Source organism: Solea senegalensis, linkage group LG21 (assembly GCF_019176455.1).
Source record: "Solea senegalensis isolate Sse05_10M linkage group LG21, IFAPA_SoseM_1, whole genome shotgun sequence".
NCBI lineage: Eukaryota > Metazoa > Chordata > Actinopteri > Pleuronectiformes > Soleidae > Solea > Solea senegalensis.
Window position 1 is genome coordinate 13086543 of NC_058040.1, and position 144179 is coordinate 13230721.

At 40.4% G+C, this 144179-nt stretch overlaps 1 protein-coding gene across 1 annotated transcript; it reads left to right on the top strand.

Moving 5' to 3' along the window:
• The first annotated feature begins 12497 nt into the window (after window positions 1-12497).
• Window positions 12498-75307, top strand: trabd2a (TraB domain containing 2A). The gene is made up of 7 exons (XM_044053571.1): window positions 12498-12837; window positions 14301-14861; window positions 42656-42802; window positions 43543-43717; window positions 65387-65477; window positions 68989-69255; window positions 73702-75307. The coding sequence occupies exons 1-7, from the start codon at window positions 12733-12735 to the stop codon at window positions 73904-73906; spliced, it is 1551 nt and encodes a 516-aa protein (XP_043909506.1). The 5' UTR covers window positions 12498-12732; the 3' UTR covers window positions 73907-75307.
• The last annotated feature ends 68872 nt before the right edge of the window (window positions 75308-144179 follow it).

Sequence of the window (144179 nt, forward strand, 5' to 3'; positions counted from 1 at the left end):
CCCTTTTTCATAATATTACTTAAGTGAAAGTCTAAACACACATGTACATGACATTTACTGTATCAAAAGTAATTTTCTGATATAAAATGTACTTGTCAGGAGTGAGGAGTTAGGTATTGAGCCATGGTGGCTCAGGTAGGGAGAGTTGTCTTTCAACTGGATAGTTGTGGGTTCAATTCCTGGCTCTGCTAGTTTATATGTGTCCTTGTGCATGGCACTTAACCCCGTGTTGCAGTGTGTGAATGGGTGAATGGCAAAGCTATGGTGTAAAGCAGCTCATCAAGACTAGAAAAGCTCTATATAATTAGTATATTGATAGTTAGAAGAAATGTAGAGGAGTAATAGTTGCCAGAAATATAAATGACAAAGTTAAGAACAGATACCTTCATTTTGTACTTAAGTACAGTAGCAAAGTATTTGTTTGATAGATGTGTGGCAAAACTGCAGTGTAAAGCAGCTCTGAGAGTGTGTGTGTGTGTGTGTTTTATTCCCCGAACACAAATGTGTGTTAAATCTCCTTTAATTGACTTTTATTTATCTCAGGGTTTGTCAATCCTCACTGCCCCTGCATGTTTCTCTCACTGTGAACACACCTGATTTAAATGAACGGCTCGTTATCAGGCTCTTGCACAGCTTGATGACGAGCTGAACATTTGAATCAGGTGTGTTGGAGCGGGGGGGCATCTAAAACTGCACAGGCAGTGGATTGAGAAACCCTACATCATCTGTACACCACTAAATATCCTTGGAGGTTTCATGGGGAGGTGAAATATATATTGTGTATAGGTTTTCTGGTTGCAATCCACACTCCCATTGTGAAACCTCAGTGCGATTTGGTTTTGAAACTGGAAATTCACAGATGTAACCAGACCCCAACCGTCAGCCACACTGGTGTCCACTCACTCACTTGTGTCTATTTCCCTCTAAATGGAAATATGATTCACAAACTTAACTTGTTCTACTGATTAAGACCTAAAATTAGCAAGTGAGACCATTAGTTTCCTCAGGAAAAGTAGCACAGCCAACATTATATTAATTTATTAGTTAACAAATGCAGATTTATGCGTCATATCAACACAAACCATATGAAAATTATTTCATTTTAACCCACTGCACCTAATGTATGTCCAGTACATCTTAGGTTATTATTTTCTAATTTTATTCTGTTTAAATGCACCAAAACACGATGTCATATTCCTTGTATGTGTAAATGCACTTGGCAATAAATACTGATTCTGAAGAAGGATTTTTCTCCTCCTGGTGCCTAACTGCTACTATTCTACATCAGATCCCATTTTATGTACAAAACATGGTCATTTTTGAGTGTTCACAATATTCCAACGATCAGCAGGTCTCAGACACAACCCAAGATATGTGACTGGTTTTCCAGGGCTCAAGGATGCACAGTAGGGCTTAGTAAGTCTTTAAAGTCATGTGGTTTTTGATTGCAAATGTTTTATCATTGCATTGAAAACATCCTGGCTTTTACCACAATGTTTTCACCACAGAAGCCAGTGCTTTTTTCTTGTCAAATTGTTTTTTTCTTTGTCTTTGTAAAGTTGAAAAGTGTAGCACATCATCAGCTTAGTGCTTTTCAGTGAAAACAGAGGAATGAGAATCCTCCCATAGCCATAGGGCTCTCAAGTCATTTGTCTTGAGCAGATGCTTTACAATGAAAAAGAGCACGTATGAAATGGAAAACTTGGAGATACAGAGTCATAGATCAGAGCACTTTTGTCTTAATGGGGATTAATGTATTGGCTGTTACTGAGTCTTTCGTTTTCATAGGATTCTAAGTGGTTCATTTAAGCTATATGAATATGTGCATGTCCAGGTGCAGCCGACACTGTACACATTTAGACTTCAGACTCATAGATACTCACACAAAGGCCGACAGAGAGGGGGGGAAAAAAATCCACTGGAGCGGAGGGATGAACGTCTGAGTGATTGCAACGGTATTTGAGCCAGAGTGAGTCACACTGGGTGACCACTAAATCAAAGAGCTGTTTGAACAGCTGCATTCCTTCACACTCCTTCATCCTCTCTGTCTTGCTGTGCAGTAATACCAACTTTACTGTTTTTTGCTGCTGATCCAAGCCCTCCCCCCCCCAGCTCCTGTTCTGGTGTGATGGAGACCGAGCTTCATGGAAAAAATGAGCAAAAGTGGGGTTAAGTCATCCTTTGACTGTGGACAGGTGTCTATTATAGAGTCAAACAAAAAGATGAGACTCGGAGACTTCACAGCAGCAACTGTAGCTGATTTATGGGAATTGTGACAGCCCGACTGAGTCATTATGTAGCTTTCATTTGTTTGCTCGCATGCAGCTGCACCGCACTCTGGAGTTATTTACTCATTTATTGATCTGTAATTAGTTTCTAGTGTCAGGTGGGATAATTGCACTTGTACAGACAGACATACTTATTTCTGATTTATTTCTTTTGATTTGCCATTACTTCTACCTTTCCAAACAGGTTGAGTCTGTGGATTTGAATAGACAGGATGTGGATGAGTGAGTATCTAGTTTGGTCAGTGGGGGGCCAGTCAAGTGAAGAAAAGTCCAAGTTTTTGAGAAAACAACAGTGAAATAATAATATTCATCATAATATCATCATAATGTCATATGATTTCAAAATAAAAGTGTCTGTGTTGATATGGAAAGATAAATAGTTCACAATATGAATGTATTTATGATGCAAAATGAATCCTTTATTGAAATTATGATCAACAACTTTAAAGGTCCAGTATGTAAAAATAAGTGGCATTAAATAGTGAGACTACGGATTGTAACACACACACACACTCTTTCACAACTCTCTCTCCACTTTTCCGCTTTTGTAGTTTATGCATCAGGTTTATGTGGGTGGAGCCATTGGTCTTTTTGTGACACCACAAATGTATGGTCACAATTGTCGTTGTCATCATTGTCTTCCACTTATCCGGGTCCAGGTTGTGGGGGCAGACAGCCCTGTCCCCAGCTCCTCCCAAGGATCCCAAGGTGTTTTCGAGGCCAGCCAAGAGCTATAATTCCTGCAGCATGTCAGCCACCTCAGGTCGACACCATCAATTGTATTATATATGTTTTTATGTTGAGTCAGTCCAAAGGGCCATTTCATGTTAATTCTGTTTTTTTATAGCTCTTAAACAATGTTTAATAGCTATATTGTTTTTTTGATGTAGTTGCTATGCCACGCCACAAGGGGGGGTTCGCCCAGGTGAGCGGTGCTGTGAGTGGAAGACCTGTGTAAGGACCGCTCGCTCAGCCTGCAGACCAATCAACGTCATCTGTCACTACTCCTTTCCTGCATTTAACAGGTTAGTGGTGTGTTTTTAATCCATCACAACACTCCCCAAGGATGTTTTTAAAACGTATTCATGTTAACACAACAATGTAAGTGTAGAAAACAGGATAGTTTGTCGAAATAAGAGACTCTTGATTAGCACATGCACAGCCAAGCAGTTAGCTACCATGCTAGGTCCGGTGTGTTTTTCCTTTTCCTGGCTCCTTGACATAAACTTCCTTATTTACTAACATTTCTTTGTGTCACACGAGGAAAAGTATATTTCATGGTACATTTTAGATATGGTTAACAACAAAAATATTTTGCTGCATTGTTTGAAAATGGTTTTAAAAGAGGTAAAGCACAAAGATGTGTAAATACACAAAGAGATTTATGATGCCAAATAGAAAATATTTAAGTTTAGGTTAATGTCAGTCATTTCTACATATACTGGGAAATGTATAACTCCAGAATGTCTATATGTAGACATAATACAAGAGATTTAAGAATTATAGATTGTGTAAATGTGAAGACTTAATGTCAATTTGATTTAGTCAATTTATGTGTTATTTAAAAACAAAAAAAACCCTCATAGCATACATCCATTTAAGATGCAGTAGAAACATGTCGGCATAAATATTTCAGCCTTAAGTGCGCATAAAATTATTCTGCCAATAAAACCTCCGATATGTAACACACAGGACCTAATGAACATCAAAATTTCTTTGTTTTCTATTGTTTTTTTTTCACTCTCTTGCACTGTATCTGTAATCTGCTCTGCGATGGCTCTTCAAAACCAAGTTTGAACACTTTTACTTGCCGACAGCTATGAACTCAACACTTCACAGCTAAAATTGCCTGTTTAACATTGTCAGAATTCAGTCAAGTGAAAACAGCTTGTTGGGAATCCAAATTCAGAGACTTTGCCTTAGCAATGGATAATTTAACTTAATTACCTCTCTCAAATTATTACGTCAGCACAGATTGAAAGATTATTGGGTTAAATGAATGTATGTTGGAACGTGTGAATGGAGTACCTAATTTAATATAAGCAATTTATACAGTTTAGCTGCATGTTTCCTGCTGCTTTTTGCATTACATGAGACATGATTACAGTATTTGTTTGTCTATTTCTCCTGGAAAGTGTCAAATTCACCCGACTGTCACGGAAATTGATCTACTGTTTCATCTACTATTTTATGTGGTTTTCTTTTTTATTGTAGACAAAAATGAATTGCTGTCATGGGATGTGTTTTTTTTTCTGTATGTCTGACTGGTGGTTTTGTATTTATGAAGTGTCTCAAGGTCCTTATTTGGCCCAGAGGTAGGTGGTTCTCCAGCCCTGATCTATGTTCTTGATGACAGTCTAACTAAAGCTTCACTTTTCACATTGAATCAACAACCATTTCTGTGTTTTCCTTGGCAAACATGCACAGTTAAATCCTTGAAAAGAAATGAAGCATGGCAGTGTCTCCATTAAAAAGTCATCATCTGACTTATGTTTGATTGTGACGCCATTTACTCCTGTAACTGTGACCTTTAACAGCCCGGACCAGAAACCGATGAGCATGGTTTCTTTTCCAGGGAAGGATGAGCTTCAAATGAATGAAGACATTTCAGTAAATTCCACACAGTTTGGAATTACAAAACGGGCAGAAATGAGCCAATTCTGAGTGGGTCATCATGAATATCTGATTCTATAATCCCTGGAGAAGTTGTGGGAATATTGAGATGTTGCTCTGGATCTGGTCATGTGAAAGAATTTACTTTGAACCAGAGGAAAAACACTGCTGGAGCAGTAATACTGAACAGATGAGGTCCTTCAACTATCACCTTCAATACTGCACTCCAACAACTGATTTTTAAAGTAATACAAAGAAGAAAAACCATGGGAATAGTCTTCTTTTTGGAAAAAGGGCAAACATATTTTGACATTGTATAAATAAAAGCAAACACATATGCAGCAGTAAAGTTAAACCTCAACTTTTACATTCAAGCCTCTGGCAGTGACAGCTAAGTGAGACGTCAGCTGAAGCATGTCTTCATGAAAACTAATGATCTGAGTACACTTGCACAATGCACATCAGAAAGGAAAGGGAGTCTCCTTGGAGTGGGGTGGAAGTTCAGGGTGGACTTGGAATGATAATAATAGGGAAGATAATTATTATTTTCTTTACCTAATTCAAACTTGGAGCAATAAACAACTCATAATCAAACTTTTGACCTCGAGCGGAGACGAGCGATGGGCCGGATTTCATATTTTTACTGGATAAATAAACAACGTGAAAATGTCCTACAAATAAACCAAGTAATCTATAACTCATTTTGATGAATAACACGGGGAGGTATGTTAAACCATAACATCAAGTATTCACGTTCACAATCTGAAACTTAGTAGAGAATTCAAAATAACAATTGAGGTGTGAACTTTATTAAACTATATTGTTGAATGATAAAACACGATACGATACTGAAAGCTGAGCTTAAATCTTAAGCCTTGTTTTTTTCTTCTGCCTTGAAATTAAAGTTATAAAAACATAGTGTAGAGAAATCAATCTTTTCTGCTCCTCCACACCTATATGAGAACATGTAAACAGTGACATTGAAAGCAAACAGTGGCTGCCTTTGCTTTAATTTTGTTATCATTTTAAACCTTATATGGATTGTTATAATATTAAAAAAAAAAAACATGAAGGGAGATGAGTTATTGGCCTATTACCTAATAAATAGTGATGAGTTCCAATTTTAATATGTCCATTAATGTAAATACTTGTGGCCAATCCTTTATGCCAAGTTAGAAACATCAACATTTGGAACAATTTGCAACTTTAGTTCTTTTAAAATCTGAATTGGAAATTGACTGATTCGGGAAATCCAGCCCTAATAATTAACAGCATCTCACAATATGAATGCTGGTTGCATCAAAAATAAACTTGATTTAAAATATTATTGTTTAATTAAGAGTAGTTTCATTAAGCATAGAATGTCCTCCGTAGTGGAATTGTTTTTATGACATAATTTATTTGTTAATGGTGAGACATGAATGCGTACGCAACATGTTGCTATTTCAGCTGGCCAAGGTGGTTTGAGGCTTAACTACTTTGTACAGTTTGATAGTCTCAACCGTGGTAATTGAGAACATGAGCCGAGATCAGACAGTTGGATCTTGTGCATTTGGTATGTGAGTCTGCCCACAGAGCCGTCAGGACACGGTAGATTCCAGTAAGTGCTTTATACCATGAACACCATGTTTGCTTTGATGCTGTGACTAACGGCTCCGTCATACAACCACTTCCATCACGGCTAACTGTGCAGTCATGCTTATTCTGGGCCTCGGTGTCGTTCGCCATTAATGTCATGTTTATGTATGAAACGAGAAACTGTAGTTGTTTACGAGAACCAGAAAATTAAACGCGTTGAGGACATCGGAAACTCCCAATCATGTGGTTTGTGTCCCTGCAGAGGGTCAGTGAATAGAACTCAGTGAAGTTATCTCCCCCAGTTATCTGGAAGGTTTGTTTGCTTGTGTCGGGAAGTAAAAGATTAGAGCTGATGGCATTACTGTAAGCGGCACACAAAAACATAATAAAGGGAAACTTTAATTTCAAACATATAAAGGTGTACAGTATGTGGTTTGCACTCCACCTGACAAGTAGATGTTTTTTTAATTAGTAAAATGTTCCACTGAGTAGTGCATGAAATGATCAGAGCAGTCAATTTAAGAAAATTAAGGTATTTTACTGATAATTTTTCAGTGGTTCTGAATGCTGGTTGCACACATCAGGAATATAAGGACATTTTTTGTAATGCTTCTTTGTGACAGCGGACATTATCTGTTCCCCAGGTGAGCCTGCAGAGCTTTCTAATGGTGCTTTTCCACTATCTAGCACTACTTGGCACGGCATGGCTCAGCTCTACACGGTTTGGTATCAAGCACAGTCACTGACCTAAAATAGGGTAGAACTGGTTGTGATTTGGCTCATGATCACTGGCTTTCAGCAGTGCTGTTGCTAACTACACCAGATTCTTTTATTAAATATTAAGATTTTAGAAATGTCCTTGCTAAATGTTGGAGATTAACGCACGTATTCAGTATATTGTTACGTCTTTTTAACTGATCTACAGTTCGGCATTGTTTGATTCTTGTGCCAGACGTCGCGCTCATGATTCTCCCAGTGACGACACTCTCGGGTGTATATTTAAAATACAAACTCAAGCTTTAACCTGATCAGAATTTTATAACTATAATGAGTCCTCAATCCAATCATATACTGTTAACTCTAGTTAAATAGACATAGATATTTTTTGTGAGAGATAAAAAGGAAAACTAACTAAAACTTGTCCTGATACAGGTTTTTCATTAAGAGATAGTCAGTATTTATTTGGAGGCTGTTTTAAGAGATAAGGGCAACGTCATTTGGCTAAAAGTCAGCGTCGAAGCAGCTTTCTCTCTTCAGTTTTAGTGCTACCTTTCAAAACGTTGGCCATCCTCCGTGTCTGTTCCTGCCTTGTATTTACAAGAGGAGTGAAATGGAGCCGGTCCTTGTATCTGACCTCGACGTTGATGAAAATCTGGTTGGACACCTGACAGCAATCAGTGTCTGCTGCTGCTGCTTATGTGTCAATAGAAGCCATTTTGGTGATTCTGCTATAGTTACCAATTTACATTTATACTTATATACTGAAAGACTTTGACAGACGCTCTATAGCAGTGGAACCAAACTGAACTTGTATGAAATAATATCATACGTTACATGGCTGTTTTTAACATGTCATCATGAGAGTATGAATATACATTGAGGTGTTGATCTAAGGGATTTTAATAATACCATAATAATTTGTATTTGTTAGTGTGTGTTGTCTCCTTGCTGTCTGGCCTTGTTAAGGATTTAAAGACAATAGTTAACTTTATGTAACCAGATAATAACCGCATTTCTCTTCGATGAATGCTCTGACATTTTCTAGTTGTCTCCATTTGCAGTAGTCGATACCTTCTGATGAAGTAAACGGTTGAATAATCAAACTAATTACATTTATGTGAAATATCAGTTCACAATTCTAATCTGGAATCTGTATGAACATTCATTGCAAATAGAAGTATTTTATCATTATTTGGTGGTGAAAGCCTCTATACAACAACAATAATGATAATAACACTATGCTGTATGGGCCAGCTGCTAGGATCAAATACGTCGACCTCCTAGTCTTTATGTCGTCATTTCATATGCGAAGTCCTTTTGAACATTTCCATTAAAGAGACAGAATCAGATGTTTGCTCAGAAAAAAAACAACTCCTCCTTCTCTTTGATCTTGTCAAACGGAGCCACTTTAAAGTGGAAATGTACAGATGTGCAGTAGTAGCAGCTCTGACAACAGAGAGGTCACTGAAGTCCATAACAGGCTTCAAACAAAATCCCCTCTTTTATAAAACAACCAAAAAAAATGGTGGAGGGGCAACAAGTTATGTAATGCTTTCTTTTTTTACTTTAAACTTTCAATTAACTCTCAGAAACCCCGCATGAAAATACATTTCTTCTACTCATCAACACCATATGTGCGTCATGTGGTTTTAGGGCCCAGGACATATTTGATCTGATAAGTGACAGTGTGATGTGAATGCCTGATCCCCAAGACCTGACCTCTGTACTTCCATCCTGACCCCAGTGTCTCATTTTAGTGAAAACTAAAATATGTGTGGTTTCAATTTGCTGTGAGGTGCAGATGATGATGATGATGATGATGATGATGATGATGATGATGATGTGAAACAACAGCAGGTAACAGACACATGTGACAGAGCTGGGGAGGATGATGTATGTCGGATCAGTATTCATATGAAACAGCCTCCGCGTGCTAAATAGTGGGACATGGAAATAAAAAACAGGTGGGTGTGTGTGTCGTCTTGTATTTGTTGCCTTTTTAGGACCTTTTCTGGCATAATCGCTGACCTTGTCAGGACCATGTAAGGCAGTACCTCATTTCTGAGGAACTAGTTAAGTAAAGGGACAAGATTTATTTGTGGTTAGGTTAAAGTTAGGCTTAATGGTTTACCCTTACCGTTAGGCTGCCTAAATGAATGGATGTAGAGGGTAGAGATGTTTTGTCAATGTAGAGCCCTTAAAAGGATGCCTGCTCAAGCATGTGTGTGTGTGCTGTTTGTTTGGGCCTTTATATAAAGGTAAAAGGAACACCTGCAGCTGCTTCCTCTTTAATGTTTGAAAAGGCTGAAAAACACTCACACTGACAATAACATGATGAAAGAACGTATCATTGCCATATAGTGATCACGGTTGTTTTCACACTGTTTCTGTAAACTGAACCTTTCAAAAACGTTCATCTTAACAGCAAACCGAATCTTGCATTTAAATTACAGAGTAATTATGAGTAATGAGGGTTTGCGGAGACACGTATTCACCGCATGATGATTATATTATTTATTTGTGCCATGAGTGTCAACAAACAAGTGGGCTCTGAATGACACTTTCTCCCACTAGTGTGGCTCATGCAGGTTGAGGGAGTAAACAGCAGTGAGTCATGTGAAGACTATGATAAATGGATGAGGCGAGTAAGAGAGACAGACAGTGAGAGCATACAGAGCTAGTAAAAAAAGTGTCCACTAGGAGGACACTAAGTGATCTTGTTCAAATTTTACAGTGCAATAACCCTGGTTCCAGATTCCACATTAAGTTTTTTTTTGTTTGTTTGTTTTTTAAATATACATTTGATTTGACTTTTTGTTTTTAATTAGTTTTTGCATGTACAAAAATAGAAGAAATAAATTAAAAAATCAAGAGGAAATAGCACTTGGACTTGTGAGCAAACTGTGAGCAATCACTGCAATGTACTTTTAATGTCTTATGCACTTAATGGCCTTATGTTGTGTGTGAGTGATGAAAGTATCTCTGAGAGAGCTGTTTTAAATTCCCTTGTATTGCTTTCAATGCAATGACAATAAAGGCATAATATTCTATTATATTCTAAATGTGATGGAGTGATACATAGGCTTGTTCAGTGCATTATCCAGGGCACTCAAATCAAAATATGTAATATCATAATAATACAGAAATACAACAGTAATTAGGATTGAAAAAAATGTATAGATAGATATTAATAAGCTGTACAAAAACAAACAAAATACAAATCATTAAGTCATTAAAGAATAATAATTATAAGAGTTATACTATACACAAGAATACATTGACTAAGGAATAACAGAATTGAAAAGAGTGGGCATTCATAATCCTACCAATTTGTTTGCAGTGTTATGAAGGTGCATTAATGTCCAGAAGAGCAGATGTGTTTAAAATGTGCTTTAAGGTCTTATTTGGCAGGAAATAACAAAGTGTGAATCTATATTATTTATTGATATACTTGTATAGGTGTATAGGCCTATACACACAGTATATATCATTGCACATTTTCTATTTTACTTTGAATTCCAAACTGTATGTTCCTCCCATTGCAGAAATGCATTAAAGCCCATTTCATCTCGTTTCCACAGCTGATAATGACTCTCTCCCGCTGGGACGTCGTCTTGGAGTGAACCCCACTTATCATCGTCATAATTTCTCCAATCTGCTTTGTCTGCAAACAGCAAACTGCAAAAATTAGGCCTCCGTGTCAACAAGCGGCTCTGTATTTACTCAGACGTCTGTGAAGCAAGCAGCAGGCACTCGTCGTATATAATATATATAGAGCCACAGCACATAGATCAGCCTCCGGGGGCAGCAGCAAAATAAAATCCTCCAACTGCATCATCGGTGAGTAAAAAAAAACTGCAACAAGCCCTTTGGTGTTTTAACACAAATTAATTAAATAGCAAAGAGCAAAAATAATCATTTTAATGTCCATTTACTATTGCATACATCAACTTTTATAGGCTGCAAACGAGTGCCATCCTATAACAGGCGGTTTTGCAGCGCTTGTTACTTTTAATGCCAGTGTGATTAAGCATCGAGCCATTATAAATATATGAGGACACAATTACTGCGTCGTCAAAGTACATTTGGTGAACACATGGTGAGTGAGTGAGTGACTGTGGCATGAAAGTCTGCAGGTTCCCCCGTTTATAAATAAATAAAACACGTAAATAAATAAATGAGGTTTCTAGTTCTGTGGCTTGCGCGTCTGTGCTCAGATGTGTGACACAGATTAGGCGCTGTTATTGCGGGTTTTTTCTCATGGTAATTCCTCCCGTTTGTAAGGCATTAACTGGCCGCCGTATGATAATCTACCTACGGGATCTTCACTGGCACCCACGGTTGTCTGTGGCCTCCCATAGGGTGACAACAAGAGAGCTCACCGGTGTGAAAGTAAGGGGGGGAAAAAAGTGTGATATTTATAAAATAAAAGCAGGACTACAGACTACTATTACTTTTTGGCAGTTAATCTGGGATCAAAGTTTTATTCTTCAAACATTCAGATTAATTAAATGGAGACTCGAAGTGTGGGGGTTTGTGTGTGTTCTTGTTTTTGGTGCCTCCTGAGGACCATCTTCTGCGGAGAACACTGAACTTGTCAGGACCAGTAGCGCCCTCATGGAGACTAAAAACCTGGTCCCAGTGAGATAGAACCTCATTTCTGATTAACTGGTTTAAACGGAGGATCAAATGTAATGTTTGTGTGTGTGTGTGTGTGTGTGTGTGTGTGTGTGTGTGTGTGAGAGAGAGCGTATTCAAGAAAACAAATATAGTAAACAAACAAACAGAAAAAGTGCTTCTCTTCCATGTTGTCCTCAGGTGCGTTATTGGCGCAGCTGCAGCAGCAGCATGGACCTGTTGATTTTGGTTTGACGCAGTGACACGCGTGGATAAACTTGTGCAAACTTTGCAAAAACTCACTTGGAAAGTGTGTGTGTGTGTGTACCTGGTTTTCCTTATGTTGTGGGGACCTACATCTGTTTTCACAGTCACATTATGGGGACACAAAAAGTCCCCATAAAGTAAATGACGACATTTTAAGGTGAATACATGTTGTACAGTTTGTTTAAGGTTAGGATTAGGGTTAGATTAGGATTAAGCCAGTAGTAAAAATGGTTATTGGTTAGAGTAAATTGATGCAATGTCTTCTGGTGTGTGTGTGTGTGTGAGAGAGAGAGAGAGAGAGAGAGAGAGCGAGCAGTGTGACATCACAATCTGACCCTGTGTAAACTCCAATGACCACCTCTCTCTCTCTCCCTCTTGCACTCACACACACGTGAAGCAGCAGCAGCAGCAGCAGTAGTCGTACGTGTATGGAAGTGAGTGTGTGTGTGTGTCCAGGCTGCAGCATGTCTCTGTCCGGCGGTTTGTCGGATACTTGTCAGCTCGTTTCGCGTGACCGCATGGAGCCCGAGCCGCGGTGGGAATAACAGCCGCCTCCGTCCATGCGTCCACACTCTCCGCGGATCCGCCGCCGCTGCGACACGTTGTTGTGAAGCTGCTACCGTGCAGACTTTGGAGGGACAGCGCTAACATGCGGGTCACTTTGGGCGCTTTCATTCAGTCCAGTCTGTTGCTGCTGGTCCGTGCAGACCAGTGGAGGCTGAAAGACTCCACCAACTGCGAGTTAAACAAGAAAGTAAGTTTGTTATCAATAAAGTTTGCAAGTTTGTGGGCACTCCAGAGCAGCAGCATCACTTTCCTTTATTTAGGATGTGTGTGTGTGTGCTGTGAGTGCTGAAGCTCTTCCCTGCCATTTACACTCTTCTTTCACTCTGACACGATATTATTCATCTGATTTAACAGCAGGGAGCAACGTCTCCACGCTGAGCTGCATCTACTCAAAGGCTGCTACTTGTTGAATGATTAAACCTGGATCTCCAAGTGTTTTCAGTGTTAATATATTGGAAAAAGTTCGGATTGTCTGAAAGAAATCCCCCTGTAATGTTATGTGTAAGTTAATGCTTCTTTGTGACATTGATTATTTTTTCCTATTAAAGGGAAAAAAAAGAAAAAAGATAAACAATCCCAAAGCCAAATCAATTCAAACCAACCTAACAATTTGATACAAGGGAATGAATGTGATGATTTATGTTATATACATATACTATATTTTATGATCTTTCTGTTCATTTTCAATAGACTAAATTCTTAATAGTTAACTGGAAGGGTGTAAGCTGAAGCTAAAATCTTATTTTTTTTTACAAAAACACAGTTATGGCAACAACACAACTTGAGTTATGTGAACATTATTTGCAGTACCTTACAGTTTATTAGTGTATTGCAAAGTTCTATTCTTAAGCGAGTCTTAATTAGTTATTTGTTGAGCAATCATCAATCACAAACCGACTGCTTGTCTCTGCTGTAGGTTTGTGTATTGGATTTACACAGCACACAGGTGTGTTTACAACAGAGTTCTATAAACACTATGTGATTTATTAACCTCCATTTTATTGATCGCCTGCGTGTCTTTCTTTTTCACTTATGTTCTTTATTTCAATCACTGGCTTGATACGACAGAAACAGTTTGTGGGGGAAAAAAAAGTCTGACAGTCACTGACGTGTGTATTGTTTGTTTGGCACTTGGGTCCTAAGTGGCCTGTTAATAAGTCATTAACAGTCTGTTAGTCAGTCTGTCTACTAAAGTCTCACTGTTGGTGTCAGACAGGTCAGCTACATGAAGAAACTAGTTCAAACTTCTCGCATGTGATTATTTTGTACTGTTTCATTTAATTTTAATAGAAGATGTTTGGATCCTAAAACTGATGGTGAGACAAAACAAAATTCTGAATACTAAGGATGGGACGATACCAATTTGTTGTGTCCGATACCGATATCACAAACTGGAGTATCTACCGATGCTGATATTAGCCCAGTTTTAGACCATTTATGAACTATGAAGCTGTTAATAACACATTTGTGCCAGAGGCAATTCAAAGACCCAATTCTCCAACTGTGTAACAAATATTGATCTCACAAGAAGAAGAACTAAACAGCCTAAACATGACTCAGCTAAAATGCTTTTGCTGATTTTTATTTGCATTTGAACATACATATTTTACATGATGGAAATAATCCCAACATTTTCATCCTGTCCTCCAGCAAACGGATTTAAACTCCTTCCTGTGGACGATCAAACGGGATCCTCCCTCATATTTCTACGGAACCATTCATGTTCCCTACACACGCGTTTGGGACTTCATCCCAGAGAACTCCAAGCAGGCCTTCCAGGAGAGCAACATCGTCTACTTTGAGCTGGACCTGACGGACCCTTACACCATCTCGGCCCTGACCAGCTGTCAGCTGCTTCCTCAGGGTGAGAACCTACAGGACGTCCTACCCAGAGACATCTATCGGAGACTCAAAAGGCACCTCGAGTATGTGAAGCTCATGATGCCGTCATGGATGACGCCAGATCAGCGAGGGAAGGGACTGTACGCTGACTACCTGTTCAACGCCATCGCTGGGAACTGGGAGAGGAAGAGACCGGTTTGGGTGATGCTGATGGTGAACTCTTTAACGGAGGCGGACATTAAGACGCGCGGGGTGCCAGTGTTGGACCTTTACCTCGCTCAGGAGGCAGAGAGGATGAGGAAGAGGACCGGGGCTGTGGAGAAGGTGGAGGAACAGTGTCATCCACTCAATGGCCTCAACTTTTCCCAGGTGAGTTGGAAACTTTCATGCTCAGAAAGGCTTTTTTTTGTTGCACACCTTAAGCGATTGTGGAACTGCACAGTAACATACCAGCGTAAAAATCAGAAATGCAGAGACGGGAATTCTTCATTCTACCATTACATATAATCATCTAAAAGTCATGACTGTTTTTTTGGATATAATTGAATCTTACCAAAGGACCTTGATGTGTCATTGTTCTCCATATTGAAAGATTTGTATGAAACCACAGCTACATGTCAATTTAAAGTGGCAACCGGTCGTGACGTCACCAGTTTTCACATTTGCGGTTTATCCAGGGCCATTTTGTCCTCTGCAAACACGTTCCTACCATACGCTGTCACTCACACTGGGGTCCACTCACATGTGCCATATCTAATCATTTGTTTTCTTCTAAATGGGAACATCATTTACAAAATTGACATCATGCGCTGTTGAAGAAGATACAGAACTAGTGATTGAGGATGTTTGCTGATGTTCCGTATCAAGTGAAAAGTAGGCACATTTTCCTATAGACTTTCTTTCAAAAAAAATGTTTTCACAACTTTTGGAGTTGCCCCCTGGTGGCTGTTTACTATATATTTACTTCTTTTGGCCTCAGTAGGAAATCGTAAGAGTTCGCCAATTTTATTTGGTTAACTTACACGTCTTGATCACTAGGGATGATATTCAGTCCTCTACTCCACACATCCCATCTACCAAGTAAAGGTACCGTACTGTACCGTACCAAGCCGGACAGGTTTTGGCATCAACTAAAGCTTTGTTATGTGGTGCAGCTGTTGGGTTTGACCCCTCGGATTTGTTAGGCTTGTCTCAATAACAACGGAAACACGTCTCGGCTCTTCTGAAGAGGCCCGTTTTTTCCTCAAAGATTGTAGCACAAGAGACTCAAGATGTGTATTACTAATGACGCTAAGTCAGATTTGTATTTTCTTGACAACAGCAGCGTGCACTTCTCTCTTTTCCCACAGCTCAGCCGAGCGGAGAAAGGTGTGGTGTTAATCAGCTGTGCAAACATTCAGCCGTGCTCCACCACGTCCTTTGTTATTAAAGAAAAATGGATCCTAATGACTCAAGTCTGAAATTGCCAGAAAAAAAAAGGGGGAACCCTGTTCCTCAAACCAGCGCACTTAAGTCCCCTTGTCCGCCTGCCTGTCTGTCTGTCTGTGCTCCCGGTGACCTTTCTCCAGCACTATAAACATCGCCCAGGAGCAGCCATCACTGTGAAATCATGTCGAGTATTATTGAGGAATTTCTGCTAATGTTGGGGGGGAGCTAAGGGGATTACACTTGACCGTTTACCCTAACACCCAGAAGCTTTAAAATATTGTTATTTTAAAGTGGGCCTTGTTGGCCCCTCAGACAAGCCTGCGCCTAAACCACTGAGCAGCAATTTTATCAGGATTATCTCCAGTTGTCGCAGGGGGATTAAAACAATTACAGCATAGTGTGTAACGTGTAATTAATCAAATTTAAAACTACATGACATCTTGTTTGCGTAGAACGGAAATCAGTCTTAATGTAATCACAGGGACAATGGGTAAAAATGAACAATTGCTTGGAGCATAGAATTTTCTTCCCATAGTTGAAATGATAGTAATGCTAAAGTCAATTTCACCTTCTCATTCTCGGACCTGAATTCGTAACTTTTAATTTAAATCAAATTTCTTTGGAAAGTGCCCTCTTATGGTACTCGTGAGAGATTAATTCCGACTATGAATGATTCCAGTTCAAGATATCATTGATTCTCATATTATAATCTAAAATTTGAATTATAGGAACCCATAATTTAGTTGCAGATATCTTCATTTTGCATTGTGGATACTGTGTATCTATAATGGAATTAAAGGTAATCCCATGTGCATGAATGGAAAAAGTTAGCTCTAGGAAGAATGAAGGTGTAGATATGATCTAAATCTCTAAAAAAGATTATCTTTTGTATTGGACGTGTTGTGATGCACAGTCTAACAGAGAAGAAAGTGGGACTTGTCAACATACCTTTTAAAAGACTGAAAACAGTGCTTATCGTTACAACTCTCTGTGAACTCGGTCCACAGTATGTCAAGGTGGGCTCAACAATGAATCCTAGTGTCCCAGGAACAACCTCTATACCCCGACACGGCACCGGCAAGCACACAACTTGGCACTCCAGTATTTCCACACTCAGTTTCAATCTAATCAGCAGCAGCTTGATGGACGCCCTCACCCTGCTGGCTGGAAGCAGGCAGCCCATTCAGTAAACATTGTTTTTTTTTTTTTTCGTACTCACTTTTTGCTTTGGCATAACTGAAAAGGGCAACTCCATTTATAACCTTTTAGCTCAACTCGACTGTAAGAATGTGTTGAGTGAGATACGCTCTCGGTGAAACAATGCTGTCGCCTCAGCCGCCATTCTTGACTGAAAATGCTGTTGAATCAGGCTACAACCAGAACACAGTATTTGTGGTCTGTAATAGTCTCTGCAATGTTTTCTCTGGCAATTTGTATATTTGGCATGAGACGGACCGTAAAAGAAAGGGGAAGGAAAATGGAAAATAAAGTATAGGTGTTTTGGAGTTGTGACAAGTGCTGTCCCCGTGCTCTGGTTTAAGGGGAAACCAATATTCTAGGTTAATTATAATCATTCAATTAACTCTTCACTTACAAAGACTTATTTTCCCACTAATCTTCAAACCCTTTATTGAACCATTGTGTCATAAAAATACTCATTTCTATTAAGAAAGTGCCAAGAATCAAACGTCATCTCTCAGTAATTCAAATGTCTATAAGTCCATCATAAATTCAGCCACTTTAAATTTTGTCAAATGTGATTTTTAAGACACCACACTTCATAAAAATGCAGCGTTGTCTCCCAGACACTGGGAACCGACTGACAAAACCCACTTTAAGAGTCCAAATACTTACACTGCTGTCTCTGTATTTGAGGTCAGAAAGCCTCAGGATGTTTTTCTTTGAGATGCTTGTGCCGTTGTTCTGCTGTGGTAGAACATTTCATTTTAACACAGCCTGCAAAATAAAAATTTAAGTAGGGTCTCATTTTAAAGAATTATCATTCTTGTGATGATTGGATACAGACTGTTTTGGAGGAAAGTGCTATTTTTAGCCCCCCGGGAGCAGGAGGAACGTAAACAGTGTAACACACTTCATGCAAATCTACATGTACGCCAATTTCCGTTGCTATATTGATTGCTTGCTTACTTCACGCTGTTCTGTTCCATTACTGTGGCAAAATTCCGTCATCCGTTGCAGTGTTTCCCTGAACACACACACACACACAGCACTTTGCCAATCAAGTGGACGTCACCCAACCCAATTGATATCTAGATATAATACAAACTGGTTTTCAGTCCGAGTTGATGCAGATGTTACCTCTTTCAGAGAATCATCAACACAAACCCTGATTGTATGAAAGCACTGGTCTGTTTCTGGACTTTCTTTCTTTCTTTCTTTTTTTATACTGGAAAATCATGGTGGCCCTTTTGGTTTAATACTAAAAATGTAGATCAGAAGTCTGAGGTAAGAGTCAGTCTTGCAATATCCTTGGCCAGGATATTCTAAACCACCCCACATATTTAAGTGGATGGTCCATCCACCAGCTGTCAGGCTCAGTTCATTCACAGTGGATGGTTTGTTAACTCCGAAATCTTAGACTACATCTATACTACTGCCATTTTTACGACAAAATGTATACATTCTTGTCCGGATGCGTCTGTCTACTACTTAAGCATTTTAAAGTCCCAAAAAAACGGTGTAAAACACAAAACTCTGCGTCTGCATTTCAGTATATACCGAGAGAACTTAGGAAACAATGACACAGTTACTCGCATTCATCTCGACTGGTTCTTAGCAGCCACGACACGCCTATGGGATCTGAATGAAACGCTCAATTTAAACACTTTAAACACAGTTCTAGCACAACTGGGCTTTTTCTTTTCCATTAGGGATAGTACGTGGTACCTGGTGCTTTTTTGTACCTGCTCTGGCGAGGTTCCACTCGAGCTGAGGCGATACTAAAATGTGAATGTCAACTTATTGGTCAGAGAGTTTCGATAATGGAACCGAACTGTAGAGCAGACTTAAAAATCCTGAAAACATGCATTAATCTTCAACGTTTAGCAAAGGAAATGTATAAAATCTCAATATTTAACAGAGGAGTCCAAAAGCCTGTACCTGTTCAGCCGTATTTCAGTTCAGAGATTGTGTCAGACGGAGTCTGCGCTCCGGTCATGCAGGGAAGCACTGAACTAATCTTTTTAATGAACTGATTCTAATGATTCAGTTACACTAGTTTGTGTTTGTGTCGCTAGAAAACAACGTCACGGCAGTTTCATGCAGTCATGCTATGACCACTCCACCCATGTTGAGGAGGTACTATAGTAATGGAAAATGAGAAAGGAGAATGTGTTGATATTATGGATGAAGGCGTGCACCACCTGCTTTGTTGTTTTTAATGCCTGTCAAATCCTTTTGCTCTTGGAACGATGTGACTAAAAGTTGGCCTTATACCTTAGCAATGAGTTGAACTCATACAACATGCATACGTGTTTCCCGTGGTTTCGGCCTTAGACTTTTGCCCAGTACTGTACACTTGAAATGGAGCTAAAATGCTTGTTTGGACACTGATTGTTGTTGAATGAATACATAGTAGGCGTAGATTTAGCCTTAGCATGGTGAGAATGGTTGTTCTTGGCTTTAAAGGTCAGCGTATGGACACTTGTCTTTCTTAAGAGCCGCCTCAGCGTTGCCCTCACTAAGTGAGCCTGTTGAGGACAACAATGGCTGTATGAAGGCCACCGTTCTCTGTCACTGTTGTCGGAAACTGGCGGGACATTCCACACCTCAGTGGAGCAGACCTGCTGATGAAAATGTTGTTTCTTTTCCTCTCATCACTGGGAGTAATGGTGCATGGAGACGTGATGAATGCAGGTCTCAGTGCACGTCTATGAGAACAGTGGAGGAATTTTGGAAGCCCCATTTGGTTCATTCATGACCAGGAGGGACTGAAATGAGGAGAGTTGAGACGCAGACTGTAGTAGAGGAGAGGAGCCATTAAGGAGGGACGGCGCGGCTCGGCCTCCATTAAAGGTACCGTGACGTTACCTGTGTTTGACAACCTTGTGACTTCACTTGTGGTATTTTCTTTTCATTTGAACTTGATGGGCTGCAGGGCTCAGAGTTTCACCAGCCGCTGCCTGACGAAGACGAAATCCCCCCCAAAATAAAACGTACTCCTATGCAAAGTTGTCAACTGAAACTAAGGTTTGTTTTCTCGTTTCATGGAACACTTCAGTTCTTGTTAATTCTCATCTCGCTTTTCTCTTTTTTTCATCTCCCGAAAAGAGGCATAAAATATGAGGACATTATTTCACTAATCAAAACCATGTATTAACTTCCCAATAGGAAACTGAGCATGAATCAGGCTCAAGAGCACTGGTGATTTTAACGCAATTATCATATCTTCCTGCCTGACTGTAATTTAGATGTTTCCATACTCAATTTCAGAAAAATGCTCTTCCGTGGTTTCAACAAGCATATCAGGCTCACATCCAAAAACTCTTGTGTCCTGCTTACATCTCCTTATATAACACCTGTAGAATTGAGGAGTGCAGTGTTCAGTTTCATTTCTTTTTTTTTTTTCAACGGAGCATCTTGATCCCCGGGTCAAGAAATATTATTTCATGGAGTGCGATCTGTTCTCAATTACAACAAAAAAAGGTTTGTTTTTTGATTCAGCAGATCTGTGGGAAAGCGTCCACTTTCAGGATTCAGATCTAAGAGGTCACGTGCAAACAGATGTCCTCATTCTGTATTCAAACTCACTGTACAGGAAGGACAGACACTGAGACAGAGTGTGAGTGTGTTATCTTGTTAAGTGCGATGGTTTTGTAAAAGTACTCCAAAGCAGTGAAGCTTCACGTTGCAGACAGTACAGCGGCTCTCCTTATTTTCCAGCCCCGGCTTTGGGCAGCGCTTTGGGCAAACTGATCTGCGAAACCTACCCACAAAGGAAAAATCTGTCTCAACCCCCACAATAATCTGATTAGATGGCAAGATGAGAATGATGATGAGGATGTGTGCGTGCAAAATGTTCTTTTGTTGTTGGCGGTCACTTCGTAAAGGAATGTCAAGGTTGAACCGTGCGTTGTACAGACTTAACCCTGTCGGCTCCTATAAAACAAGAAGTTATTATAAAGTCTGAAAAGGCAAATTATTTGCAAACAAATAAAGAAAGCAGCTGAAATTACAGAGCTCCAATTAGCAGCTCAGCACATGGTTGGGTACAGGTGGAAATTGCATGACTATACCTGTATCTTTGGAGCCTACACTTTACACTCCTGTGTATCCGATTTATATGAACAAACAGTACAGCATATAAGCATTACATGTCCAGTGTGTAAGAATGAGTGACATCTAATAATTATCTAAATATTATATTTCACAATTAGATTCTAATTGTGAAACTACATATAGTAACAATATATGCTGGCCTTTACTTGTTAGAAAGATGGTGTGTCTTTATTAAAATACATAGAAAAATGCTTTTTTGCTGGGTTAGGGTTATGGTAACTTCATACTTCAACTTTGAAGCAAATATACACGTATACAAACTTTACAAACCAAGTTTACAAAGCATGGAGTGCTGTCCCAAGTTTTTAAAAGCAAGGATTGCTACAAATATTAACGCTAAATGGGAGGAAGATGGATGCATGCATGGTGCATCTCCGGCAAAAAATATAATAGATGAAGAAGATACGAGCAGGTTCACTTGTGTCTTACGTTCCCAGAGCCAAAGCCGATAAAAGCCGATCTCGTCATTTGGAGTGATTGCTGATTTCCACTGTTCAAAAACATGTTTAAACCTGGGATTAAGTGGGTTTTTTGACCAGTAAGAAAAGGATATAGGGTCATAAAGTTTGTGGGTGTGAGTAAAAGATAGAAAAAAAAAGAAAAAGAAGAACATATGCTGGCATTATGACAGTAATACACAGTGACACACAGGCAGCGCAACAAATGAAATCTCATTTGTCCTAAAGTGGAAGGAACCACAACTACCTGGCACTGATTCAGTGATACAATGATCATTTAAGCAGAATAGCCTGCAGTGATGTTACACATGTACACATGTACTCACACCGGTAGACACCACAAAAAAGAAAAAAAGAGACATGAACAGCTATAAATCTTAACCTGCACAGAGATTTATTAAGCTCATTATAGCTTTAATGCTCTGCCAGATGATCGCCTCAGCTCCATTTGTCATTTGGAGAGATGATGGATGATCTGGACACTTTTGAGAAATGGATGAAACGTTTGTTCCAAGTAAATGTCGTTGTGTGAGATATTAACAGGAAACCGTATAATTTCTTTCACCAGAACAATTTGATGTTTGTGGCCGGACAGACTGAAGAGAAATATTAAACAAAACCTCAAACATTCACCTGTTAACCAGCAAAGTGATTTTTCATTTGATTCATGAGCTGTTGATTTGAAATTCACCTGAGGTAGTTTTGTAATTTTACCCCATTCTACTGTGATCAAAGGGAGTCAGTGTTGCTTGTTTAAAGGTTATCAATGTAAAATATGCACAACAGTGCAGCAGCGCCAGAAGTAAGAAGCTGCACATATATGCAGCATTACGCCGTATTCATGCTCACACACACACACACGTAACGGTCACTTCGTCTGTCTTGTTTTCATAATTACTGAACCTATTTGGCTGATGTTAGCACCTCGGCAACAAGCGGAGTTTGAAAGTGAGAGTACATCAAATTACATTATATTACATGTCATTTAGCAGACACTTTTGTCCAAAGGGACTTACAATAAGTGCATTTCAACATTTGGGTACAAACAAGAGGTAGATGTAAGTAAATATACTATATACTAATATACTATCTACATTCAATCTCACCAACAAAGTGTAAGAGAGCAAGCAAGTCTTCAATACAATACAAGACAATAAATCTGTTTTTTTTAATGTCAGTAAACATGTTAGTTCGACTAAAATCGAGCTAGCCTTAGTCAGACTGACATACATGGATAATGCGATTCATATTCCGATTACTCCTGCATGTATAAGCATAGTCGGACTGGTGTCTGACTTGGCTTTCTGCGCATACTCCAAAATTTCCTCCCTGGTCTTTGACCCGGAAGTAGAAGGAGACGAGGTATAAACTTCATTACTGTAGCACAGACATACGACGGCGGCGTCATTTTTCTGACAACACAGCAACCACTAGAGCCATGCTCCATCTAATTTGTATCACGATGAACATGTACAGCAGGTACGCAACATGCATAAACCACAGCACAATCCATCTCACCGTCCATCTTGCTGTTTGTTTTTCTGTGATGTAAAAGCTTGATTAAACTGTGCATGTAAATGTACAGACTGTTTTACCTCCCTGTTCTGGAGAAAAACATCCCTATTGGCATGTTCTCATCTTGTTCTTTGCCATCAGCAGTCTATATTTGAAGGCATCTCCACCACAGACCCTTGTTTTTCTTCGTTGAGATGTTTTTCAGAGGTGTACCAAGACTTTTTTTGGGGTTTGGCATCGTTGAGTATTTCTGCTCTCTGCTTGCTCTTCTGGTGGCATCCCATGTGTTAAACCGCTACTAGCTTAATTACTGAATGGCAGTGGATGGTGCCGCCGGCCAAAACACCAAACCAAAAACATAAACACAGTTTGCAGCCCACAAATTAAAATGTATTTATTTATTCACCATTGAAGCCAGTATTTCATTTTAACATGTGTATAATTTCTGATGACACATCACAGTCATTTTATGTCTTAATATAATCCATTTTTTGTGCAGAAATTCATATTTGTGCATGTATAACATCCCGTGAATTGAATTTCCTACGTGTCTTCACAGTGTCCTCGGTCTCATGTGGCACGGAGGTGCTTGATTTCCTCCCCACTGTTGACCAAACAGTTCCGTATTAGATGTCTGGCATTTCCTCACACACTATCTGTCCATCTCTGTGGTTACGTGGCACCGCAGACAAAGTTGCAGAGCTCCTCTCACTTTAAAAAATAACAAAACCTTCCTCCAAAAGCTTTATAGACGGAAATTGAACTCTGTCAGCCAGTTAATATAAAGAAAAGGTTTCTGAACAAAGAATTTTGTTTGCCCTGCCGATAATTGATCACTGAAAGCTGTGCATCACTGCCGATTCGTGCTGCTTCTTTGTGAAAAATAAGGCAGAGGTTGGATTGAAACACGCAAGTAAATAAGAATCTGATGATGTGGTCGTCCACCAGAACAAGTGACAAAACACTTGCAGGTTTGCATTTGGTCTTTGACTCTTTTTTTAAAAAAAATACTACAAAGTTTCCAATAATAGCTTCAAGCACTCGATTTTCCATTGCTGTGCAAATCCACTCATTTGTATGATTTTTGTTTTTCAAGCTTGTTTCATTGAAATTGGATCAGATGGCGCTGGTGCCAGCTGTGTGCCAAGAAAACGCGCTCAGATCCCTGAAAGCGTGTACAGTAATACACTGGAGTGGAGGAGAGTCAGACCTCTGTAGACTGCCCTAGGCTTTTCCTGGTTGTGTAATACAGGCTTCTGGAGCTCATAGGGATTTAATAGCTTGTCTCCCTTGACTTAACACCGGGTCAAGAATACTTATGCAGATCACTGCTCTGTACTTACACTTTGGTGTTTGGTGCTGATAAAGAATCTGTGTGAGCTGATGCAGTAATTCTTGTTGCAAAGAAATGTATCTGCCCTTTTCAAATGGACATAAAAATCCTATTTTGAGGCCTTTACAGCCACTCGGCGGTAAATAAAATACTTTGCTGATTTTGGCGTCTTTACAGTTCAGTGAAGTGCCCTCGGGGGATCGTTACAATTTATACACAATCGCGTTTAACTCAGTGTTTTATTGTTATTTTTAAATAGACCAGAGAAATGCATGTGCAGTCGATATTTTACGTCCTCTGTGGAATTATTTTTAAGATGTCGGCGCGTAAAAATACATCGGTGCTGATTACACAGACCAGAGCTCGCCGCGACGCCTCACTTGGCCAAATGGGTCCGAGGTAACAGACATTTTCATGACAGATAATTAATCAGTGATGCGATCTTAATATAAAACAACTGGAGTGAGACGAATGAAAGTAACTCTAATTACAGATAAAAATAACACTTATCTACTAACAGTGCTTTTTTTTTTTTAGTTTTCCATTTCTTATCCCAAACCATGAAACCATGCTGAGGACAAACAGCAGTTGTGTTTCCGCTGTCTTGCAGCGTGCTTACACTTTTATTGGCGTTACAAAAGCGCGGCATCCACATCCAAACGCACTTAGCACTCACTTAAGAGCGCCGTTCCCGTCCCTTAAGGCTAATGAAAGTTGGACTTAAAGGCAATTAGAGCCATTATAATACCAATTTCAATTTGTTTGGTGCCCATCATCCCCTCTATTGTTGTGCATGCGCCGGTTTCTGCAGGCGAGGTTGTTGTTATTGCTAAGCTACGACCAATCAGCACCGAATTAGCACGTGAGTGATACGAAATTAAGGAATGCCACACATGCTGCTTTGGGGGAAGACATTAATTAATTACAGTTCTTATTGTGTATTGAAAATAAATAAAATAAAGCTTGAGTTTGCAGGAATAATAAACAGATTAGAGTTAGAGATACAGTAGCTGATAAGGAAACAGCAGTAGTCTTATTGTGCAGGTTGGCAGATGTCTTGTGTTACATAAAAGAGATTTAAGTTAACGTTTTCATTCAAAACACTCGTAAATCACCTCGCGTCTGGGGATTTATTGTTTCAAAAACATAACTCAGAGGTTCACAGCTCACAGTGACTCTTTTGTTGGCTGCAGTAAAATTACTCCTATGTATGTATAGGGTTTTTTTTATTGTGGGATAGATTAATAATGCATAACTTTCTTAAGGTTAAAACTGTGACTGGGTAATTCAAGTTATTAGAAAAGATGTGACCTGATTGACTGCATTGTTTGTGTAGAGATGCAGGAAATGGATGGATTTGCATAATGCAACATTGAATTCAGCCGAAAGAGGAAATCACAAAACACGGAGCACTTTGACTTATAACACTTGTGTCTAGGGATGGGACGATGCCACTCTTTTGTTTTCGATACCGATATCACAAACTTGTGTATCTACCGTAACCGATATCAGTCTGATACAGTCATTGTACCACATTTATGAATGTATGAAGCTGTGAGCAACACATTTGTGCTGAGTCATTTCAAAGACATAAGTCTCCAACTACTGTAACAAATATTGTTCTCAAAAAAGAAGAAATAAACAGCACAAAAATGTTTTTTGCTGATTTCTATTGAAATTTTACAGTCACATGACTGTAAGGTGAAGCATGAGATATAAAAGATTTTTGGATTGTATCAGATTTTACATTTTTATCTGCCCAATATCCGACCCAGTGATTCTGACCAGTATCGGACAGATACCGACAGATACCGATATGCCTACTTGTATTTTCCCTTAGTTGCAAATTTGACTTTAAAGCTTGAGCTTTGATATTAGGTTTTGCCTGTGTGTGAAAAGAACCGAGAAGAAGAAAAAAAAAACACATTAAAAATTCATCCTCAAATAGAATTTGAGTTTCTAAATGAACATTAGCCTCTCACAATTCCACATGAGTCTTTCAAATTGCTCCCAGTAGCTCATACTTTTCTCTGCACCGGCCAGGTCTGTGGATGGTCTGGATTAAGTCCAGCATCTCCACCGCCCGCAGGCACGAGCCAAACCTGACTGGACGTCAGCCGAGCATCACAAGGCCAAAGCTGTCCACAAGCTCCAGCACACAGGATGATTAGTGTCACCTGGAGCTGGTGGAAGCTTTTGTACGGCAGCCACTTTGCCATTAGAAATTAAATTGATTTAATAATTGTGACTGCAAAAGTGAGAGCGGATTAATCTTTGCTTTGAGGTAACCGCGCAAATGCACAAAAAAAGAAAAGCAAGTATTTGGGCATGTGCTCGGTTTCCCAAGTCCCAAGGCTCTTGGAATAGCATGACGCTATGTCATAATGACTGCAAATTGCAAAGCAAATCATATTTAAACTATCACAAGTTGTACACAATTAGTATTCACCACAAAAACAAGGGGTATTTTACATGATACTTTCCAAAACTCTTTTTATTTTTTTGGCGACTTTAGTGGAATTTCACAGGTGTACGGCACACGGGAAGGATTTGTAAGCCTTTGCTGTTTTCCACGTATGTTTTGACCTCAGACGTATCTTCACATGTGACCAGGAGTGTAAGGTAAAGAATTTCTTCCAGCCAGGTGACGTTTTCATGTCACACTGCAAAGTTGCTCTTTGACATTTGTGTCGAGTTACTGTCTCGATAACTCCAGGTTGTTTTGCTTAAGACATGGTCAAGTGTGATTTAGAGGTGGATGTATGGCTATGGAAACACCAGACATAAAGTTTTACTTTGAGAATTTGGATCTTAAGGAGATGTGGCGCCAAATATTATAATATATTATTTGTTGTGTTTTACACTTCACATTTAAATGACCTCTTCTACTGGAATGAATACTCAAAGGAGTCAGTAGTACAAAGAATTCTTACACGTTCATATTTGTGATCATATGGTGCTTTTCCATTGTACAGTTCTAACACGGCTTGGCTTGGCTTCTACTTGTTTTTTTTGTTTTTTTTGCTTTTCCAGTAGTGGTAGAACCTCGGACCTGATACTTTTTTTTTTAGTACCATCCACTGATTGGTCAGAGAGTGTCGTCAGTGGAAGAGTCACGAGCCACGTGACTCAGTCACGACGTCTGACACAAGAATCGAACCGAACATTAACGAACTGTAGATCAGTTAAAAAGACGTTAAAAATCCTGGAAACTTGCGTTAATCTCCAACATTTACCAGGGGAAATGTCTCAACCCGTTCAGCTGTATTTGAGTTCAGGTCATGCAGGAAGCACTGAACTAATCTTTTTAATGAACTGATTCTAATGATTCAGTAAGTACACCGAAAACAACGGCTTTCCTCTTCATTAGTTGGTGTTTTGTGTCAATATCATGGCAGTTTTGGGCAGCCGTGCTATGACAACCTTGCCCATGTGGAGGAGGAACTATGGAGTAATGGAAAACTAAGTGCCTGGTACCCAAACCGCGCTGAGCCGCCAAGTTGTGCTAGAACTGGATAGTTTACATTAGTCAACACTCGATTTTCAACCTGATTTTCCAGTTTCTGGTAAGTTTTACCAAGCCAAAAGCCCCAAACATTGCTTGAAATTACTTTGTGTGAACTCTTGTGTTTAGAGATCTCACTGATGTGTAGCAGGCCCCCGATCAGATTTACAACAGAATTGACATCGGGAATTACTCTCATTTTGTTGCTCCTTCTTCTCGTCATTAGTATCGCTAGAAGTGTCCTTTATTCCCGTTCCAGATTTCTTCAGTGACAGCTCTTTTTTTTCTTTTTTTTGTCAAACAAGGTTTTGTTCATAATCAAATCCAGTTAAGCGACACACTGCCGCAGTAATTCAACATGTACTTTGAAAGGTCCGTTGCCTTGTTTCCTTCCCCAAAGAGAGTGTAAACCTGTTTGAACTTTTCTGTGTCCTGACTCAGAAGAGTCGAATGTTGGATTGTGTTTCTCGTGGTCTACACATTTTCCCTACAGCATGTTCAAAAAAAAAAGAAGAAAAAAATGAAAAGGGGGTGAAGACAGCGATGCCAGCTCTAACAGCCTGTCATTGTAGCTTTTAGATAAGATCTTTTCAGGGGGAAGACATTTCATTTTGATTAATAGCTGTTGCTTCTTGGATGACTGACAGATATTGGTCTGAACACAACTGGAAATGTGATGGTCCACTGCTCTGACTTGTTATGCATCTGTAAAGGAGAGAACGGGAGAGGAAGAAGTGTTGTATAAACCTGTGGTGTGTGGTTGTGTTCTCGTGTGTGGTGCACACTCTGTGTCTATTTAAGGAAATATGACATTTTTCTTTTCTTCTGTCCTTGTCTTTACAAACACAAGCGCTTTACAATGATGCCATGTCAGTGAAATTGCAAGAAAAAAAGGTCAAAAACAAATCCACCAGCTTATCGTACGCCTGATTATGTCCTGACAATCTAATATGTGTGACACAATTTGTGGATATGCAAATATGTGATAACACTAAATCTGCAGTGATAATAGTAATATAGCTAACACCTAAATGTGTATATATGCAGATATCTGCTCATGGCTAGGATTACATGGATAACACCTAAATATTGCTGCCTCGTGCTGTGTTCATCAATGTTATTTGTGCATGTTTCCTGTCGTTGTTTGTTGTTTTTGTTAATGTAGTTGTCAAACTGTACGAAACAAGGGACTGAGAGGCCTCTATTTGTTCAAATTCAAGCGTAGTTACACAAATGTACACTGGCACCTTATTAGGAAAAACCAAATGATTGTTCGAGTTCGTCTACGGCCAGAATTTTAAAATACGCGCCCAACTGATACTAAGTTCAATTGAGTTTCTCCATGTAAGACTAAGACATACAAAGTGTTTGTGATTGAGCGGGAGTTAAATTACTATTGCGTAAATCTGGCCTTGGCGCTCTGCACATGCTCCACTGATCCCACCCTCTCTCTCTCCGGCTTTGAGCTGGAAATAATAGAAGAAGCCGGAAAATAGCGAGGAAAACTTGGCTGCTGTTGTATAGACTGTGGAGACCATTTTAATTTAATTTTATGTTATTTTATTTTATTTTATTGAATCGGCTCTCAAGTATCATGATACAATCAAACTGTGTCAAAAGCATATCGTCCCAGCCCTTGAATTTATGCTGCATTAAATATTTTGAAGTTGATGGATTGTAAAATACTAATATTCTCATACTAAAGTCGTGCGGAACGGTTCGGTTTGGTACGATATGTATTTTTTTTCATTTCCATTAGGAATAGTACCCCGACCTTTCAATTTTTGGAACCTGCCCCTTGGGATACCAGAGTAATGGCACGGTATAGTATGGGTGGAGCTAGACCCACGACAGTAAGCTGATTGGGTGACAGAAAAATAACTGTTTTTTTCGTCAACGCCCGCGGTCTAATGTCACAGCCACAAAGCGAGCAGAAAAAAAAGAGCAGCTGGATTTTCTCCTTTGTTGTCCGTTCGCACCACACAACGGGTGTGCACAACGCACACCCGCCTACCAAGTAACGGTACATATTCAAGCCTGACCAAACCCTGTCAAACTGAACCCTACTATGGCAGAAACACGGCTTAACAGGCTCAAAGGTGGACAAACTTCATCCAATAAATGGATTCCCGTTTACGAGACAAGGGCAGAAGTCCAATCAATGATACATGAGTACACACTCAAGAGCCCACTGATGTGTGTGTGTGTGTAACCTATTATATGCGCACATGCTTTTGCGTATTTTTGCAAGTGTCCACACACTCGTCAGACCAACACATGCGTAAACATGCATGTCAGATTCCTCCCGCCATGCAGACACAGCCCCTCACACTTCAAGGTTCTGCACCTATAAAGACTGTTTGTGTATTGGGGGCCGTGTGTGTGTGTGTGTGTGTGTGTGTGTGTGTGTGTGTGTGTGTGTGTGTGTGTGTGTGTGTGTGTGTGTGTGTGTGTGTGTGTGTGTGTGTGCCTGCAGTAGCTGAGATCATAAAACCTCTGTGAGTTTAACAGCAACGCCACTGTTTGGACTCCCACCTCATTTCAACACGGTGTTTCCCCCTCAAACTGTGTGTTTGTTCTCTCTTTGTTCTTCTCCCTTTTGTAAAAGTTAACAACTTCAGTGTTACGTTTATAGTTCTGGAGGACGTTTTCGGTGTAATAATATATGAAGTGAATTGCATAATGGCCACACACATAAAGTGAGTTAATTGAGAACTGTTGAGAATGTAATGTTGAAAACCAATTCTCAACGGTTCAGTTTTCTAACTTATGATTTCATATTGAGCTGCTCTCTGTCCCTTTTATTCACGAGCAATTCTTCCCCATAGCTTGACTTGGTCTTGGAGTTGTTTTTTGTGATTTGTATCATTTGAGTAGATTCGACAGTTGTTATTTTGGTCGTAACCTCACAACACACGAATGTGTTTATGTGTGCAGCATCTTCCGAATGCAAGGAGACACTTTTCTGAAAACAGAACGCCCAACACATTTAGGTTGTTTGAATTTTTGACATATTTTGTTGGCTGTTTAGAAGTTTGTGGTCGTGAGGCTGTGGGTCGAGGCAGACGGCTGCATAAAAACATCTGTCTATCCATCTATTTGTGCCTGTTTATTACTTGTATCTGGGTTTTTTTTTTCCTGTTGGCACAGCTCTGTCTTTCCATCCACTGACCTTCTCTACATATTGCTTTTGATGTCTATCTCTCTCGTCTCCTTCTCCGTTGATTAGTCTTCAGATACGTCTCGCAGATGGTGTGTGATGTGTGCATGGTCGTTTGCCAGAGGTGCTTACTTTGGTTCTGACTCTGAGCCAGAGGTTTTGAGGGATTCGCAAGATTCTCATGAAAACTGCTGTGTGGGATTTTTGCTGCCTGTTGAGTCCTTGTCAGACTTCTACAAAGTCAAATGTGAGAGACTTGTGTCTGGCGCTGTTGTCTGCTGTTTTTGTTTTCCAGTGCCAAGAACATGTTGCCTGAACAAAGTTGTACCCGTCATCCTTTGCAGTGGGGGGTATTCGGGTCTGTTTTTTTTTTAAAGCACCTTAAACAGCAAGTAACCCCCAACTTGTAACATTTAATAAAAATGTACCTTCCAAATATTCAAATTGTCACTCTCAAACCAGATTTTTGACATGATTGGAATGATTCTTCACATGGAAACACAAAATTATTAGTTGCACACAACAGAAAATACTGCTTTGTTTGACAGAGCATTTCTCAAAGGTAGTAGAAGTTTATCAGAATATGTTTGGATTAAGGATTATGGTAATAGCGATAAGAGATAATAGAAAAAAAGGCTTGCAAAAAAAAGTATTTGATTGATTAACAGGCAAGTAATTAGGGCTGTCATAATAAATTGTGATTAATTCAGGGCCCAAACCCAATGTGTTATTTTCTAAATCACGTTAATCTTGTGTCATGTCTTGTGCACCATGTTGTTAATGGAGCGTTTTTTATCAGGGACGACAAAATTATAATTAAATGGAAGTCATTTTAGATTTTAAGGTATTGCAATGAAAGTGTTACAAAGCTAAACTTTGCTATATTATGCAGTTTTAGTGAAATATTACAGGAAATCCCTTGACATTCTTGTACATTATACATTTGTGATTTTTATAACAATCTGTTTCGCTCTATGGAACAAAAATAGATGCATTCATACCAAGGTTATTTATGTTATTGTCAGTTTTAAGGAAGTCCATTCATGACATTTGGTCTTGGGAGGTGCAGAGGTCAAAGAGCAGAACACTCTATGTTCCTGCAGTGAAATATGAAACACAACTTAAGTGTGTAGTAAACACTTGTGACTTAATTCTCTTTCATTACCTTGCTAAATAAATCATCTAAAAGTGTGCTGTGTGTCTTATAGGAGCTGTAGAAAAACAAGCACAGGACAGTTAACCGTCAGTGAAGACACCCACATAAGACATCCTCACCCAAACCCAACTCTACGTCAACCCTAAATCCAAGTCTTAAACCCCAAAAAAACCTTTCAAAGTTGAGAGGACCAACCAGAATGTCCTCACAAGGTTAATATGTCCTCACAGCCTATTGCAGATATGTTCTCTCTCTCTCACACACACACACATGCGGTCAGATGTGGACACCTTGATGGTCAGTGTGTATCCACACTAAGTGCTCACAGCTGCTTTGCTTTGACTCTCGGCATGAAACAGTTGCGCAGTGTTGTTTTTGACTCGCGCCGTCCCGGAGATTTAACAGTGTTCCCTCAGTCAACAGACAGTCGTGGAGATTGATGGCTGTTTTCCTTGTGGCTCGCGGTGTTTTCAAGACCCACGTGTTACTTCGTAGTGGGACTGATGGACAGAGAGGCTCTGCCGGCAGCTCTGTGGGGTTTTGCGCTTGCGTGTGCGTGTGTGTGTGGGTGAGAGAGGGAGGAGGGGCAAAAGGGAAAATGACAGAACGACTGAATATCTAAATTACGATGTTTCTGACATTATTATTTGACACATATATATATTTCTTAAGTCAGTTGCATATTGGCTTTTAGCTTTAAAAAAAAAAGAGGCATTAATTACATGACACCATCAAAAGTAGTATGAACTAATGTACTGCAACACAACAGTGAGAACTTAAAGACACATATTGTTTCCAAAATGCACAATCAACTATTTTCATTATCATTTAATTTTTGATTATTTTCTCGTTCAATGGACAGAAAATATCATCAAATCTGTAGTTTGGTCTATAAAGCAAAGATATTCAGTTTACTGTCACAAAGAAACCAGGGCATATAAACATTTAAGAATTTAAAATCTTATAACTAACTTAAGCTAATAAATAGTTGACATTAATTCATTAGTTGATTAATCGATTAATAATTGATTAATTGTTGCAGCCCTAACTAGAAAAAACCTTGACAAACTAGAAAATCAGAGGCAGGAAAATCTGATTATTGTTCTCATGTCTGAAACAATAATAGAAACCTGCTAAGGCAGCATCCTCCAACTCCAACAATTCTTTTTTTCCAGTTTCATAATTGTTTTTTTTAATCTATTGTTAGTCTGACTAAAGCTGGACTAAACTAAAGTCTGACTAAAGCTGAACTAAAGTGTAGTCTGACTAAAACTGGACGAAACTATAGTCTGACTAAAGCTGAACTAAAGTGTAGTGTGACTAAAGCTGAATTAAACTGTAGTCTGATTAAAGCTGGACTAAACTATAGTCTGGCTAAAGATGAACTATAGACACACCCAGATAATGTGTTTCATAGTCGAACTACTGCATGTGTATCCTCAGTCGGACCAGAGTCGGACTTAAGTTGACCCGGGTGCCAGAAGAAGCCAGGACACCGAAGAATACGACAGTGAAACAAAACCACGGAGAAATTCATGCTGGTACATTTGTTGGACTGACAAGCAGAGCGATTTTATGCTCCGTCAGCTTAAAGAATTTGATAGTTTTGAAGTTAATGGATGGTAGGAAGACATGTGGTAGGCATTCGATATACTAACAACGAGACAAACTGGACACCACCTAATGTTAACAAGTTAAAAGGGGGTGGAGCACGTCCTGTAGCGGAGCCGAGGTGGGACAAGGACAGTAATCCGAATGAATGCCGTAGTCGAGCTTCAACCGTGCACGCATACTGACTTGGAGCTTGTTCAGGGTATAGTGAAGCAGGAGAGAGTGGGGGGGTGGGGGGGTGTTTGAAAGGTTGCCATTTCAATCACCACAATCCTCAGTACACCCACGTGCACATGCACACACACCACACACAGACACACACGCGCACACCACACACCTTCAGCCATTTGGCTTGAGACTGATTCTTCTTGACAGCCTAAATATTTGGCTGTGCCCGAGCAGCAAGGTAAATGCCCCGTGCAAGAATGTTTTTAGAGAGAGAGAGAGGGTGAGATTTTGGACAGAGGAGATAAAGAGAACACACAACGCAAAGGACGGCTGTATTCACACAGCTTCATATAGTGTGTTTATGTGTGAATGTGTGAATTATAAGTTAATTTTCACTGTGACAGCAGATGAGGGTTGGATTAGTGTCAACCAAAAATACAGGGATATTACTGTAAGCACTGGGATGTGTAAATATACTTTAAAGAGTATGATTTAAACTAGAGGCAGCTCAATTAATTGGATGGGCTGAATAATTGGAATTGGTAGATTTTTGCCAATGGGCAAATTAAGAAACTTGAAACATGCTTTACTCAAAAAGTTGTGTGTATTTAACATTCAGCAAGGCTGAACAATGAATTGTAATTTGATCGAAATCGAAAATATAAATATAATTTTAGATGAGTTATTGTCTTGATCTATACACATCTTATTCGACAGACTGAAGATGAAAATGAGAATAATGATTCATATGATATATATATGTATATGTTCCTGTCCAAATAATCGCTGGACATTCATTAGATATTATTCAGAATCGCTCACCTGTACATTTAGCTTATACATGTGTGTTTTTTTGTAAAGTATCTTTAAGTAAAGCAATTTTGTGTGTAATTTGTCAGAATTAAACTTTTATAATTGCTTTGATGGTGGTAAAAATTTAAATCGACCAGTAAAAGCAGCCAAAAAAACCTCAACCACGTCATAGTGTTTATCAGCCATAGACTGATGCACTGATTTCTAAACATCAGCAAACGTCATAGAACAACCCGTGTCACTCGACTTCTGATTTTAATTATAGGAACTGGAAGAGCTGAATTCTAATTAATAATAGAATACTAAGTAATAGTATATATCAGTTACGTAGAAGATAATACAAGTTAGGGGATTTTTCACCGTGAAGCTCAGCGAGGAATCAAATTTTTCTTCAGATTTTTCAGTTTTTTGTCTCACTTTTATCCCCCCCATTTTCTTTTATTACCTTGTATTTGAAAATTAATACAGATTAGTTCAAAGGTCTGTCTTTTTTGCTTTGGAGAAGCTGCAGTAATCCATGATAATGAGGCTTTGAAACACACACACACACACACACACACACACATTGTGCACATAAACACACACAGAGAAACAACCTAATCTTGCACAGGTGTATACACACTTACATGCCCGAAAAGACACACACTCGACGAGGAGGTAATTAGTGACCTGTGGAATGTAGGGGTCAAATCTTAAAAGACCTGGCTGATAGAGGGGATATGTAGGATCAAAGGGGGAGAATAGAAGGAACGAGAGAGATGGATGGAAGGAGGGACAGGAGGAGAAGGAGGGAGGGAATGTACAGGATCAAAGAGGGAGAGAAAGGGAGGAATGAAATAATGGTAGCATGGAGGAGTGTGAGAGCGGAGGTGTGCGAGGTGGGAGGAGGAATGCGATAATGTGCTCAGGAGAGTTGGAAGAAGGGAGCAGAGAGGAGGAAAAATGGGGAGACGGGGTCAGAAAAGGAGGCAGAGGAGGGAAAAGGTTGGAGGGAGAAGAGTAGAAACAATACAGATAACTCAAAGTGACAGGTGTGTGTGTTTCTGGGTTTAAATGGCCGTGTTTCAGCCAGAAAGTGAAAGCTCACTTGTGCGGCGGTGAAAGATTTATGCATATATATATATATATATATATATATGTGTGTGTGTGTGTGTGAGTGTCAGTGACTTTTTTCTGCCTGCAGCCGCAGTATCCATTAGCTACTGTTTACACAACCATTTCTTTACCAGTGTGAATACATGTAAAACTACATGTTTTTTTTCAACTCCGTTTTGGTTTTCTGATCCACAACAAGCGACAGTTCCCACCACAAAAAATATATTCTTTGGACTCGCTCAGGAGTGTCCCATGTCCGACCACTTGTGCCGTACAGGATTTTTTTTTTTTTACCACTATGGTCAAAGCTGTTTCTCTCCTCCTGCTAAATACTCGAAATACTACACTGTCACTACGTCATGTTGGCAAAGCAACAAACCAAGAATAACGGTTGCAGTTAAAGCCTCGTGCATGAAAATGCATTTCTGTCATTCGAATGGAATTGTCGAAAGTCTCCGAAAAAATGACATTTTACCAGTCCTGAATGAGAACTTCACTTTGTCTGGAATATGGAATGTCAGACATGGTTACTTCCTGCTTTTAAAGGGGATATGCGTAAAATATGTACAGCAGTGATCCAATTCAGAGTTTTTGGACAGAGCTGCACTAACCTGGCGTTACACTGTGTTCATACATATGCACACTCATATGAAACTGTCCCAATGTCTAATTTTCATACTATTGGATTCATTTTTGTGTGTCAGTGGTCTACATATCAATGCATCTCCACTGCAGACCCTGGGGTTTTTTCCCCCTCTGGTTGACATGTTTTTGAGAAGGGTTGTGAGGCTTTTAGGTTTGGTAATGTTGGGCATTTCCGACTTACAGCAGGCAGCTAACTCTACATGTTAAAACAGACCAAACATCAAACAAACATGCACAGTTTTATCGAGCTATGTCCGAAGTCCGACTAAGACAGGCAATTGGACAACTTGCCTAATCCAAGTATAAATGTCGTGGAAAAAATAGATTTATTGTTTGTGTATGTCTGACTCTGCCTCTGTATCTCTCTATAAGCTAATGTGTGTTGAATCTGTTTCCTGTTGACCTTTTAAAACAAACAGCAAATGGCAAGATGGACTGTGCTGTGGTTATGTATGTTTCGTATCTGCTCTCTTGTGGTTGCGTTGTCTGAAGAAAGGACGCTCCTGCCGTATGTACAGTTTATACGTGGTCTCCTTCTACTTCCGGGTCAAAGACCGGGGAGGAGATTTTGGTGCACGTGCAGAACGCCAAGTCCGACTCCAGTCCGACTAAGCGCATACATGCAGTAATCGGACTATGAATCGTATTCTCCAGGTATGTTAGTCCAACTAAGACTAGCTGGATTTAAGTCGGACTAATGTGTTTACATGATATTCAGAAATTCAAATTATTGTCTTAAACAAAAACAAACAAACATAAAAACACTGTATAACATAATATACATCTTTGGGAGTCAGGGAGATGTATATTTCATCATGAATCGTGTTTATCATATTTTATGTATGCGAAGCTCCGTGCGTATGCTCGTGTTTCCCGCTGTTGACCACGCGGCCGCTGCGCTACAGGAGCGCCCGCTGCACATGTATCCTTCAAACAGATTAGAAAGTACTAGTATAATGACAACAATACAGTGCCTGTGCTGTTCACAGCCATCTGTGTGTGCTTCGGTAAAGGAGCATAATTGAGGCTTAAATGTTGGGACTGCCCGAGGACTATACTTGAGTCAGTCTGAGTCACTTCTCTGTAAAATCCTGGCAGTGCTGCCGTGCTCCTGATAGGTCTTGTTTTAAGGCTGACTAGCATTTCACTGATAACATCACTAATAAGTAACTCACAGCCCATATCTGTCTTTTTTCTGTCTACCTGTGGCTCCCCTCTGAAATTTCACAGATAACATCAGCGCGTCACTGTCTCCCCGTCACTCCATCTCTTCCTATCTCTCGTTGGTTTGATTTGGCAGTTTTCTGATTTCTGCTCTAAGACAGCGTCTGGTCTCCTGTTTGAATGCTACATTTACATGTGGGTGTGTTGCAAGAGGGGAGGAGAAAGAGGGGGTTATGTTACTCTGATAACATCGCAGACTAGGGAGGAAACTGAGGAGCTGTTGGAAGTCTTCATTTGTGCTTGGGAAATGGCCAATACCCACACAGTTGGCTGCAAGTCCTGTGTGTGTGTGTGTGTGGACAAGCTACTCTTGAGGCACCTGTTAAAACCCACTGAATTGTTCATTATGTTACTATAACATTTGCTGGTGCTTACAATCAAACAATGAATTTATCCTTATGATAAGAAGGTGTTCACTTTACATAGAGTTTGCAGACAAAAATGTGCCGCTGACATATTGTTGCACGGGTTAAATACTTCTAGTTATCCAAGTTATATGCTTATGATGTGTGATAAGGTTGAAATGTTGAGCAGATGAAGTGAACAATGTGTTGGAACTGCTTAAATTCCAGCTCGGTCAGGCCGTCAGGCAGGCGATGACTGTTTTGTAGCCTTTGTTGCAATGGTGTTTGGTATCGACAGGCCTTTACAGCAGATTCAGCATGTGGATTTGGCATCACTGTCAATAAGAGGCATCACTGGGATTAAGCTCCAAACAATGAGGAGTCAAGACACACGGTAATGACAGGGAATAAGGGAACATCTCGCAAATAAGATGACACACGCAGATGAGCTCATATACAGTTAGATCAGATAAACCTGACCATCTAGAGTGAGCATCTATGTGATGATCAAGTGACAAGGAAAACGGATTGTGTAGGTTACATGTGCGTGATGCTGCTTTTTCGTGGACCAATGCAGTCTACTGCCATCTGCTTGTAAGGAAAGTCATTTCCTCTCACACTCAACACTTTTTGTTGGTCAGTTCTATTCTGTTGGCTAATCCCAGACATTACAGCCTAATCTGATCACTCTTTATATTACATTATAGTGACAATTTGGTTATTGTGTGGCAATGATTTTCTTACGGGAAAGCAAAACTATTGCAATAGCAACTTATTTTATAGTAGTCACCAAGTAATAGCTTGGGAATGGCAGTGGGAAATGGGTGTTGGAGAAAGACAGGATGAATTTCCACTTAATAATAATGGCAAAGATTTATTTTCATGTGAATGTGTGATTTATGCACACTGTATCCTGGACTAATTCTCACTACTAAGCAGTTTCCTGGATATTACTGTAGCAATAACATGGTATATTACCCTGCTATTCCAAATTTATTGCCGTACTATTACCGTGTAATCCCACATTTGCCTTGTTGTTAATTACTGTACATGAAAACCACAGGTGACTCATATAATTAACAGATTTGTGTCTTTCAAGTGACTCATTTGGTGGAGCTCATTCTCCGTTTTGGGGCCATTAGTTGCAGAAGAAGAAGAAGGTGCAGTGAGATGAACAATATAATAAGGCTTCAGTCAAACAGCAGATGTGAAAGGGCTGTGGAAAAAAGAGGGAGATATAGCATTTCTGTTTGTTTTATGTATTATTTGGGAGTTACACTGTCTTGATTTAGCCTGATATTGTCTCATCAGTGGCGCCGATGCCTCAGTGGAGGATTTGTTTCCATTCCATTGACACGTCAACTTTTCAGCCAAGTGTTCTCTATTCCTTAATTACCCACACTGACATCCAGCTTTTTTTCGTTTTTTTTTTTAAATGTGCAAGTTGAAAATCCACCTCAACAGGTTGTCTTCACCACCACTGGCTTTTCCAGTTGGGATCGGTTAAGTACTAACTGTGCTGGAGGTTTTTTTCCCCTGGCGCCAAATTACCCCCAAAATAAGTCTCGTCCTCTCCCAAACAAACAGTTCATGCAATTTAAACCAATAAAAACACTGAATAAACGAAATACACATGAAACGTTTGAGCATCACAGACCTTCTGACGTGTTAGAGCTGTGTGAGCTGATGCGCCGCCAACGTTTTGTTTGCACGATAAGTTAAAATCCCAACATCTGATGACGGAAATCCATCATTTGATTAAAAAACATGTTTAGAAACAACAATTTGGACTGTTTTTTGGACAGACTGATGTCCTCTTCACTGATGCATGCATGCTACCTTGATTAAAATTACAGACTCCTGAGAACTGCTGCAAACGTTTGTTATAACGTCTCATACACAGCTCATCAAACCCTTTAATACACGTCCGGTTGATTTAGGAGCAGGTATACATTTCCACTCATGTTCAACAGATTTGAATTTCTCACGAAATGCTACCGCAACTCACTACAGCTGCGTCTCTGTCGTCCACCGCGTGTCGTACGCTCGTCAAACAGGCCACAGTGTCTTGTGTCTAATGATGCCACTTGTGCAGAGCAAACGTTTTGACTTTAGTGCACGCTTGTTCCACACAATTCCAAACACAAACTGCTGCCATCTGTTTTTGTAATTACATTTCTCAGCAGATTAATCATTTTTTAGGACTGTTGGACAGTTTCATAAATGTAATTAACGTAAGCTCTCCTCTGAGATCTTTGACTGAGCTCGGTCGCAACTTTTTCTCTTTTTTTTTTGCCAACACTAAAGCCAACACACTGCAGCGAGAGCAACAGTAGTTTTTTTTGGTTTTTTTAAGCAGAGGAGCTGAACACTCCAAATCTCCACATGTGGGAATCTGTCTGTGATGATGTTTGCTCTGGATGCACACAGCCATCCCACTCCATCTCAACAAGAGGGGGCATTTCCATGACAAAGGGCAATTATTGACTTTCATTGGCTCCGCTTGCTTTGATATCAGTAAGGGGTGTGTCTGTGTGTCAGTGTGTGCGTGCTTGAGGGGCGGGACGGGGGGCAGCAGTGGAGGAGAAGAAGAAATGATGAAAGGGGCCGAGTGGGAAAATGCACCCGCTGACCCACAGAGCACAAACAGAAGTGGAGGATCACGGCAAAAGCAGAGAAATCAGTTGTTTCCACTGTTTTCTCTCTCATTCCTCACTTTCTTGTTTGTGGTTTTTTTTTTTCCCCTTGTCCCATCTATTTCCTTCTCTAAACCTTTAACTCTCTCACTTATTATCAGGCAAACTCCGATCCTCCCCCTCTCTCTCTCCCCGCTCCCTCATTCTCCTCCTCCCTTCACAGCCATAATTTAAGGGGCTGAAAGGCACGGCGAGCGGAGAAAGAGAAGGGAGAGCTGAGAAAAAAGGGGAGACCCTGCAGATGAGGGCCTTCCTTCACGGACGTGGCACAGATGTGAGGGTGTTTTTTTGTGAAATGAGTTTGGGGGTGGCGATAGGCTAATTTGCGCGGCATAAAGACAGGACTCTTTTCATATGCAGAGCGCCACTTTGATGCGCGGCCGATGAAAGCTTGAGGGAGCGCAGAGGAGAGGAGAAGAGGAGAGGGTGACGGAGGGCTCCTTTGTCCCATGACAAGAAGGCATCTGCTCCACATTGCCCTCCTCTCCTCCTCTCCTCGGCTACACTGTGGCTCCCACAAAAGTGTCATCGGAGCACCTTAGAGAACGGAACACAGAAAAGCCTCTGGGGTTACAGCGTACGGGCACGCATAACAAAAAAAAAGAATTTGACACAAGATGCACACACGCGCATTGATGAAGTCCACAACATTTGTAAAAAAAACATGCAGACATACCGCACTCCTCCGTGCCACCACAGCTGACAAAACCCATCTTCACTTTGACAAATTGTTCCTTTTGAGAAACAAATTCACCATAGAGTCCTTCGTCTTTTGTTGCCGATCAAAATCACAGGCCTGCAGGGTGAAAGGTGTGCATGTGTGTGGTGCAGAGATCAGAGGGAGACCATGAATCGGTCTGAAGTGAAAGGGCTGACAGCATCAGCTTCTGGGAATGGACAGTGTGGGACCCCCAGTGCGAGCGCGTTTGTGTGTGTCTGTGTGTACACATGCATGTGCCCTCGCGGTGGGGATCAGAGGCGGCAGGCCTCACCGGGGCCCTCTCACCAAGCACAGGCTGATTTCACGCTCACACAATGAGCTGAATCCCAGTGGCAGAGGAGAAAAACTTAAAACTGTCTCCTTTTGCAATTGCCATTATTAGTTCAGATCTAAAGCCTTTACTTGTTTCACACAAGAAGATTTATTTATAAAAGATTAAAGATAATAAGCTAAGATGTATTTTCTGCCTGTTCTTGCCTCATCATAAACATACAGTATGTGTTACTGTTTCTCGCGTCATTTATTAGACTGACGAGCAGCACGGCTTGAAGAATGATGGTGTCATTCTTTTGGTTTGATCAACATTGGAATTTACATATATTCAGAGGATTAATTCTATAAGGACTGCTGTGATCCTCGGCCTTGTAGTGCCAATGTGAAGTTGAAATTGTTGTATTTTTGTCCCTGATATGGCCACATTTTAAATTCGTTACCAAATCTAAATTTCACATTCGGGTTTATGACTAAATACTTTAAAAATGCAGGGCATAACTTTTAAATATACATACAAACCAGTGTCAAATGAGCCTATCAGCTCTATGTAACTCTGTTCTGATCTTGTGTCACTCAACGAAATTCCTACACTGCACACAGGAAGTGATTTGTTTCATGTCGAGACCGATGTAAAACAAGATGGTTGCCCTCGAAAGGTTTCAGGAGTGAATTCGACTTGGATAAAAGAGGCCTAACTGATAGTCACTGTGTCGTCTGTAGGTAATCTTTGCCCTGAACCAGACGTTGCTACAGCAGGAGTCTCTGAGGGCAGGAAGCCTTCAGGTTCCCTACACCACTGAAGACCTCATCCGGCACTATAACTGTGGAGATCTCAACTCCATCATCTTCAATCATGACACCTCACAGGTGAGTCGCTTATACTGTTGTCTTGTCCAAGTGGCAAATGGTTGTGATGTCCATCTATGGGAATCTATCCTACCTTACACTGAACCCTCGATTATACTCTTTGACCAGCGCCATGTGGAGGTTTTGCGTCCGTAAAATAACCCTAACGACACCTGCAACCAGGCTCCTACTGGACGAGACCAGTTTTCAGTCACACTGGTGTCCACTCATATGTCCCATCGTCTGTTTTCATCCACTTGAAAAGATCATTAAACTGACATCATGTTTTATTGACCCGAAGACGTGAAACAAGCAACTGACGCCATTAAATCCTCAAGAAAATGAGAGGTAGGCAAACAGGAAGTCCATTTTTTTTTTACGATACCGTCTTTTCTTTTAATATGTTGCTATGCAGTTCACTTTCGCCGCAGTTAATAAGCAAAGAATCATTTTGACCCCTTGACCTGGTGGAGTGTCTCAGTGACACAACCCTTGACCTTCTGCCTTCACCCCTAACCCTTTAACTGACCCTTCATCCCCCACAACTTCTCCGGTGTCCTGTGTATTCTATTATAGCTCCTCTATACTGTTGTGCATTTACTTATCCTGGTTTTCCCTCTGCTCTTCATTTTCCCTACCATGTCTCCCTCACGTTTTCAGTTGGAAGTGGAATTTTGGGGAAAAAAAACAAAAAGAAAAACTGAGCAAATCCTTCCTATTTTGTGGGTTTGTGTCCAAACTGTCCCCTTCTTAACCAACAGGTTCCGAACTTCAATAACGTGACACTGCCACCCAGCGAGCAAGTGACCGCCCAGGAAATCGACAGCTACTTCCGACAGGAACTCATCTACAAAAGAAATGAGAGGATGGGCAAGAGGGTCAAGGCCCTGCTGGAGGAACATCCCGACAAGAGCTTCTTCTTCGCCTTCGGAGCAGGTTAGTGTTCGTCGGCTTTACAGAGTTTCTGTCCAAAATGTCCGCCCAGAAAGAAAGGCTGCAATTTACATCTTCATTAGTCTTCAAAGCACCTGATAAGCTCGCTTTTATCCCTTTGACAAAATGACTTCAATTCCTATCTTTGTTGGGAGAGCACTTCGGCAAAGGGAGACAGAGAGCGTCTTAGTCTGAGCAGCTTAACAAAAGACAAAACAGAGACAGGGAAATGAAACTGGGGCCAGAAATCCCAGCCGACCGGTGTAGTAGTTCTCACCGAGAAGACTTCTTCAGAGCTTTTAATAGATACAGAAATATAGCATGCAATTTATATAAAATATGAAGATTTCACAACATACTTTGTCAAGACAGACTGTAGAGAAAAGGATCACAAAATCCAGGTCTACCAGTGGCAATAACCTTAAGCTCTTTAACCGCGTCCCTCTATCAGATCAGGACCGAACAGAGACAGACATGTGGCCTGTTTCGATCCGTTCACATACTGTAGCTTTAAAAATGTCACTTTAATGCTTTGAATTCCTCTGTAACTATGCGACAACCTCATGACTCGTACTGCATGTGTGATAAGATAAGATACTCTGGGTGAATCAGGAGGAATACTCTTCTGTAGTGCTCTTTTTCATGTTTTTAAAAAAAAACAAAACAAAAAAACATTTATATACTGTGTATATATACGTATACTGCTTCACTTAACATTTTTAAAATGTTGTATGCTTGTTATGCACAATGACACCAGAACAAATTCCTTGTATGTGCAAATCATACTTGGCAATAAAGCTCTTCTGATTGTGATTCTGATAAAGCTGATAACAACAGAGAAGATTAGACTAAACTTTTCTATCTCACCTCAGATGTATATGTGTGTGTGTGCGCGTGTGTGTGTGTATTCGCTTTTGTGGGGTATATTTGAGGCAGACATTCTTTGTCCCGGCTGGAATCTTGCCGCTTGTTTGTTTTGCCTCAGGTTGTTCAATCCATGTGTTGTTTACACGTAGTAAAGGTGACAGATGTGTCGTAATCATTAGTTCAGCTGGTGTTTTCAGGCGAGATAAAGTTAGTTAGTACGTACCTCACTATTTAGCAACGGTCAGTAATGGAACAAGACTTGTTTCTGGCAAAAGAAAATCATAATATGATTTCTTTCTTTTTAGTCATGAGATTTATGCACTTCATCGGATAAATTATGCACCGCATCATGCAGAAAAGATACATGTCTTAGGCAATCTTGCATTTGGAAAGCATCTTGCATTTGCATTTTATATTCTTCTGTTGATGTATTTGTATTTACGCCTGTGCTGTTTTTGGAACATGTCCAGTGAGAGCTTCTACTACTTGATGCTAATTTGAAATTAAATCAAGATGCTAAATTCACATTAAACAGACATCAAAGAACATCAAAAATAAAAACTGATCTAGAAAAAGAATCACTCTGTCTTTTCCATTAATGTATGGAAAAATTTAGTTCAACTTCAATTTAATAAATATCTTTTTTGCACACTATGACGTTCCACCACGATTCACAGTTCCTAGTTCATCATGGGATAAGTTCAATGGGGAGAGAGTGCCAACGACATATTCGGAGTCAATTTTTCCCTAATAATGACATTGTCAGACATTTGTTTTAAAAAAAAGAAGTTCTCCTCGGTCCGAAACTGCAAGTTTTGCAGAAGACGGAGAGAGAGAGGGAGAGTGGGAGAGTCGGTCACAGTCTGCTGGTCTCTGAGCTGGCAGGAAACAGCTGAGGAAAAGCAGACGCGCACTCACTCACACACACACACAGACACACACACACACACGCTCGTACCCTAACAAGGAGTACATTTCACCACGTATCCCTGAGGAGGCACCTTTTCAAGGGCTAGGTCTAAAAAGGTGTGTACCTCTGTGTGTACGTGTGTGTCTGCGTGTGTGTGAATGAGCCGCTGAGTGAAAGCGATACGACCAATCAGCCCAGAAGCACCGGTCTTAGACACACGGAGGGCAGGTTGGGTCGGTGTATACAAGGAGCGGAATGGGGCACATCGTCGGGGTGCAGTAACACACACACACAGAGGTTAGCTCAGCTATTCTTCTGAGGACATGGCATCGACTTCTATTCATTTGGACAGCCTAAACTAAGTTTTGTCTCTAACCATAACCAGTTAATGGCTAACACTAACTTTAATCTAACCATAATTCAAATCTTTGCCTGAAACTTAACCAGATCCTCAGAAATGAGGACCAGGTTTTGGTCCCCGTGAGGACAACTGGTCCTGACAAGGTCAGTGTGTTCAGAGGTAACAAGTACACACACACACCAGCCCCCCCAGTCCATACCCAAGGTAGTGCAGGGTAAAATGTGTCCTTAATTATCCCTAGAGAGGTCAAAGGAGACCCACACACTTGCGCACATACACACACACACACACACACACACACTACAATGGCGTCCATTATGTCGCTCGACTCAACTTCCCTGTAACAATTTGCTGTCGGTTCTATCGGCGAGCATCTCATGTCTCCCTGATACTGCAGACAAACACGCCGGTGAAAGGCGTTGTTATTGTCTTTTGTGCATTTTGTGTGTTTTTATAACATCTGCCATTTTGACACTGATTTATTTTATAGTTATTTTGACAGTTATTCTGATGGCAGTATGATCCATACTTGGTATTGGATTGATCCTTTTTGCATTATGTGTCATTTTTCTGTGAAAAAAATCAACAAATCAATCAAATTCTCTCATCTGTCGAACACATATTTTTTTTTGCAGAATTAAATCATAATCCTGTTTTGTTACACATCTTTCACAATTAAATTCACTGACATTTGATTTGGATATGCCATATGATTATTTTGAGACGTATTGAATAATTCTTCATCCTTATATTGTAATGCAGCATGTTTTCAGACAGCAGCATGTTTCGGCTGCTTGAACTCCCTCTTGACATCATTACAAACTAAATTGGATTCAGAGGAATTAGTGTAATGCTTTCTTTTTTTCTTTTTTTTAAAGCAAACACATATTTAGCATATTTCTCTTCCCAAGTAATGATCCCACATTAGCCTGCAGGGGTTGGCCTGCAGATTCCTGACTGACCCATATGGAAAATTCTTGAGGGCTTCCATTCTGCCCTCTATCAGCTTTATCACCACAACAAGTTAGCAAAACAGTTTATTCATTATAATTAATTTCCTGTCAAACTGCCGGGCTGGATGCTGATTACGCTTTGTGAAAGGAAAACCGAATGAAAGTTATCGGCGGAGTGTTTATGGACCTTTTTTGAGAAGAAAGGATCAACGTTTTATCTAATAAATTAGATGCAAGTTGATTATATGAACGTTTGATATGATATAGAGATATAGTTATTTACTGAGGTTTGGGGAATTGGGGAGGGAGAAAGACTGCCAACAACTGGAGTTAACATTTTCTGAATTAGAAAGGGGCTTGAGACCAATTTTGCATTCTGTGTCCTGATGTTTTTTTTGTTTTTTTTAAACAAAAGTCCATTGAGTGCAGATGCCATGAAAGGAACAGTCAAATAAACAGAATACATAGCTGGGGAGTTAGCCTTTAGCCTCTTTACACTAAAGTTAGAGGATATACCAAGGTTTTTTAAACCTGTGGTTAAAGCTGTTTAAAAAAACAACAAAAAAAAACTCTGATTAACACCATTCCCAGTGGTTGTTCTGCCTTATGGTGTTTTTTTTTTTTTGCTTGTCTGTGAATTTTTACATAGCAGTGGAAAGATTTTGCATTTTTTACTTTGGTCTCTCTTTAAATCGATCCTTTAGATGAGGATGTGATGAAATAAAGGATATTGAGTGCTGTCTCAAGTAGTGATGGGAAAAAAGTGCTTTCCTATTATTGCGTTAATCATGAATGAAGAAAAAACAGCAATATTTCACATGAGAGACTTGGAAATCCAGTCTAATTCAGTGCTTTTAGTTCTATTTCTTAATGTGCCTATAGGAGCTGCATCTTTCCTCATGACTCATGAGTCAAAGTTAGATCTTATTAACTAACTTTTCCCCAAAAATATGTATCCTATCTGCTATCTCTCACCTCCGTAACTGCAGACCAAAGGCTACAACTGTTTAAGAATCTAAAAAAAATACTTTAAAACACATTTTTTTCAATCATTGCAATAATATCGTTGATTGCAATTGTTTTGGTCGGGATAATCGTGACTTTTAAAATCATCCCAATGCCTAGTCCAGAGTTTTAGAAAAGTAAGGATTATAGGATTAAGGATACAAAGTAGCATTTTGTGCTCCCATTGATACCAATCAGAGCCAAAGCCTATAAAAACCCAGGTCCGTTGCGGCGTCATTTGACCCGAGGTAAATGCTGATTAAACACATTCCCACTGATGGAAAAAAAGAAAAGAAAAAGAAGTTTAAACCCAAGATTAAACAGGTTTTTTTGACCAGTGGGAATGGCGTATTTATCTGACTTCAATATAAAGAACAGACATGAATAAGAGACTGAGCAGTGATAAGAGCTACTTACAACGGTATCACACATACACACACACACACGACCACCCAGTAGTTGATAATTTGGATTTATTGCAAGATGATTTACGGAATAAAAAAAGAAAATGAGTGTAATGCAAAGTTCCAACTTGCCTTATTACAACCAAATGCTGAACGGCTTCCAGCTTCCCTCCGCTAAATTAAACAAAACAAAACGAAAAGGTCAGTAGGGTAACAGAGCCGTTTCTTTAACATTTACTGACATTCACTTCCATCGCTTTGTGAATAAAAAGGCCCTTAGAGCAGTTTTTTGGAACTTGGCAGGCGTTCATTGATCTGCTTATTTTTGTAAAGCAAAAGAACTCCGAACCTTGCTCACCGCCTGGAGTAGTGTTTTTTTTTTTGACAGATAACGTTTGCCAGTTGTTGCTTCAAGAAGCGTTTGACTCTCGACAGGCCTGCAGTGAATTTCAAAGACTATCATAGGACTTCTGTTCATGAGGTTAGACATGAGTTTTTTTTTTTCCTTCTACTTTGTATGTGCAAAACTAAACTCCTTCCCTATTGTGTGCCTGCTTCGAGTGTTGGGGCATTGTCATGCCTGTCTATGCTTCACTCTACTGTAAGTAAATACCTCCTAGAAATTTGTCTTTTCCCTCCGTCTGTTTGTCTGAAATACCACGGCCATCACTCAGAGTAAATGATGATGTTGAAAACGAGCCATATGTTCAGACAGGCATATGGAAGCTGTTATTGCTCTGCTCCATAGGTACAGTAACCAAACCCATGTATATAATCCCAACCCCATGTTGCCTTTATAATCTCTGTCATACCCTGGCACTTTTGACTCTAATAAAATGATGTGTTTACATATTGCTGAAGGCTGAGGGCTCTGTTTCGGACGGCTCTTACAACATTTTTTTTTTTTCATTTTTTTCCTCTTCTCTGGGATCAACTTGAACGCATCCGTGTTTCAGTGTCGGCCCGCGAGCTGCTTAGCACATCATGATTCCCCTCAAACTCGGCTGCAAAGCCACAAATTTAAATATTTGTGGCGATGTAATTGCCAGTGCGGTCGACGGGCTCTAACGGTTACTGTACTTTGAAATGTTTGACTCTTTTCACAGACAATTAAGGTTTGCCTTTTGGATCTTTTGCTATTTAGGTTGGTGGGGCCACGCTAAGAGAATATCCCCCGGTTAGTGAGCTGTGATGTGCGGTAATAAAATGGAAGGCTTTTGGCTCGTGCCGTGAGGTTGACATGAACTCATAACTCACACGGCAGCACCTTGATTTGTCAGTGTGTGGGTAGCTCTCCCTGCTGGAGCGGGGGAAATATTCTCTTAATACACTGTACTTACTTGGTCCGCTGCAGCTTAGGACTCAGCACCGTGAAGTGACACATCCAAATGGTAAATAGTAGAATTAAAGCTTAAAGATTCCTAGAAAAAATGTAGATTGATGCCATTTCCAGGTCCTTGAATACCAAAAGGCTTTGTGTTCTCAGCCAATAACATGGCCGTCTCTCTCTTAACTGCCTCGTGATTGGTTTGGTAAAAAAAACTCAGACAGATTTCAACCAAGGCTGGAAACAGAGTAGACATTAAGGTTAAAATTTACTCTCAGACTACTTGAATTACATTAGACTAAATTTATTGATCAATAATGCCACAAATGACTTACCCACTCTGCTGCTTTTGCTGTAGAATCAGCTTGTTGTGGGAATAAGAAGATGAAAAAGTACACAAACAATATCAAAATTGTGCATTTCTAACAAAAAATGCTGCAATAAATAATACCATTACTCGCTACAGATAAAAATACACCATCTATTTCGTTTTATTTGTGACAACTGCAAAGTGAAACAACATTTGAGTCATTAAATGGTGCATAACTTTTTGTTTTTGTTGTTGTTGACGCTATTATTCTGCCTCGGTTTGGTCTTCACAAGCAGAAATAATGTTACTATATGCCATTTCCTTCTTCTGAAAACAGGCTCTGTCAAGCAAAACTATCAGATGTGACTGGGGGAGAGTTTGTGTGTATATAGGGGCAGGCGGGGCTTAGCTGCTGAGTAACTGGGTTTTTTTTGAGCAGTAGAATTCACGTCTGAATCTTTTTGTGGACGCTTCTTTGTAATTTACGTTTGCAGAAGTCTCACTTTACCACTACATTGTTTCTTCCATCTGTCAAATGACACTAAACGCTGCTATAGATGTGTGGAGCTGACAAGGCTTAATCTGCATTGTGTAAACTCATTTGGTAATGATTTGAATGGAACTGGCAAATGTTTAAATGCACCACACATTTAAAATCACAAAAACACCACACACTATGGGCGCTCACATTGTGCAGTCACACAATGAACTTTATTTCCGAAGGTTTCTGAAGATGCCACATGGCCCAGAAAGCTGTCTAAGAAATGTATTTCCATTGGATTAAACAGAGCTGCTGCCATGAAAAGCATGCAGTCTTTTCCTGGATCAAACTGATCCAGAAAAAAAACAACTGTCTTTGATACGAACAAAGCACAATAAATTGGAATAAATTCATTTTAACTTTATTCAGCAATGACACCAAAGTAAATTCAGGGAGTCTGAAAAACGTTGATTCTTCTTTCTAAGCCTGAGTGTATACTGTATAAATTAGCCTTTAACTACCCCCATGTGCGTAATACTTAAGGCTCAGAGTTATAGCCAATTGACTGGATATTCCCACCCAAAGTTCTGTCCTGAATTCTGAGGCCAAACCTTACGCACGCATACCTGGCCCAAATCCCTCCAGTGTGTTTTCACACCGAGCACTACTACATCACTGCGGTCACAGGCTCAGCTTCCTTTTTTTTTTATTCCTCCCCCTTTTCTTCCACAGATGGTGTGAACGTCAAAAATGTGGTGCTTTCTTAGCAGCGCCTCACCTTCATAAACAGCCAGTTTACAACTGTTTGGGGCAGTTGCTGACATGAGTACACACATGTCATGCGGCACCATTAAAACCCAGACCAGACCTACCACACACTTGGTGGAGAAGCGGGCGGGCGGGCAGGCGGGTGGGCAGGGTCTGAAAAATCTGCCAACTCTGTTCCACATTCCAGATTTTAAGTTTGAAACCCACAGAGACACTTTATTTTTTTTTTCAAACTTTTTTTAAACACCACATAGAATTAATATCTGTCTTTAAGTCAGATGTTGAAAACACTTCACAAGTATTCAGTACTCGCACCACTGCCTAATTCCAGAGGCATCCGTACCTGGAGGCGATATTAATTATGACTTGTCTCCCAGATGCAAAGATGGACATGAGAGGAAATTGCTAAAAGCACTGGGATGTTAAGATGAACAGGTACTTGCTACAACAAGAAGTATGACATGATTGACATGGACGTTCACATCCCACTTCCTGTTTGAGCAACAGCTATTTTTGATTCACTTTTAACCATTTTGGATCTAAAAGTGTTATATTTCAATCTTTTGGACTTTCTTTTTTATTTGTGGCATTCTTCATATATATATATGTGTGTGTGTACATATATATATATATATGTATAATTCATAAATGTGGTATTTGTTCTCTGAAGAAAGGAGCAAAAAGTGATGATCGAACCCTCAAAGTAAACCTCAGATTCAGTTCAGATATTCACATTCAAGTTGTTTTAATTATTAAAAACAAACAAACAATGAAATTGGTTTATTAACTGTCAGAATATTTGGCAATTATTGTTTAGAATTGATTAATTGTTTAGCCAAACAAACTTATATTCATTTATTAAAGAATGTAATAGAACATAAGTTAGGTATTCATTTTGGCCACATCGCCCAGTAAATTAGCTTTAATCGTGTCTTATCAGTGACTTTCAACTCTCTGTCTTTGTTTATTCTGCTTTAAAATGTCTTTTGCAACAGATGGTCAGTGTTACAGACTGGACAATGTTCTCCTGTCAGTCTTGGTGGGGCTTCCTCTTCATCTTCTCTCCCTCCCTCCCTTCCTTCAGAAATCCTAGCTGCATATTTATAACCTTAAAAGCAAAAACGTAGATAAAGATGAAAAACATAGGACAAACGTTAGGATGTTAAGATGTCAGGAGCATCTGTAAAGTGTCACTGGTACATCTTCTTAAATGGGAACATAAACCTGTCAGCCACTCCACGAGTAACTAACTGGCTGCTGAGTGAAAAGCGCCCTAAACATATACATTTTGTGGCACTCATCAGGTCAGAGGCCTCCGTCTCTGCACTCCAAAGACATAGTTCATGCAGCCAACACTTCTGCCGCAGTCAAAGCAGCAAACGCTTGTCACAACAGCTTGTTGTGATTTATTGAAAGCGTTGAACTCCTCACCCCTGATCCCATTCAAGCCCAACAGTGTTTTCTTATGCACCTGGAATGGGCTCTTTTCTTTTTTGCCCACAGGCTAAACTTTCATTTGGGCCAGAAATTCCTCACTCCTATATGAAAGGAGGAAAAAGGGGAAAGGGGAAATTATATCTTTACCTCACGAGCAGCAGCAGAAGCAGCATCTATTGATGATTCTGAGTGTGGGGGAACTGTTGTGAAGGAGCTGTCCCTTTTCATTTTGGGAAAAAACATGAAGGAACATAAAGGAACGGCAACAACGCCGGGGGGGGGAGGGCTGAAGATATGAAGAGACAGACGAAAACATGCCGTGCGTGATTTGTGGCTTCCACTCTCTCTTTCGCTCTCACTGTGGGAATATTGAATTCTTTTTTTCTGATTCAGCCAACGCAGATATTTTTCTGGTTCAAGGTAATGAAAGAGCCTGTGTTGTTTGCCATGTGTGTGTCATCAATCACACGAGCAGAGCAGGATGCCGTGATGCCACAGAGCACTAGTTTCAGTATTTATACTCAAATAAATTTAATATCCGTAAGCCCAGACCTTGTGATGTACTGTATTTGGCGTTACAGTCAGACACATGTAAGAGTTAGGGTGTCTGGGTTGACATCTAATCTTTTTTTTTTTGGTAACGTCATCTTCTTTTTCATTTATTGGCACACGTGTATCTTTAATATTTTGTGTTATCCTCGTGTCTTTGAAAGTTAAAAGGCACAGGTTTTGGCACACAGAGCATTTAGGCTGCTTTTTTTCCTCATTACTGTGCTAAAACGTATGTAAAGAGGCTATAAGCATGTAGTTTCTTATATCCTTTTTTCAGCTCAACCTACAGACAATCTGATGATATGATTTTTTTTTCCATTTTCACCCATTTTACTATTACTATAACTAATCAAAAAGTACTCAAATTTATAAAAATGATATTTAATTTGTTTGCTTGGCTCATTTTTATGAACAAAAATAAAAGAAAAACGCTCCATTTTGTGACTTCTGCACAAATATCACTACTAGAGTAATCATGGCTTTTACTCAACAACATAAGAAGCCTGAAGATGTGACCTATAAACCCAGTATGTCCATATAAGGAATTGTGTCACAGCTATAACGGCAAAATTTCATTCCAGTATGTATAAAACCAAAAGACAAGGAAACTTAACATGAGGATGCTCTTGTGTAGATGACAGTATAGAAATTAAGTAATTAACTCTATTGTACAAGCATCTGGCAAATGAAAGAAAAGTCTCCTGCCGTAGCAGGTTTTATAACTTCTGTTTTACGTCACCACAAAGGTCTGGAGCAAAGGAGAGATTGCAATCGCCAATCTAGATTTGCCGTCGTAAAACGTTGCTCTGTAGATGTGAAATTTGTCGATTGTGATGGAAAAAGCATTTGCAGAGAGGCTGAAATGGTTAATGAGAAATGGAGGAAAAAGACGGATTAGGGTTGAAATGGGATTAAGACGCGGGTTAACAAACATTGTTATAGTAACAGTGATGTATAGGAGGAGAGATACCGTGACACACGACACCCCAAATTGCGTCTGTGATAACTTACAGGCATGTGTCCTAAAGATCTGCTCTCTGTTATAATCTAGACAGATGATACGCAGGCCTTGCTGGACATCTACAAGATCTCTTGCAGATTACTTAAACTAAATAGGCACAAAATTGCTCTCTAAGCCACATGTTTCAGATGTGATGTGGAATGCCTTTAAGAAAGTGAGCAGCCACCGGGAGTCTCCTCCGGTATCCTTTTTCGGGAACTGTGGGAGTTGAGAGGCTGTGTTTGAGAGGAAGCACAGATTTACAGGAAAATAAAGAAAGAGAAACACTCACTTTTGTTTTGAGACTCTCCTCACTCCTCTGAGTGATTATAATCAAACCCCTGTAGTGCACGACGATCTGCGCTTGATCTAAAAGCATAAAATGGCTGGTCATGTTTGGAGAAGCCACAGAATCCCAGTTTCCCCGCATCAGTTCAGTGGCATCTTGGAACAATTTAAGATAACGCATTACTGAAGAGTTCCACTGCTGCTCATCTAGTTCCGTTCAATCAACTATCCCCCCTATCTATCGTATTTGGCTCGAGCTCACTTTTGTCAATGTGTGCTGGCAATTCTGTCTAAATAATGTTTTATTGGGGCTTCAAGATTTAAACTTAGCCAGCGATTAACAATCAAAAAGAAACAGTTAAAAGTGTTTGCAATTCTTCTGCAAAACTACGCAAACATCTCAACCCCCTCAACATTTTGTATTGATATCATTTATCTGAAAATTCTGCATGAGGCAGAATTATTTATTCATTTTTATAGTGTATAGTTGAAAAGATAAATGTAACCATTGGTGGTCCACCAACACTGTAGCAGATTAAAGTAAACAAAGAAAATGCTTCAGACCGTTAAAAATATCAAATGAAAGATATAAAAATATTCATTTACTCTTTTCTGTACATATATTTATTTACATATTAATACATTATTTTTTAATGCTTTCAGATAAAAAAAACTTTAAGTTAAGACCTTGTTGGATCTTTGTATCTTGTTGACATAATTGCTCGTACCAGCACTTGTGGTTTCCATAAAAACCCTGTTTTCAGCCAGTTTCAGGTCACATGACATGTACGTCCACTCCTCTCCCCCACCTCTGTGGAACGACTCATAAAATCCTTACACTCGCTTTCATATTAAGAATAAATAAAACGAGACATTCTGAGTTGGCGGCGCTCTTGTTTACTTTGTCAGAACTGCTCGTTTAATTTTTTTATTTATTTTTTTTTTCACAGAATTTTTCAAACTTTGATCATTCTTTGATTCAACCACAGCGAATGAGCCGGCGTGTGTTCAAGCGCCATCGTTTTCTTGGCAGTGAGAGAGGGAGAGAGAGAGAGAGCAAATGGCGAGTGCTGTGCCGAGAGCTTAGAGACTGTTGAAGCCTGACATATGTAATCCCGAACACGGCTCCAAAGTGCTGCGTGCCACCACAAATTTCAAGTGAGGGTTTGTTTAAAAAACAACCTCGCACCACAGCCCCTCTTATGTGCACTGTTTCTCCTTTATTCGCCGCATAAATTCAAAGCTGCTCCACGCGATCTCAAGTAACCCCCAGACAGGCACTTAAGCAGCTTTCACACTGACGTTTAACACCATGAATTATAATTTATATTAAAAAAAAAGAAAAGAAGCTATTCTAAGTCGTTAAAATGAAGGCGTTTTTACTCCGGGAGCATTGTAAGCTAAACAAACCGCCTCTCCCATGATCCTTCCTCACATTCACACAAATACCACCCATAATAAATAAAAGAAATATGCTTTTTAAGAGGACATAAGTCTGAGGCGGGAGACGTTAGACTCGGAAACCTGGAGAGGAAATAAATTAGCATCAACAAACAGCCAGCCGTCGTCATACGTGTGAAAATGATGGAGTTTGTGGTGGATCGTGAAGAAAGCCGTGACTCACATTTCTTCTTCACTATCCTTTAAGTCTTTCCACTCAGGATTTACAGACATAAAGAGCCCTTCACGTCTCTTGTTGCTGCGTATTTGCTTTTCCTAGAATATTCTTGAGCCTCTTTCCTCACTAAAGTTAGTGAGAGTACACCCAGGATTTTTAAACTCAGGTAAAGCCGCCAAAAAAGGTGACTAACAACATTCCCGTTGCCAGTGCTTTTTTTTTCCTCACTCCTGCATCACCCGTGCGTCAGTTGTGACATCCTCGGACACAAGAAGAGTCATAGAACCCCTTCATACTGTAGCTCTCAGTGATAATGTTATGGCGGTTACTATTGTGGAAGCACAATTATACAGTGAAAGGTCAAAGGCCAGGCAACCAGCAAGTTTTGATATACCGTAACTTAGGGACTGGAAACATCCAGTTGAGGCTGTGTTGTATTTGGTTCCAAGTAATGGTTGTTTCGACTATCAACTATTTTATTTAAGATAAACTGAGACTTTTTGGATGACTATATGTTTGGAAGCCAGGGTCATCTTTGTCTCTACTTTTACTTTTTACTATGTTCATTCCCTCTCAAAATCAGTCCTTTAGATCAGACCCCTGTCAGACATTTGACCTCCAGCCATTTAGCCCCTATCCAAATAGATCAATTTAAAAATGACCAGCATTTTCATTGAGCAACACTAGTTCACTTTTTAAAAAAATAAATAAATCTACCAAACATTTCTAAGAACATATTCCGTTATGAATCCACTTGATATATGCCAGTTTCAAAATGTGCTTCCGTTTTGGAATCTCTGCTTTAGAGGATGTGATAGAGATTCAAAATAAATGCATTTCCTAAGTTTATGTACAAGTGTATTCATATAGCGCTTCTCTAGTCTTGATGACCACTCACATTCACCCATTCGCACCCATATTCATACAGTGAGTGGTTTCTATCACACATTTTTCATACCCATTCAGCCACTGCCGTCACAACTGTCAGGATTAAGTGTCTTGTCCATGTGTCCTTGTCTTGCCCAGGGACACATTGGCACGTAGACTAGCGGAGCCGGGAATCAAACCCACGACCTTCCACTCGCTTTACTACTAAGCTATTGTCACCCCGAGAAAAGAAAGGGTTGTTACAAACATTAGCTAACATTAGCTATATACTAGCTATACTACTATACAGTTATGCTAATGCTAATGCCTGGAAGATGAAAGCACATTCTAACATTGTGCCTGAAACAAAAAATAGCAAAAATAAAACAGACAAAGACGAAATTAATGTGTTTGGCCTTCAGTCAGCATCAAAACTCTACATTATAGCTCATTCTGGGTTAAAGCCCACATAGACCGGAAGCTCCAATTAACGCTGCGTTTGTGTGTGTGTATCTGCGTCATTACCTCGTTTATGAAACCCTAAAGTTTCAGAACAAACAGTTCAGCCACTGCTGAGAAAATAGTGTTGTATTGTTTTCCTGGGCTCTGCGAAGCGGATCGGCACTTCCTTAATTTGATGTCGTCATCAGAAATCCTCACCACTCCTCTCACCACCGTAGCGTCTCCCCGTGCGGGCACTAGTCCGGGCACATCCGGTTGCGTACATTCAACCACAGAAGAAGAACTACTCTCGTTGTAGCTGCTGAGATGCAGAGCATCCACCTTGCCAGAGGGGGAGCTGTGTATCTGAGAGCTGGCCTATCTATTACGTCATTTCCAGGTACCTGGCCAATCACAGGACAGTGGGAAAGCTCTCGTTGGCTGGCCAATCACAACACAGTCCACATTCTGGGGGTGTGGTTTTGGTCTGAATCAGCACAGCTGACGAGAGCGTCAAAGAGGAGATATTTTGATTGGCTCGTTTGCAGCGATTAGGAGGTTTTTAGTCATGAAAACAAGTTAATATATGTAAGTAGACCTCCATAACTAACATATATGTGTGATACAAGCATTCTATGTCACCTTTAATGAAAAACAACAATTCATAAGATCAGGCCACGGCTCCATTCCCTCGTTTTATAACAGATTTTATGTGGGCATCAATACAAAAGTGTTCAAGGCCTGACAGGATTTTGTCCTCAGTTATCACAGTCTGGGATCAGATGACTTAACATTCCTGTGTTGTGTTATGCACGCTTTATTCCTCTAGTCTGTATTCCTGTTTTTACTTCTCTGGCAAATTCGGCATCCACTCGTCCCTGCTCCCCCCCCCCCTTCATCAGCCGCCTGCGTAGACCTGTGTATGGAATCGTGATCGGTATCAGTTTTACAATACAGAGGAGCGACCCCGTTGAATCCAGCCCCACGTTTGAACTCCAGGCCTCTCACGACGCCTGAGAGAAATAGAAAGAGAAATGTTTGGGTGCTGGTGGAGATGTTAGCATTCTTTGGCTCATTTTTTGTGGAAGGGGAGGTGTATTTCTGCCCTCGACTTGTGGCTCCATGTCTTTCAAACTCACACGGCCAAATCACAGCTGTCTCTTATCACCATTTCTTCTGTCACATGTATTATACGCTCATGTATTATCACACCTCCGGGGATTTTTTGAATCGGTCGTACATTCTCAGATTATTCTCAGATTCCGTATGGACGGCGTCTTTCGAGAAGCTGCCAGTAACGACAATTCGGAGACTTTTGTGAGGTGCGATTTATTTTTTTATTATTTCAAATCGCATCGCAGCTCGTAATTCATCACACGGATTTCAAAAACAACAGTCAACAACAGTCAGTCTCTACAAGTTTCCTTTGGCGGCCTCGTTTGTTAAAAACACTCCCCCGTGTCTCAAAGAATAAAGCTGTGCCTCCAAGAATTTGAATTATGTCGGAAAACACACGAGTATGATCCATAATACTTATCCAAACGGTGTTAAATCAGGAGCAACTGCAGAGATTTTACACTTATGGATAACCAGGACCTGGATAAATGAGAATCTTTACACAACTTTTTAACACATTTTAGCGGCATTAGTCGTCAGCATGCTCGGTCCGGTCTGTAAACAGAAACAGCCTCTGGTGCATCGTCAAAAGCTTTGAAAGGTTCGTTGACTTTACTCTTTTCAAGGAAATTGTGACATCATCTTCAGAAAGCAGGCCCACACAGCAGGTCATTAACGACCGAGCGGTGGAAGCACTAAAACAACCTGTGGAGGTTTGGTTTGGCTCGGCCTGTGGTTTAATCCTTAAACTGGACATGTCTGGTTCTGCGTCATTCTACTGTATGTGTGTGTGTGTGTGCGTTTGTATTCTATATACACATAAGTGGGATAAATCACATGTAATTTTTTAAGTTTGACGTGTCCTTTTATGGGAAATAGAACACAGGAGGGGGAGAAGCAACAGCTAGAACAGTGTGCAGTGTGAAATGCATCTTTCCTTATAAGAGTATCCTTATTCCACTGGGACGTTGGATCTAAACGACAACATATAGTTGAAAATAACATCGCACTAAATTGATTCCAGGCAAAAACCTTCATTTTTGAACAGTTTTTTTTTGTTCCATGGCAGTTCCAGTGGTGAAGAACAGTGGTGCCGTCTTGGATGAATATTATATTAACATTAAGAGACTCTTCGGTCTCGACACCACAAATTGGCAACGCGACGTGAAAGTTTCACTTAAAAAAAAAGAAGCACGGGCTGCTTTCTGGTAATTGAATTGTGGTGGTGATATTTTTATATAAACACAGTGCTCCTCTGATGCATACCCATCTTGTCGCCTTTCAACATTTTCAGGCACGCTAGTGGGATTGTAATGTCAGTCTTCTCGTCGAGCCGCTCCCGCCACGAAATTGGGTACAGCTAACCGTGGCGCCCAGAGTTTGAACGCAGATGGAGTATCGCTGACTTTTCCACCAGCGCTACGAGGCTTGAGTCAAATATTTTGCATGGCTTTTTAATAAACAGTGGCAGATATTCGTGTTCCTGATGGGATGAACTTAAATAAGCCCTCGCTTTTCTTTATCTGGTGCCATCATGATGAAAAAAGTACGCGCTAAAGCCTCAAAGAGCTGCATAGATCTTGTCTCCGTTAATGAAAATCCACCGAACACCTTCTCTCAAAACAAACAACACAAGCCAAAATTAAGATTAAATCCAGTCTGTTGTGTACGTTCCTATTTATCTTGCATTCAAAAAAAACAAAAAAACAAAACGAAGTAAAGGCTGCGGGACGGATTGTAGCTTGAGCTTGACAGATTTTAATCATACCGTCTCGGCTTTGAGGCCAACTCCCACCGTGGCCTGTTCTTTTCAAACAAATTGTTTCTGACTGAGGTTTAAGTCTAAGACAGGGGAGGAATTGACTGTCTGTCAAAGACATAAAACAGCTTGCTTCAACCCGGGATAAGAAGAAGTGCGCTGTAAGCAGAACCCCCGTGTCTCCAGACGCTTCATATGTGGAGTTAAGACACTGGGATGACTGTGCAAGTGTGATTTTTATGCCAGTAGATAACCAATAATTGTCCTGTTATTTGTCTCCTGGCTGTCACATTTAAGGGATGACTGCGTGTCCTTTGCATTTGAAGACACTGTGGTTTTGCCTGACTGTTTGCAGCCAAAACAGTAATTCCCCAGCATAATCTCTGGCTGTTCAAAAAGCTGAATCTTACGTTTATTATTTCATTCCGTCAATAGTTTGAACTCTCTCTCAGCTCGCCAGCTGTGTGCTCATTCTGAAATGCAATGCACGGTCGATATTTTCTGAAACCACCGTGGTGTTAAATAGCAAAACACGAGCACTCTCAAGGTCCAACAGTTTGTGGCTTTATGTCATCAGTGACATCGACCAACGAAAACATGGCGCGTTCAAGATTCGGGACTGCACCAGACACCTGATTGCCATCTCCCGCAATAAAAGGGTTCATTCAGTGCTCAGCGATGGTGATTATGGGCTTCTGGGGCGAGCTCACTATAGCAGGGAACATGTGTACATAAACAGCTAGAAAAGGCAATATGGGGGCAGAATGGCCTCAGTGCTGCCTGTGGCGTTTGTTTATCCAACATGCTGTAATGTTATGAGAACTGCCGCTCGGGCCCTGGTTACAAGTAGTAATGTAAATACTGATGTGTATGGAAAAGGACTGCTATTTAAGGCTTACCATATGTTCTAATAATTCAAGCTGCTGATTGAAGAGCAAGGGACGCGTGGTTTTCTTGTGTTCTTGAGCGGTGTAGGTAGGGTTAGGGCTTCAAGTTTGGGGTCTACTGTGTAAGGAATAGTGACATCTGATGGTGAAACTGCAGATTGCAACAAACGGAGGACTCCTCCTAGATTAATTGAACTCGAGTTAATTAATCTAGGAGAATTTCAAGTTAAGCTGATTAATGTTTTGAAATAGTTTCTACTTAAATGTACAGTATTTCTTATCCGACATATTATACCCTATTAAAATAGTTCCCTGGTGTCCTAATGAACATGTCATTGACATGCTTTGGTCAAAATACCATAAGGATGAAGCACCATAGCAGTTCAATAACCCTGCTAAACCCGCCCCTTTCAGAACGCTTGGTTTTCGTGCATGGTCCCTTTATATGCAAATGAGACACAGGCAAACACACACCCACTTCTTCCAGGGTGTTTCTGACTTGTCCTCTTTACAGTGCTCACTCACTCAGATCCTGTTCCCTTTGCTCCATTTCTCTCACCCTCCCTCCACTAGTTCTCTTACAATATCAACATGGCAGTGTGCGCAGAAAACAGCGAGAGTGCCGTCACAGGAAGAGACGTCCTACATAAGGATCGAGCTGAACAGTGCCGAACTGTAAATCAGTTAAAAACACTTAGGGACAGCACCGCTGATCGCCAGCGGCGAGCAGCATAAACTGCTGCTGTCTGTGACTGTATCAGACTGAGTCTGTGCTCCGGTCATGGAGGACGTACTGAACAAATATTTTTAATTAGGACGTGTCAGAATGGTCAGTTATGAGCTCTATCTGACCTTTTCTTAACAATGTGTGTGTTTGTACGTCGGTGAAATACGTTTGCTGACTAAACATGGTGACCACTGGCTGCAGTCTGATGCGAAGTGGTGTGAACACACATTTGCTGACTTTATCCGGCACATTAGCTTCATATATAAAATCCTCTGTAAAACACTGTGCTCCACTGTGCAGCCACCAACAGCACACTTGTCCCTCCGCGTTGACATAATACCGCTCTTCCTCCCTCGCCTGCACTCTCGCAAGGACAAGGTGGAGCTAAGGTGGAGCTCTCGAAGACTGGTAGGGCCTCCAGAGTCCTAAATATAAGTATTGAAATGGTTAAAAAGTTGATTTTGCATAATATGTCCCCTTTAACATACACATACTTCATTAAAGTAATAGCAGTGGCTTCAATTGCTTTTTTTTGTACAAAAAGAGAGAAATCTCATATCTAAAGATGATCTGTTAGAGTGAGCAAGACTCCACTGAATGTACTGAAGTCACTGCACACAGACTTTCAAGGCAACACTGATGAGCGAAGATACAAGGCTTAAAAACAGTATTTCGTTCCTTTCATGTTCATTAAGTCACCATTAAATGCTGCCATAGTTCACAGACATACAGAAATGTGTGATTTTATAACCGTGACATGTTGATCTGCGTCCCGTCCAACCCAGTGAGTTCTATTTATGAGTGTTTCTTCATGTATGAGAGCGGACTGTGAATGAAAGCTTTCACTTCTGTCCCCCGTTCTTTATCTGTACCATCTCTCCTCTTCCAGTGCTGCCGGAGAGAGACTCACAGTGAACACATTGTGCACTGGTGTGCACACACACACACTTTTGGTCAATTCAATAGATTTAAAATGTATGAAATTGGCCTAAATAAATAATGTGTGCAAATAAATGTCAGATGTCACAGTATGTCACTCCAGAAGTGTGCCTCTTAAGTTTAGGTCGGGGCTATAACGTGGGCTGTACACACGAGCACTGCTGCTTCTTATATGTGCAGAAACAACAGCCACAATGAAAGTGGCTCATTCCGGGTCCCGGGGTCAAAAACCTCTACTGTAATAACCTGCGGATCCAAGTAATGTATTGAAGCGGTGCGGCAGAGATGGGTGGAATTATTCTCAGGATTTAAAATGATTAAATGAATATAGTTTCAGAGTAAACATCTGTTTAGGGTACGGTCGAATGTTTTTGTTTTGATTTTCCATGAGACAACGGACGAGCAGAAAAACTGATTGTGAGTCTGATTCAACATGTTAAACGGAACCATGCAGGATGGAAACATCTGCACACTTAATACCGTGCAGGCGGACGCTATAATGTTTATGTGTTAGCAGCATTAGCATTTTTTATAGCGAGCATGTGTGCTGTGCATTTTCAAGAAAAAAAATATGGAAGCATTTCAGTAGAAAAGTAGCTGTGGAAGTATTAAAATTGTGCAATAAAGAGTCATATTTCCTTTTTTAAGGCTTTGTATACATTGAAGTTGAAATGTCTTTATCAGCCACAAGGATATAGACATTATTTTTTCCGCTTCAAGCATGAACTCATCAGTGCGTGCGCATGTGAGCGTGCACACGTTCGCGTCCCCAAGTGTGTATGTCCCTTTGAAGTCTTTATGTCCGCCCACCCTTCTGTGGCCCTGCATTGTGCCAAACAGCTCCATTTGTCCCACCTTAATCCCCCCTGACGTAAACTCACATAAATCACGCTGAGTTGTTTCTAAACGCGAGCAGGCCCAGAGAACTCCGTCCGTCTCTCTGCGACTCGCTGTTGTTTACAACCCCCACGGAGAGCACAACGGCTGCCGGCTATTCATTTAGCTGACGACCTGTATTGATAATGATTTCTGCTTTAAATGAAAATGAACGCACATCTTTTTTCCTCCTTTCTTGCATTCAACCAGTTGGCCGTTCTCTCACGGGTGCTCTGAAATCATATCGACACACCAGAAATAACAAAAATGTAAAACCACATAAATCTTCATCAAGTTTGATACACTTTTAGGACTTTCCTCTTATGGCTAAGATGACATTGAAGATGAATTAAGGGAAAAGTCATTTTTCACTGACATTTTCGTTGGCTCGGTTATCACTTAAGCCAAGATTAGTCAGTAAAATGAGTCTCTCTATTGGCGGCTCACGGTCAGATTATGGTTTAATCCACATGGAAGCAGAACGACATCATTTAAAGAGAGTGTCGTGTGGATGAAGACGTGGCGAATGTGCGTAAAGCATGTGCCGTGTACAGACTTATTTTTAGGCTTATTCAATATTCCATTTGATATGTGACAGTCACAGAAACAGGGACGGAATCAACCGAGCCAGGAAAGAAAATAAAGGCTGGAAAGATTAAACAAACTCCAATCGCAAGAATAAAAAGATGACAATGACATAGATAGTGAAGTTCCCTCAACGCTGGGTTCCGTGTGTATATACAAAAACATTTCTAGATTCTCCTTAACTTGTTTTCATGTGTACGGGGCCCTAAACTCCCGGGGCTCATTGTTTACACAGCTCGGTGTTGCCGCGGCTGAGCAGCCCTAAACAATGAGCCCCTGCTTCCCTTTGTCAGAGCGAGGGGGAAGAATGGAGACCTCTTGACATGGCAACCTGAAGCCTCAATGCCCCCACTTCACCTAGCTGACAGCCAGGGTCAGAGCAGGAGAGAGCGGAAGAAAAAGGGGAAGTCAGAGATAAGGAAGGAGAGGGAGAAGTAAATGGATGGGGACAAAGGGATACAGGAAGGGGTGCACATCTGTTTGGTCCTGACCTTACATTCGTAGCATGTTAAACTTGTTAAACTAAATCCATGCTACTTCATTTTCATTTTAAACCATCATGTGCACTGGTGGAAACAGGGAGACGGTGGTTCTCTCCTCTGCAGCTGTTTGCTTCTTTTCTGAAAGTACGATAAATGAGAAACATCGCGGCGAAAATGAAGAACAGGGATTATTTTTCGAGGACAGACAACAACAAGAAAATGAGATTATGAGCAACTTTTTTTTTGTTCAAAAATAGTCAAAATGAGACAGGAGGTGAATGTGGTTTGTGTCCGTCCAGACTGACATGCATCCCTCGGATTTCAAACACAAATGGAACGTGGGGGTAGTGTGGACCGGGTGTCCACACCAGAATGCATGTGTTTTTATGAAAATGAAAACAGATAAGTTTGAATGTCGCCTGTGTGAACCAGGTTTTTCAAACATAACACGGAGAACAATATTGTGAAATCATGGCTAAGGTTTTACGTGTGTGTGTGCATGTGTGTGCGTGAGCTTTCTGTATTTTTGTATTCAAAAATTATGCGCGGTTATTGTAGAACCAACATATTTTTCTTATTCCCCTTTTGTCACGGTGCAGTGACAGGCATGGTGAATGTCTTGTTTTCATTGGCCGGCAATGAAACTAATCATTAGCATTCAAAAGTGGAGGTCAACACTTCTCTCTCTCTCTCTCTCTCTTCTTGGTCGCAGGTCACTTTCTTGGCAACAATACAGTCATTGATGTGCTTCGTCGCCAGGGTTACGAAGTGGAGCACACCCCTGCTGGGCAGCCCATAAACAGGTAAATTGACTACTGTCCTCATGCACACATGCGCTTACACACTTATTTAACAGCAGTGATTTTCTGATTTATTGTGGCAGCAAATCTCACTAATCCCCTAACTTTATGCGAGGGTTCAATTTGACTAAATAACAAGGTTTTATTGTTGTGAAAACAAGAGTGTTTTTAAAATCATTTCTTACTTACTTTCGTCCAACACTAAAGTAGTTCCTAACAGTATTTAAACTGCCATAAAATCACACAACATAGAAATATTATTTATTTATTTATTATTGTATTAATTTTAATTTATAACAGTTTTCCATAATAATCAGAAGAAGTCTTGAGAAGAGCAAGAAAGAACAAAGCAGGAAACCTAGACGACCGAAAGAGACATTTTCATTTCATCTGAAAATCTCAAAAAAAGTCCACATTTTATCACTTAAAATAGTGTAAGGTTTCTCGTCCAGGCCACGTTTTATAGTGTAACTGCTGCTTCGTGGAAAAAAATATATTACTTTAAACGGTTTCACTGACAAAATTCCAAATGGGAAATCGTTTTCCAAGTACGCCGCGACTCCTCCGTTGGTTCGTGTTCACTCGCAGACCCAAAACAGATGTTTAAACTCTGCTTCAGCCCTCGCAAGAGATGTGTTGTCTGCAATAAATCAAAGACTGCGCTCAGTAGTTTATCCACCGAGTGATTATCCTTCACTCTCCTCACATGTCCCCGAACAGTGAGTATTTTTTTGAAGTTTGACATAGGTTTATTTATTTACCTCCTCCATTGACACTCGGGATTTTTTTTCGCTTTGCTTTACTGGACACTAATCTGTTAATCAGAGACTCATTTCAGTGTGGAACGCTGGTGATCACAGAAAAGAAAATAAATAGTACGTCCGGGACTCTATTATTATTAATTCTTAGTGATCACACGGTGCTGATCTGTGCCGCAGGTGCACCCACGGTAAATTGCCGTGGGAATAATACATAATAAAATAATACATAATAAAAAACTCCTTATATGGACATCCTGGGGGTGTTTGTTTATAGGTCACATATTAAAGCTTTAAAAAATGTGGGTTTTTCCAACCTGTCCTCCAACTGAAACATACATATAGGTCGTTTTTTTCAACCCCTGAAAACGTACATATAGGTCGTTTTCTGAAATGTGACAGTGGGTCGCTTTTTTCAAACCCCTGGATGCGACATAAAGGTAGTATTTATCAACTCGAATATGCACAGATGTTACTGAGGGTAGAGTTAGGGCAAAAAAGACAGGGTTAGGTAGTAAAAATTTAAAAAATATTAAAAAGGTGGTATAGTTAGGGACCGAACCATAGTCGACCACGCTCCGGCGCAGCGCTCTCGCTACTGAGCCGACTGCCGGTGCCGACAACGGCGAAGCCACTAGATACAGTGTCTAAGGCGGAACTGGTTGCTGTTATGTATACAACCGCTATGGGGCGCATGTTTTGAAAACCTAAATGTAGGTCGTAATTCCTGCATACGACCTACTGTATATGTACGTTTTATTGGAGGACAGCCTCACTTTTTCTTCTTCGAATGGGTTGTTGAGTCAAAGTTGGGATTCATTTTCTATCACATTTTTAGTCGTGATATAAAGCAGCAGTAATTGTGCAGAAGTCACAAAATAGACGTGTTTTTCTTTTCTTTTTGTTCATAAGAACGAGCCGAGTGAACTTTGAACTGTGACGCATTTCCAAATTTCACAAATTCAATCCGATTTTAAACATTTTGAGTACATTTTAAGAAAAATTAACTCTTCCACACAACCTTTGACTCAAAATGTTGAACACGCACTACTTATACTTAGAAATTCAGTCCTTGACATGTCTCATTTCCACATCTTCAGCTGTTTCCACAGAGCAGATTGCACCATAGATAAGTCACGGTTGAAGAGTTGTTGAAAGGACCAACCACAGCGGGACTCCCACAGTCCCTCCTGCTGTGAAGCATGTCGTGCAGTCTAGCATGCCGCACGGTGCGGGTGGCTATCTCAAGTGTGAATCTGTGTTGGGTTTTTTTGTTCAGCGCGTGAGCGAATGAATGAGTGAATCTACTTTCGTACACAAATCCGCTGTTTGATGTGGGCTCATTAGTCTGGCAGCTCCAGAGTTCAAATATATAGTTTTATAGGTTTATCCCAGGTGGACATGTCGTGTTACTTTGAAATTGCTCAGCTTAGCTATGCCATGTATTACTGTGGTTTTACTGTAACTATACAGTTTCACCAGATCACTATGAGTTATCTGTATTTCCCTTTATACATTTTATATTATTAAATGATTTCCCTGTTTGAAATCATCTACATATAGAAATTTCACAACAACAACATGATGTGATGTTGTGAATTATCAGTTAAGTTAACTGTGACATTTACATTTAAAGCCTGTGAAATCCTGGAAATAATTATAGCAGTGTACAGATACTGACATATGTTGTGGAAGTTCATTATGTCTACTGAGTGAACTTCGTTTTTTAGTTGTTTTTTTTAGACAAAAGGAGGTTTTCCTTACTTTGTTAATCACTTTCTGCGTCTTCTAAAAAACTAACCAACAAACTGTAGTTACTGACCTTGTGATGGCCGGTGGTTCATCAGAAGCTCAATTGTTTCTCATCAAAAAGATTTGTTTTTGGTTTTGCTCTCATACTTAGAATACTGGACCTTAAATTGTTTTTTCCAGAAAATGTTGGACATGTTCTCTGTTAGACTGCAAATTGGTTACTGGAACATCCACAGCATGCTGTTGTTACATTGCAAGGATAATATGTCTCGTCTCCTTTCCTTTTCGTTTCCCTTTCCTTTGCACTGCACACATTTTTGATGGAGTTGTTGCTCGTGAAGAAATAGGACTATCAAGACGTCTCAAATGTATGCATTTGCTGCAAGCTTCATCTCTAAATAAATTCAAGAGAACACATTTTAAGGGGGGCCACACGGTGGTGTACTGGTTAGCACTCTCGCCTTGCAGCGAGAAGACCCGGGTTTGAGCCCCGGTTGGAACAAGGGCCTTTCTGCATGGAGTTTGCATATTCTCCCCGTGTGTGCGTGGGTTCTCTCCGGGTTCTCCGGCTTCCTCCCACAGTCCAAAAACATGCAATGTGGGGATTAGGTGAATTGGACACTCTAAATTGACCGTAGGAGTGAGTGTGAGAGTGAATGGTTGTTTGTCTCTAGTTGTGTGTGGCCCTGCGATGGACTGGCGAACTGTCCAGGGTGTACCCCGCCTATCGCCCGTTGTAGCTGAGATTGGCACAGCACCCCCCGCGACCCTCTGGTGGAGGATAAAGCGGTTAGATGATGACTGACTGACTGACATTTTAAGGGTCTGTGCTTGTGGCACAGCATCTCCAAAGCTTATTTCCCTTTGATGTAGGAAAGAAAAGTCCAATGACAGACACGCTGATATTAATATTAAAATTAAAAAGAGCACACGCTGTGTCACAAACCTTTTCTTTACATTTGAACTCTTGAAAGTTTTAAGTTTTTGTGACGTGTCCTTTCCAGAAGATCATCATCATCCAGACCAGAGTCTGAGGACCACTATGACGAGTCTCCTCTCCTGGAGCCGTTCCTCCACGAGCTCCTGCACAAAGAGGGGGATCAGGGGCGTCCCCTGGAGGACGACCTGTTACCCCACATGCTGCTGCCACCAGACAGCCTGGAGCTGCTGGAGAAAGCAGAAAGGAAAATGTTTAAGAAGAAGAGGAGGAACAAGCAGAAGAAGCAGCGGCACCGGCATTTTAATGACCTCTGGGTTCGCATCGAAGAAAGGTGAGAGAACGAGGGTCTGTTGGGTCGGGTTTCTCTCTGCAGTCGTTGTCGATGACTTGTGTGATTGGAGCGGGAGAAACGTAGAAAAGGTGAGACTTGCGCAGACAGAGACGAAGACAAAAGGAATGGAAAGGGTTTAAGGATAAAAGCACAGACAAGAAAGACAGAGAGGATGAGAGAGAGAGAGAGAGAGAGAGAGAGAGAGAGGAAATTGGAATATGTTATGCAGTCTTATGGTGCCGCAGGCTTAACAGTCGCCATATCACATCACCATGTCTCTTCATGGAGACCGCACACACACACAAACTTGTGAGGACACCACAGAGACGGAATGCATTCCTTAGCCTCTTACCCTATCCTTAACCATCACAACTAAGTGCCTAACCCTAAAACCAGGTCTTAACCCTGAAAAGGACCTTTAAAATCACCATCTTGCTTTGTGGTATAAGTCCATACTAGCCTCTACCTGGTGTTAGTGTCTTGGATGTGAAAACGGCAGCCTGGGAATTCCTACCAAGTATCTGGTTTTGGTCTCTCGGTAGCTCCAGGCAGGGACTAACCAGACAACAAAACAAGCTCACCTTTCAGACAAAAGAAAAGGAGACCACTGCACAAGGTGTGGTCTGCCATCTTGAATCTTCTCCCCCCTTTTGTGGTAAGGGCAAATGTTGTGATTTTGCACGTGCACAGGAAGCAAAAGAGACTCAATCGATCCATTTTCTACACCTTAGGTTACCGAGAATCAGGTTACCATACCTTGGAGGTTATTGTCAGTCTCGACAAGAGGCTTAATCAAAGGGCAAGCACATGTCGACGGTAGACCACATTCATTCAGACCTTAGGGCAGCAAGGAGTTCCCGATAATTCACACATCTTTTGTCTATGGAGGGAAACTCGGCACCTGATGTTAACCCACGCAAACGTAGGGGGAATGTGGACATTTCACAGAGCAGTGTCCGAAGACAGCAAACCATTAAGCTGTCGTAAATCTGTATTTTACAAGCAACTTCAGCTGATTTAAAGTCCCACCTCAGTGTCTCATTGACTCTGAATAAACCCTCTGGTCTTTTTTTTTTATAGCCATGGCTATTGTTAGACAGAGCAATATTTGAAATTTGAGTTTGTTTCAACATGTCATACGGTTCATGTGGCGCGCTCGTTTGCTTTCCTTATTTATATGTAAACTGTAAATGACTGTATAGCGTCACATAATACTAAAGAGATGGAATTTGGCAGCATGGTTGGCACTGTCATCGAACACTTCCTGCTTCCTGAGTGATCCCTCGGCTTCCTGTGTTTTCCTTGCAAAGTCCAAGGATGTGCAGCTCAGGTGATCTAGGGACTTTAATATGTTGTTGGTGTGGATTATGTCTTCACATGTGTGGGCATGAATTCGCTTGACAGAATCGCCAGGAGAGCCGAGTCTGAAGTTTGAATATGCTGCTGATTCTGTTTGAAAACTGCCATTTTGTCTGACTTGGCAGAAACAGAGATTGATGACGGTTTCGCGCATTCACTTCCTGATTGTTTCTTATATTTCACCATTGTTTTTTCTAGTTAGTACTTTTTCGGAAACTTGGCAAACAACTGCAGAGGAAAGAATTAGTATACACATGCCCAGCGATTAGGGGTGGGTTAAAATATCGTGACGTATCGCTATATGATTGTCTTGCAATACCTTGATTATTACAGAATTCTCGTATCGTGATATCGGTATCGTGGACCATGTATCATCTTTTATCATATGGATTTATTATGTTGTAATAAATACGTAGAGTGTTACAGTTATGGTTGGTTCTGAAAATAAATAGAAAAAGTTCCAGCTAATCAACAGGTACTACACTTTGGACCCGAGCAGGACTCTGCCCCTCAGCTTTTAAATGAACTTGTGTTTTCTACGTACAGTACGGACTATTCCACATTAGTGACGGAAAGAAAACTCCACCCGTGTAGCGTCTGTTCCTCACAGGAACAGAGGAGGTTTGTGAACATTTGTGTACATTATGTCTGCAGAAATGATTTCGGCTTGCTCAGAGAGAGGCTGTGCTGCTCAGCGCGGAGGAAGCAGACTGTTTGTGTACACTTTGTAAAGTGTACACCGTGCACATCTTTGTATATTTGAATGTCTGAAAAGGTGAGGGAGTGCGCTGAACAGAAGCGGCCACAGTGCCACGGCTCTGTGTTGTGTTTGATGCGTGTCCACAGAGTGATGAGCCACACCTGGTTTCCTTACGGCCTCTCCAGGTTCTCAAAACTAAATAAACTTTCATTTCATATTCTATAACTTAAAAGTTAACATGAGACTTTCTTTGAACATTGTAATACTTGTACTGTATATATTTTAGTCATGTCATTTTGTTGGTGGTCACTGTTTGTATCTTTGTGTGCTGTGTTGGTTCTGCCACTGACTGACCTTTCCAAGGCTTTATTGGCATAAATTGAATGTGCTTATGAGTGTGTAATTGCTTTAAAATGAAAATCCTTTGGCGTTTTATAGGTACTTTAGGCAAGGGCCATTATGCCGCTTTGTTTCCACATCAGGCTGAAAGAACAAGAGCATTTTGAAGCCGGACCTTTTGAATGCAAACGAACAAGGACATCCTTTCTTGTATGTGAAGGCCACCGCGGTACCCGGAGACACTTTTGGCACTTCTCCACTATACAGTTCTAGCATGGCACGGCTCGACTCTACTACAGTTTCTGCTTTTCCATTAGAGGTAGTACCTGGTTCCTTTTTGGTACCTGCTCTGACAAGGTTCCAAGCGAGCTGAGTCGATACTAAAATGTGATGTCGACAGACTGCCGGCCACCGAGTGCTGTCACCGGAAGAGTCGTGAGCGTGACGTCCGACACAGGTATCAAACCGAACTGTAGGTCAGTTAAAAAGACTCCAACATGTAGCAAGGATCTAACAGGAGTCTGGTGCATTAGCAACAGCTCTGCCGAAAGCTGGATCTCGTGAGCCAAAACACAACTCGTTATTCAGCCATATTTTAGTTCAGTGACTGTGTCAGCAGGAGTCTGTGCTCTAAAAGCTAATCTTTTTAATTAACTGATTCTAATGATTCAGTTATACCAAAAACAACCGCTTTGCTCATCACTGCAGTTTCGTGCAGCCGTGATAGGACGACCCTGCCCACGTTGAGGAGGTACTATGAAGTAATGGAAAACGACGTACATGATACCCAAACAGAGTAGAGTCTAGCCGAGCCGAGCGGAGTCATGCTAGAATTGTATAATGGAAAAGCTCCATTACAAAAAGGAGCAGAGGAGTTCTGTGTTTGTCACAAATGTGCAGTCTCACCACAAGATGTCACCAATTCTTACACACTGGACCTTTGAGAAATCAGCCACCTGCACCTGCAGTCCTTTTTTTCACGTTTTCCACAACGATCCATTTCAGCTCACACTGATTTGTCTGTTGTCAGAATAAGGGAATAATCATTTAGGGCTGGGACATGGTCCTGTGCCGAACTCGTACATGTTTTCATTTTTCTTAACCTTTGTGCTTGTCAAAACATAACTCGGTAACAAGGAAGCAGCACAGGCAGACTTTTCTTTCAATATTCTGTGTTGTAATGCTGTGTCAAATTGCCGCTGCAGCCCACTGGTATCTCGAGATCCTGACTTCAGGAACCCGTGTGTTTGTTTTGCCTGGCCTCGTCCCAGGATAAACCACACAAGCACCACACGCACAGCATCAAACGGGGAGGGGGGGGAGAAGAAATGATTTAATTGCAAGACTTGAAAAGGACAGATAAAGAAAGCAGTGGAGACAGGCAGAATATGTAATGTGAAGAATAAAGAAACGCAAATAAATAAGTAAAAACAGGCACTTGGTTTGCAGCTATGTGCTGATCAATGAGGTGCACATCGCGGGGGGGTTGTATCACTCAGGTCTGTTGCAGTGGATCCATCTGTTGAGACGTTTTCCCTTTAAAGATTCCATCATCATTAATATTTCCATTGTTTACCTCCCACAGTCTGCATATTTCCTCGAGCAGTTGTAGACAAAGAGGGAAACGAGGAGGAGGAGGGGCCTGTTTTTCCTGCAGCTCGCAACAGGATTTTCCATTTAGTCCCGAAGAACGACACATGGCATAGAGGCTCAGCAGTGCAGAGACAGCGTTCTGCATGTCTGTCTGTCTGTCTGTCAGACCTACAGGACTGTTACAAAATGACATCGACCATTTCCGTTAAATTTGGGAGTGACTGCGGATCACGTTCATTTACATAGCGAGAGAGGGCGTTGGCCTTCGTGGAACTGAGCCGTGCTCACCTCAAACCAGTGAAGGGGAAAATCAAAATACATAAATCACTTGGGAGGAAAAAAAAGGGAAACCTCTGACCAATTGTGACAAGTGTTAGTTCATGGGGAGTTCATGATGTACTGTCGGAGGCCGAGACCTTTACAAATATCGATCTTCTCTTCTATCCTCTCCGCAGCTCCATGGTGCAGTCGCCGCCTCCGCCGCTCGTCCGCATCATCAACGGATACATCACGGTGCAGCCGCCCGACAGAGTCCACAGCCACTACGACTACCACCACGTGCCCTCGGCGTCGCCCGCGGCGTCCTCCTCATCCTCTTTACTCCTCTTCCTCTGCACATTTCTGACAGGAGTCCCACAGATGTGGACCGCGCTGCTCTAGTAGAGACTTTGAATTTCAAACTCTGACTTATTGAGTTTCATGTATCAGCTCATAGAAAGTGAGATCTGATCATGCATCATAAAAACTGCAGCGCGCGGCGACTCCCAGAGACCGCGCGACTAAAAAGCATGGAGAAAGCACGTGAAATCAACTCGAGCTGTCAGGTAACAGTACACCGCCACGGATGTTAGGTGAAATTACGCCTGCGTTATTGGGACAGGATGGTAAATCATGTCAAAAGGAGCGCGGGGGCTCTTTGCGAAACTTGCGAGCTGTGTAAGTGTATACAGCCGTGAGGTTTCTTGAAGCATAAAAAAGGTCTCATAAGGTTCCGGTTACTTAGCGTACACAGCGGGGGGGGGGCGAGTTGTGCGAGAAATGCGGAATGAAAGAAAAGGGGAAAGCTGACAAACAAGGAAGTATTATTGGATGTTACGCAATATCCTGGTGCCCTCGCGGGGGTCACAGTGTTACAGTAGACGCTCATCGTTCAGAATGCAGTGCCTCGGAGAATATTAAATCTCACCGTTCAGTGACAAAGACACAGGGACATCATTAAGAACCGTCGCTGAATATCAAATACCTTCAATAAGTTCAACTGGAACTGTACACCATGTGCGCGTGTGTGTGTGTGTGTCAGTCAGCGCTTAAACCCCTTGCCTTGCAGACAGGCGTTCCTCCTCGTCTTCCATTTTTGGAAGATTTTTGCATAAAAGCGTGGGTGAAATTGTACATATTGTGTCTAAATATCATAGATGTATTTTAGAATTATAAAGAAAAAAAAATTATCGGAAGTTGTTTATATGAATGAATGAATAAATAAATAGATATGCAGTATATTTTTTTTGGAAAATAATTCAGGAACTAACCACCGTAACCTGCGTCATGTGTCTCATTGAAATAAAAAAAAGGGACATATGATTGTGTTGTATTATATTGTATGTACCAGTGTTATCACTCGCTTTGCTGAAAGGATTCACGTTAATGTATGTTGGAGCATATGTTTAATTTATTTAACAGTTACTACCATAGTGTGGCTGTAGGCCATGTGGAATATTCTCTCTGTTTTTGATTTTTGGCCACCTTTAATGACCAAATGTGTTCTTTCCAATGCAATAATAGTTTTTTTGCGACCACATACAACATGCAGAGCTTTGGGCTTTTCATAGTTCACATAATATGGCATGAAATAAGTGTAATAGTATTACCACAACAACAATAAACCTTTTTGTGTAGATTTTAATGTTCATGCTTGGCTGTAAAGTAAGAGAGAGTTTGTGTCTGTGACTGTTTGGCTTTTGTCTTCACTTACAGAAAATCCTTGAAGTGTTTATAGAAAATACAGTTGTTGGATTTAATAAGCAATTAAAAAAATGTCATCTTCAGCAATATTTACCTGAATCAGACTAAGGACGTTCATTCATTCATTATCTATTACTTATCTATTGAGTGTCACAGGTGGAGCCAGCGAACACACAGGCGATGGTAAGTTTAGGTTCCTCAAATAACATAACTCCAGTTTTAAAGTGGCTGGAGAGAACCCAAGGTTTCTCTCTCAAGACCAGGGACGCAAATGCTTAGAGGGAAAGACAGTTGTGCAAATGACATTTTCATTAAAGTTATAAAGGATAACTGTTCAACTTGAACTTCATTATCATCCTGACAGAAATTTGAGGGAAGGAGGGAACAAAAAGTGATTTACTAAAGTGATGATGTTTTTGGCTTTCAGGTAATAAAAGGTAATCATGACATGTATACTTACCTTGTCTGTCCATCTACTCGACGTCCTTTATTCTTGTCTTGGTGATATTCCGTTTTTAAGTGTGTTTAAATGCCGGGTTAGCCACTGATTGTTTGCTCGCTCTTTCACCTGGTGGAGGTTGATTGCTTTGATTGGCAGCACCTGTGTCAGGGAGGAGTGACCTACTTTATAAATCAGTGCCAATGTTAACTATTAAGACCTGAAAGCTGAAGTATCATCACTTTTTTTGGGGTTAGTTTATTTATTTCAAACATAAAGAAGAACAAATGTTCAATTTATTAGCAGACATGAAAACAAATGGTTCACATGCATTAGTTTCTTCTCATGTTTGAAAAAGGAGCGTGAAGATGTTTAAATCGAATTTAATCTCACCTCCTCTCCTTCAAATGTGAATTTCTGTGACATCTTTCTACAATATTTCATCACATAATCCGTACTTGCATATACACACATTAGAATTAGAATTAAAAAATGAATTATTATAAATGGAAAAATACATTGTCAATTCATGTTATGTAAAGTGCAGGTGACCAAGTTGCAGCCATATAGCAGTATATCTATATACAGTATACTATATATATATATATATATATATGCATACTACTATACTATACATATATGTATATATATATACATGTGTATATATATATATATATATATATGCATTATGTTGTCACATATCATATTCCATGGTTTGAGTCTGTATAGCATCCAAAATCTCCTTCATTACCCTGGCAAACAGGTAAATCAGATTGGAGTCACTAGGAGTCACTATAGTGATATCATAAACAGATGCTTTGCTAATAAAGTGTCTGCACCAGGGGAGCCACACTACACTTTATGTGGAGTACAGTGTAGATCTACACGTGTGTGTCACTGGATATTGATGCAAACGTCGCATTAAGACACTTAGGATTGTTGACACAAGCCAGTAGTTTGGTATCACTAAAGCATAACAGTGGGTGTGTGTGTTCTGGCTGTCTTACATTAAATTGTGGGTGGCTCCACACACACACACACACATGCTGCCCTCCTGCCCTGACCCAGGGCTCATGGCATGTTTATGTGAGGTTAATGTGCTGTGATAAGGCCACTATTAGATGGCTGTTTGATGTGTGCATGTGGTCTGCCGCAAACAAGGGCAGCTGCTCCGCCCCGTGTGCGCCATCGCTGCAGGAAACAAACAGGAAGCCGGAGCTCGCGGATTCTTTAGATGCACAGGAAATGAGGGTTAATTGATTTGCTATGTCAACAGGAAAAGAAAGCTAATTGACTTGTTAGTTTGTGCTTTAGGAGGGGCCGCGTGCTCGGAGAGGTCATCGGGGGCCGCGTATGACTAATGTGCACGAAGCAGGAAACGTAAGACAAATGAGGTGCGAGGCGAGGGAGGTAAGTGATTCAATGCACAACGCTGAAGATGTAATTGAATGATTTCCCATGAAATCCAGGATTTAGTCATGTTATTTTCTCCCCTCCACTAAAAAAGAAGCAACAGCTTTGTGAGAGGAAATATGGGAAGAGTAGAATAAAATCTCTAACTCTATGTATTATTAAAGGTCCAGGGTGTGAAATATTTTCCATTTAGCAAACTTAGATTCTTAAATAATTATACTGAGTGTACACTGAGTGCTCTTTGCTTGGAAAGGAAGGGGCGAGGTGAGAGATTCACCTGCAACATGCCTTGCCTTAATGCCTGAATATGTTCTATAAAAAAAGAATTATCATGTGTGTGTTTGTTCTGTCTAACAGATGCTAAAGTAAGTGGAGATCATTCATTTTAGTATAGCACATGCAATAGATTAGGCATAAATTTAGGCATGCAAATTCATATGGAATCCCCGCCCCTGAAGCTTATACTTAACTGAAATCTGCAAATAGCTTCCACAATTTTTGTCACATGTAGTCTATTCTGATATATGAGCAGTAGAAGCTACTAATCAATGGGCGTGTGTCTTTTTCTTGGCACAACTAACCTTACATTTGGAGAATTTCCTGACATTAGCAGCCAAAATCTGTGTTCTGCAAGCCAACAGATTCCCTCTCATTCATACCGGAAACCGGGTTGAGACCTCCTTGTGACACTTTAGATGTTGTCCATACTACTAACCTTGCTTGTGCTGATATAATCCCATAATAAACGTTATATTTATAGCACATCTCTTCACGATGTTCCTCAAAAGGCACTTCAAGGAACAGAAAGGTTTATGGGCAAGATTTAAAAGTAACTATTACTGAGTATTGATTTCCATGGTGTGGAGGCTTCAGGCGCAAAAGCCCACTCACCCATTGTCACAAACTGTGACCTGGGATTAACCAGGTCACAGGGTCACTGCATATATGTAATTTTCATTGTGTGGAGGGGAAACATAGTTTAGTTCCCAACTGTAGCCACTGTCAGCCGCTCAAAAAATATCAAACTAACGTCACATTATAAATGATACCTTTCTTTCCGCGCCATCTAACACAAGCACTTTCCAAACAGTGGAGCATGTAAGCCATGGAGTCCTTCCCTCGCAGAATAAACAAACAGAGGTGCAGGTCACACCTCTAATGGCCTCCTGTTGAGTGCTTTCGCTGACAGACGTTACAGGTCGTTTATCAGATACGTTGTATAAAGAACGGTGTGGATTACACGTGTCAAACTTGAGTAGTGTATGAGCGAGTCAAGCAACGCAGTCAAGACGTGAAACCGGCGAGACTTTACACAAGGACCGACTGTAGTATTCAGTTCTGTAGTATTAAGTGCTGTTATAACTTCTTGTCCTTTCACATGTAATTTTCCTCTGTAATTTCATCTTTCGCTTAAAGTGAGTCTCATTTATCTGAATCCAAGTGTTCAAGGTTGGATCGTGTTTCAATCACAGTCGCCTGAATCAACATCAAGAGCAATATATGCAATGTTGTGATTATGCATCCATGAAAAGATTAAAACAGACAATGTGCTATTAAACTAGCATCTGTTTACATGCCGCTAATCTGAGAGCGAGCATCTGTTTCATCACATTTCGCTGCCAAACAAGCCGGGTCATTCTTTTTTTCCTTTTTTGTTGCAGTCATCATCATACGCACATTTGTTACAGAATGGAAACATATCCGTACGACAGTCATCGATCCCCTTAACACGCAAATTAAGAACATGAAAACATGCCACACCAGACAGGAGGTGGGGTTGCCAGATTGGACAAAGTAAACCTGTAGGAATTGAAAGCAGATGTCCGTGCAGACGTCTGTTTCCTGTGCAGTACAAGAAAAAGCGGAGGAGAAAAAAAAAGAATAAAGACAAGGCATTGTTAGGTAGTTGTCAGTCGAACATGTTTTCTTAATATTTCCTGGACTGTAATCTGAGGTTATACAGCCCTCGTTAATAATATCAGGTCCTCTGTCACAGGATTCAAGTGACTGATTTTTTACAATAGCAATAACCCAATAAGAAACATATCATTCACCTCAAAGTAAATATAAAAACGATCATATTCTCTGTGGTCACTTCACACACAACCATGTTTGACTTCCTCCGCCGCTTTCCCCTCTCGATTAAATCCATATTTCTTCTCATTTTAAATACAGACGACATTGATATACCCACATGCCAACAATGGCCCAGTCATGTTTTCATAATGCTTTCATCCAGCCATCATCATCATCATCCCAGTCCCCATTTTGGGCCGCAAGGTCAAATCACTCTCCCATTGTTAAAACAATCTCACGCGGGGTGTGATTGTTTGGTCGATCCCTCACAGCCTTGCACAAATAAGCACATGTATGCGAGGTCTCACTGTGGTTATTATCACTGCGTCAGTGTAAGTCATGGCAGTGAGTTAACCGAGACGCTACGCTACAGGAGTCTGCAGTCTATTTACACAGCTAATCTCCATAGGATTCTATTATATGTTATTTGTGCTTTAAAGGATGTTTAATGTAGATTGATCTTTAATAGACAGCACTCTATCTATCTATCTATCTATCTATCTATCTATCTATCTATCTATCTATCTATCTATCTATCTATCTATCTATCTATCTATCTATCTATCCATCTATCTATCTATCTAGGTAAGGTCATGTCCCTTTTGTCATGCTAACATTTCCTCTTTTATTTTGAAATTCACATGTTGTCTCGTTTCAGGTGTTTTCACTTCCTGCCCCTCCTGTGTTTCCCCGCCCCTTTAATTACCCGCACCTGCCCCAATGTGTTACACCTGGGTCCAATTGTCTCCCCTCACCCATATATACACGCCTGTCCTCCCGCAGTCGCTGTCCTTAGGGACAAGCTTTCCAGTGTTTCTGTCCTCTGTGATATTTCCTAGCATATTTAGACCCTGCTTTTTGGCTTTCTTTTGGCACAATTCTGCCATTGATTATCTTATAAAACCTTAAGTTGTAAATGTTTGGGTTCGACCTATTCCTGGCACTGATAATAATTCACCTAGTCACCACTAAAGACAAAAAGAAACAGGAATAATTGTAATAGGAGAAGAGGAAATACAAAAAAAGGATAATCCAATTTATTAAGTACAAGTATTTTCAGTCTTTCTGAAAATGATTATGGTCTCACTGCTTTCTCAATACTGATTATTTATTATTAAATCCACAAATCTTTAGATTGTCACAGGGCAAAAAGCTGAGAAAAACCTGATTGTGATTAGTTGTATCTGAACAACCTGTGAATCCTCTTTGAACATGGCTGCAGTTTTAGAAAGATAACTGAATTTATCTGGGGTTACTTTTACAGGGGGAAACAAATAACCTTGAGGACATTTAACCTTGACAATCAGGGGTTTAGACGTATATTACACATGTAAATATTGTTGCTGCCCCCTCTGGCCACAGAAAACCACACAAAGCTTTGGGAAAACTATTAGCTGGAGTTGGAGTTGAAAGCATTAGTAGGAACAATGGACGACGGATATGTTGGTGAATATTCAGAATTCTATGTTGATTGGCGACGTCTGGGGCATCTGGTCCTCCTCCATACTTTACCCTGCACAGAAACAAAAATATGAGAGCATGAAACCTGCTTCAATAAAATAAAAAGAATGATTAAGGAAGTCCAGATATCAATATTGAAAAGTTCTAATCTATAACCAGCCCTCATCATTAGTTGTTAGTATAGATAGAAAGTTCTCACAAGACTTTATATGATCTAGAGGGAAAAGTATTTTGAATTTAAATCATTTATTACAGCAGTATGATTGTTCCGATAAGATGACCAGAACAGGGTTTGAAAATAAACATGTTGTGGCCCTTGGGTGAAGCAGACTGCAAACACCTGTTGCCCCACATGTAACCATTCTCTCACATGGAAGAAAACAGAGGCCAGTGACATGCAAAGACGGGGCCTCCTTTTAAAAGATTCTCCCTACGTTATTCAAATGAAACACAGGCCGTGAGTTAGAAAAGAGACAATACACAAACAAAAAAGAAAGCAATTGTTTTCAGGAGTCATTTAAACAGCCGTGTAATGTGTGTACACTTATATCCGAGTTCAGTAGGAGTTATAGAATAAGAAAAAAACTCTGTGATTGTCAACACGTAAAACAAATGGACTATTTCTGTGCGGGTGCTGCACCACACACACAGGGTGTCACTCACTTACAGCTCAGGTCAATGGATGGGAACATGGGAACAGAACTTTAAGAAGTGGTACTGATGGAGCTCGAGCTCAGAGTCTTATACACACACAAACACACATTTTATCTTCATTCATAGTGAGGACCCTTGCAAAAAGCCCTTTTAAAGTTGTGAGGAGCAGCTAAAATGTCATCACTCCGTATGGTTTATACTGCAGGGGTGTCAAACGTACGGCCCACGTGCAAGAACCGGCCCACCAGAGGGTGCAATCCAGGGATGAATTTGTGAAAATGTCACATTATATAATATAATATTATGATAATAGATTCTAATCCTATATAATATAAAAATGTAATACTATATTTTCCAGATACATGTGAATGTAAATGTTTTGTTCCTTTGTAGATCCACTGGAAGTTGTAATGCCTAAATTCAATTATAGGCATAATATTATTTTGTTTTTATCAAGAAATTTCAAGTTGTTTTTCAACTCTCTCGACCGAGCCTTTAGACCCTCACATAAAATAAAACATGTACAGGGAAAAAAATGAGAGAAACCTTGGGAAGAGCCTTCTTTTTTCCCCAAAAAATATACTCCATTAAATGTATAACAAAGGGAAACATGTGTTGTTGTTGTTTAGGATAGGATATTATTTTAGTGGCCCGCTTGAGATCAAGTTACACTATATGTATAAAATTAGATTGACACCTGAGGTTTATAGGATTGTTGGTCCTCACAACGGCACTAATACAAGAATGGACACACACACACAGCTCTATATTCTTGTACAGCATTCATAGTGAGGACAAAGATTCGAGGATCAGTCAAAATGTCCCCATTTTCCCCACAGGGTACACACACACACACACACACACACACACACACACACACACACACACACACACACACACACACAACGCAGTCCGACTTGACCACATACAGGTTCTGAGTGGGGTTCGTGAATATCTACTTCCCTCTTTAGTAAACTCCCACTCACTAACTCGAGGTTGCGCCCCCCCTCACAGGTTCTAAGATCAAACTTGAGGAACATGAGCTCAGGGTCAACTCAGACACTGGGAGAGAGAGAAAGATGAAGCCTAAAGGTCACGAGGACTTAAAGGCGTGGAGTTGGCCTCGTCCTCCTCGTCCTCCACTTCCCTGCATCTCCTCTGCAACCCACTCTGTGCGTCAAAAATCACATTGCATTATAGTATCATTATTAGTTTTACATAATAGATGCACACATAGATGATTGACGAGTGATTGTTGCCGTTCAAATATCAATGTTCCAAGTAAAAATGATCTTTAATTGATAATAATTACAGTAACCTTTTTCTTATATTTTGGACCATTTTTCCTCATCGGTATACCCTCTGTTAACTTCATTTTATTTAATCATCATCCTGTGACTTTGAGCAAGTTTAAGTCACATTAGTCACTGACTGAAGAGTGCTATAATATATACACACACACATATATATATATATAAAGTCTGATTGATTGGAGTAAAAAGAGAGGAGTTTAATAAAAACCTTTGAAAAAAACCTTTGAAAAAAAAAACAGTGGAGACAAATGGGTCTCATGCCAGACTTCTGTTTGTTGATCTTTAATTTGATCAATTTTATTCATGTTTACTCTTGTTCTGGTTCCAGTGGTCCTGTGTTTTTCTTCTTTGTTTACCATCATCATGATTTCAGTTCTTCGCCTGCAGCACTTTTATCTCACTTGTTTGTTAGTTTGTTTTTACTGCACTAATTATGTTTTTGTCATAGCCGGATTGGCACCAGCAGCTGGTGACCCTCATGTGGAGGACGCAGTAGATGGATGATTGTCATATTTGTCATGTCTGTGCAGCATATAAGATGTTGATGTTAAAACTTGCCTCTGTCTTAAATATGAAAAAAAAAAAGAATCTGCCTACAGGCTATAATTGACTATAATAGCTATTCGAATGAATATAAAGGATCGCTGGTTATATTGGGGAACATCCGATGGAAATCCCACACTTTCCAATGAGTCCTGATGTATTAAAGTTATGTGCAATGCTGCTCTCTGGCTGTGATCTGAGGCACTGCTTCAATTAACATGCAGCTTTTGGATGTGGTTGATCCATAGACCACAGACAGAGCTGGAGATGAAGTAGAAAATAACTTTTAAATGTTGAGACCACAGTTAACACTCGATTAAAATCTAATGTAAACTGCTCTTTAAATGGGTCTGTACATTTAGTTCCAAGGAAATCATCACAAAGGCTCATGACAATGCTATTTCTGTTTCACACTTTATTATGCCGATCTTTTCTTGTGATGCATTTTTTCTTTTTTTTCTTCTTTATTTAACCAGGAAAAACCCACTGAGATCAAGAACCTCTTTTTCCAGGTAGTCCTGGTCAAGATAGACTGCAACAAGTTATGAAACACTCAACACAGTTAAAACACAAGCAGAAAACAGATAAAATCTAATCCAGATTCAATTTTACCAGCACATTATGACAAACACGTGCATGTTATGGAGTCGGAGTGTCGGTTAGTTTCCAGTCTTTCTGCAACATATTCCATGCAGAATCAAAAACAAGCCCTTAAACTCAGTTCATATGGAACAGAAAGCAACACATTCATTGAATTCATTTATTTAACTTTTCTGAACAGCATATTTAACATTCCATGTTCTGTATAGATCTATAGATAGATAGATAGAGTTCATCACTAGCTTGATAATTACAAAGAGGCCTCTAGGACACTGCTTTATTCTGGTGGGAGTGAAACAGCTTTAACCTGCTTTTGTTCCAAAAACAGATAGAACTAATAAAACCAAACCAGAGTGAATACACTGGTATAAAATACTACACACAACATCGTGGCGTCCATATCATGTCCCTGTCTGGATGGATCCAGAATAAACACACTGACCCAAGGTCATTTATGCATAAAGTAGATTTACTGCAGTAAAATCAGTAACTGTGTAATGTGCAGCGTTGTGCTTTAAGAGTCAAGAGTTTGGTCCCCACTCAAAATCAAATCAATTGTTATTTTTGTACAACCCTAATTAAAAAAAATCACAATTTGCCTCAGTGTGGCGACGTCCTCTGTCCTTTAAACACTCAGGTCAGGCGAGGTAATGACAGTTTGGGGAGAATGTATAATCTAACAGTGTCAATAACGTTGCAGTGTTTACATTAATAGTAACAGGCAAAAACGAGTCAATAACTGAGGGCCAGCGTTAATAGTAAATACTTAAATCACAGAATGTCATATTGACACTCTGGCGTCATTATCTGTTGTTAAAAATGGCATCATATCCGTCTCCTGTGTGTCCTCTCCCTTTCTCTGTCGTTTCCACCATTAGCGGCAATTACCACGGAAACACCCGAGACAACACTCACTAATGCCCCCTCGCCTTTGCTCTTCCCCCTCCAAATGCCGCCGCCTCTGCCGCTCCTCGCACCGATGCTGCAGTGGCATTTTTTTTTCTTTTTAAACGAGTGTCTATTAAAATGCCATTATAAGGAATAGGGAGTGATGTTGTCCCTGGCAGGAGTTTATTGGAAAGTAAATGTAAGCTCCCACACATGGAACACCTCATTAACCCAGTGGATATTTACAGCCCTGCAGCACTGTGACGCACAGGTATAGGGATTGAGGCCTTGCTCGTCTTAATAATGTCTCCGCTGATAACACTCTGCGCCTATTCATTCATTCATACATGCACTCTTAATGGGACCTACTCCACTGATAATGACCCTTATTAATCCCTACATGGTGACTGCTTGTTTCTTTTTTCCACAAACTGGACACAAACAACCTCATTCAAGGGCATTTTGACTGTCCGGCAAAGGCTTGTATGGTTTGAAACCCCATTTCCAGTGCCAACGATCGCTAACAAGAATAAAAATGGCACAAACTGAAAAAGAACTAAGCGACAGAGCAAACAGTGGAGTGATTTGCGGCTCCTTCCCCCCCCCACACACAAGCATACTGTCCTGAAGACAAGTCCTTGGTCTTTAAATCTGCACCGTCGTTGGAAGGGTTTAATAACAGCGGGGATGAGCCAGCGTTCGTTTTCCTGGAGGTATGATTGATTTTAAGGCCAGTGAGCCCAATAATGCCGCTATAAAGAGATGAAAATGTCCTCCCTGTGCTTTCTGCGTGGGCCAAGAGAGGACCGTAAATTCACTGCATCACGCTTAAACACGTTCTCCCATGGATAAGGCTGTCAAATACAGACCAGCGTCCACTGCGTTCATAAAAAACAGCTGTGCACCCACACAATAAAAAATTAAGTCACATTGAAGTTGTCACCAAACGATGCATCATTTCTCCCGTGACACTAAAATCAGAACTTGCAATACGGGGATTTTAAGCGACGACAACCGAAGCACAGGAGTAACCCCCCCCCACTGCACATTTCAAGTGCATTGTATCCACTGAGAGGATACACTGATATCTGGGCAATGAAAGAAGAAAAAAGAAAAATAAGCCACCTGGAGCTGGTGATCACAAACGAGAAGCCCCCGCACCGGGAGACTTATTTGATGTAGTCCCTCAACATCTTGTCCCAATAATTTATATGAGAGCTTTGGAAATGAGCCCTTCTGGCAGGAAAATTCTATTACTATTATAGACCATGTGCTGTTTGTGTGTCTGCCGTGGCCACAGACAACAACACACACTATAGTATATTGAGACTTTTCTTGTTTTATATGTGGACATGACTGCCGTATAAAGGTTAATAGTCTCCTTTTATAAACTCGGAGACATTTCCCCACATTATTGATAATATTCTGACTCCGTGCCTCTCCGGGAACCAATCACTCACGTTGGTCTGTATTTTTACATAATTATTTATCTACTATATCGTTCGCTGACCTTCAGACGTTTAAAAGTTTCAGTCCTGATTGAACGGCCACTGAGCATGCATCGTTTCCCAAAGTGTGCATTATGATTTGATTGGACACATTAACCAAATGACTTGGTCTAAAGATATGGCTGTTGCTTTTTTCCCCCCTCGTGTTTACCCTTTGCTGTTCTCCATTTGCACACAGCACTACTCATTAAATCATCCGTCAAATCAAGTAAACGACACGTTTCGTTTCCTACAAGACTGTGGTTCAGGGAGCACAGCGTGACAGAGGAAAACCGGCTCTCGCACAAGGATCCAGGAGTTAAAACCTCCGAGGCGAAGGCTTTCTGGAGGAGTTTCACTCTTCCTCTAAGCATCGCCACTCAAATTCCAAACCATTCTCTACACGTGGGAAGCCTCTCCATGTAGCCTGTCTCCTCACCTCAGCCTTTTCCTTTCCTAAGCAACTGGAGATAACATTATTGAACGTAAGGCACCAGGGACCTGGCTCCTAACCCGGCCTGGGATCAATTTCAAATGGGAGGCTGTAAAAAGAACAAAACTCTGTGAAATATCACCCACTCCCACAAATACCCACACATATGAAACTTTTTCATGGAGAATCTTAATGAATAGGATTAAATGAAGACTTTTTTTGGGTCTGTGTTGAGCACTGCAGCTTAAAGGTCTGTCCGTCACAAATTTCAAAATTCAAGACCATGAACTAAATTGAAAAATTCACACGGGTTAATATACTTATGGCCGGGTATCGGTCAGCATCGGTCCAAAACTGGTCAAAATCACTGGATATCGGTCAGATAAAAGTGTAGAATTTGATACAATCTAAAAAAAAATACTATATATCACATTTTTCATTATGCACAGACTGTCAATAAAAATCAGCAAAAGCATTTTAGCTGAGTCATGTTTGACTGTTGGCTATTTATTTCTAATTTTTGTGTTACACACTTGGGGAATCATGTCTTTGAATTGACGCCGTTAATAAAATGTGTTGTTCGTAGTTCATAAATGGTCTAAAATGATTGTATCGGACAAATATCGGTATCGGTAGATACTAAAGTTTTGGATATCGATATCGGTATCAGACACACATAAAAAGTGTTTTTTTCCCATCCCTAAATATACTACCCTTAAGTGTGTTTATAAAAATGAATAATAGTATTGAAATGGTATTCAGTGGGTTTTTGTGGCTTTAGAATGAGGATGAGTTCACACTTCGACAACCTCACAAATCCTGACATAGGATTCCAATAGTACAAAAAAATGCTTTTACTATAGGAATTCAATAGTCAGTCATACATGTAGTACTGTTCACTTTTAGCCATTAACATCTTGCTATGCAGTTTGCAAAATACTATCAACTACTTTTGTTAATTCATGGGTTAGCATGAAGACCCGGGTTCTTTCTGCATGGAGTTTGCATGTTCCCCCTGTGTGTGCATGGGTTATCTCCAGGCTCTCCGCTTTCCTCCCACAGTCCAAAAACATGCAGACTTGGGGATCAGGCTAACTGGACACTCTAAATTGACTGTAGGTGTGAGTGAGAGAGTGAATGGTTGCTTCTACGTGGCCCTGTGATGTCCAGACTGTACCCCACCTTTCGCCCTATGTCAGCTGGCATTGGCCAAGCAACCCTGTGACCCTCGGTGGTAGAAGATGAATGAATGAATGAATGAATGAATGAATGAATAAAAACAGCTAGCTTGAGGTACATTTACGTTTCTGACTTTTTAACTGGAACAGCAGATGACGTCACTCCCAGTTCCATGTTCCCATAAGCTATAAGGATAGACTTTAGGCAAAGGGTTTGGTGGCCAGATCGTGCCTCCATGTTTCAGCACAAACCAGCCAGAGCTTGAGTTTACGACACAAACAAACAAGAATTACATTCCTCCCAGTATGCAAAGCCCGCCATAACTCCCCGACACAATTTGGGAAAGGGGAAGCGGTGACAGGAGAAGTCCTCTGTGTCTGCGTTCTCGCCCTTAGATGTCACAAATTCAAATTTAATGGTCAACTCTGGCCCCTCGGTCCAGCACAAACACAAACATCTCAGTTAAAATGTATTTTGCCCTGAGTATCCCCTCAAAAAACAAATTAATAGTTTCAGTGTTTACCTGCCTGTCGGAGTGTGGCCTGTAGAGACAGCAATTAAAATGAAGCCGTCTCCGGACTGTGTGCTTTCTGTCTAATTTCTGTCTCCGTCTCTCTCCTTGACATTTCAGTCTAACGTTAGTGCGAGGGAGAGAGGCAATTCTTCATTAAATCAATAGTTCTGCTACTGTGTCACGACATGATAATTGTAAAATATTTGAAGTTTGCTTCTGCGCTTAAAAGTGACAACACTGGAAGTTGCTGCTGTTTTTTTGTTTTTTTTTGGTTGTCATTTAATAATGCATGTTTCTGCAGGTGACACTGCTTTTTCCACTCTGCTTTTCACTCTACTTTCCAACTAAAATGCTTTCTTTACTGAGGCTGCCACACTTTTGTTAGTGCTCTTGTTAAACACAGTGTTGTGTGATGCATTTATTTTTGCACAAACGGACATTGTTTTTCTGTACTTTCAGAAAACAAATAGACCCTGTAAATATGTTTCTGTGAACAAAATGTCAGATTTTAATCCCAACACAACTCCTTACATGGACATCCTGCAGGTGTGTGTTTATAGGTCACATAATCTGGCTTTAAAAAATATTTTTTTTCTTCTTTTGTCTTCATATGTGTTGTTGAGTCAAAGTTCTGACTAATTTTACATCACGTTTTTAGTCGTGCTATAAAGTAGCAATAATAGTGCAGAAGTCACAAAATAGACCGTTTTTTCTTTTCTTTTCACCGAACCTGGAGTTAAATAAATGATTGTTTTTTTCTATTTCTAATATAAAGCAATGGATATTTTACATGATGCTAACGATAACAGGACATACAGAGCTAATGCTATGGGAGAACGATTTTATTAAGAGCCTTAAAACAGACCCTGAGGTGCACAAAATCGATTTACATAATTTTTATGTAGCAAGCCTCATTGCCCTTCATCTAACCCGAGATTTGAGCCTTTTTTTTTAACGCTCACTGTGACAAACTTGACCAGAGTATCGCTTGAATACGCTTGGCAATGAAGCGCAGTGAATAAAACTCTGACCATCTCATCAAGAACACTTCACTATTAACAGTGAATTATTCAGCTAATGCTGGAGAGCTCATAGCCTGAGAAAAAAAGACAACCAGTCACGGATAATCCAATCACCAAATGGCTTTGTCATTCACTGCATATCAGTGCAGGCCTCATCCTTTATTAGACAGGATCCACCTTGAAACAAACGCCTGAGCCTTTGTGTCTGCGGCTCCAGACTCCTCGAGTATTCAGGAGCGAGGCCCAGGTAAGTGACACTGACAAGGCAAAGCTCGAGCAGATGAACCTCATCGACACTTGGAAGCAGCGCCGATTACAGCCGTGACAGCGCCGGAGTGGGAGAAGGACGACTGACACGGACAGGAGTGGGAGATTTGGGAGGGGATGTGACAGGAGGAGTCAGAGCTGATACACGCGGTGACACGGGTACGGCTGCCGCTGTCCAAAACGGACCATTACTCCACGAGTGAAGAAGAGTTTGATGTTTTCTGCAAGCTAACGCTGCCTTCACGTGCTACTGGAGAGATGATACTTCCCATTTATGAAATCAGAATGTACGAGCGCTTATGTTGCTGGAGCGAAATGAAAAATGGCTGACACACATTTTTGAATTGTTAATTCACATGCTAGAGCATTAACATTAACACTTTTGCACAATCAACAATAAAGGAATTACACTAATTATAATAAAGGAATGGGGGCCACACGGTTGGTGTAGTGGTTAGTGCTCTTGTCTTTAGGCAAATTGGACACTCTAAATTGACCCTAGGTGTGAAAATGAATGGTTGTTTGTCTCTATGTGTGGCCCTATGACGGAATGGCGACCTGTCTTGGGCGTACCCCTCCTATCACCCTGTTTCAGCTGATATTGGCGCCCAGCAGCCCTCGCGACCCTCCCGGGGAGGATAAAGTGGTGGAAAATAGATGGATAATAAAGGAATTCTTTACCAAGACAAATCCTGTCTTACTCTGCGCCATCTTGAAATGTCAAAAGTCGTCTCCTCTCGGGAACTCGCGTATCAAAATTGTCTCCCAATGTTCCCGCTGGAAATCACAACGTTAGGGTGTTCATGTGCATTTTGCACGTCGGGAACTCGTGTTTACTCTAATTCCGATAAGCATAAGGCTGGAACTGAACACAATCACTGTAATTGCTGTTGTTTGACGATAGTGACTGAAGTGATTTTAATCAGGTTGAAATTGTCCGATATCCCATCTGCTGAATACTGTAAGTACAACCACTATTAAGATAAGATAAGATAAGTCTTTATTCACACAGAAATTTGTGTTCATGAAGAACAAACTGTGGTAGAAAAAAAACAACTTCCAAGAAAAAGAGGTTAAGATTTAGGTAAAACTTAGATTGTAGTTAAATAGGAAAATAATGACACTATAAAGCAGGGTTTTCCCAATCCTGGTCGTGAGTCCATGCTCTTTATTTGAACCAGGTGTGTTGGAGCTGGATAACATCTAAAATATGCATGACAAGGATTGATATACAGTAGCTACACTCAACACAATGGCCAATATCACCTGAAATGGAAGCAGAAGCAGTGTCATGGCTTCTGTGCTTATTAAGACCAACAATAGCAGATGTTGCTGCTACTTTTGGTAAGGCGATGCCTGGATCTCAGTATGCAACAGATAAAAAGAGTCTGAAACGCTGATACAGCACTCCATTATCCTGAGACTTCATTTGTATAACCGAAACCCTTTGCTTCTTTTGCTCACTGTTGTATCTCAACACCTTTGACCGTTCCACGATTATTTAAAACATTATACGGAAAAACCTTGGCAGCGCTTGATGAACAAGATCAATTATCCACAAGCCACGGCTGAAGAAACCAAACATAACCTCAGTATTTACTACATCACCTCTAAGTTTTCATGACATCCACTTCACACAAAACAATAAAAGTTGCAGCTTGATTATTTTTTCTTTTCTCCTTAGATCCTCAGAGAAAAGCAAGTGTTTTTTTTTTTTTTAATGTTTGTTTGTGCAGTTATTTGGTGTTAAAGGCCGGAAAAAAACAAAAGTCACCTTCTAACTTGAAAAAAATCAATAGATAATCAAACATTTTGACACACAGTCAACTGGGGGGTGTCCATAAAACCCAGGTAATGATGTTCTATTTGAGTAGTAGTAAAAAAAAACCTGTCATTTGGCTCTGGCCAGCTATGAATGAATGAAAAAACAACATATATATACTGTATATATACATATATATGTGTATATATATATAGTGCTCAGCGTAAATGAGTACACCCCTTTGAAAAGAAAGTACCATTTTAAACAATATCTCAATGCACACATACATATATATATATATATATATATATATACATACATATACATATATATGTGTGTATATATATATATAGACATACACAGCAGTGCCTGGTCTCTACCCTGAACCAGCAGCACAATTATCCGACTCATCCTTCTGAATCACGGTAACAAGCCGCAGTGCCAAGTCCCCTTTTGGACTTTGCTGAAACCTGAAAATTAAAAAGGCACTCTGAAAACAGCACAAACTTTTAATACACCCTCATTGTAAACTCCGAGATGTTTGATAATGGAAAGCATAATGGCACATCAGGATGGAAACCCTGGAGGGATGGCGGAGCCTGAAGAACATTACAAAGAATTGATTTTCTCCCTCTTTTCTATCAGCACTCATGTGGATATATTTCATTAGAAAGGAAATTGCTCACAATTCAAAAAAAAAAAGGTATTATGAGGTTTTTTTGGGGGGGTCGCTTTCACAGAAACGACATATGGTCACAGAGATGTATTTATATATATATACATATATATATATATATATATATATATGTATATATATGTATATTACCCTTGTTTAATTTAACAACTCTAGATATGAGTTTTCCTTTTCAAAATGAGCCCAGAAGTAAATGAAAAGTAAAATGGGTTTATTTGCCAAATAGATTATTGTAAAGAGCTTCTATTATAGTTGCAGATCATTATGAGCGCGAGGCAGAGTTAGATCGCTCAACGCGGAATATTACTTTTTATTCAGTCCTTTATCTTTGAATCTTTTTTTTAATTTGCTCATTATGCACAAGGCACCATCGTTTCATTCGTGCCATTTTGTGAACTGAGTCTATTTTGTCCTGCACAGTCCTCAAAATGCTGATGATTGGAGGCCTTAACTTTACTACAGCAGCTTAACTTCCCTGTCATCATGAAAAATGAATTGTGATGCTCACAGGGAAAAAAAAACACATCAAAAGTCCATAAGAGGCTCTCAAGGCAATAGCACTGAGAGATAAAGTTTGGCACAGCAGGAGGAACTTGGCCAAACAAAAAGTGGCTGAGCTCACTCGTCCCTCTCTACTCCACCTGCAGAACCACAGTGATCAAACCCTGCTGATTATATGTATATTATTATCCTCCCCTACCTGTTTTCATCCTCTCGTGTTATCTCCTCCTCTGATTGTTTCTCTTGTTTCTCATCTCGAGCTCATTTCGCTTTTAGCCGTTTCCTGCTGTCTTTGCTCGGGGTAACAAACACACTCTCATTTTCTATTTTTTTTTTTCCCACAGATAAGAGATAAGTTAAACAGCAGAGGCAGAGAGAGGTAAGTGCGTGCTTTTAACAGATCATTTGCATGTACAGAAAGCATGCACATGATGAAAGAGGGTGCCTTTTTTTGAACAGACCTGTTGGTGGCAGTGTTGATGCTTACAAATCTGTGAGGAGTTGTGTGACACACACACACACACACACACACACACTCTGATAAATGAGGCTGCAAACAGGTTTGAAGAAGAATTTCATTCAGAACTATTTTATCTGAATTCACAAAAAAACAACATCCACTGACACTGTAATAAACAATAAACATGCTCACTAATGCATACTGTGTTGTGTTTTGGGGGGGTGGGACATATCTTATGCAGATGAAGACAGCTTTTAATATATTATTTATTCAAAACAGTATCATATTTTCACTTATACCCCCATCTACACAATTATTGCTACTGTATATCACTACTGAAAATGCGATATAAAAGAAATCGTACACATAAAAAGATGAATAATATGCAGAATATGTGACCTATAAACACACAACCGTAGGATGTCCATATAAGGAGTTGTGCGTTATTCCCACATCAATTTACCAAGGGTGCACCGGCGGCACAGATCCGTGGTGGACTAACCATCTAGAGATGGTTTTCCTGGTAGGTCAGTCACGTTGTGCGTCATCTGTGGCTACTTCCTGTTTCGGTGAGGGCTTTGACAGGAAGTAGACACACTTTGCAGAGACTGACAGACGCCTTCAGTTTAAATCAGCGTCGACCGACTGCAGCACAACACGTTCCAGTCCATAGTTATATGGACATGCTCTTGTTTTGGTTCACAGAGATAACAAAGAAAATGGTAACCATGGAAATCGCGGAGGTTATACGAGGAAGCCTACCCTCAGTATACCCACACATGTATCAAGTTAGTGCACAAAGTATGCAAGGAGAACACAAATGAAGGCAACTTCCTGAAGAGAATTTGCCGCTACACTGTAATGGAATACGAAACACGGCCTTGTGCTGCATTAAGTGGCTCTTAGCATACGTGGAACATGATATAAGTATGAGTGTGATGCAGCCCTTATACGGCCCTTTTGTAAGAGTTCTATTCCATGACTGTGCACTAAGTGCATGGGAAAAAAAACACCCTGTTGTTGATCATTGTTTCTAACCAATACATTTCATCCTGAGAGGGACAGGACTTTTGTTTTTACTCTACTAGAGAGAAAGTGCACTGACAAATTGGAATGAGAAGACAGGGGCAGAAGAAACAACAGCAAAATGAAACCCATTTCCCCCCGAAGATGCTCTGCTAATACTTCACTGGACTCATTCTTAAATTTATTTTTACACACTTCCCTCCAAAAAGAAGATTACATGACAAATGCTGGAGGAGGTGTCTTTCTTTGGTGAAGATGGAGTCTTTCATTTGATGACAGGCAGAATGTTTATTTAGAGCCATTAGAAGAGGCAATAGTTTAGGGCGACATAAAACAAACTGCAATTACCATCTCGCTTAATTGCCTGGAGCTGTGCACTGACTGAAGACCGAAATAGAATTAATAAAGCATCTTGTGCGTCTTCCAGGGCTAAACTGGTAAGTAAACACAATCTGAATGCAAATTCCCTGGCTGGTGACCACCTACTGATCACCAAGAACTCCACTCTATTAACTTTGGCCGTACAGGAGAAGGAGCATTGTTCTCTTCTTCTTCGTTAGGAATGCGTCCTATTCCCTGCGTCCAGACTTGTACCGCCACCTGATGGTGAAGTCCGATACTACAGGACCATGACGCGCAATGCGTCACGGCACAGATCTGTGCACCCTTGGTAAACTCCTTATATGACCACCCTGATAGTGTGACTTTATAGGTCACATATTCAGGCTTTTAAAAAATGAGTTTTTTCCATCTTCTTAGTATGTGTTGTTGAGTCAAAGCTATGATTCATTTTATATCACATTTTTAGTAGTGATACAAAGTTTAAGGTTTTAAAAAGCGGCCAAAATCCTCTGTGTTCTTAGGTTTAATGTCTGGATCCAACACAGTTTTTTAAGTATAACTATTGTATCGCAGGGATATCGCAGTACATAGTATAATAGAGCACAACAAACAGCCACACACACATATTGCTTATTGCATTATATTGTATATTCTGTGTTGAGTGACCACAACAAAAGCTGACTCGCACCAGCAAAGTGGTGCTAATACAGAAGTCAAGCCAATTAGCCGACTGTTTTGATTATTTTCCTAATGAACATTCAAAATGATGTTTTCAAGCACTGTCTGGCTGAGCCGTTTGTGTAACCATTATATTTGCTTTAATGAGCTATGAATAGACATTTTGTGCTCCGCATCACCAGAGAGTCTCTCTCTCTCTGAATGAATGGTGTGAAATACATTTATTATAAAACCAAAGTCTGCAGAGGATTGTCTGGAAGAGAGAGAGACAGACCACAAACGTATGCACAGAGCATTCACTCCAGCGGAATCATCGCACTGCAGCAAAGTCAGCAAATGGATTTTGTTTTCAGCTCAAAGATCCAGTGTGTGAGAATTAGTGACATCTAATGGTGAGACTGCAGATTGGCTCCAACTGCCCTTTTCCCAAGAGCGTAAAGGCCCTGGCATTGCGCATCACATATGCATACCCAACGCGCGCTTACCAAAATCGGAGAAGTATACCAGGGCCTTAAGAATTAGTGACATCTACTGGTGAGACTGCAGATTGGCTCAAACTTCCCTTTCCCAAGAGTTTCAGGGAACTACGGTGGCCTTATTGCAAAATACGCATGGACAACATGGTGGTGGTGGTGAACAAGGCCATGTATAAGTATATGTAAGTACATACAACAGAGATGTTGAATGAATGAATGTATTAATGAATATCTTTATTTCGGTTATATTCATACAAATGTAAACGTACTGTACATTTTGCCAATAACTGAAAATGTGAATAGGCTGAAGTGCGTTGCCTATTTTGTCCAATCCAATGAAAATTCATAAAACATTATACTTTTAGATTATAGTGCTGGACTTTCAGTTCACATTTGAAAACGTTTTTGAACCCCAAAAGAGTTTTACACGATTTCAATTCATCATTGAGTTCATTTCATAACTTAATATTTGTTCTCACTTCGCTCGTTTCAAACATCAATAATAATCCTCGTAAATTAGAATGTCTTTCTCTTATTTCAAAGAATGTCTGAATGTAAAAAGGACATTTTGACTTGGAACATACTATGGAAAAACTGACCAGTGGATTCCACACGCTGGACCTTTAATGACACGAAAAACAAGTTTATTATCGTTTTATAAATGGCTGAAACAGTGTATGTTACACAGAAACTCAATGAGAATCTTCACAATAACTGTAACAGAAACTGGCTGCAACAATATATGACAAACACTGTTTACACATCAGATATGTCACAACATTAGCATCCATTCAGAGTTATTCTTGGTTCTGCCTTGTTCTGACCTCAGAGGGCTTGAGGTAAACTTTATCTGTTAGCCACGCTGATACTGTACAGTCCTGGACAGCTACTGTGCAGAGGTTATGCACAGTGGGCCTTTTTTTTTTTTTATCGTTAACAGCTGCTGGCTGCGACTGGAAATGTTAAAAGTCGAACATAATTGTGAAGTTTGTGGCTAGAGAAAGAAAAACGACTCTGTTCATGCTTCACAGGAGTGAGACAAACAGCCGAGTTAGATGATAATTACATGCAAGTAGCACATCTTTTTTACACTATATATAACACAATATAATATATATTATATGTTATATGTTTAGTTTTTAGTTTTAGTTCTCTACTTCTTGGATGAAAAGGAGCAGCAAGAAGAATAATCTTATTTAACTCTGCCCCTTTATTCCAATGAATCAATTTACATAGTATATGAAACAAAATTACTATGATATACACAAAATAAAACAGGTAAATAAAAGAGTCATAGTCCAACACAGCCACCCACTTTCCTCATGTTAAGACAAATTATAAAAAACAACAGTTATTCAAATTGAACCCTTTTCATTGTATGTCTTTAACATACTGGTATTAATTGGATTTTTAAATGTAAAGGCTTTAAACATCATTTGGAAAGCACTGTAATCTACTAGTTGATAAAATGGTAACTTTAATCTCATGTTGTTGTATGGACAGAGATCCACAGTCACAGATGTCCTTGTTAATCAGGACAATTGGTTGCACCTGTGTTGTTCTCCACAGCTGAGGGCGATCAGACTGGGAGGTTACATAAGCAGCTCAGAGTGAGCGCTCTCGTCAGGTGGAGAGTCATCTCCTCAGGTTGTCGTGCGTTCTTTTTTTTGGGGGTTGTTTTGAGGGGAGTTGTGAATTGTCTATGACTTGTGATTGTGTTCATTCACTTTTTCCTGTGACTTTCACTGCACTTTGCCAGTGTTTGTCTGTGGGCACTTTTATTCTGAATCAGCACCTTTTTAGAATCCAAACGGCCCATTTTTTGTGACATTGCAGTGTTTTCCAATAAACTGCCACACACCCTCGCCCTTGGGTTTTGCTTCTGGGGAAACGTAACACGGTCTGTCGCAGGTTGTCTTTATAGAGCAGAACTTTTTCTTTCTTTTTTTTTTTTACACCTCTGTTCCAGTCATCCTAGCACTGGGACTGATTAGAATTCTGGGGCTTGTTCAGATCTCATGCTTCAACTATTGCATCATCATCATGTGCCTTATCTTCTGAAAGTGTGGCACCGTTCCTATTCCCACTGACAAATGAACCCTTAGTAAATTGTGGTAAATTACCGTGGGAATAATACACAACTCTTTATATGGACGTGTGTGTTCATAGGTGACATATTCAGGCTTTTTTTTCACATTTTCTTATGTGTTTGAGTCAAAGTTCCCATTAATTTTATATCACATTTTGAATAGTGATATAAAGTAGCAATAGTTGTGCAGAAGTCACAAAACAGACTGTTTTTCTTGTCTTGTTGATCATAAAAACGAGTGACGTTTTTCCAAATTTCACAAATTCAATCTGATTTTAAACATTTTCAATACTTTTTGTTCAGGTGACTTTATACAGTTGGTGAACATTACATTTTTATTTCATCAAGTTGTGCTGTGTTCTAAGGGTTAACAAAAACAAACAACATTAAAAGAAGATCTGTTGTTTTGACAGATGTTTTCTTGCGGGGGTAAAAAAAAGGACAAATGACAACAAATGACAGTTTTGTTGGCGCCTGACGGACCAAACTGCTCGTAAACCTTTTGGAGTGTGTTCTGTTAAAATAAACTATAAAACTCAGCTGAGTTACTTTAGGACAGCAGCGCACAGGAAGTGAATCAGTCCTACTTGTCTTTTTAGGAGCCTCCATATCTCTTTAAAGATTTTATTATCCAACTTAACAGCGCAGTAATACGCGTTCCACTGGGGCTTCTATTGAAACAGTACAACACATAATTTGCGCTGAAACCTTAGCGAGAAATAATTTCTGCAGCGCCGACAAGTAACATAAGAAAAACTTTGTCTTTTTTTTTTTCCACAGAGACACAATTTGTGTAAAAGTTACCAGAGAGAACCTTGTGATTAGATTTCAAATGTATTGTTTTTCTGCGTGTGTGCTGTGTAACTGCTCATGCAGCAAAGAGGTTCAAAAGCATTTGCTAGGCGTCTAAAGCATGTCCTTGGCTCCAGATATTATTTCCTAACACATTATATGCGCCGTAGTGACACGGTGGCCTTGATTTATTTATATATCTGAGCGATTGACAGTGACGTTTTAGCTATCGGATGCCTTTTTGATATTCCCAGCAGGCTCCCGTGCTCAGTGCTCACTAACCCGTCTTCATCAGCTCTGCAGGAAACAATGGGGCTGTAAAGCAATGGCAGCAGTGATTCACTCCACACTGCTGTTCTTCCAGGGGAGCGTAATCACAGAGTGTGAATTGTGTGTCATGAAAGTGGTTGAGTTTCCCTCCTCCTCCTCCTCCTCCTCTTTTCTGTCTCTGTTTTTAGTCTGTTGCCTCGCGTGTGTCTCCCATTGATTCCTGCGTTGTTTTTGCTCCATGAAGGAAACGCCGAGAAATCCAATAAACCTGGACGTGTGTGTGAGAGCGTGATTCGGGGGAGTTACGGCACGGAGATGAAATGAGGCGAAAGGAAATAAAATAGAAAAAGATGAAATAAGGCAAATGAAAATAAGCTCGTCTCTCCACAGAATGTGTCTGTTTTCACTGTCAGCTCCTGTGCGGCATAATGAAGCCGTGTATATGAGTCAGAGAGCATTTCATGTCCACCCGTGCAGATGGTGCAGAGATACAGCCCTGAAGCAGGGGTGTCAGACACAATCACAGACGGGGCCAACATTTAAAACATGGTCTTCTGTCACCTCAGAAAGTCGTCCCTTGGTGATTTGACTGTATCTTCTTCCGCTATAAAACAAACTTACGACGACGGCTTCACTTTGTCACACCAGACTCTTTTTAAACTCTTCTACATTCTGTAGCTTCTGCTGTGCGCTCAGATTTGTGGACTTGTCCTCATATTTCTTAATTATGGCCACATTTAGCATAAGGTTTACCACCAATGTCAGCAAATGGGAACCACCTGTTTTTGAAAGCTTAGTTTTCGTTTGGTCAATTCATTTTGTTAAGTATTCACAGTGACTCATCTGTCAAAATCATTGAATAAGAACAATAAATAGTCCTAAAAAAATACAGTATAATTACCTTCACACAGAGGGGTGGTCGTCCATGTTGGCTACAGACAAAAGTACCTCAGACTGTTGGATAAGACATTTATGGTCTTAAGAGGACAAATACTTAATTTGTGTGTTTTTGCTGTCTAGTGGATGCTATAGTATTATCAGGATTGTTAATTTTAATCTAGCACATATGTATGATTTGTGACATCAGGCATTTTAGGACTCTCCTTCCCTGGAGCTCTAGGGAAGTCCTATTCTATAAGCAGTAGAATCAACCTAAACTGGTAAACTGGTACACACTTTTTGTCTTAGCACAACTTACCTTAAGTTTGGAGAATTTCCCGACATTAGCAGCCAAAATCTATCATCGGTTGGATTTAGATGGCAAAATGCTTCCAAATACAGTTTGATGACAATTGTCCAAAAAGCGGCTCGCATGTTTAGCATGTTCTGCTTTAGCATTTATCTTAATTTGTAACACTAACCCAATGAAGTACTATTCAAATTTCCTCAAAAATGATAGTTAACTGCAGCCTAGTAACTATTTAAAACAGTTTATATGTACCTGTGCTAAGGTCTGTGCCTCCCTGACATTGCGTCTCAAACTTTAGCGGCTCCCACCCCACACACTCCTGAGAATGTAACATTTAAAATCCAGGATTTATAGTGTTTGCACTCTCAGGAGCAAACCACATTAGTGCTTTGAGTTATGATGGGTGATGAAAATCCAAAGAATCTCATTTCTGCAACGGAGCAGATTTTGGATGACGGTGCACTTTCCTCCTTTCATACAAAAAAAGAGAAAAAAAGTGTGCAGTAAAAGTAGCAGGGAGCAGAGACCATGGAGACGGCGTCGCTCCTCACAGATGGCTGTGTGATTGTGCCACACTGATGGAAGACAGGCTGTCATTTTGCATGTTTGGGTTTTTCAGGGTTATTTGGACTAAAAATGTTGCTCGGGCATTGTCTTTTCTATTTATTTTTTTACTTTGCTCTCGCCCAAACACAATCTGAATCTAGTGAGTTTTGGCAGACACAGTCAGGAGATGAATCCGCCAAAGTTTTCATGATCGTATCGGTTTATTACCCACACGGAAGCGGCATTTTGGGAGTATTTATTTTTAAATGATGCATGATGCAGGTCCCAGAGTGGGAAAATCTCAAGTTGCCACCTGAGTGTTTTTGTGTATACAACCAATACACTTTGGCAAAATGATCTTATGCTTGCATTAGCTGTCACTTATTCTCCTCTTGTGTTTGGAGATTGTTTTTACTGTTTTATGATGACATTTATTTTCTTGCCCCTGTTTCTGTACACTGTCATGTATACCCAAATAGAATATTTAAAGTTTCATTTAAAAACAGCGCTCATACCGTGTTACATGTTCTTATCATTGAATACGGTCAGTCATTTTGGGAGGTTTTGTATGATAAAGACATTTCCTGAAACTTGTTTACCCCATTACGCTGGTTGGCAGCAACAATGTCTCTCCACTTTAATCTGTCATTGGCCAACTTCTCTATGGTCCCCCGGCGTGTTGACGGGGCTCCTTCTCTATGGTGCCGGCACCAGGTCATTTTAGGCCTCCCTTTCTTTACTTTGGCTTCTGGAGTGTGAAAAGTGATGTATGTATGTATGTTGCTTTCTGTGGTTCTCCAGCATTCTGCACCATATAGCAGTGTTGATATTATGCTGATATTCTGGTGTTTTGTTTTGGTGCTGTATTGTAGTCTTGTAAAGCTTGTGCGTACTTTGTTGATTTTGAATGTCTTTACTCGTTTGAGTGGTGCTTCCAAGATATGTGAAATTATCCGTATTCTCCAAGACCAATTTCCTGAAACAACGGCGTGTTTATGGATCACTTTTTTTCCAAAACAAAGAAAGATAAAGATTGTTTTCATTCTGTTCCATTTCCACATGGGCAGGGCCTTTAGTTTGTGAATAGACACAGTGTTGATTCCTCAAACTACATTGCTGCTAAATGTCATGAGTTGAGGTGTAAATTATCCCGGGAGTGTGGAAAAAAGGTCAAAATCTCCTCTTTTATCTTATTGAAATAAAACGAAAATAACGCCGAAGTGTAAAGCGGCAGCTTTTGGCACAAACTTTTAGTAAAATTCTTCAATTGTAAAAGAGCAGCTTTCTCTATCTCTCCAACTCTCCTGAGGTTTCTTTATCTGCACCATGAAAAGAAGAGAGGAGAACTCTCTCTAATGTCACCGACAGTGATAAAAAAACCCCCAACAACCTTATTATCTCATCATTCCATTTCACTTCCCTGTAGCGTCACTGTTTACTTCTCTCGTTAAGATCTGCACTTTTGATGAATTTGATGTTTTTATTCCCAGATTCTGCCAGGACCGAGTGTATATTTACTGATGTTACTTTATTTCCCTCCATAAGTTAAGTGGCCCATGGGGATGGATTATTTATGCAGAGTGCAATAAAATGCCATAGTGCATATATATATATATATATATATATATATATATATATATATATACACACTATATGCAAATGTAAAGGATTATTTAATGTGGAAACTACGATAAATACATTTTCCACACCAAACATTATTTAGTGTATAATCATATTTGACAGGAGCCACAATAAGTCTATTTCAGTGACACAGAATGTCACAGACCATGGAAAACACTGCTTATCGTAGTGGTAACTGTTAAATGTCAATGTCCCGTCCGTCTTTTCTCGATGCTACACACACCACACAATCTATTTAGGTGCGATTGGCAAGAACACCCCCTTTATAACCTTTACTTTAATTACTAGTATTTACCAATTAATTACACTGCCATCTTTCACCGCATCAATATTATGGGTTACCATTTAAGCCCAAACAGTTTTGCATTTGGCTGCATTTTTTGCTTTGGTTGTTCTGAATTTGAATTACATCTCCTTTTAAATAGAAAATAATTGAATACTTACGAGTGGGGAGGTGACCTCCCAGAAGTTTTGGTAAAGGTTGTGTTGACGACTGGCTCTGTGTTTATTTGTTTGTTTGTTTGTTTTTGAAGTCAACAGCCTCTCACTCATGGTCAGCGGTGCTTCACTGAGGCGCCACTTGTTTACCCAGTGTTTACAACCTCTATCTTTTTGTCTTCATCACCCTTTTTACCTTGATTTTGCCTTTGTTTTCCCTGTCAGTCTGGCGCCAATAACAGAGCGGTTGTTGTGGTGGAGTGTGTAATGTCACACATATCATTGTCGCTGTCACAGCGGTCGCTCCTCTGTGTGTGCGACAGGGAAATTCTTATCCACACACTTTAGGTGTGTGTGTGTGTGTGTGTATGTGTGTGTGTGATTGACTGCTTGTAACCCACTGCTCAGCACATACGCGGCGGGAAACTGATAGAGAATTTTCGGTAAATAAAAAAGCTGTTACACACCTATCAACTTAAAGCCTGGAAAAGACTCTGTGTCCTCGGGACATATTTCCATCGCCTGTTTCCTCCAAGACTCTCAGATGGTGCTTTTCAAAATCAGTAGTTTTTCAGATGCTTTTTACATATCCACTGACATCTGTATGTGTGAGAGTGTGTGTATATATAGAATTTGAATAAAGTAGTTGCATGCAGGGGTTAAAGATGGGGTTGGAGATCATTGAGAAACTGCCCAAAAGTCCAAGCCCCTTTCTTCAGACTTCCCCTCAGAAGCCACACCTTCAGAGCACAGCGAACGCAGATTCACGAGCACTGTGCAGCGTCGGTAACTTTCGGTACTTTAAGGTGACGCTAACTTCTGTTGGATACTTGTTCAATTGACAATGTGTTCCCGAAAAACAACAAATACTCACTAATGTGGAGGATAAAGCAGTAGACAGTGAATGACTGTCAAAGTTAACGCGTTACACGTTGCAATTAATGCAGCCGAGATTAACGCAATAGAATAATTTAACGCAGTTAGCGCACGTTTGGTGTGCGTACACTGACCTCCGACATGAAAGCCGGAGATTATCCGCGCGAAACAGTCACTTGGGTTAGGAGAGACAGGCAAACTTTTAATTGCGATGACTCTAGATTAACGAATTTCAGAATGTGACATTAATTAATAAATTTTTTCCTAATACCCACATTAATCTTCTTTATACTTATACTAAATAATTTCACAAGTTCAATTTGTTGATTTTAGTCGTCATTTCCATAAGCATCATCAAAAGCTTTGGAAACATTGTTTTTTGTGTGATGACAGATGGAATTAGTTGAAACTCTTTTATGTAACAGCACTCTAGGGTCATTTTGTTTGACTTTATTTTAAAAATGAAGGGTCACACTGCTGTTTGGCTGAGCAAAGTAAAAATCCTTACCTTAACTTAAGAAAGAGCAATGTCAGTGCACAAGTTTGTCAATACAGTCCCGTCCATCAAAAGCTTCAATGAGACCCTGGACGTTGTGGACTAAATTCACTTATCTAATCAGGGACAACCTCTCCCTCAATGTGAAACTTGACAGCCAGCTTAGAAAAGTTAAACACAAATAGGTTTGAAGGACGTGTAGGTGTGGCAGCCGCTGCTCAAAGTGATGGTCATGGGGTGGAAAAAAACAACAGGAGTGTCATTGTGCCTCAAGTGCATCCATGAAATCAACTTCCTGTTGTCCTCTGGAGGCTTCAAAACAGGAGATCAGAAACTTATGGGCAATGTCGTGACCACAGCAGAAGATGTAAAGACCCTCTGGAAACCATAGATAACCAGAACAATCCCACTGTGTGGATGAGAGACACCTTTCATCACTTTACACAGAATGAACCCACTGTTTGCACGTGTTAAATCCTGATTCTATTAGATTTTAATACGTCTGCACACATACGTATTTAAAACCACATCATCAATGTATACAGGGTTAAAAAAGAGATCCGATTCATAACAGGCTGCCCGAACCACAGAATCCTAGACAGACAGGGTTTGAAAGGTAAAGATACTGAGGTGTAAAATTGGCAGGTATGTGTTGGTTTTGATCAAACGAGAAAATCTCCTGCAAGGTGAAGAAGCATTCTTCATACTTCCCACTTCCACTTCATCTTAAATGTCAGCGCCGCGTTTCCCGCTATCTGTCACACGCGTGTGCTCATCTGCACAGTATACACACACACACACACGCACACAGGCCTATAGTTTTGTTATTGTTTCAGCTGTAGTTTCCAGAACTGTAACTCTAATCTTACTGATGTGATTTGCTGCAGACACACGATGAACGGCTGAACGTTGGACAGCAGTTATCAAGTTGTAATAGAAAAGATTCAAGGAGCCATTTTGCTCTATCTGAGATCCACCTGAGCTGGGAAAATAAAGATTGAATGTGCGGGTGTCTGTTATTTAGTAGACGACACACGGACACGGTCCACAACTTGAGGCATGTAATCAGGAGATAAACCACAGGCGGTAGTAAAAGCTACCAATCTACTTAGATCCTAATAAATTTGAATCTGCCTCCATATGTGACTTCGGAGAATCGCTTTATCCCCGTCATGAAGTGACACGTGGCTTTGTCTTTGGAGATTCAGCTCTGTCTCCTCCACACTCCCCAGAACATGACCCTCCTGCACGGCCCGCCTACTACATCACTCAACTCCCCGGACAAACCGAGCGAGATGTCAATTATTCAACGAGCGCAAACAATGACGCGGCGCCGGGGTAGTGTGTGGGTAATGAAATCCATTACTTAAGGGCACACAGTGTTTTTATTTCACTCGTCTTATTGGTCCAGACTGTATCTCTACTCTCTAATTGCAGACCTCGACGTGAAGTCACCTTGTGTTAGGACACTGTGGCTGCTGCTGCGGGTGTGAGATTACGTTTCTTTTCTTTTTTTTTCCCCCGTTTCGGGTCATTTGATACCCTTTACCTGAAGGATGTTGATTTAGCGATGTTGTCATGGTGGTGTACTGTGTAGCATGAAGTGCAAATCAATAAAAAGGAGGAGGTGGAGTTGCAGTAATGTCAACCTGTCTTCCTTATATTGAATTGTTATTGTTTAGGTGTATTGTTCTTTGTGATGTTTCCTGGTTTTTTTTTTATATATCCAAACATCATGGTTTGTGGTGTGATTGAACACAACAGGCAACATTTATGTCCTGAGGAATAATGACCTGTATCAATCATTTACATGGATGGATACACAGTTTTGCTTTATACGATGAGTTACATTTAGTTTTTTTGTCTGTACTTGTGCTTTTTAAAGTCATTTTTGTGAACGACGACGACAGAATTGACGTTAATTCTCTGAGTGAGTGAGAAAGTGAAAGCATTTGTGACCTTTGACCCATTTTGTCGGATACATGTGGGTTGTCAGCACCTTCATTTGTAAAGGTTTGCCTGTTAATTAAAAAGATACGATAAGATAAACTTTACTTATCCCTCATCGGGGAAATTCACTCGTTACAGCAGCAAAAACAGCAAAATTAGACAACACAAGACGAGCAAGTGTTAAAGAAAGATAAAGCAGAACTATAGGCGTGTATGTACAAGAAAAAAGTTATGGACATTATAATGAATGAAGGCTAGAGAATATTGCACGTTGCAGAGATGCATAAATAAAAATAGAGTGTATTGTCAATGACTCAGTAAAGAATATAAATACTCATTTATATTGCACAGGCTAATGCACTGTTGTACAGGCACAAGATGGTGGAGTTAGTTACAGTATGAGAGATTTGTGTCCCCTTGTTCGTTTTGCACGAATAATCACAAAACCCCATTCAAAAGAAGCTATTGAGAAAATTAGATAATTTTATATTTATCAATGTTTATGTGATGTAAATGTGTTATGTAGAATCAAAAGTGGGTCGTGTTCAGGTAGTTATCCAATTTGGCTTTGGTTTGGAGTAAGTGAGTCATGTAACATTGGAAAATGATGTTCTTTTTATGAATATTAATACTCACTTAAAGTAAAATAAGCATTAAAGTCCATGTCCTGTTTACTGCAGGAATATTTATTCTGCTCATACCTCTAAACGATGTTGAAAATCAGACAAAAGTGTCATTTCCCAGAACACACAGGTCAGTTACTTAATGACTGGTTGTCAAAATGCATAAATTTACATTAGCTTTCACGAGAATAAAGCGAAAAAAAGTCATGTTTGACAAGAATTTGACAGCAGGATCTGAATATATCCAAAATGATTGCATGTACAAAAATAACCTGCCATTTGTGCACGCTCGAGCTATGATGGTTGACAGAATGACAACACGTTGGAAGCGAAAGTCTTCACTTTTCCTTTTGCTCTGCTGTCGGAGGACAAAACATCTTTTCTTCCTCTGATGTGCTGAGACATTAGCGACGCGCACGTGCCGTTTCTTACATCTCTGAGTCTCTTGTGAAACCTGCAGATGAGGTAACTTTTAGTCAGAGCATCTATAACGGAGAGTTATACGTCCTCCTGCAGGGAAAATCAATTACTTATGCTCCAGGCAAAACGTAATGTATCATCCGGAGGAGCAGTAAGTCTCGCGGCTTATGCTCTGAGGTCGTCAATTAAAGTGGGTCAGCTGCTGGGGGCGCAGATTGGCGAGCGCTTTACCCGTCAACAAACCCGTCTCCTGCGCGTATACTTTACATACGCGAGGAGGATATTTATGTGTGAACTTGTCTGCGACAGAAAAGTTCATAATCAGGAGGAACGAGCGGCGATTCATCATGCGAGGTGCCGCAATTAAGTTCGCCGTAAATTCGATCTCCAATACTAGCACCGTTTTCAGGTTTCCTTGCGTGGAGTAAGTGTGCTGCAAAAGACGAGGGAGGAAAAAAAAGCCATGGGAAGGATAGTTGAATTGTCCTGATTACACGTGTACAGGAAAGTCTGGGCCAAACCCATTATTTAGTTAGTCTGATTAATTATCCTTGCAGGTTTTGTTTTGTGTTTGGCGGTATAAGGCCATTGTACCAGCTATCGAGAGTTGGTATAGATTCAATTAGGGGTGTCTATTTCCATCCCATGGTGTTCCAATGATTGTACTTGTACCTTTCGAGGCCGTTTGGCTGCAGAGAGGTGGTTGTTTTGTGTGTCTCTCGCTAGCACAGCTCCTCGGTGGTGATTTTCGGGCTCCAGGGAGCTTCCCTGAAATGTCTGGACCCGGTTGTTTACTGCTGCTGCGTGGCATTCAGACAGAGAGAGAACACTGGTGCCTCGAGGGCCATGTCATTGAAATACTTGGGAAGAAGTTGTTGATGTAAACAGAGACGCGAACGGTGGATAAAACCCAACCTTGGGATTTTTCCCCAGAAGGTTGTGGCAGCAGATTTAGAATTTTAATCATAGAATCCGGGCTTTGTTGAATGTTGCACTGTCATCATCACCACGCTGCATGAATGTGTCACTTTAAAATATTGTCAAATATTTACATTTGCTTTAATTTGCTTTTTGATGTAGCGTGGTACTTGGAATCGTGCGGATCAAAAAAAGACCACGGAGTTAAAAAAATCACAAGCTGTACGACCTTGCCATGTAAAAATAACCTTTTTAATTCACTCTCTTCATAGTTAGCAAATGACCATGGCTCCAACAGTATATGCAATGGGTGAGCTAGTATAATATTCAAAATCGGTCCAATACCGATCAAAATCACTGAATTGTGTATAGGTAATGTGAGAGATCATGTCAGGTATGTCGACTTATTCTAAGATGAAAGTGTCATTTTGTTCAGACTAATATCTTTATCATAAGATACTCAAAGCTGTGATTTTGGTATCAAGCCATCCCTAATATATCCATGGTCATAAACAGAACCTCTTTGCTAGAGTTTAAGGGCACATTCACACCATGATAGCGCAGGAACCAAACCACACTGCACAACGTGCCACAGTTACCACAGCTGCTTGTTTGGGACGGTATTGCCCGAAACTAGCACTGATCAGGAAGAGAAAAAAAAAAGGTTTTTACTTGTGTCTTCAAACCTAATTGTTTTTTTCACCAGAAACTGCCTCATTATGAGCAGCATCCTCCCTTCCTGTCTTTGGTTTGCTTGATAGTCCGTTTGCATTTCTCACTGTAAACGAACCGCACCACAGTGAAAGTGCCCTAAAAGAGCTCTTACATTAAGAAAGCAAACCTCTTACTCTCTCTTCTTCTACATTAGTTACCCTGCTGCACGCTGCCCACTTGTTTGTGTTTACTGTAGCCTTTGGTGCCGTCGTTGTTGCCAACACAGCAGTCGATGAAACGACTGTTTGCTAATGAGCCGGCTATAAGATCTCTTTCTTATCTGTTTCTTTCTTGGCACCTTGACACCAGCCAGCACTGGAGTGGTTGCCAACCAGACTCCAGGTGCATTCATGCATTCAGGACCTGTAAAGTGGAACCAACGTCCCACCACCCTAGGTCGTCGGTGGGGGACATTGCTCAGTGCTACACTGAGCTTCTCCAAGATGGAATTCAGGGAAAACAAGACTCTCCGGTAAACTTTTTCCTCTTCTGGAGACTCCACTGCATGTCCTTTGTTTCCTCCACAGCTCGACAGCTTAAACTAACACGTCCACTGAAGATGTAATGGTTTGAAAGGGAAAACCAAGTATTGTTTGTTTCCTGGTGTGAATGAGCCAGCTGGCCCAACATTTTGTTTGGGAACTGGGACTGTGCCAAAGTATCAGGGCTATCTGTACTTTTGAACAAAGAGGAGAGGATCTCAGTTCAGAGTGCCGACATTACAGGGGACTTAGAATAGTTTGTGTCCTCAGTATTCTCAGGAATAACCCAATTGCCTCTGAGGGAAAACAGAACAGGTGCATCTAAATGTTTTTGACCATCTGTCATTTGTCTGGAGGGGTTGGATCCATCCCCCGTTTATGTCCCAGGACAGATGCAAGCTCACCTGCAATATCTCACCTCCGCTGCCAGAAATAACATCATGATGGTAAGACAAAGCCATTTGCTGTGTTTGTATACTAGCTTTCTGTTCTATTTTCAACCATCATATTGCACAGAGATAAACCGAGAGAAACAGTTTGTCATTAAAGAGAAATGGATTTGCACTGTGACATACAAGTTTACTGTACGCCCATAAACCTAAAGACATGCAGCCATAATTCTGTCATTTATAACAAAATGTCAACGTGACTGTGTCCACAGAGCTATCGTGGCCAATGGCATTCAAAACTCCAGTCTAATTAACTTCTCCATTCTTGTTCTGTCAAGTCTGCAGTTGGCTGTCGGGTAGAAAACCAACAATGCATTTCACAAGGACCATAAAATCAACAAGATCTGTTAAAGTGTTTACTTTACAATGGAAACTTTGGAGGACTGTGACCTAAAGGTCCAGTGTGTATAAAATGTAGGCGGGTTAATTGGCAGACATTAAACGGTCTCTAATTATGCTTGTACAAGTGTATAAGTATTTAAAAAATTTAAATAATTTGCTTTTTGTAGCCTAATTTGACTTTAGGCACGGGTGGTGTTTTATAGAAACCGTCATCTTGCGTCACCATTTTTACAGCAGCTTTAACAGACAAACCACCCAAAGTGCGTGAACTGCTTCATTTTGAAGCGGTTGAATTTCCTAAAAGCCGTGATACACTTCACGTTGAGTACAGCACAACATCTCCACAAATGAAGTTTGTTATTATGCAACACAACAGTTGAATAAATAGTTTAAAAAAAACTTTTTTTTCTGTACTACTATGAAATAAGCTGCAAATAAACTGACACAATTACTTGTACTGAATTAATGGTTAAATGAACAGTTCATTATCATATATAATATCCAATTTTCTGCAACTATACACTAAAATAACTGCTCAAAATTAAATAGTGAAATTAAAATGTTCACCCTCAGATATAGGCTACAGTTAATGAAATGTATTGCTTCTTAATTAACTTTAATTTTTAATAATTTCCTTTTGTAAATTCAGCCAAAACATTAATTCTCTCTCATTCAGTTAAGTATTACTTTGATAGTAAATGAAAAGCTACTTTCGCTTAATGTAGTTGAAGCTGTAACTCTAATTTGTTCTAAATGTTCTAAAGTAAAATAATGAAAACCAACCTGACTTAAGGGAGAGTTTACTGTGGCAATATGGTATTTAATGTTGAGCTCAGTGTAAATGAAGACATTAGACTCCGTCAGACTCTAATAAAATGTGAATAAATTGACTGTAGTAGTTACGTAATAGGTTCTCTTCAAGTAAAGTGTCAAGAAAAGCACTAATAAACAGGAAATCTGGAGGTGTCATTATGCTTTTGTTAATAAAACAACAGTTTATAGCTATATCCTCAAGGTTTTTGTACTTATTACCAACAAACATGTATTTTCTCTATGATACATAATTAATAAAGTAATACCATGACCCTGCTTGAGGATTTATGAAGCACATCGTTTCCTATTGCTATGTTTTTTCCAAGTCGTGCAATGTTTACTGAAACAGATGGTGCTACACACTCTGACATCAATATAACAAGCAACACAATCACAGCCAGTGATGTCTTTGTAATTATGATTGTATTGTAAAGCCAGCAACTAATAAAAACTATAGTGAAGGCTGCAAAACATTACACCAGAATTATAAACAAAACTAAAAAAGAGCAACATATTCACTGCAGTCACGTTTGACATGACTTCTCTCAGATGTCAGTATTTTATCATCTGATTTCATAGTTGTTTCATTTTAGAAATCCTGCAGTGAAAATACACAATTAGTCTGTTTATTAGGTAGATTAATTCACATAATCACTGCACTCCTATGCAGTTGTTTGCTGTTGGGTTAATTAAATCTCTTAATCATTTTTGTTGACGTTCCATTAATGAACAATTTACCAATCCTTCAAGTGCCAAGCACTTCATCCAGCCACTCCTAAATGATCATGGGTTTCACTCAACAACCATTAAACTGTATTATATGGAAATATACAAGGGTAAATGGATCCGATTGTTGGTGAACATTTTGGACAAATTATTTATCATCTTTCACAGAAGTTAAAGGGAAGTTGTCGCAGAAGTGTAATGAAAGTGATGCATTAATCAAAAATCAATAGGCTGTAGTGGTGTGATTTAAATGTGGTAAACAATGTTGAAAGAATCTGAGACACTTGAGGGTGATGAGTTAGAAAAAGTTTAATATTTCAGTAAAAACATAGCCAACGTCTTTGGCCATCAAGGCTTTCAACAGGGCAAACGCACAAAATGTCACCATTGGACTGTTTTAGTGCTCGTGTGATCAAAATGGCAGGATCAGCATGATGCAGCACGATCACTGCATCTGTCCAACATGACAAATCACAGATGACAAATCAATAAGTGAACAAGAACCTGGATACACTGCAAACACTTGGATTTTCAAATAGTCAAATAAACCTAATTTCTGCAAAATTGCTCTTAATTTTCTTTGCCTAAAAAGAAAAATAATCCCATTTTAAGAAGAAAGAATTTTAACTACTTTGTCTTAATGAGATATTACAGCTCACTTTAAGCTTTAATTACCAGTAACAGGCGAAAACAATGGTTTGTGAGTTCACTGCTGCTGTGAATCAACTTTGTGTTGAATGCAGAAGTAAAAATTCACTGACACACATCTGTGTGTGTGTGTGTGTGTGTGTGCAAAAGTTTGACATTTTTAAGTCACCTTATTTAAGGAAAGAGGCACATTTTAAGTAAACCTTTTTTGTTCCGACATGACAGAATGTCAAATTTGAATGAATGAATTTCAAATTTTGCCCAGTTTTGCCTCGTTTTTAGGAACATTACAGACTGAATGTGGCTACATTTACAAACTGGTTTTAAATAATTCTAGTCAAGCAAAATTGAATTATAGCCATTGGCTGACTATTTTTCTTAAAACAAGAATATTTGTCTTATTTCTATATCTAGAATGATACATCTTTATCAGTCTCCTCTTACTCAGGCAGATTCTGCAGAATATTTAGTTTAATGATGACTATTGGTCAAATGTTTTTTGTATTACTTTGTATTATTTTGTATCTTTTGAGTCTTTCACTGTACAGCACTTTGGTCAGCTTATGCTGTGTGTAAATGTGCTTTATAAATTAAATTTAGTTACTACTTACTTACTTACTTATTTCTCTTACCGTCTGTTTAGTTCTGCCAACAGAAAAGCAGCCACACGGACGCCCGAGTCTGAAAACCATTAATGATGGATTGCAAATTATAAATCATTATGTCATACCTGTGGCCTGATGAAACACGCTGGCACGTTATTATCGTAGATTTCTTTCTTTTTATCGGGGCCGTCAGCTTTGTTCCGTGATCTGGATATTTGATTTGGCAGTTTTTTTTTTTCAACACTGGATGATGCAACCCCCTCATGGATGGGGTCAATTTCAGTGCAGCAATCAATGAGGAGCAATTGGGATTGGATACCTTGTCTGTCTGAATCCTGACAAGTCAAGGGCTTTGTACAACTGTCTGGTTACAAGCCAAGTCGCCACTCCACTTGGCCATGGGACGCCCCATGTTTTGATTCATGAAATATCAAAGGCTTTTTTTAACTCGTAATCCTCTCAAAATCCTCAGGTGCTTTTTGTTATTGATACAGTATGTCAATGATGGGATTTTGGTTTTCAAATTCTGCGATCATGTACCGTTAGTTTCCGTTTGTTTTATTTTTTTCCCTCTTCCCTCGCAAAGAAAGTGGCAGTGGAACTGACAGAGCCTGGACATGTGGTAGAATAGCATGGGAGCTTGTTGTTATACCCCAGTCAGTTTGGCTAAGCTTTAATGATAAGCTTTGATGAAAATGAAACTGGCATGAGCCACGTTATTGCCAACCTTGGCAGAACACGGTCTCCCAAGACTTCAACCTTCCTGTGTGTGTGTGGGTTGGGAGAGGAGGTGGGGTGGGGCGGGGGGATAAATTAGCCACTGAGCCACTGATTCATCTAACCTAACATGCACAAAGAGACCCCTGACAACTTTTTTTTATATAACTTCATTTCTACATTTATTTATATATATTTTTGCAATTCAACGTTATAATATGGTACTTTTTACTCTGATGGTAGCCAACAGTTATTGTCATTACCAAGCTATTTCCTGCATATCACATTGGAAATAACATGGTATTATTGTAATTATCTCCTCAATTTAATTACATTAACACTCTGACCTGACCCAGGACCCAAGGGTTTCTCCAGGACTGAGGTTTTGTTTCACTTGAGTCCATTGTTGACGCTCCTGTAGAAGAGGCGGATATTCGCGTATCGCTTCCAAAATAGATCGGCTAGGTACTGCACTTTACCAGCACTGATACAATAGGAAGAAAACAGTCGTCTCAGGCTCCAGTATCTACATCTGTCTCAATGTTGGCAATCACTGGTGTGTGGCAACGCCGTCTCGTACCTTTAGTTTGGTCACATGTAAACATGCCAGGATGTTTTAACGTCCTTTTCTTACAGTCTTTGCGTACATGTCCTTTAGTTAAGCATCCAAAGCGTCGTCCTGATTTCCCGAGCAACTCAATTTTGTCCTTGTGTGGACTGCGGTTTCTCTGACACAGCAAACACAGGCGTTTAGTGTCAACCTTTGACATTTGCGTGTTAAATCACTCAGTTTGGACTGGAATGTAAAGTGTTACCTTCAGATCTGCCGTGACCTTTAAAACATCTCCTTTTTCTTTAGATGACACTGTGCCCGCTGTGACATGCAGCGTTGACACAGGGTGGATGATCAAAGTCATGATCAATTAAAGCTGCTCTTTTATCACTAATATTATTCTTTCATTGCTGTTAGACAAGGCCATGTATTATTTATGCGGTCTGAATTAGGTGCTGCACAGGATTTGATTCCGTCCAGCTGAAACAGAGTTCCTCGAGCCTGCACATACTTACCACTGAAGCGTTAAATAATGTTCCTCTCTCACTCCAGACTTGGTTGTGACTTGTTGGTTGTGATAATAACAACACATTTTTACAATAAAATGCTTCAGCATTTTTTTAACGGAATGATTTAAAATGATTCAAGCAGGTCTTAAGGTCAAAGGTCACCACTTAAGGTCTCTACTTCAAATGTAGTTCAGAAATGTCTCCTTTTTTAATATCAACATAAGTGTTATCTGTTGCATTCATCTTGATTCATTCATGAATTCATCAAGTCTCCATGAATTAAAGGTTTCTGCTGCGAGTCAGAAGAACTGCAGAGGTTTCCAGTGTCGTCAGCCAAAGCAGCAGCAGTGAAGGATCACACTCCCAATAGTCAGCACACCCAAAGATTGATGGGCTTCAGGTGTTTCAGGGAAGGTGTCAGGTTCACCTGGCATCTGCATAACGAGCGGTCGCCGGAGTCCAAAATCTCCTCAAATGTCTTGTAAGCGGGACTGAAATGTGGCGCGTCACAAAACCGCAGCACATGATTGACATGTCTCATCAAAACCGCGTTTGTGGAACCGTCTGCATTTGTTATAACTTCTTCATGCATTTATTCATCCTTTTTCTTCACGTTTGGAGTGAATACCTAATGAGTGTGTGTGTGTGTGTGTGTGTGTTTGACTGGCTGAACCGCAGGGGATCTCGGACCAAGACACCCATCAACCTCTGTCCTAGCTATGAGTAAATAGCCCAGTTGCCTTGTGGGTAGCTTAATGAGGCAGAGCTAAGAAAGCACACCTTCGACAGAAAAACAATATGCTGCGCAATTGGTGGGCCTTAGAACCCAGGACCCAGCACCACCCTACAGCCAGGATGGGGAGCTAGTAAACCTGGGGCTAACTTAAGCCACCACACATATATTTCATACGTGCACACACTTTATGGCCTTTATGGAAAAAACAATCTCCTTCCACATGTATATGCACCTCTGACCACGGTGAGAAATGGCTGCCCTGCAGCGTGCTAGATGGTCGACTAACACTCTGCTCGAGGGCAGGAAACGCATTTAAAAGACTGGATGAAAACAGCTTTAACCCTTTAACACGGAGCGTACTGACGACACGTTTGCACAAGCGCACTTTTGCGACGTTTTGTGCTATCAGAAAATGTATTTGCACGTCGAAGCCAACATGTGGTTATTACGGTAATTTCACTCGTGCCGTTGCAGCGCTGTTGCAGGAAGCTGGCGCCTTTGTCGCCAGAGAGTGGGAAGCACGCACTGTACACAGTTTCCATTTTTTGGCCTGTTTTTCCACACTGAGAGACTCAAAAAATGTTATTGTAATTATGTTTTATACTGTTCAAATGTCAAATAAATAATAAATAACTGCCAAATATATTTTTTATGATTAAAATAAGCAAAACCAGGCGAACATTTCGAGGGTTAGGTGTTAAAGGGTTAAAGTCCTGATGACACGACACTATAGCGCTATAGAAGCTTGTCCATATCTATGCATTTCCAGTTAAAACAAGCTACGAGAATGTCACTACTGTATATTGAGTGGTGTTTAAAGGAGTCCCTGCTGAATTGGCTTTACAGCTACGACAGAGCAAACATGGACGACAGCCCGCTCTCTCTTGTGGAGGACTTCTTGCCACCAGGAAGGAAGCTGAGAGTTTCAGAGGAAGGAGAGGATGATGATTTTCTACAGTGAGCCCGTACATGTTTGACGGATGCATGATGCAGGGAAGTCGCTGAGGCGGGACAGACTGTATAAATGCAGGGACAAATGTGGGGACAATGGAGTTGATACATCAGAACGGTGCTTTGGTTTGGGGCTGGGCATCGAATGATTAATGCAGCGCTTGATTGGATGCAACCTGCTATACTCCCTTGAGTATATTAAGATGAGTCATCGAAAATCAAAGTGGATTTGAGGGCATATAGCAACCTCCAAAGTCCAACAGGAATACTGGGAAAACTGTGTGTGTAGGTGACATTGAAAGCAACTTACATTTAAAGCACATTGGGACTTTACAGAAGTGTCACTTTAGACCAACTGTTAGAGGAAGAGACACTCGTTTATGTTTGCATGCACAGTTCTGTTGACCTTAACGTCACATGTTCATCGTGATTCAAATTAGATGGAGCATGGCTCTTGTGGTTGCTGTGTTGTCCGAAGATAAGCCGCCGTCGCCGTACGATTTCCAGCAACGCCAAGTCCGACTAAACGTATACACGAAGGAGTAATCTGACAATGAATCGCATTATCCAGGTATGTTAGTCTGACTAAGACTAGCTCAATTTTAACTCACGTGTTTACCTGAACCGAACTGTCTTAGTCCAACTAAAATTGGACTTTTAACATACATGTGAACGCATCGAGTAAATGTCAACACCTCACTCATCCAATATTTAGTCTTCAGAACTTCCTGCTGAAAGAAAAATCATCAGATTTAAAGTAATAATTTCCATAAGACAATAAATAGCAGTATATAGATTGTGCCCTCCTGGAGTGGGTTTCCTGAGGTGCATCCAAAACCACCTTCCCCAGCATGTTGCCACTATTACATCTGTGCTCCAACTGCTTTTCCTCCAAATGCCTCATGCACTGAATTATTCACAGAGCCTACAGATGCACAGCTGCTCTAATCTGCTTTCATTGTTTCCACACCGACCACAAGCAAAGTGTGTCCCACATTAACCTGTCACTTAGCACAACTAACCTATACTCTGAAGTCAGTTAACAGGCTCCAGTTCAAGTCCAGTCCCCTCCTCGAACCCTAAGAGTCTCACGTTGGATTTAACTCAAACTGATCCTGTAAACTTGATTAAAACGAACAAAGGTGTATCTGCTTATCTGCTGCATCTGTCATTTTAAACTTTTGTGGGTGTCACTGGTTGGTGAAGGTACCACTTTGTGGCGCCGCCGTCAGTAAATAAACCCTGAGAAAGCAATTTAAAGAAAGTTAGAGTGCAGGGAAATAAATAAAGACAGATATCCTAGAATCAGACGGGGTGGGGTATGAAAGAGAGAGTCCAGAGAGAATCAGCGACCGTTTGAAGAGTCAAATACACACAGTCGGCAGCAGAGAGGAGAGGAGGAAACAAAGAAAATCATTCCTCGACATCAGAGGGTGCAAAAGGAAAGAAAGAGCACAGAAAAATGCACAGAAATAGGGGGATGTGATCCAGCTGAGAGCTTTAGTGAGGGAACAGAGGAGAAGGAAGCAGAGCCAAAATACTATTTCTTGTATTGCTCACTTGTGTGGGTGTGAAGATAAATTAGGAGAGAGAGAGGTCGCCTGTGGTGTGAGGATGGCGGGAAGTCAGGGGACAGCCTGTGACGCTGCCGACTGAAAAATGACAGATTCTCAAATAATACTGTGAGAATATAGTACTGAGAATTTAACTTACTGTATATACGCCTGCAAAACACAGAGTGCTCGTTTGATCGCGGTGTGTGTCTCTTAAGAGAATTTAATTATCTCTCTTTTGGGCTCCTAATTATACCAAAAAGCTTATTTCTGCTTTCAGTCATGTAACATACAGTTAAAATCATTTAAACTCAGTTTATTAATGACAAGTTTGTAAATTAGGAAATGTAATATACAAACTGCTGGGCCGTGTGTGACAGATGAAGCCGATGAAAGCGTCGCTTGTTCTCCAACCACACCCTTAATGTCTGTAGATCTGTGATTCTTCATTTTGTTTCTGTATGATTTAAACAGAAAAACAACATACTATTCCAGGTCCAGTGAGTAAGAAGCATCTCCTCAACCCCTCCTGTTCCTTAGCGTATCATGGAACTACAGTGACCTTTCCAAAAGTCCATATGTGGACTCTGAGGATACAAAACCTGAACGGTTATTCATTATGCAAACATAGTTATGGATAGTATGGATGCACCGTCCTGAATGATAAATGCTTAATCTTCTTCTTCTTTTCTTTTTTTTTTGCACGTTTGCAAGTTAATTAATTTGGGATTAAACCTTATAGGCATCTATTGATTTGTTCAGAAACACAGGTCATTGATTGTGGGCAGTTTATTTTGCACATGCATGCACAAATGTATTCATATATTCGCTCTTTTCAAACCTCACACCCACATGCAAGCACACACAGACCCTTACACTTGTGTTCTAACATGAACAATCAACTTAAATTGAGGCTGAACATTCGCTGCTGCTGCATCACTAAACATCATGATGTGAGATGACATTCTAGGGGGAAAACGACAACATGACGGACAAATGTAATGAATTTTTTATCAAATGTCCGTCTGTCTGAGGGGATTTATGCCAAGAAGCTAAAAGACATAGAGATCTACATTCCGAACACATAACAACTAAAACTCTGCTCGGTTGCACAACAGAGAAGTGCTGCACGTTTTCCAGCAGCAACAACAGCAGCTGACTGAACTGGTTAAATAATCCCTTAATTTACTGCTGCACGAAACAAAATAGTGGGATTAAGTTCCACAAACTGCATCAGCCTCCATCTTTAAAGACGTATTCATTGCTAATGAGAAGCTAATAGATAAAGTGAATGCCTCCGAGCCTAAAGTAGAAAGAAATTTGAAGTTGACTTTGCAGAGAAAAAAATAAAATCTACAGGCATCAAATGTGTTTGCATTTTTCTTTTTTAGTAGGTAACTGTCATTACACTAATTAGCCCTTCCTCATTATAAACTTAGAGGGAGAGTTATGTTTTGTAGCACGTTCTGCCAAATGCTAGAGCAAGAGCTTCCTTTTTTCTTCTTTTTTTTGTTTCCTATAAATGGTGTGCAGTGTACAAAAGGCTTTTTTGTGGAGGGGGGAGGAGTGGATGAGCTCTTGATCGCTGAATTGAAAGCAAAGATGTCCTAGTTGTTCAGTTTCATCCAGTTTTACTTTGCTTTGGGTTTTCAGACATTGGGAGATTCTCCCGTCTTTAAGTCCTATTGATGGAATTGTTATTAGTTTGTCGACTTTGCGCAGGCACCTCAGGACAAGAACACTCGGCTCTGCTGGAGATTGCGATGTTCCTTCAAGACCATTGGAGTAAATGCTTCAGGGACAGTGGCGGAGCTAGACTTTCACCTTTGGGGTGGCCATGGCTATTTCAGTGGGTTAGGGTCATTAGACAACCACCGTGAAACTTAATTCAGAACGAAGATTTCACTGTCCATCAAGGCTGTTGGCGATTCTTCTTCTTCTCCTAGTTCGGTGGAACTCTTTGTGGTACATAGCGCCAACTGTACAATCAGATTTCGGGGGCCACCCCTGCCTCTCCTCTAGCTCCGCCGCTGTTCATGAATATAAAATCATGCACTTGAACTGACTGGGCAGGAGGGCTATTGTGGGCTGCATGATCCTGCTGGAGCCTCTCGTCTAGGGAAGCGTAATACAACCAGCATTGGATGCGTTGAGGAGCAAAAAGCAAATGCGTAGGTGAGTGTGATACGCTTCCGTAGTTCTGCTGTATAAAAAAACTGTATCATATGCTCATTGATTTAGCAATCAACAAACATGTGGAGTAGTGTGAGTAACAGCAGGTCACGTGCTCTTTCGGGGGGGGATAGTGGTGCTTGTTTCTTACAGCGTGTGTGGGTGGAATTCCTCACCTTCAATGAAAAGCCAGTCAGCTTTTGTCTCGCTGTCTTTTAACCAGGGTTTAATGGTTCAATATCATTGTCTCGTCATGCTCACCGTATATATATGCGTGTGGGTGTGAAGTTGTACAGCAGAACATAGAAACCTGCGTGGTTTTGAGTGCATACCCTCTTCTTCTGAAGCCATGACTAAGAGTGTTGGTCCATTTTTCTTTCCCTCCCCTCTCTAAGGATTAATGAGGTGAGTTTATCCGTCTGCACTCTGCAGCCTTTGGTTTCACTACTTAGGCTGCAGGTGTGTTTTCCCCTCAGTCCAGCTGTGGCACAGCAAGGGGGGGGGCCTAACTGCAGAGCCTGTGCACACATTCATCTACTTTTTTTCTACTTTATTTTGGAGATAATGCTAAGATGTCATCAGCAGGTGAAGCCGTTTCTAAACCCAGCTTACGCGGACGCAGCGGTGTAGTGTTGAATATCCGTACCCCGTGTCATCTGTGGGTAAACACGGGGAGGGGTTAATCCACTTAATCTTCTTCCCAGCAAACACTTGGACGCGTCTCTGCAGACATGCACAGTGCGAAGTAATAACGCTGGTTTTAATTCACGTGACAGACTCAGTAACCTGTTATTATTCGAGAGAGCTTAGAGGAAAAAAATAATCTCACACTCATTACAGTGACTTGAACAGTGAACAAACGTCTCTTTGGATTTTGAGAATATTAAGAAGTTCTGCACACAAACATATTGAACATACGGTAATATCATTTAAGCAAGTGCTTTTCCAAGTTATCTTGGCAAGGTTATTGGCATAAATATTTTTTATTTTACTTTGTACATAAGAATTCTGATCTGCCACGTTCTTTTATCACTAATTCACAACCTGAATCTTCATCCTCCATTGTATCAAACATGTTAAAGTCAGTATTGTGTCACTGGAGCACGTTTGTGTCATTATTTTTAAATGAACTTTTCATTTGCACCCTCACTCATACTTTTTTAAAGAACTTGATTTTCTTGGACTTATGTATGTGAAATGGATAAAGTAAAACATAAACAAAGACAGGTTCCCTGCATTCAATCGTTATCCTTACTTTCTTATTGACATGGGCATAACAGAAACATTAGCATGTTTTGGGGGCAGGTAACATTTTCAAAAGATCTCTTTAAAAAAGGGGGCAGAAATCACCACAGATTAACGATATCGACGCTAATCTAAATCAGGATGGGGAGGCAAACGGGGAACAAAATGAATCCTTGTTTATAGCCACAGTCTTGTCTGTTGCCACCAGAGAAAATAAATTAGTCACGGTTATCGGCAGCCTGAAAATTAAAGACATATGCCAGGAGAACGGTGCCGTTTAATGAGAAATCTAATTAATTATAAACCATGTGTAGTTAAGTGCACCGGGCACAGTTGTTGTGCATGTCACAGACATGGCTGCCTGATGGCGTCCGGCACTTAGGTCAGGGGGGAAACAGGAAGAAATTGTACATTATTTTTGTGTTTATTTTGACATTTTGAACAAGACATTTTGTCCTTGGCAAAACAGTGGACCGTGTTCTTATTCATCCAGGTCACAGTCACCTTCATTAGGTTGCTGTAGGCATCTGGACTTTTACCTCTCATCCAAGAGGCTTCTTGAACATTATAGATTTGAGGCTCCTCTAGTTTGAATAAATCAAGCAAATCAAGTTTGAATAAATCGTGGCAAAATGTATTTTGCCACGAAGAAGCCACTTGTGAAATGCACAAATCTTAAATGTCATTTAACCCTTAAACACTGAGCGTACAGCAAGTGCACTTCTGATTGTGCATCGGAAAAACGGTTTATGAAAGCTGAGAAGTCGCACGTAAAAAAACCATGTGGTTATTACGGTAATTTCACTTGTGCTGTTGCAGGAAGCCGGCAAATTGGCATCTTTCTCAACATGCAAAATCTGGTGTTCATGTACCACTGTAGTGTTTTAGTAGAAAACCAAAACGGTTTTCTTAATTTTAAATTGTTACTACATGCAGTAGTGTAGTAAATAAAAGTTATTCTGGAAAAACGGGCAAAAACACTTACTCACAGCACATTTTCTGGCCCTTTTATGGTCAGAATAAGCAAAGAAGACGGACATGTTGAGGCTTAGGTGTTAAAGGGTTAAATAAATGCTTATAAATTGTCCTCCACAGCTTTGCATGAGCTGAAACACAGAGTTTGCAACTGTGGAACTCCCAAGTGACGCTACGAGGAGGACGCTGCTGAATCGCCATTAATTACCACAGACTAAAATCACACAAGTGAAAAATACACACGACCAAAAGGCCTCCCGAAGGGCTGCTAATTTAGCATGCAGCGGCATACGAAAGACATACATGACAAGAATGTCCTCTGCTTTTTTTTTCTTTATAGTGAGTTCCATGAAATGTAAAAAAAAAAAAAAACTGAATAATAGACAGAGAAGCAGTGGTTCTCTATCACAGGACACTGCTGAGAAATACAGATGAGCCACTTTACCACTCCATCTGTAATGAATGTGAATTAAGTTCCAAATAAGATGTGTAAATGAGGGCAACGGTGAGTCACGCGCAGACCACAACAACTGAAAACAGATAGACAGAGGCGATGTTCAAAGACAGCTGCAAAGATACCTCAGCCTTCCCTTTCAAGCGTGTAGAGTTGTTGTACTATTTGATTCAGTTCAGCACATCACAGAATTATTTGTGTGTTCATTGTCAAACCCTGAGAAGGGAAGGATGCCAGAATAACTGAACCACACCACTGTGCAGATCAGTTATCCGTACTAGTTTTTGTTGCGGTGCCAAACACAATCGTCCTCCAATCCTACAAGTTGCAGCGAGACACACTCATTGATTTGTTGACAGAGAATCATCAGTAAGGAAAAACCTGCTGATGGTTTTTTGTTTTTTTTTTCCCCTCAGCCTTTCCTCAAACAAAGCTTGTTTTCTTCTTGTGATAAACCAGAAGACAGAAGAAAGAACTGCTGGATGTCCTCCGTTGTTGCTCTTTGTTTACGGTGTTGTGCTCGGTTATGGCTAAGTTATGGCGCTTTTCCATTACACAGTTGTAGCGCTACTCTACTGGGTTTAGTATCAGACACGTCGTCCTCCATGTTGTCACAGCACGGCCGTGATGTTGTTTTATACGTGATTCATATTTTTGTTTGCTGTTATGGGTGAGGGTGTGACGTGCCACTTTTTCCTCTGTTGTCCTCCCCCTCCTTTTTGTCCTCCCTCTGAGCAGGTACCTGCCGACCTCGCCGTGTGCTCAGCCTTAATCACTTCTGAATCCATCTGAGAAGAACTGCCTCACCCTCTTGGTTCCTGAGCAGACACTCAGCAGGTGGCTGAGCATGTGAGTGTGCTGCTTGAGCTTCTTCAGTCCTCGAGGGATGTTTGCTTTCTTTAGCCGTAGTTAGGGTTCGAGCACAAGGTGCGTAGAAACCCTATTGAAATTCAAAAGATTATTATCACCTTTTGTTCCTTTTTTAACTCAGGCGTTTGCAAGCATAAACCCTAGACTTCAACCAGATTGTAACAACAAACTAGTGATGAGCAAAGCAGTTGTTTTCAGTGTAACTGCATCATTGGAATCAGTGAATTAAAAAGTTCTTCCTGTATGAACGGACTCACTGAACTGAAATACGACATTAGACATTTCCTTTGCTAAATGTTGGAGATTAACACATGTTTTCAGGGATTTGAAAGTCTTTTTAACTGATCTACAGTTCGGCATTGTTCAATTTGATTCTTGTGTTGGACGTCGCGCTCCTGACTCCTCCAGTGACGACACTCTCTGACCGGTCGGTGGCCAACAGTCTGTTTTAGTATCGGCTGTGCAGATACTAAAAAAATGCTATCGCTAGAACTGCTCTGTACTGCTTGTTGGAAATGAGGCTCTCAGAGAACATATCATTAAACCCCTAAAGGTGTTTATAGCTTGTCCATGAAAATCATGGACGGTCCACCATGACGAAAACATTAAGAGCTCATTCTGTGGTAATAGAAACATCAATTTACACTCACACACACATCAATATAATTCATTTATGTTCTTTTTCTCCCGAATCTTACACAGTGGACCTTTAAATCTGTAGTATTTTTTCCAAACACTCCTTTACAGAAAAGACTGTGTTAATACATTGTGTGTTCCCCTCTTTCCTTTAATATGTATGGTTTTAATATCATCACTGAATGTGCCGTTTGTTCCGCATCGCTGGATTTCCATTTGTGTCCACAGCAGTTAGCAGAAGCACTTTCGTCCCGCTGTCACGCTGCGTCGCCACCGCGACACACCTGCAGCAGATCCCGCTGTGACAGAACCAGCAGGTGGCGACGAAGACTTGGAGCTTTAGCGTCAATCACTGGGTTTGTATAAGTGACTTTAAGGCTCAAGGGAGTGCAACTATGATGAATTCCAAGAAGAAATAACAAGGTGATGGTAAAACATGGTGTTATACAACAAATCTACCCAGCACTAACTCAAGGCAAGCATCGGTAGATTAATCCAAATCTGTTTTCTAAATGGAATGATGGACTGCCACAGAAAATCATTGGGTCTTGTGATTTTAAATCATTCTTTTTTTTACTCATCCTGTGAAGATTTTTATACCAAAGCTACAAAAAAATCCACGTTTTAATCAGAGAAACGCCATTAAATACTCACTGTTCCAGACGTATGGGCTTGTATTGGATATAAAATTCATAATTATGTTTTTTTTTTTTGTATATCAGTGGGAACGCAACAGTGAGGAGTTTTCCGTTGGCATCTGCGGACTCTGTGATGCTGCCTGAATCTTACACACACTGAGTTTTTAATGTCACAGATGAAGCTATTATAAGATTGCAACATGTGCAACCACTTTTAATATGGTTTGAGGCCATTCCAGTGGCAAGTGAACAATTAAGAGGGAAATCTGAGTAAAAAGTCGGCTCACTTTTAAAACAGATCCTTTTAAACATTCTCCTGACTTTGCAAAAAAAAATAAAAAATGCTGCATTGTTAAACATATTTAAATTATCCCTGAAGCGAGAGGCAACAGCACAAACTGTTTAGAGTTTAGAGACTTGGATGAAATGATTCCTGAGCTCCCAGTGCTGCGTTCTGAGCAGATTATCCATTCCTCAGAGAGAGGCGAGGCCTGTACGAGCGCGTGAGGTGGGGCTTGTTTCTCTGTCCCACATCAACTGGCCTATTTGACGGGGATAAAAGGCAGGCAGGGAAATAAGGAAGGGAGAGAGAGGGAGGGAGGGAGGGGAATCGCACTAGGATTCAAACGAAATAGATTGTTGATAATGTGCAAAATCTGTGTGTTGTTGTGTAGAATTGTGGAACAATCGAGACGACACAAGATGTGCAGAGAAAATGTCATGAATTGGAACGTTTAAATTTCACAAATTCTGACTTGTATCTCTGTATCAGACTGACCTATTCTTGTGAATGGAATTTCTCTGCAAGAAATAAACTAAATTAAAAGAGCAATAGAGCCGTATGTAAAAAAAAAAAAGTGAGGATAAAGTCTTTCCTATTCCTATATTGTGGTTTATCCTAAATGTTGTGTTTATTACTATTATTTCAACTTTTTCTTTCTACTTTTGTATTATTTATTTATTTTTCAGAGTATGTTTTGATGTTTACATTTTAATTGGCATAGTGTGGGCTCAGTGTGCTTGATATGTTCTAATTTTCCTTAATTTTCTCTTTTTTTAATATCAGAAAGCACTTTGTGCTTAATCTTGAAAAAGTGCTGTACAAATAAAACTGTTATTAAAACCCAAGGTGCGGCGGCGCTTCATCTTCATTAAAACAATCGCTGAATGATCAGAGAAGCTGAATCGCTTTTATGATGTAATGCAGAGCAAGACATTCAATTAAACTTTGGCTATAGACTCATATTTCGGGGCTGTCCTTTAAAGTCAGTGCGCTGAGATTGTGCTGAAGGTTAGTTATGAGTTAATTACAGAGACAAAGTTACAACCTGACAAAGTTTTATGCTCATAGTTGTATTTATATGGACAAGATTTTTGCCGTTGTCAGGAGCAAATTTAGCTGAAACTCACGCCTCAGTGATTTATGCTTTGAAAATGTACTTGCACACAGAGTGGGAAGAACATAACTGTGAACAAAATCATCAATATTTACTTATGTTTCAAAGACTTGTTCAACCTCAGTGAACACGCCTACTCCCTTTCATGTCAAGAGTACAAATGGGGAGATCGATACTGAAGCCGCGGTAAATACGAAGCTACAGCCAATCAAGGAGTCACTCGAAAGAGTTTTTCCTTCACCAAAAACACTTAAATAAATCATAAAAAAAAAAAAAAATCAAACCACTTATTTATTTATTTTTTTCCTTGTTAAAACCTGGTGTCAACATGATACGGCTTAACCACTAACACGTTCGCCGCAGACGCCAGTAAACATATTAAATGATATCTGTGAGCTGATCGCCTCCAGCAGAGATGAGAAGCTCACTTCATTCCAACTTGTTGGATTTAACGAACGGCCTGGAATTCATTAGATTTCATGCAACTAAATCTAGAGCCACGGAAAAGTTTCACACCCCTTCACATGTACTCACATGTATCTCCAATGCAGCAGCTCATTAAAGTTGTCTCAGTAGATAGATTAAGAAACAAAAGGGGAATAATGTGTAAAGTATACTGTGTATATATAATGTAAACCGGATGGATATGAAGGAGTTAACCCTCTTATTCAAGCGTTCAAGCGTTTAGGAATTACGCTACAGAGAAGCTGATGTCACAAACATGTGCCGTAATGACAAGTATATTGGTCCATCCATCCATCTTCTACCACTTTATCCTCCACAAGAGGATTGCGGAGGTGTGCAGTGACAATCTAACCTGACATAGGGTGAAAGGCAGGGCGCCAGTCCATAGTTTTTGAATTTTCTAGATATCAAAAAAGGTCTAGGAGTTATGGTAATGAGAAGTAGGCTACGCATGCCAAATCCTGTCGGTGACAGCAGGATGGTAAAAGGAGGAGCCTCAAACTATTCACTTTTTGGCTTTTGTTGTGTTACCATATTGACATTGTCTAGTCTAGTCTTCCACATGGGATTGGCCTTGCCGGGGAGGTCTAAACAAAATAAATTGAATAGGCGACAGAAATCTGTGCCCAAACTTTCTCCCGATTGCAAGGAAGCGACAGAAACAGAGGAGACTGCCGAGTTGTGCCGCCTTTCATGATGCCATCCCCGCTGGAATGGCAGTAGAGCGGGGCGTGCGGTGCAGACAGACTAGCGTCTGAACGTCTGGTGGAATCCCGTGGTGGAGACGTTTGATGATGAAATGCCGTTGTCTTCCATGCTTTAATCCCATTTTTTTTAAAAAAAAGAACTATTATCTTCCACTGTGTCGATTGTTTAACGCGTCTCCAATTATCTTCGTCTCGCCGGAGCTATGTCAGTAGAAGTGACAAAGGAGACACTTTGAAACTCTATCTGAGTGACTGAGACGTTCAGATTGAATCAGATCTCTTAAAAAATCCGATCAGAATCAGATTTGAAACCACCTACGCACAAAAAAAATCAGATCTCATGTGTTATTTTAGCTGTCCAGACTGCCCAAAAAAATTTAACTAGATAAAATCTGGATATGCTTCAAAATCTGATTTGGGCTGCAGTCTAAACAAGGCCTTCTTATTAGCGTGACACAACACATGTCAATGTAATCTGTTTGGGTACAGTTTGTATTGTTCTCATGTGTTTTATTGTTGAACAAGAGCCTTATTTGGTGAGCTTCATGTATAATAGTGTTGGGAGACATTCTAACTTTTGCCACAAGGGGGCATAACCTCCTCAGTGAGACGGCTTAATGACGGAAGCGACGGGAGAAAGCACGTTACCTGTTGCCTGACTTATCCTTTCTCTGTTCTTTACAGGTTAGTAACTGGTAAAAATGACACATTTAAGGCCAGAACCGTTTCATTACCAAGTGAAGGTAAACGCCGCATGGCACTCATTTTGTCAGGAACTGTCCTTTGTTTATTTTGAGAGCTGTAAATCAACAAATACTGATGCTAGAGTAACGTGAGCTAGCTTAACTCGTTGCTCACACTGTATGTCGTTATTGAACTTGAATACATTAGCGTGTGGTAAATATTGTGTTTATAAGATGGTTTAGTGTTTGTTTTGTGTTTTGGTTTAGTAATGTGATGCTATGTGAACTCCCGCTTACAAAGTCAATTTTCATATAGGCTTTCCCATTGTACGTTTTGTTGAAGTTGAAGCAAAAGCTTATTTAATCCAACTTCTTATCCACTATTCAGTAATTAGTAATCATCAGTTGACTTCATATTAGCACAGGAGAGTAACCCTGGTTAAGGAACATACTTACACATCTAATTTGCATTTATTATTATTATCATTATTATTAGGTTCTTTCTTATTAGTCTGTATTGTATTAATGTCATCCTTGTCTGATTTTCTTCTCGCTGTGCACATTTAATTTCAGGAGGCGGCTGACAGCCAATTATCCACGCTGTGGAACATGCAATGTATTGTCTTTGGCCTACGAGCAGGGGTATTTTAGTCACAAACCAACTCCTCTCTACTTTCACAGTGATGGCACTGGATATCCAAATTTTAATGGCTGGTCCAGCGCAGAAGTTTAAATATGTTGTTGAGTTTATTTTGTGTGAGGAACATGCATTGTTTGGCTTTTGTGTTTAAACAGATGGTCCTGCCTCACTTAAAGTTGCTGGAAATGATGTACTCTACAGGATTACAACACTCAGCTACAGTTTTTTTTTTTGGTGTGTGTGTTTTTTGCATAGTCAGCTTCAAGCTGTTGGCAGCGCAGTGTGAGTTTAGATGGTCGTCCCATCTCCTGGGTGTGGAGAGTTTTATTGGAGGCCGATCACGGTGGCAGAAAGTTTGACAGAGTGGACGAGAACACACGCAGTGCTTGTAGCAAAGTGGTAAGCCAGGTTTAGACCGGGCACCAAAAAATAGTTTTCCATCTGTCATGGTATTGGCTACCCTTTTGTGTGCGTGTGTGGGTTACTTTCAGGGTCCACTTCCAAGATGCACTAGATTATTCCAAGACATTAAAATCTGATCACTTGCAGTATTGTATGTTGTTCATTCCTTCCTTTGTCCTGTGGAGAGATGAGAACAGGCAGAGCTCAGTTGACAAAAAAGGGGATGATGTGTGTTTGTGTTATACTCACCACAGCAATAGAGAAAGCAAGAAAAAGAAATGATTAAATTTCTTTTTTTTGGAATTTAATCCTCAAATATGCAGCCTTTATTGACCAGAGGGAAGGTAAAAATTGTAAAGCCAAGTAGATCGCTATTTCCCTTTTTAATTCTTGTATTTTTAAGTTTATTAAAATCATCTTTTTTTATATATAATATATTCTGTTAAGTGTCTGCATGTTCCCTGTAAATCACCCCCATTGCACACAGCAGAGATAAGAGAATTAAGCAGAAATTGAATAGAAATTAACTTGCATTGTGGCAGAATTTTAATCAAAAAACCATGATACTTTTCACATTCAAATATCACGCTACGTAAGAGGCCACCATTACCTGACTTACCTTGCAAACCGTGTGTCCCTTTAAAGAATTCATTAATGATTAGATCAAGTATACGAAAAATACTCAGATCAAGTCACCGCGATACTGTAGCGAGGGCGGCTGAAAATCTGCTAACCTTATTTTCACCCTAATTTTGCTCTGCCACGCCACAGTGTGTCCTCTCTTCATCATTCCTTATCTTTCATTTTTGTGGCTGCCACTGCGCGGCTCACGGCTGCTTGGCACATGGACAAGATAGGCATCAAAAGAACCCACAAAAAAAAACCCACTCCAAACATAAACCTGCAGTCTGGTGTGACATCACATCAGGCTTTAATAGACACACACACACTACAGCCACGGTCTAAACTCCGATTATAAATTAAACTCGCCGACACAACACACACACATTTCTTATCCCAAGGTGAAAAGCTTCCTCCCATGCTGCAGTGTTTCTCGTCTGATGCATCCCACCACGCTCACTCGGCTGGGTTAATGGGTGCTAACTGCCCCAGCTCGCTGATTTATCAACAACCATTCCACAGGCTAGATTATGAATTAATCAGGGAGCTCAGAGGGTAAACAATGACATAATTAGGGAACTTCACTATCTCGATGTGCACATGGCAAAAAGAAAAAGGAATTTGTTGCTCTCCGTATGTCTCTCTGAGACACAGCTGGAGTGAGTGTGTAAAACGCTCTCACGCCGTATCTGAGGGTTTACATCAGGCCTCGGTCTTAGTCGACACGACTAATTTGGGACACTGCAAATGTCATACTATTTAAAGATCATCAAAAACATTTGGAGAGTAACTCCAACATCTGTGCACAATAAAGTCTCTTTGCAGGAGCTTGATTTTGCCTCACAGTGGATTCAGAGGCAGAAATAGTAGAATTTTGGTTAAGGATGGTTTGGAGTTAAAAAAAAGTCTTGGGTTTGTGGTTCGACAGAAATAGATCATCCTTCATCTCTGCTTGAGAATGTTGTCTTGAGGCCACGTTAACTGCGTCTACCATGTCTTTACATTGTTCTCCGTGCACCTCAACCAGACACTTGCCAGTTTTCTCAAGGAGAATTATTGCATAAAAGAGCTTACAATAGACTAGTGTTTCCCAAAGTACAGGCATTGGGGGTATTGCAGGTGGGCCTCAGTCTATTAAAAAGTTCCTGTTGCATCTCATCTGTGTAAATATGATATTCTGTTATTACAGGGGGGCTTTTATTCTGAAAAAAACTAACGCCTAATGTTGTATCAGTGTTAATCTGTCCCGCTCGTGTTGAATTCTGCTGAATTCAATCACTGTGTTCCGTCATCAATCCAATCTAGCTATACTTAAAAATCAGATTTGGGCTGCAGTCTAAACAAGGCCTTAGTCACTGATGACTTCATTCTTGTGCCACATTCTTCCCAATGTACAAATCTGGGCTTTTGTTTTGGTGCCTTGAACCTCTGAAGTTTAGAAAAGCTGTGCAACAACCCATTAAAACTTAAAGAATGAAAGGGTTAGTGACAAAGAAACATGGTTTCCAATTGCATATTCTGCTATTGCTGTTGCTGCAGTTCCCTCTCATCATCGTGGACACTACGATCACGACTGAATAAATAAAAATGCGTTTAAAGAAAGCAGCTCTAAATCTCTCAGTCCTGGAGCTTCTATCTCCGTGCATCATGCGTGTTTGATGGATCGATGTTGTAGACCTCAAGACTTAGCGGCAGGTCAGACTTATCTATCGACATCTCCAAGGCCCCTGCAGCCCCCGCAGTGGCAGGCGGCACACATCATTCATGGCTTGAGCAGTGAGGGGAGACACTAAGGTTTGGTCTACAGCATTCAAACATGCTCAGTCATCGCTCATGTCACCCTGTAATGCACTGGGAGTACCCACACTGATGGATAGTCATGATCTGGTTGGCTCCCTCATTTTATTTCGCTCTCTCTTCCCTCACCCCGTTCTCTCAGTCATACCACTTCCTCATTTATTCTACGTTGCTCCATTTGTCTCTTTGTTTTTGTGTTTTCTCTTCACTCGCTTGCCTTCACTCGTGTGGCACAAATGTTGTGACCTGCAAGATTCTGTAGAAGGCGCTGACAGAAATGACAGCTTCAGAAAATGCATGATTTGCTCTGGCTGCACTGCTTGAGACGCGGTTTGATTTCACAATCTTTAAATTGTAGTGCGTAACTGTGTAAATGTGCGTTATGTTCAAACCACTTTAAAATATGTAAGCGATATGACTGGAAACAGGTATGGAGTGTGAATGAAAACACAAAGATGAGTGAAGGAAAAAAGGTTCAGAAGTGAATTCTACTGCTCAGAAATCCTGGTTGTGCAGCAGTTTGATATGTTAGTGACTTAATGTCCCCGCCCCCCTTGGCACTGCTGGTGTATACACACACACACTCCCTCAGATAGTATTGCTTGACAAAGGTTTAAATTCTATAAACAAGTGAATTCAGTTTTGATTAACTTGAGCTTTTATCATAGGTCAAAGGTTACCTCCTGTTACGTTACCACAAAAGACCTGGAAATGTTAATCCATGTTTTTATAACCTCACAGTTGGATTACTTCTTTTTTGGCTTTGACCACTCATTGATGCATCGTCTTTTGTAAGATCATATCACGCAACCAGTATGTTTTAAAAACCTGTCATTTGTTTTTAAATCATTAAACCTGACTGAACTGCTGCACATACCACGCTCCAGTCAGAGCACTTAGGTCGGCTAACCAGCTGCTACTGGAAGTCCCAAAAACTACGCTGAAGACCAGAGGTGACCGAGCCTTCGCAGTGGCAGCTCCTCGGCTTTGGAGTGTCCTGCCCCTGCACATCAGATGTGCTCAGACTCTTGAGACCTTAAAATCTTCTTTGAAAAACCGACTTTTTCTGCTTGGCGTTTAATTCCGGCTGAGCTGGACTCCTTCACCTTGCTTTTATGTTTTCCATTTTAGCGATTTTTATTGACGTCATTCCGTACAGCACTCTGGTCAACCTAGGATGTTTTTAGAACATTTGAGTTGAGTTGAGTACAAACAACGTTACATCTCTGTTCATGAAGACCAAACAGAGGCAAAGTAATGACATCAAGAACGACAAAAGTTGAGCACTGCAGCATTAAAAACATTACTGCCATGAACTTATGATACTAACTCAAATTCAACATATACACAGAGACAATGACGCCCTGTATTGCACTTTTCTACTGAGCAGGAATCAACTTAATTCCAATTTAAATGGTCTTTGAGCAAAGTATGTGTTTGATCAAACACAAGTGCAGTTTAAAAGCCTCTAAAGGTCAGTGCATTTTGGTGACTGCTCACTCAACAGTGCTGCAGTACTCTTTGACCTGAATCTTATTTACAGTATGTTGTGTCATAAGCAGACAATGGTGCTTTTTTCAGTTCAATCTAAAACTGATATAATTATCTTTAGGCTTTGAAATAGAGTAACGTGTAGTTTCTATGGACTGAAGACCAAATGGCTTTTTACATTTCAGGTAAAATGATTATATACCTCCTTATCAACAACTCTGATGAGAAGTCTGATACCACTCTCCCTCTCTCTCCTGCTGGATTGAGCGGTGTGTGGCGTAACATAAAAATCCACCGTCAATGGCAGCTTTGTTTCAAAGTGGTCAAGATAACAAAAACATAAAAGAAGGATTTCCTAAAGTGTCAGACTATTCTTTAAGCCAATCTCCAATCTGTAATGGGAGTGAAGCCTCCCAACTTTTTTTAAAAGAAGTGCTTACACCCTCGCCAAGGTCCAGCAGTTATCAGGACACAAAACAACAAGCGCTGTTACGCTCTCTCTCGCTGGGTTCAATTTAAGGGACGCGTGAGCTCAGCACCAGACGGAATATTGATGTATTGACCTTGGTTTTGGCGAAGCGTTGTTAGACAGAACTGAGCAGCAGCAGTGGCAGCAGCAACACAGATTCTGATAACCAAAGCATTTCAAGACCAAACACCTGACATTAAAAAGCCTCTCAGATGTCAGTAATCCATAAGAGCTACACTGCAACTTTCCAGATTGATGGGTCCATGTACAGATTTTAGGTTCAGAAGTGTCAGATTGGGCATGAAATTGCAATTATACCTTTGCCATGAAGGACGTTTTGTTTTTGGCTGTGCGCGTTTGTCTGTCTGTGTGTGTGTGTGTGTGTGTGTGTGTGTGAGCAGCATAATTTAAAAACGTAAAAGGACAGATTTGGATGGAATTTTATGGGGGGATCTCGGTTATGAGCCAAGGGACACATTATTCAAGTTTGGTGGTGTTTTGGATCTGGATCAGGATTTATTTCAAAGCACTTGTTATCCATAACATAGACTGCAAAATTGGCGCGAGTGCAATGACTCTGTGGAAAAGTAAACAACCCCCCGGCAGAGGCTTCCTTTCACCACATTCACGCTTATTTATCAAATTTTAAATACGCGTGGGCACAAATGTACAATGCACTAACATTTTTAGTGTCCGTCCCTTCTGACTCCACAGAGAGAGAGACATCACGAAAAAAGAGGAAATAGGACCACAGACAGTGGAGGACAACCAACTGAGCATGAAGTAATGTTAGACACAGTTGAGTGAGTTTGACAGAGAACAAATGTCGGGAAAAAAAATCCCCCAGAAAAGATAGGACATAGGGCAAGTAGCTTTTCTTACATATTTTTTTACAAGTCATACAAGAAGAACCTCCCCCCCCCGGATTGCTTTAAATAGATGTGTCTGCTGCTTCCCTGACATTTTCTTCTCACTTTTCAGCATGTGAATCAAGGACCGGGCTTAAACCGATTATTACATTTTGCATATTATTTCCCCTGTAAGCTGCACAGATCAGATTGGTCATGGATCAGGGGGCAGGACGGGTTCTGGCAGAAATAGATATTGCATAGCTGCTGGCTTCCCAGCCGTATTCCAAACCATTAAAAGGCGTTTTGCACTCTCTCTCCTTAATGTCATTTTCTTCCCCCCTGAGAGAAGCCATCTCTCACTAAATGGAGTTGTAATCACGAGGCCAATGCTTTGTTAATGAAAATGAAATAGAAGGTAAACAAATGGGGAATTATTGACATTGGAATACACACACACACACAAAAAACCAAACCCATTTGATTGTTTATCACCATTATGACTTCATTTAATCAGATATTCAGAGTGTGGGAAGTTTCAGCTCATTCAGAAGTTGGTGTATTGTTGGAGTGGATTTAATTATCAACTGCAAAGATTTTCCTAATGAGATTAGTGATTCATTCTTTTTTCACAGAGAAGCTAAACAAAGATGGCACAGCGCAGTACCAACACCTACAATAAAATGCTCGTTGTAACACATCCCCGCTGAAATAAAACTGAAATTCCATTGTGTCGGACAAGGGCAGACGATCAATTAAAGACCCCTGAAGGACAGACTCCTAAGTGAAAACATCTGCTCAATAATGTAACTACCAAAAATCATTTAAGACCAGTAAAATGCCGCGGTGAAAATATTGGCTTTCTAATCTCCAGGGCTGCACTGGCCCTGTAAAAGTAAAGCCATGTGACTGATGAGAGTGCTGCCTCGCTCTGATTTACACAACATTATTGATATTGGGATGCTTGATTAAGTTGCTTTCCAAGCTCGGGTGGGAAAGATCCATGGGAGACCTGCCATGAGTCCAGTGGATGCACTTGGAGAAATTAAAGGGGGGGTAAAATAAAAGAAGAGTACAGGCAATGGCAATTACAGAAATGATTCCCGGCAAGTGAGGAAAGGGGGCCATGGTGATATGTCGGTTGCATTTTAAGAGCTACGGACATCTGTGAGGGGAACAGTGATTTAGGGACGGGCTCGCTTCTCTAACGTCCAGTCAATCAGCTAAAAGCAGGACTGGTCACAGAAAGCTTCCAGCATTGTCCGTGTCACATTCCCTGCTGTTCACCTTCATCTGTGTATAATCCTATTTAATATCCGGGGGGACCTGTCAAGTTTTGCAGAGCTAGTTTTTTTAGTTACAGATCCACTCTGGCAATATACAAATTACATACGCCTACACACCTGCGACGAGCTGCAGCTCCAGAAGCTGGTTCTTGGCTGGAAAATCAGTCATGTAAACCTTCCGTCTGGTGATTTTGTATTAAACACTTTGAATGTCAGAGGAATATTGTAAGTCAGTGAAGTGTAAATCTAAAAGTTTATCTTTTGCCGAAGGGGAAAACAGGAGAAGTGAACGCTGACGTAATAGAGGGAAGGTTTCTGACAATAATGCAGAGTGAGATACAGCTGTGTTCATATGGTTTTACTCCTGTTATACATAAAAATATGCTTTTTTTTAACCTAGTTATTTATCACTAGGGAGCTCAAGGTCTATAACATATGACATTTAATTAAAGAGATTTAATCAAACAGAGGATGGGAATTCTAATTGCTTTCAAAGCCAGAATTGCAAGGCACAGTCTGGTCTGGTCTCACACACCAATCCATTTATCATCATCTACCACTTTATCCTCCATATAAGGGTCGCAAGGGGCACTGGTGCCAATCCCAGCTGACATAAGGCGAAAGGCGGGTTACAGCCTGGAAAGGTCGCTAGTCCATCACAGGGATACACAGAGAGAAATATAATAACCATTCACAGTCAATTTAGAGTGTCCTATTTACCTAATCCCCAAATCATGCACATTTTTGGACTGTGGCAGGGAACCAGAAACCCCAGGGAGAACATGCAAACTCATGCAGAAAGGCCCTCGTTTCGACCAGGTCACAAACCCTGGTCTTCTTGCTGCAAAGGCAAAGAGTGTCACACACCCCAGTTGCTAATTTGGCAGCTTTTGCAAATCAGGACAATTGTTATGCCCATTAACTTCATAACACTTGTTTTCCCCCTTTAAGTCTTTCTTGCTTCAATTAGTGGTGGAAATGACTTTTTCAGTCTCGTATTTGTACTTGGTGGCTTATTACGTTTACAGAATCACAAAGCGATTGCTCTAATTAGGTGGAGTAATATAATCGTGTCAATAAACATTAGACGTAAAAAGCTGCAAACAGATCTGGACTCCACCAAACTCTTATCACAATATACTTCAAAATGTCCTTGTCAACTCAGTCTCTCTCAAAACCATATGAGCTAAAGGTCCAGTGTGTAAGAAATAGTGACATCTAATGGTGAGACTACAGATTGCGACTCTTTTACTTGCTCCTCCCTGTCATGCTCCGCCTTCGTCTCCTCCCTTCTCTCCTGCTTTCACCTCCAGCACCTGCGGCAGGTGTTTTGGTAAACTTATGGATCTAATGATACAAGCTCAACAGATTTGTGGCATCACTCCAACATATTGTGCGTTAAATTCACTTGCTTAATAATTAAACGGCCGGTGTGACCTGAACAAATTCACCTCCTGATGAAGTTACACACATTCACAGGCTGGTTATGATTGCAATACGCATTGCAAAATGGCCTTTTGAATTGTTAAGCATCTTCTTTTTTTTTTTTTGATGTCGTGATTGTGCCATGTTACATTTCGGCAATCAGTCATGTTGCGTTTCGGTGCTAAGCAATGAAAGGGTTGTGCAAATTGCATAAATTATTTTCCAACAGCCCACACTCTAAACTCAATCCCAAAGCACAGCATCATTATTCCCATCCCAGCTGCCTAATTATGTCTCATGCACAAATAGTGGGGAAGGAAGTTTAAGTGTGCGACTCAAAAATGTGTAGACAGCAAAGTGGAGACTTTGAGAAGCTCTATACTGTATGCAGTGCACTCTAAGGCTCGCCACTGCTTTCTGCTTACTCCTTTGTTTGTGTAATATATATCAGCGACATTTTATCATTTAATTTCATAAGACTTTTGTCACACGCTTCCTCTGCTCCTGCCTCTTTTTGTTCCCTCTCAGCAGAAATATCCACGTTTAAATCTTTAACATCCCGATTAGTCGTGTGTTCCATTTCCTGTTTTATTTTGACATAATTACCGTTGCCTCTCATTTCCGAGTCTGCTTCCTGTAAAGTTTCCCGCCTCTGTGATTAGCTGCCCCACCCTGATGTGTTTCACCTGTGTATCGTTATCCCTCCACCTGTGTAGTTAGCCTGCGTGTTTCCTGTGTCTGCTGACCAGTAAGTGTCCTTGTCATTATCTAAAGATTAGTTACTAGTATCCTTTTGACCTCTTTAGGATTGTTTTGGTTGCCTTGTGCTTTTGGGAACCTGTTTTTGACAAGTAAAGGGTGTTTTTTCTAAACACTGAGGCAGTTGTTGAGTTGTGCTTTTGAGTCCACATCCAGTGTTTGTTCAGCCTGATAAAATCTTGCTCTTATAGTCAGAAAAGACAGAATAAACACGGTTGGTGCTGCTGATGAACTGTCATGTCTGTCTTTCTGTCTATCTATCTAGCTGAAGAATTGGGAAGCGAGTGACTTCTCCTCGCAGCTTCCTTCCTCCTGTTACATTAAATTCATCCAATCACTTTGCGAGTGGACTGTGGTTGTGCAGATCCATTCTGATTATGGCAGCAAGTTAGAGGTCAGTCTGCAGGCTGACTGTCGCTCCTTCATATGTGACCATTATTGGGCTTAAAAGCTTTGCTGCCTCATGAACTTCAGCAACGTTAACTGTCTTAGAGTGCTCTGCATCTGACTGTAGCACCTGCCCTTCAAGCACTCCAGGCCTAGCATTCTAATAGATGCTTTGAGTGTCTGTAAATACTGAAATCGTGATTTATTTATTATAAATTCTCTACCTGTGAGGGTTCATGGAAGGAGCTAAAGTCAGCTTGCGTGAGATAAGACTCGCGCTTGACAGGTAACCAGCTTATCAAGGAGCTAAAATACAGGGAGAAACAATCCTAGCTATGAGTTATTTTGAGTCTGCAATTAACATAATCCCAATCTGCATGTGTTTTGAAATGGGGGAGTGAGTGTTTAGAAAACCTCACGTGAACTCATGGGGGAAAACGGAGGCAACACCAAAGAAATCTGACACTTATAAATGGAATGACATTCCATGTAAGTCTGTGACATGTCACAGTGAATAGAGCCTGTAACACGCATGATTACCCTGCTAAATCGTGTGAAAATGGCTGCCATGACTGAATACATGCATAATACTATAATAAAATACACAGGTTATGTTAGTGATTGTGTAAAAATGCACGTACTTTACAGGAAGCCAATTTATTTTGGCATAAATTGCAAAACATAAAGCCAAAAACATGCACGTTCCAGTTTCGGTTAGTAGATTTACACTGTACATTCTTGTTAGATTCCCTGCGCGCACACTTTACTTTCACTGTATGTGATCGGTCTTGCATGGGGGAAAGAATTCCAACTGACACGTAGACAGTGGATCACAGAAGTTACAGAGAGCCAAGTTTAAAATCTCAATATCCCGTGCTCCCACAGCACCAGTACACCAGTACCCATGCTCTGTGCAAAAATCAATACCTAAACCACTCGACGATACATCAACGTAGCTGCAGAGGGAAGCAGGGCTAGCTGGTTACGAGTCACTGGTGACACGCGGGCTGAATTTGAGGAACCCTCCGTCATGGAGCTTGTACTTTGATTTCACCAGGCAGTCCCACTCGTCCTCTTAAATTAGATCTAAGCCGCTGGAAAAACAACAACACATATCAGCTTCACATTTCACTGGTGAGACAAAGTGAAAATGAGAAACATTTAGCATGACATGCTAAAACATATGTTTTGAAAAGTTACACCTTTCTTCATTTACTACACAACATATACTGCCCCCTCCCCGCTAACTGTTAATCAGTTCCTGAGCGATTTGCAGCCCACAGAGCATCCATTATACCTCAATGCTCCTCCAATCGATTTAAGTAATAGAGTGACCTTAATGGTTATTGGGCCTCTATCCCTGCTGGAGCTTTTTTTGCAATTGTTTCCAGTCTGGATTGCAAAGCATGCTGTGCTCGGCCTGAAGTGGAGCTGGATTTTTTATTTTTTTTTTGGTGTGGAATTTGGTGACAATGAAATTGCACCTGCAGGTCTTAAGTTTAATTTTCTGGCTTTTTCATCCGTACACTGTGACCGTATGACATCATGGCAAGGACATAAATCAAAGGGACAGAGTGAGCAAGTGAGCAAAAGGGGCCTAACAATCAGCAGATGTAACCCGGTACATGTTTGACTCCATCAGAGGCAGACTGCATTGGTCTTGGTGACATTTTGTGTCTCTTTATGTTCTACGAAACAGAATGGGAGATGTTTATACTCGTGCACACATGAAGGCGCACGTGTTATAGGCAGCCGCTTGATGTGTGTGACCATGTTGTGATCTAGAAAACTCACTGTCAAAGAACGTTTCCAAGCTATTCTTTTTATTTATTTCCAAAGGTTGAGAAAGACCCGTGGAAAGTACTTTTTATATCTTTTGCTGTTGAACTGTCATTGGTTATTCACTGTTTTAGCCTCTCTTTACCCTTTCAAACATCTTCATCTACCTGCAAAACTGTATTATTGTGTGATATTTGAACTTACAGTGGAAAAATTGAGTAGCCTATAGACCAAGGGGATATTTGCATTGTTACCATTCTCAAGAAATGTATTATCTTCTTAACCCTTTAACACCAATCATATCACTGATGTCACGTTTGCACAAGCACACTTTGCATCAACGTAGTTATGCGACAGTTTGTGCTATCGGAAAAATGTCAACACGTGATTATTAAGGCGAATCGGCGTCTTTGTCACCAAAGAAGAGTGAGTGAAGAAGACCTGTACATAGTTTCCATTTTTTTTTTATCTGGAATCTGACTGAAAACATACAAATCATTACCTTTACCAATGATAATATGAGTGGTTGTAGCAGTTGAAAATTTGAGAAATATTTGTTGTGTAAATCTTTAGTCTCCCATTCACCCATTTAAAAAATGTTACTTATTTTTTGACATATTTTGTACTTTCATAGAGTGCATTTTATTTCAACTTGAATAAGTACTGAAAAACTGAATCCAGGTTTTCTGAATGAAAACAATCCCCGATGTTCCCAATATAAACAAGATTTACAACTCCGCTCCAGAACTGTGTCCCATTCCGAAAAACAACACGGTACAACAACGGGCTAATAAAATATGTATGTTTCTCTCTGTATTGGAATCAATCCAGATGAAGACGTCTGCCAAGCCTGTAGATAATTCTTTAATGTCATCCTGTTTGCTTTTGGAATAATGTTCAATCATAAACTCCCATCTGCCATCTTTACTCTTGACAAGGCCCTCACTGGTCTTTTGCATCCTCTTTGACTATGATCTACAGCTTTAATGCATCGCGAAACATCGCTGCCATTAACAACGCAAGCGTTTTCACGGCTGAAATTAATAATGCATCGTGTTTTGCTTTACCAACTCCTCCACAGCTCATTACAGAAAAAGACTTGAAGGGAAAACAGGTCCAACAGTGAGCTGCACGACAAGATAGATAAATGAAAACTAGTCAGACAACAATATTAAAACCGCATGTCACATTTTCAATATTTCTTGAGAAACTAAGTGCATCCAATAAAAACATACACACAGATTCATAAAACATAGCGATCACGGCAACGGCAGCGCGCTGTGAACCTAACGTTAAAGTGAACATTAACCTCGGGAACTCTTTAAGTCTGTCTTATTTCGGCTGCTCTTTTCCTTCACTTGCTTCTTCTCACTCCATTGAGCAGCCGAATGAGAAGAATTACCTCCTCGGCGATGGTGGGCGGCGCTGATCGATTTCCAGGTCAAGCAAGGAGAAGAGAAATAATGTGAGGTTCTGCACAGACACAATGCAGTGCTTGCTGAGTGGAAAGACCCTTTTCTCACATTATTCACACTGGTGTAATTCTAGATAAATGATGGCTGCATGTCATTTGAATGTGTCTTTTCGCCAAGTTTTTATACGTAATGTCCCGTTACTGCCATACATCCTGTGCCAATGAATCTCAGAAACACCTTGTGCTATTGTTTGACTTTTAAATGCAAATGTCTCATGGCGTACAGTGACATAGTGGGGACATTTTAGAACCAACATGTCACGAGTAAACACCATCAGCATAGAGTGGACAAAGTGTCTTTGGTTTCTTCCTGAAGCCAACCAGGAAACAGTAATATGTTGAAGTAGCGTCTGACTACGTCTGGCTGTTAAGATTGTTTTTGTGTGTGACGACATCTTCCTTTTTAATTGGGCAAGATTCCGGCACGGAATCGAAGGGAACATTTTTACTTATTCTGAAATTCTGTTAAATCTTAGCACTTTGGAGTGACAGTTAGCCACTTATTTTGACTACAGTTTTCTCCGGTTTATGTTTAATCCGGGAGGGAATTTGTTGTTCTTTGATTTTGTGAATTGACAGGTAAGACGTGTTTATATTCTATTGTTGGTTTGTTATTTTGGCCTTTACCCCTCCTGATGCTATTTGGTCTTTTTCTTTATTACTTGTTAATGAAAATGCTTAAAGGTGACATAGAATGCTTGTATCACACATATATGTTAGTTATGGAGGTCTACTTACATATATTAACTTGTTTTCATGGTTAAAAACCTCTTAATCGCTGCAAACGAGCCAATCAAAATATCTCCTCACTGACGCTCTCGTCCGCCGCGCTGTTTCAGACCAAAATCACACCCCCAGAACGTGGACTGTGTTGTGATTGGCCAGCCAACGAGAGCTTTCCCACTGTCCTGTAAGTGGCCAGGTACCTGGAAGTGACGTAATAGATAGGCCAGCTCTCAGATACACAGCTCCCCCTCTGGCACGGTGGATGCTCTGCATCTCAGCAGCTACAACGAGAGTAGTTCTTCTTCTTCTGCGGTTGAATGTACGCAACCGGATGTGCCCAAACTAGTGCCCGCACCAGGAGGCGCTACGGTGGTGAGAGGAGTGGTGAGGTTTACTGATGACATCATTCGCAGAGCCCAGGAAAACAATAAAACCCTATTTTCACAGCAGCGGCTGAACTGTTTGTTCTATAACTTTAGGGTTTCATAAACGAGGTAATGATGCAGATGCACAAAAGCAGTGTTAACTGGAGCTTCCGGTCTATGTCGCCTTTAATTAGTTCAGCCGTTCTGTGGCGGTTTTCTTGAGTTTTGTGGAGGTTTTTAAGGCATTAATCTCTAGTTTTAGGTCTTCTACAATAGCACATGATGTAGAATGTGTAAATTATGTTTCAAATAAACTCTGGCACATATGAGTGTGATTGACAGCTGCTTGCAGGCGACGCCTTTTGAACTTCTGTTTCCAAAGTGACAACATACGCGACTCCAGATTCTTTAAACGTCTTGACTATAATCCAGAACACAGAAGTGGAGATGGTGGCTTTATTTCACATTTCACATCTTTTGCATCCTGAATTGGTGACACTAATCTCGGACGCCCACCATAAAACAGATTATTTGGGGGGGGTTTTGTGCTGCCAGGTTGACAATGACTGGGAATGCTGTGCATTTTACTATCTCCTACAAAGACTTACATCCAGCACATTACATGAATGTGGAGAGATATGGATATAAAGGGTGCGACTTGACTGCTTGGCAGAGGCGTACATCAGTGAGGCTGTATTTTCTAAGCGTTTGCTCACTTTTTCCTTCAAAGACTGTTATTTTTAGTTGGGCACAAATCAAAAAGTCTTTTATTCCGCGAAACATATGTCTGCTGAGTCCGTGCAATATGTTCACAGTCCTTATTATTATCTGTGAAATGCTAAAACCTGACGATGTTCTTTCAAGAAAGTACTGATTGGCCAACCTTGGTGTCATCTGTACTGCGGTCATTTTTTTTTTCTTCTACATATTCTTACATCAAGGTCTCTTTGTCAAAACCCCACTTCTTTATACTCTGACACTGGTATGTGGGAAGAAAATGCAACTGGAAGAGTTTTGCTTCACGTGGCATTTCAACATTTGTGCACAGGTACCAACAGCATTGAGATAAACAATTTAATTAAGACTCTAACTTTTGCATTTCATGAATTATTAAATGTGGAGCAGCAGTCACTCCACACACTATGAAGGGGCGGGGGTTAAAAAAAGGAAAAGAAAAGAATTGGAGTTCAGCTCCTAATGAAACGCTTGCTCAGAGGGGGGATGAGGGATGGGAGGTGGAAGTGCAGGGCCAAACAAAATTGAGTGTGTGACACAGTGTGGGCAAATTGATGCACTGGATCTATACTTTTTCCCTCCATCCTCCATTTCATGGGTGTAACACGCATGAAATTAAGACATAAATTAAGTCTGCGGGGCAAAGGTCCAACACCAATTCCTCTGTGTCTGACAGATAAAGGAACTTGTATGAGAAGACATAAAAAAAGACACAATTCGAACCGAAACTGCATCAAATTGCACGCACAGTATCACACGTGACAAAAGTTGTATGTTCTTCACCAAAACCTCAATAAACTGGTAGCTTCGTAACAGTGCTTATTTAAACCGTTAAATTGCAAAATGAATTTACATACTTTTTGATAACAAGCTACAGTAACAACTACCAAATTTATTTGCTCTTTTCTGATGCCAATTATTAGGCGGTTTATTTATTCTGGTTGGTGGTTTATAGTTGTGTTTAATGGTATTTGGCATCTGTGATGTTGCATTATTGCTCTCTCGTGGATTCTTCTTCCTCCTTGATTCTTGCTGGGTAGATGTTTTCCTTTCCTTGGAAAATGTCCTACCAAGTGCTTTTGCCCATTTGTCCAGAATAACTTTAAATATCTGGCATTTTCTTTACAATTTACTGCATGTTGAATAGTGTATTAACAATTTAAAATGAAGAAAAATTAAGAGTTTTGTTGCGAAAAACCAAAAAGTTGTACACAAACACCAGATTTTGCGTGTTAAATTTGAACAGTATAA

What these genes read in the sequence shown, in the direction of transcription:
- trabd2a (XM_044053571.1), top strand. Translation starts at nt 12,733, where the DNA reads ATGCGGGTCACTTTGGGCGCTTTCATTCAGTCCAGTCTGTTGCTGCTG. An exon ending in TCAATCATGACACCTCACAG is followed by an intron (nt 42,803 to 43,542) that starts GTGAGTCGCTTA and finishes CTTAACCAACAG; the next exon opens with GTTCCGAACTTCAATAACGT. An exon ending in GCTGGGCAGCCCATAAACAG is followed by an intron (nt 65,478 to 68,988) that starts GTAAATTGACTA and finishes TGTCCTTTCCAG; the next exon opens with AAGATCATCATCATCCAGAC.